General features: G+C 43.3%; 2 protein-coding genes across 3 annotated transcripts; one reads left to right on the top strand and one right to left on the bottom strand.

Annotated features, from left to right (window-relative positions):
- Window positions 1-2,792: 2,792 nt before the first annotated feature.
- On the top strand, window positions 2,793-92,164 carry cntrl (centriolin). 2 transcript variants are annotated; one of them, XM_029722322.1, is made up of 28 exons: window positions 2,793-2,935; window positions 8,737-9,002; window positions 9,093-9,223; window positions 16,783-16,913; window positions 17,077-17,218; window positions 24,568-24,754; window positions 25,005-25,198; window positions 32,787-32,906; window positions 33,606-33,795; window positions 34,067-34,176; window positions 39,511-39,705; window positions 66,730-66,883; window positions 70,806-71,478; window positions 73,293-73,482; window positions 73,705-73,860; window positions 74,113-74,292; window positions 74,670-74,789; window positions 75,444-75,588; window positions 75,815-75,957; window positions 79,742-79,931; window positions 80,109-80,428; window positions 81,097-81,281; window positions 81,607-81,787; window positions 82,213-82,611; window positions 86,808-87,026; window positions 87,473-87,535; window positions 91,050-91,229; window positions 91,454-92,164. In XM_029722322.1, exons 1-28 carry the CDS (start codon window positions 2,871-2,873, stop codon window positions 91,547-91,549), a joined length of 5,325 nt encoding a protein of 1,774 aa, XP_029578182.1. In that variant the 5' UTR covers window positions 2,793-2,870; the 3' UTR covers window positions 91,550-92,164. The 2 variants fall into 2 exon arrangements, with proteins under 2 accessions (XP_029578182.1, XP_029578183.1); XM_029722323.1 differs by having other exon boundaries at window positions 75,453-75,588.
- An 11,811-nt stretch (window positions 92,165-103,975) lies between these two features.
- Window positions 103,976-109,651, bottom strand: rab14 (RAB14, member RAS oncogene family). The gene is made up of 8 exons (XM_029722324.1): window positions 109,513-109,651; window positions 108,548-108,606; window positions 108,233-108,286; window positions 107,451-107,628; window positions 105,131-105,197; window positions 104,928-105,015; window positions 104,775-104,805; window positions 103,976-104,667 (listed from the first exon to the last, which is right to left on the bottom strand). The coding sequence occupies exons 2-8, from the start codon at window positions 108,597-108,599 to the stop codon at window positions 104,490-104,492; spliced, it is 648 nt and encodes a 215-aa protein (XP_029578184.1). The 5' UTR covers window positions 108,600-108,606; window positions 109,513-109,651; the 3' UTR covers window positions 103,976-104,489.
- Window positions 109,652-144,179: the final 34,528 nt, after the last annotated feature.

Below are 144,179 nucleotides of genomic sequence, written 5' to 3' on the forward strand. Positions count from 1 at the left end.
AACACAAAACCTAAGTTTACCCCCTTTCTTAGGCACCATGACGACCGGCGCGGACCATGGGCTATCTGATGGCTCAATGAAATCAGCCCGCAACATGTCAACAATAGCTGTGTCTGCTGCTTCCCTCCTGGCAAGGGGAATACGACGGGGCCGAATTTTAATGGGTCGGGCGTCCCCAGTGTCTATTTCGTGCTGAACTAGGTGCGTTTGTCCTACCTCATCTTCCCCCCAAGCGAAGCTATCTTTAAAGTCCAACAGCAGCTGCTTTAACTGTCTCTGTTGTCCCTCATCCAGCCCCTGACAGTTCTTCAGCCACACAGCCTCAACGGCGTCTATAGCTTCCTCCTTCCCCCCGTCGGGCTGATGGGGTGAAGGAGCCAGTGTGTTTTGGGCTACTGAGCTGCCTGTGCTTGCACCATGATGGGGAGTGAAGGCCGTCGCCGCCGGAGACAGCTGCTGGAATGGCACAACGACCAAGGGAGCAGCCGGGATGACCGGTGGAGTTTCTGCAAGCTTGGAGGAAGACGGAGGGACAGCCCTGCCCCCTGCTGGCCCTCCCGAAGTCGACATTCCCACTGTGGGCCCCCCCGACAGCCTCAAAGTGCCCGACGCTAAGTCCAACTGAGCCCCACAGTTTTTCAAAAAGTCCATTCCCAGTATACAGGGGTCCTGCACCGCTGCTACCCATGCCGGACACCCCACAGTTCTCCCCCCCACAGTCACAGATAGCTGACACTTCCCTAACATGGGGGCTAGCTCCCCCGTGACAGTCCGTAGCTGGACAAGGGTCGGCTCCACCCGCACCCCAACAGGTAGTATGTCTGGTCTCACCAGGGTTACTGTAGAGCCCGTGTCGACCAGGGCCAAACATTCCACCCCCTCCACCTTGACGATGACATTACAGAAGTCCCCAACGGTGGTACGTCCCACCACAACTACCGGACTAGGAAACACGGCGGCAGCTACACCCTGGGGGAGCAGGTCCCCACCCTCTTGTCTGCGCTGCTGGGTACCTCTTTTGCTTACAGTGGGTTTGGGGGCGGGGGGGTGGGTCCGCGCTGCCCCCTGCGCGAGAACCCGCCGTCGTTTCCCTGGTGACGGGGTAATCTGCCACACTCCCGCTGAATGTGGCCAGGCTGGCCACAACCCCAGCATACAATAGGAGTTGAGCTGACACTGCGACGCTGCCTGGAGCCCCTCTCCATGACAAGCGAAGCAGTCTTGACTAGCCCGCACAACTCGTCGGCCCACTCTGGTTTCGTGACCCCTGGCACCCCAGCCACCGCTGCTCTCACCTCTGGTTGACTGGCGACTTCCACTCTCACTCCCTCCCCCCAGATCAGCTCCCTCTTCCTGGCTATCTCCACTGCAGCCCGCAGAGATGGTGGGTCCGCCATCTGAACATGCTTACCCAGTTCGGTGGAAGAGAGCGCTCTAATAAAACTGTCCCGTGCCAGCTCGTCTTGCACCCCAATCGGCATAGTTGCATAAGCCCGCCTGGTCAGGCTCAGAATACCACTTGCCAACGCCTTTAATGATTCCCCCTGAAGTCTCTTTTTGTTACTCAGTTCAATCCGCAGCATGTTGGGCTGCGCGTCGCTGCCGAAACGGCCCCCCAATGCCTCCACTAGCGCACCGTAGTCGCCCCTCTCGTCCGGGGCTAGCGTTAACAGGCATTCCGACGCCTCCTCTGCCAGGCTCAGGGCAAGCTGTAACGCTTTCGTCTCGTCAGACCACCTCCCGGCTGCAGCCAACAACTCGAATTGAGTGAAAAAAACTTCCCATTTACCTTGTCCATTGAACTTTGGTAGTTTAGCCGCTACCGTGGCTAATGGCAATAGGCCGCCGCCATCTCTGTTTACATACGCAGGCCCCGCCATTTCCGCACCCGGTGACGTCGATATCCCCGTCGCCGTGACGTCTGCTCTCGAGCGGAGTGAAGGAAAACCCGCCAGTTCTGCCATCTTGCTGACTGACAATTTAACTCCCGCCATGTGGCTCTCCAGCTCATCTATGGCTGTCGCCGCCCGACCCTCCCGACCGGGTACCCCCGAGCCCACAACGGACACTTTGTCCGACTCTTCCTTAATTTTCTGCCTCGCCCCAAGCATCATGACCGTAGATGCGAGTTACGCTAAATCCAACCCGGCCTATACTGAACAGCTAACTCGCCTAGTCTCGATCCCGTAGTTCGAAAGCACTTCTGACACCAATGTAATGACCCGGCTGGGTCGTAAAAGGAAAAGAGACGGACTTCAGGTGTGCAGGTTAGAACACAGGTTTATTCCTAAACTGGGCTATTGTTGTGGCCACAACCCACGCCGCTAAATACCGAACGTACACAATTACACCATGTCGGGTTAAGGGTCACCCCCATAAGAAGAGATCAAGGCCCGAACAGAAAGAGAGCAAGAGATGAGACAGTAATCCCTATTTATGCATTTCCAAATCCCGCGGGATTACCCATCATACCCCCCACCCCTTCCCTCTGTCCTGACACATTCAACCCCTGCTAGTAGCCATGAGAACCATAACACACCCACGAACACAGAACACAATACCGGGTCGTTACAATATATTTAAATAGTGGAGTAGGGTGGTGTTATTTTGTATTTTTTTTGTGAGTGAATGGTTAGATGGTAGGGTATTTGTTTTCAAGCAAAGTATAAGGAAGTTGTACTCCAGTCTAGTAGGTGGCGGTAAAGTATAAGGAAGTTGTACTCCAGTCTAGTAGGTGGCGGTAATGGAATATTTATTAGATGCCAACCGCCGTTAAACCTCATCGAAGAAGTAGTAGTATTTGGTCAAGTTGTAAAGCGCTTTGTATTGCTTTGGTTACTATGGAGACAGTTGGTTAGCTAGCTACGGTAATGTTAGCTTGTTGGCCGTTAAATTCCCACACACAGGACCGAGGATCACAAACAGTCACAAAAATGTGAGTTGATAGCTAGGGACTATAGCCAAGGTTGTGTCTGCATTTTTGCCAACATTTAGTTATTGACATAACCTTGTTCTGTTCAATGTTCTCTACCTAACGTTATATAGCTACAGTACCGTTATAGCTAGGAACATTAACTAGCTACTAAATAACGTTACCCCAATTCATGTTAAGTTCCAAAGAATTACTAACGTTAGCGTGGAACCCAGTAATATCGGCATATTCAACAGCGTTTAAGAAATATATTACCTTCAACAGTGTTATCTTGTGATCAAGCCATTAATGTTTTGTGATTATTGGTGTCATAAAAATGTTAGCTAACGGGTCAGCAATTAGCATGTTTGACAATTCAGTGGAAGTACTAACGTTATCAGCTTTTTGATAAACGGCTTAGCAAAACAATACGTCCCGTATTATCCGCATACGGTCCCCAGTTATCGGCCACCTTACTATTTTGTTCAATTACAAGATATCTGTTTAATTTTGTTAAAAAAATGAGAAACCAACCCCGTATCCGAAGTGTTTACTAGATAGTTGGCTAGCCTTCTGGTAAAAAAAAATTGTTAATACTTGCATGTCAACTTTTCATTGCGTAGCCCGTTTCGCCCTCATGTGGACTCTTAAAAAAATGGTTGTAACCAAATAATGTGTCATAATTTGTTTTACAGATTAATCTTATGTTTTGAGAAAGTAGATAACAGTTTAATACTAAAATATAAATGTGTCTAAATAAATACAACTTTAATTTCAGTCATGTGCATTGACATAAACAATTTAAACGCTGTTGGAGTTTGTTGCAAAGATGCACTTGGAAAGTAAAGGAAGGCACAAGATGGGTTGAATAAATATATATTATATTTTAGACATGTATTTTTTTTTTAAATAAATAAATAATTTCATATGAAAACAAACAAAACAAACAATTAAATCTCAACCTCCACCCCTATATTGTCACAAAAATCCAGCTCCACCGCCAACTATAGATCTCTCTACACACCTGCAGTGGAACCAGTGCTGGCAGAAGTCACAGCACACCCATAGCACCTCGGACCTACACTCTTGCGGGGAGTTTGCAGGTGGATCACGCTCCCTGCAGTGAGCACAGCAGGGTGGTGTCTTCTTTTATTTGGAAAAAAAAAAAAAAAAAAAAAACCCATCAAATTGATTAACATGGTTTTGCAAAATGTAGAAGTACTACAGCAACAATAGTAAATGATACAAATGAAAAAAAAGAGAAAAACAGAGATTATGAAGTACCTGAGAGTTTTGCCATGGGTGGCGTGACAGAGGTGGCCAGTGGAGCTTTTCTCTTTCTTTTCTGTGCTGCAGTTAAGAGAAAAAGTTGTGTTAGACAGACCATGTTTCATGAAAACCATTTTCAACTTTTTTACATCAATACCTCTGGAGGAAGCTGCAGAAGTTTTGGAGGGGGTGGACATGCCTTGTGGGCTGGTGCTATGGACTGTAAATATGTAAAGAAAGAAACAAAAGTTTAAACATTGCAGTTTTATAAAACACACAAGTAATTGTTTTGTAATTTAACGTGTTTACCTGTGGAGGTGGCTGTATTCAAATTGCAAGGGGCAGGGACACCAGACGAGGCTGCTGTGGTGGTGTGACCAGGGGAGACGGAGGAGGCAGTTGGTCCAGAGGAGGCCGGTTTGGTGTTGACAGACAGGGGGGGTGGTGTGGTGGTGGTGGTGGACGAAACCGCCGACGATGGCTTGGAGGAGCTGGTGTTTGTAATGGTGGGGTTGTGGGGCCGATGATGGTGTGGCCGGGAGAGTAGGCACGTGGCCTTCTTCTGTAGCTGGGGGCTCCGGCGGCTCCTACAGGTGTTGCACACTGGGAGGCACTGGCGGTGGTGATGCAGCTGTCAGGAGTGGTTCCAGCAGGAGGTCCAGCGGAGGCGATGGCGTCAATGGTCTCATCCATGGCAGCCCTCTCCTGTGCCCTCTGTGTTCTGAAGGCTGCCCTCTCCTGCCACTGGCACGTGTATTCTTCCCCGGTGAGGCATGTGGCGACCACAGGGAGTCTTCTGTATTGGTCTAGCCGATACTTCAGGACAGTAAGGATGTGCCCCAGGTCCTTCACTATCAGCCCCCCCCCTCTATTAGGGGGTGCTCTTCTAGGATACCTGCCGCCCATTGAAGAGTAGGCGCTCCTTCACTGCATGCTGAATGAAGTGCTGAAACCACTTCCTGAACAGGTCCCTGTCAATGTAGCCATTGTTTGACCGTCCATACAAGGCTTGGGGGGGGCTCCCAGTGTGTAGTGTCAACCGAGGAAACATTTTGGGTAGATGATAAACGGGGGGAAATCCTCCCCAGCTGTGTTGAAGCAGGCCAGCACTGTGGTGATGTGCTCCTTGGTCCCCGGAGCCTGCTGGTACACGTGTTTTGTGCCCCGGGGAGCCAGCACTTTGTGCCTGCTCTGGTCGCTACGAAATCCAGACTCATCGCAGTTATAGATTTGTTCTAGGTTTCTCCCTCGGTCCACTCTCTCTTCCAAGTGCTTCTCATAAGAAGTAAAGAAGGTGTCTTTCGTCAGACGTGTGGCACACTCAGCTCTCCCCCTATCTAGGTTGTCCGGCCTCATGCTCAGGTTCTTGTGCCTCTTCCTGAACATTTCCCACCACATTTTCCCCAGCGGTGGGATTGTTTCCCCTGGGTGCCGAAACCTAGAATAGAATATAAAATTGTCCATCCAGGATGAAAATGTTTGTTTTGGCATCACCATACACATCCACATTTACATCACACACATTGAGAACAGTCAGTCCAGCATTCTACCTACATAAACACATAGAACACCAAATACCTGCACATTTCAGAGCTAAGGCATTGAAAGGTGATGATGAATGTTATCACAATAACTGAAAGTGTACCCACATTTTTTGTTTGATATCTGTAATGAAAATTTGGGTCCCAATTAGTTTAATATTGATGCATACATTGTAACATTTTACTAAATACTGCCTCTATGTACTGTAGCTGTTGTAAGATTAAACATAGCCTACAGTGATAGGTGTCAAAAAGTTCATGTTTCAAATGGAATTTTAGCAGATTGTGAAAAACGCCCCCGTCAGAGGACTCCAATTTTGATAAGGTAAAAGCTTGCCAACATTCAGTTGTTTTCATGATATGTATTATCTAACACTTACAATTGATTTCCTTTTTGCTTACTTTACATTTTTTTACATTTACATTTTTAGTCATTCAGCAGATGCTCTTATCCAGAGCAATTTACAGTAGTGAATGCATACATTTCATGCATTTTTCTTTTTTTTTTGTATTGGCCCCCCGTGGGAATCGAACCCACAACCCTGGTGTGGCACACACCAAGCTGGCGTTGCAAACACCATGCTCTACCAACTGAGCCACAGGGAAGCCGTTACTTAGTAGTTCTATCAACATTTAGCAACCAAGCTATCAACATTAGCAAATCTGTTAACTATATTTGAGGTAAAAAGTTGGATATTAAATGTTGTTTGGTCTGTCGCGCAGTTGAAGTTTATGTTATATCGTAAAATAACTAACTTTTGTACATCGCGCTGGTCCGTACAATTGACCTTATTTTAGCGCCAAAAAAACGTAATACTTCCAGATCAACTGTAATATCAATGCCATTGTAAAGCACAATTTCTCCCCTTTCCAACAAAATCAATGACGAGGCCTTCTTGATGCCCATCTCTGCATGATTCAAGAAGGCAATGAGCTCCGTCGGGTCTTTTTAAAAATGGGGGGAAGCGAAACCTATTGTGTGATAGTGAAGAGAGATGTCGTGTAAATTAAACACTATAAAGAGTTTATATAATGTGTCATTACATACATATTTGAAGGTCTGTGTTAAATTTGAATTGGGTTTTTAGGGAGGTGCTAAAGTGATCTTCAGAAGTAAACAGAGGCTTTTGAGAGTCATGATAACTTGCAGTGATGACGCAAAAAATGACTAGGTGTCCCCCCTTACCCTGTCCATTTCTTGTTTTTAAACGGTGAGAGAAGTGCTACACTTGGTGGAGAGAGGCTGTAAGACAGAATTAGTTGCTTTATGCGTGCTGTACGTCACGCCATGACACGTCACGATGTAACGTACAGCATCGGAGGGGTCAGTTTTTTCCAATTTTCTCCAATACTATAGACTATTACCATGTCAATCAATGCTTGAATAGAAAGTATTTCTATTTCTACTTTGCACTTTCTTCTACTACAAATCCACCATTCCAGTGTTTTACTTGCTATATTGTATTTACTTTGCCACCATGGCCTTTTTGTCTTTACCGCCCTTATCTCACCTCATTTGCCCACTTTGTATATAGACTTATTTTTCTACTGCATTATTGACTGTATGTTTGTTTTACTCCATGTGTAACTCTGTGTTGTTGTATGTTGTCGAACTGCTTTGCTTTATCTTGGCCAGGTCGCAATTGTAAATGAGAACTTGTTCTCAACTTGCCTACCTGGTTAAATAAAGGTGAAAAATAAAAAAATAAAAAAAAATAATAAAAAAAGTGCACACCCCAGATTTTCATGCCAACACAGTCGCTACAGTCCCATTAGTTTTCTTTGCAGCCTCGTTTGAATGTCGCGGTTGCGCACATTTGTACGGGATGGGGTTAGCGTACGTTACAACGTGCAAGTATACATGTATTCAAATGTGTATACATGTTACTTTTTTGAAAGCCCTCAACCGAACTTAACTTACATAAATTGCAATAAAAATCAGTGGTCAGCTAGCTAGAAGGGTGTCTTTAGTCGCAAAACTTACCGTTATTTTCCAGTCCATTTAAATGTTGAGCTCGATGTGATTTAGTCCTCCAACCGCTAGAAAGTGTCCGAAGTTAGGGGGTGTGTAACGGCTGTCTTCGTGAAGAGAGGACCAAGGCGCAGCGGGTTGCGTGCTCATCATTATATTTATTGAATGTGAACACCAAAAAACAATAAACAACGAAACGACGACAGGAAACAGTTTTGCAGGCTACACCAACGCAATGCAAAAACAACTACCCACCATTAACAAACAAAACACATCCCTGTATATAGGACTCTCAATCAAAGGCAACTACAAACACCTGCCTTCAATTGAGAGTCCAACACCCAATTACCTAACATAGAAAATACTAAACTAGAAAGAACATAGAACATAACCCAAAACCCGGAAAATAATAAATCAAACACCCTTCTAAACAATCCACCACCCCGAACCACATAAAACAAATACCCTCTGCCACGTCCTGACCAAACTACAATCACAAATAACCCCTATACTGGTCAGGACGTGACAGGGTGGCCGATGTTGGGGGAAAATTAGCTAGCTAACGTTAGATAAAAATTGCTGACACCATTCAAATCAATGAGGGTTTGGAACTTTAAAGCCAATTTATCTCAAAATCATCTTTTTGATAGAGCCTTACTAGCTAACGTTATTGTCCGAAGTGCTTGATATTGTTAATGTTTGTTGCTATGTTTAGTTGGTTTGACTTGTGTTAACGCACTGATACTGTGAATAAAAGTCATTTGTAAAGTTAGGGTATGTTACGTTAATCAGCTAGCTAACTAAGTCGCAAGCTAGCTAACTAATGACAAAGTTATTTATATCTTGGCTTCTACTAGCCAGATTAATTGTTTTTTGTTTGCTGGAAAGCCCAGATATGACTCAGCTATCTATGGTAGATCTTAAGACTTGCTTCATTCAACAGTCACTAGGTAACTTAGCTAGATAAAATAGCTAGCTAATTAATTTTACTAGCAGCTACCAAATGTTAGCTTCATAAATTGATCAAATCCCCCACTTCACAGTTTCACAATGAAAAAGGGGGTTACCCAGAGGACCTCACCCAGGAGAGGAGCCAAAGTAAGCTTAAGGATACAGAGTCTGGGCTCACCACTGTTGGACCCTTACAGCCTTACTCCATATCCCACCCGTTTACCTCTCCACCGGACAACCCACTCCAAGATGGACAGTAATCACCAGTTAGACATTACTGATGCGAATGAAGATTGGCTACTTGCAGAGACTGTGGCCATTGAAGGTAGAGAAGGACGAGTCTGGTCAAAACATTCAGGTACTAGTTAACTACAACAATTCCTTTAATGTGTTGCTTTCACCTTTGACCTGTTTGGATGAAACACTCTTTTTGGTCATTTCGGGTTAGATGAAGAGAGTATCCAGGGAATCAGATATATCACAGAGGACCTGATCTCGAGGCTGACCAAGCAGGACAATTTAGCCTTTGTACGGTCCCTAAACCTGGCCGTAACAAAGAGTGGAGACAAGAAATTCAAGGTAAGAATTATGTGATGAAACTGAAATATCCCTTTCTATCAGTCGGATTTAACAATCACCAAAGCAGCACCACGTAGATCAGTGGAGGCTGGTGACTAGAAACATTTAGGAGGATGGGAGACCCACGGTAAAGGCGCACAGAGACAACAAAGCTTGTTTTCAAAATCATCAAAGAGAAATTATTTTCACCCAAAACCTTTTAATAAAGACATTTATATTAAAATATAATGGGGAAGGGAATGAGAGGGCTACTTTAGAGTTTGGAAGGGATTGTGATCATTGAGCATTGAGTGATTAACTGAGGTAAGACTTCAGTGCAGGACAGGGGTCGAGGTGTTCAGAGTATCGGTGTGCCGATCTCGTCATAATTGTATCTGTTTTATCACACTTGATACTCGTAATTGGATTTACTCGTGATCAGAAAACCCAGAAGTGCGTTTTAAATGCCAGTAAAGCCTATTCCTCATGTGTGCATTACTATACTATCACTTAGAGCGCATCTCACAGCGCATTGTTATGTTCCTTAACACACATTGTTCAAAGGTAAACGACCCCGATAGATGAAAATGCACATGATTTACTTACTTAGTCCTATTCAAGTGAACATTTAAACAATCGACATTTGTCATTTTATTTTCAAATGATCTTCCGCTTGATAAACATACCTGGGCGAGAAAAATAATAGCAAGCAAACATGGGCTTGGATCGTGACATAACGTCGTCAGCAATGGAATAATTATACGGACAGACTAAGTAGATCTACTAAACAAAGCCAAGTAGACAGAAAAAAACAACCATATGGTTTCAGCAAAGTCGGCAGGATATCATCCGATACCCCTGAATACAACAACCTTATTGTGAAATGCTTACTTACAAGCCCTTAACCAACAATGCAGTTAAGAAAAATAAGAGTTAAGAAAATATTTACTAAATAAACTAAAGTTAAAAAAGTTATAAAATAACAATAACAAGGCTATATATATGGGGGTACCGGTACCGAGTCAATATATTGGGGTACATGTCAGTCGAGGTAATATGTACATGTAGGTAGGGATAAAGTGACTATGCATAGATAATAAACTGCAAGTAGCAGCAGCGTAAAAAAAAAGGGGGGGGGGGGGGGGGGGTCAATGGAAATAGTCCGGACAGCCATCTGATTAGCTGTTCAGGGCCTTCCCCTGACACAGCCTGGTATAGAGGTCCTGGATGGCTGGAAGCTTGGCCCCAGTGATGTACCGGGCCGTACGCACTACCCTCTGTAGCGCCTTGCGGTCTGATGCAGAGCATTTGCCATACCAGGCAGTGATGCTCTCGATGGTGCAGCTGTATAACTTTTTGAAGATCTAAGGACCCATGCCAAATCTTTTCAGGCTCCTGAGTGGGAATAGGCGTTGTTGTGCCCTCTTCACGACTGTCTTGGTGTGTTTGGACCATGATAGTTTGTTGGTGATGTGGACACCAAGGAATTTTAAGCTCTCGACCTGGTCCACCACAGCTCCATCGACGAGAATGGCGGCATGCTCGGCTCTCCTTTTCCTGTAGTCTACGACCATCTCCTTTGTCTTGACCACATTGAGGGAGAGGTTGTTGTCCTGGCACCACACTGCCAGGTCTATGACCTCCCTATAGGCTGTCTCATCATTGTCGGTGATCAAGCCACCGACCGTTGTCGTCGGCAAACTTTTGTCACCAATTGGCGACAGATTATAATGCGAATATTCAAAAATCTGCATAAAGAAAATATGCGCATTTTCTCATAGTGCACACAAAATGTACTTTTTCGTTTAAGTTTTCATGTACTGAATTATAATCTAAAGTTCAATGTGTTTCCATTGTATTTTCAACTCTACCGATAGTTTTGTCACAATAACGGTTGCGTTAAATAGCAAATGTGCCTACTCTGGTTGGCACGTGCGCTCTAGCCAGAAGATAGTGTGGCAAGGCTGTCTACATAATGAGATTATTATTATTACTTTCACCACCCTGTGAAGTTCATCATAAATTATTTAATCTGTAGCCTAATAAACTGCATGGTTTCATGATTCGTAGTGGAAGGACCACACACCAGATCATCACGTGACTCCAAGTTTACTTTCGATATGATGGTTTTTATATCAATATTTGCGCACAGCTTAGCGGTTAAGAGCTTTAGCCCAGTAACCAAAAGCTTGTTGGTTCGAATCCCCGAAATGACTAGGTGAAAAGTCTGTCGATATGCGCTTCAGCAATGCACTTAACCCTAATTGCTCCTGTAAGTCACTCTTGATAAGAGCGTCTGCTAAATTACTAAAATGTAATTCTCATAAAGGTGTTTCCACCGCCATTTCTTGCATAATTAATTTTACCGACACAGAAAGATCCCCCCATCGTGAATGAATAAATGATCTGTTGGCATATATAAAATTATACCGAAACTTCCTGTTTCCATCACAGCTGTCGTGATAATTATTTTTTTGTTTGTTATGACTTTACTTGCATAAAACGGATGGAAATGGATGGAAACATGTTAGTGGTAACCAAATTTCAACATAGACAAACCTTGTGTAAAATATGTTGAATTTGTACCTTTTTAAAATGATGTCAGATCTTCAATGTTATATCCACTATTAGAAAAAACAAACAATAGGCTGGGCACAGCACCTACTGGAGAATTGATCTTCAGCTACACTTTGGTCTCCCATCCAGGGTTTTAACCAAGCCCTGCATTGCTATTGTCACTGACTATTACCAATGTGCTATCGTGAGAATGATTAAGAGATCTCCACTAAAAACTAAATAGATTCACTGTTGCTATCAGTCATTCCAAAGGGTAGGTTTACAGAGCAAATTAAATGTGACCATACTTTATCATTCATGTATCATCAATAATGCTATTTAAGCCTATATAGCATTTGCAAAGTCATCAACAGCTATTGTTTCAATTCAACACAAAATTCAACTAAAAAAATAGACAATACAATGGGTCTAGGGTTTCAAGCTCTGGTTGATTTTAAATTGTATGATATGTGGTGATATTGAAATGTGCTTGGTTGTCAACGCAACCAAATACAGTATCAACATTTGAAGGAGATGTATCTTCTGCTTGGACAGTACCTTCTCTGCATGTCTCCAAAAAATCAAAGTTAAACCTAAAAAAATCAAAGTTAAAGAATAGGACTAAATCAAACTATATTTAAATTTGATGGATTTAATCCTATTCTTTAACTTAGATTTTTGTTTGAGATGGCGATGTGAATCCAACACAGCAATTATTAATTTGTAGAAAAACTGGAATTAAAACCAGACTAAGTCAGTGGCAGAAGATGAATCCCCTTTAAATGTTGATATTTGGTTGCGTTGTCAACCAAACACAATTCAATATAACTTTAGGCTATTTACTGTATTACAAAAGTAATCTTAAAAACAAATGTAACATTCAATCTTAAAATGAATAACATCCATGGCCACATTGAGGTTACTGTAACTATACATTTTTTTCTTCTCTAATCATATAAAGCATGCATGTTCAAGATTGCATGCATACTGTAGGTTGTTGCAGGTCTGTGTTGATCTTCACAATTGCTGTAATAATCTGCACAGAATCTTGAACAGTATTGGTCACTTGCACCATGTACAGTGCATTCGGAAAGTATTCAGACCCCTTGACTTTCCAAATTTTGTTACGTTACAGCCATATTCTAAAATTGGTTAAATAGTTTTTTCCCTCAATCCTCACACAATACCCCATAATGACAAGCAAAACATTTTTTTTGAAATTTTTGCAAAGTTATAAAAAAAAAGGATAAAACTGATCACATTTACATAAGTATTCAGACCCTTTACTGTACTTTGTTGACGCACCTTTGGCAGCGATTACAGCCTTGAGTCTTCTTGGGTATGATGCTACAAGTTTGGCACACCTGTATTTGGGAAGTTTCACATTCTTCTCTGCAGATCCGCTCAAGCTCTGTCAGGTTGGATGGGGAACGTCGCTGCACAACTATTTTCAGGTCTGCATAGATGTTCGATCGGGTTCAAGTCCGGGCTCTGGCTGTGCCACTCAAGGACATTCAAAGACTTGTCCCAAAGCCACTCCTGCGTTGTCTTGGTTGTGTGCTTAGGGTTGTTGTCCTGCCAGGTTTCCTCCAGACGTGATGCTTGGCATTCAGGCCAAAGAGTTAAATCTTGTTTTCATCAGACTAGATAATCTTGCTTCTCATGGTCTGAGGTGCCTTTTGGCAAACTCCAAGTGGGCTATCATGTGCCTTTTACTGAGGAGTGGCTTCCGCCTGGCCACTACCATAAAGGCCTGATTGGTGGAGTGCTGCAGAGATGGTTGGCGTTCTAAAAGGTCCTCCCATCTCCACAGAGGAACTCTGGACCTCTTTCAGAGTGACCATCGGGTTCTTGGTCACCTCCCTGACCAAGGCCCTTCTCTCCCGATTGCTCAGTTTGGCCGGGCGGCCAGCACTAGGAAGACTCTTGGTGGTTCCAAACTTCTTCCATTTAAGAATAATGGAGGCCACTATGTTCTTGGGGACCTTCAATGCTGCAGACATTTTTTGGTACCTTTCCCCAGATCTGTGCCTCAACGCAATCCTGTCTCTGAGCTCAATCCTCTGACATGCACTGTCAACTGTGGGACCTTTATATAGACAGGTGTGTGCCTTTCCAAATCATGTCCAATCAATTTAATTCACCACAGGTGGACTCCAGTCAAGTTGTAGTGTAACGCCCTGGCCATAGAGAGGGGTTTTTGTTCTTTATTTTGGTTAGGCCAGGGTGTTACATTGGGTGGGCGTTCTATGTGCATTTTTCTATGTTGGTTTGTTTCATTGATTTTGGCCGTGTGGCTTCCAATCAGGCACAGCTGTAGAGTGTTGTTGCTGATTGGGAGTAACACATAAGTGCCTGTTTATCCGTTGGGGTTTTGTGGGTAATTGTTTCTGTTTAGTGTTTTGCACCTGACAAGACTGTTTGGCTGTCGGTTTTCTTGTTTTGTTTTGTGTAGTGTTCTTTCTGTTATTAAATTCAATGATGAACACTAACTCCGCTGCACCTTGGTCTACTCTCTCTCCCGACAGCTGTTACATGTAGACACATCTCAAGGATGATCAATGGAAACGGGATGCACCTGAGCTCAATTTCGAGTCTCACAGCAAAGGGTCTGAATGCTTATGTAAATAAGCTATTTGGAAAAATGTCTAAAACCTGTTTTCACTTTGTCATTATGGGGTAGATTGATGAGGAAAAACATGTAATTAATACATTTTAGAATAAGGCTGTAACATAACAAAATGTGGAAAAAGTCAAGGGGTCTGAATACTTTCCGAATACACAATACTTTTAATGTGATCTTAACGGCGAACCAGGTCATTTTGTTCTGCTATTAGATGAAGCACAGTGATAACATGAATCTGTTGTATAAATAAACTAAATATCTGACATTGTATTCCTATTTGAACTTTGCTGTGTTTTTAAGTGGTTGAAAGCGCACTGGTAGGCATTTCGGTGACAACTTTAATTTAAGATCCAATGCAGCCAGTTTTATTTTATTTAACTAGGCATGTCGGTTAAGAACAAATTCTTATTTACAATGACGGCCTGCCCCGGGCCAAACCCTAACCCGGATGACGCTGGGCCAATTGTGCGCCGCCCTATGGCACTCCCAATCATGGCCGGTTGTGATACAGCCTGGAATCAAACCATGGTCTGTAGTGACGCATCTAGCACTGAGATGCAGTGCCTTAGACTGCTGCGCCAATCGGGAGCAATAACACATCATTTCTGGGTAACACTGAAGTACCTTACTGTGATTGTTATCATTTAAAATGGCCAAAAAGAAACAAAAATATCTTCTTAGCAAAGAGAATCTCAAGCAAGAATTTTGCTGAGACTGACTGGGGGTGGTCTAGTTGGGGAGATGAAAACTAGCTGTTATTGAAAGAGGTTTGTAACTCTCTTTCTTATTGGTCTATTAATACATTTACTGATGTCACCAGGCAGGCCAAAACGCCACCACACCAAACAGGTGGAAATTTTAGGCTGGTCTTTTCAAACAGCTCTTACACTAAAAGGGCATTATCATAATTTTCAGAATTTCTAGCATTATTCCAATCTCATAGTGTGGGAATATGTATAAAACACAAGCAGGAAATTCAAGTTTTTGACTGCACTGGACCCTTAACCAAAAATCATGGTTTTTGGTTGTGCTTTTAGATGGTTGAAATCGTAGTGGTAACACATTGGAAATTCAACAACATTTTTGCTGTCTTTTTGAGTGGTTAAATATAGTTTGTAATTTCATTGATCAACCTCTCAACCAAATATTACCTAACTTCCACATTGAAATGACGTGGTGTGCCCAGTGGGATCAAATGTAGCCCATGAAACTTTCCTGAATTAAAGCCCTGATCATCCACATACCTGACAATAACTAACAACTGCAAGCAACAGATGTCAGTGGTTTCATCCATTTGCCATGCGAAAAAATGTGCTGCGTCAACCTCTTTTAATCACACTTTAATGGATGATGTGATAAATGATCATCATTCTGAATTGATTTCGACATCCCAGAGAAGACAGTAGAAACGTCCATATGCTCAGCAAGTAAAGTATTGTAATGGCAAGTACCTCTGCAAGCTCCTTGTAGCCATTGTTTGCAGAACTTTCCCTCATCTGCCCTTGGTTCGTTGCAGGACGATCAACATGCCCCCTAAAAGCCAACTCTTACATGCCCAAAAATGAAGTATCACTGTTTCTTCTTCTTACCCTCTTGTTGTGTTGCGCAGTTTAACCAGACCTTCCTCCATTACATGATTGATACAGCTTTTTCCCAGAAGCTGTAATCTGATGTAGGCAATGAAATGGCTTCTTCAATTAAAAAAAAAGGTACTATTTGTCGTTAGCATTAGCTTGCCATTCTGGCGGAGAAAACTGCATTCTGGTAGCTAGCTACTTGCTACTAAAGTTTGCAGGGCAAATTGAAGAAAATGGCACGACATTGACCCAAAAATAAAGATCTAAAACCAAGAAAACAATACATAATCTACCTCCGCTGTCTCCTGTAATTTGAAGAAACTAATTTGAATTAAATAATGTCCTAAAAATGCTGAACTATGTCAATCAACCCAACAATGTCACCAACTCACCAAGCTTCTAAATCACACATGCGTAGTACTAGGTTCATTCTCTGATCCTTTGATTTTTTATGGACATGTCAGTTCATACTGCAAAAGCTTTGACGGGTTGGAGGACGTCCTCCGGAAGTTGTCATAATTCCCATGTAGGTCTATGGAAGGGGGTGAGGAGCACGAGCCTCCTAGTTTATTTTGGATTGAAGTCAATGTAGCCAGAGAAGGTTGGAAGATAGCTGTCCTCTGGCTACACGTGGTGCGTCCCTAGTGGGTGCTGTTGAGATTATTGTAGACCATTGCAAAACATTGTGTTTTAATCAGATATTTGGTGACGTGAATATATTAAAATATATATTTTTTTACTGAGTAGAATGTTCCTCCTCTGAGGAGCCCACACTGACATAGATACAGACGTAATACAGTGGCATATCTTCTGTGTTTCAGTTCATTGAGAATTTGGAGAAGTGCGAGCACCTGCAGATCCTCAACGTCAGCCATAATGTCATTGAAAAAATTGAGAAGCTCGAAAAGCTGCACAACTTGCGGGAACTACATCTCTCTAACAACATAATCCAGTAAGGGCACAGCACACTTAAACAACACTCAATCAATTCCTTTTATTGATGTACTCTGCCATTGGGTTAACAGACTGCGTGTATCAAACATTTATTACGATTGCTAATTGTAATATTGTTTTTTGTAATAAAACATTTTAAGAAACGTTGTTTCTTTCTGCAGTAAAATTGAGGGCCTAGAACACATGGCAAGTCTTCAGCTTTTAAATCTTTCCAGCAATGACATTGAACATGTGCCTCTATGGCTGGCTAAGAAACTGAGATCACTCCAGACTTTAAACCTTCAACGTAACAAGATCTCTTCTGTGAGTATCTCTGTTTTTCTCTGTCTTCTTCATCATGCACCACCTATGCACTTCATTTAGCCTGTTTCTATCTTTCCGATTGTAGCTAGTTTATGATTTATAATTTATTCAGGTCAGTGTTGTCATTTCAGCTAAACTTAAAGAATGGCAAAGTGACGGGGTGAGAGTATAAAAAAAGAATATTTGAAGATAATTTACTGCATTTCTACACAATTTAAAAACTCTAAATGCAATTTGCAGAACAGCTTTCCAGGTGTGGAAAGCTCTTGGAGACTTACCCAGAACGACTCAACGCTCTAATCGCTGCCAAAAGTGCTTCTACAAAGTATTGACTCAGGGGTGGGAATACTTATGTAAATTAGATATTTCTGTATTTACTTTTCAATAGCAAATATTTCTAAATATGTTTTCACTGTCAATATGGGGTAAAATATTTCATCCATTTTAAATTGTCTGTCACAACAAAATGTGTAATAAGTCAAGGGGTATGAATACTTTCTGAAGGCACTGTGCGTACGTACGTACGTACGTGCATGCATGCATGCATACATACATACATACATACAATTGAAATCAGAAGTTTACATACACTTATGTTGGAGTCATTAAAACTAGTTTTTCAACCACACCATACATTTCTTGTTAACAAACTATAGTTTTGGCAAGTCGGTTAGGACATCTACTTTGTGCATGACACAAGTAATTTTTCCAACAATTGTTTACAGACCTGATTATTTCACTTATAATTCACTGTATCACAATTCCAGTGGGCCAGAAGTTTACATACACTAAGTTGACTGTGCCTTTAAACAGCTTGGAAAATTCCAGAAAATGATGTCATGGCTTCAGAAGCTTTTGATAGGCTAATTGACATCATTTGAGTCAATTGGAGGTGTACCTGTGGATGTATTTCAAGGCCTACCTTCAAACTCGGTGCCTCTTTGCTTGACATCATGGGAAAATCAAAAGAAATTAGCCAAGACATCAGAAAAATAATTGTAGATCTCCACAAGTCTGGTTCATCCTTGCGAGCAATTTCCAAACGCCACGTTCATCTGTACAAACAATAGTACGCAAGTATAAACACCATGGGACCACGCAGCCGTCATACCGCTCAGGAAGGAGACGCATTCTGTCTCCTAGAGATGAATGTACTTTGGTGCGAAAAAGGCAAATCAATCCCAGAACAACAGCAAAGGACCTTGTGAAGATACTGGAGGAAACAGGTACAAAAGTATCTATATCCACAGTAAAACAAGTCCTATATCGACATAACCTAAAAGGCCGCTCAGCAAGGAAGAAGCCACTGCTCCAAAACTGCCATAAAAAAGCCAGACTACGGATTGCAACTGCACATGGGAACAAAGATTGTACTTTTTGGAGAAATGTCCTCTGGTCTGATGAAACAAAAATATAACTGTTTGGCCATAATGACCATTGTTATGTTTGGAGGAAACGGGGAGGCTTGCAAGCTGAAGAGCACCATCCCAACCGTGAAGCACAGTGGTGGCAGCATCATGTTGTGGGGGTGCTTTGCTGCAGGAGGGACTGGTGCACTTCACAAAATATATGGCATCATGAGGGAGGAAAATGATGTGCATATATTGAAGCAACATCTCAAGACATCAGTCAGGAAGTTAAAGCTTGGTTGCAAATGGGTCTTCCAAATGGACAATAACCTCAAGCATACTTCCAAAGTTGTGGCAAAATGGCTTAAGGACAACAAAGTCAATGTATTGAAGTGGCCATCACAAAGCCCCGACCTCAATCCCATAGAAAATGTGTGGGCAGAACTGAAAAAGCGTGTACGAGCAAGGAGGCCTACACACCTGACTCAGTTACACCAGCTCTGTCAGGAAGAATGGGCCAAAATTCACCCAATTTATTGTGGGAATCTTGTGGAAGGCTATCCAAAACGTTTGACCCAAGTTAAACAATTTCAAAGCAATGCTACCAAATACTAATTGAGTGTATGTAAACTTTTGACCCACTGGGAATGTGATGAAAGAAATACAAACTGAAATAAATAATTCTCTCTACTATTATTCTGACATTTCACATTCTTAAAACAAAGTGGTGATCCTAACTGACCTAAGACAGGGAATTGTTACTAGGATTAAATGTCAGGAATTGTGAAAAACTGAGGGTACATGTATTTGGCTAAGGTGCATGTATACTTCCGACTTCAACTGTACATACACTGAGTTTACAAACCATTAAGAACACCTGCTCTTTCCATGGCAAAGACTGATCAGGTGAAAACTACTATCCCTTATTGATGTCACTTGTTAAATCGACTTCAATAATTTTAGATGAAGGGGAGGAGACAGGTTAATGAAGCCTTAAGGCGATTGAGCCATGGATTGTGTGTCATTCAGTGGGTGAATGGGCAAGACAAATCATTGAAGTGCCTTTGAACTGGGTATGGTAGTAGGTGCCAGGTGCACCGGTTGGTATCAAGAACTTCAATGATGCTGGGTTTTTCATACTCAACAGTTTCCCATGTATCAAGAATGGTCCACCACCCAAAGGACATCCAGCCAACTTGATACAACTGTGGGACGCATTGGAGTCAACTTGGATCAGCATCCCTGTGGAGTGCTTTCGACACCTTTGTAGAGTCCATGCCTTGATGAATTGAGGGTGTTCTGAGGGAAAAAAGGGGGAGGCTGCGGGGATGCAACTCAATATTAGGAAGGTGTTCCTAATGTTTGTTATACTCAGTGTATATTTCCACACTGAGGTTGGAATAATACTGTGAATTGTGAAAATTATGATAATGCCCTTTTTTATTTGTAAGTGCTGAGTGATTAGTGCTTTTTGAGGTCAGTTCGGTTTCAATCATAAAAAAAGTATCAAGATTTCACTTTCGATTAATTTTTTTAACATTAAATTCACTCTGCATTATGTGGGTTGAAGGCTGTAACAACACAGAATATTTTTTTAAATAAAAGTCAGATGATGGTAGTGACTGCCCATGACTGCTTATCACTTATTAACCGTCAGTTATTCACATTACTTTACTTAATAAAATATTTCAGTTGTGTATATTACATTTGTTTTATTTTATGACTTTTATTTAATCCCAAGTCATCTCATCTCTATAGAGCTGCTACCTATGCTGTCTGACAAAGTCACTATTTTAGTAGTTCTTCAAAGTAATAAAGCATACTTTTATGACTGCTGAATACCAACTATCACTTAGATCATGTATTTTCAGGTAGAGATACCTCGCGAAGAAACTGCTCTCTGTGTATCCCCTCGTCTCGCATTCTTCGCTCTCTTATGTAGCAGGCATAAAAGAAACACAGACCGGACAAGTTTAGCCGTGCAATGGATTATGGTCATTGTTTTTAGATTAGCGCAGAAAACGTGATGTAGAACATTGGCCTGTTGGAAACTACTACAACTCCCTACTACATCGCACAGTCCGGGCATGATCTGATTTATCTGTACAGAAAGTGCAGCGCAATGTGCACATTGACCTCACAGAAAATAAACTATGAAATGGAATTCAGATAATTGAACCGACGTTGGTCAGTTGTTTAGACACGGAGAAATAACCGCCATTTTGGTTAATCGCTCAGCCCTAGTTGTTTGTAAAGACCTGACATTTCATCTTGTTTTTGTGGGATGGAGTTTTGGTCCAAAATGTGTTATTAGACACATTTTAGGCCAAACAAGTGGTAAATTAGGCCAAATAGGTGGTACATTAGTTAATAGACCAATGAGAAAGAGTTCCAAACAGGTCTACCAATAACAGCTAGTTTTCCCCTCCTCGCTCAGACCACTCCCAAACAGTCCTAGCAAATTTCTTTCTTGAGAAACTGCTCTTTGCTATGAAGCTATTTTTGTTTCTTTTTGACAATTTTAATTGAAGACAATTGCAGTCAGGTACTTAATTGTTACATAGTAATAATTTCATATTGAGATGCATTGGACCTTTTTAAGATAGTACTTTACTAATCCTCAAAGGGGAAATTTGATTGCACCAGCCAATACATTCTTGAGATGGCGCCGACAGAGATGGTCGCCTCGCTTCGCGTTCTAAGGAAACTATGCACTATTTAGTTTTTTTATGTATTATTTCTTACATTGTTACCCCAGGAAATCTTAAGTCTTATTACATACAGCCGGGAAGAACTATTTGATGTAAGAGCAACGTCAACTTACCAAAATTACAACCAGGAATACGACTTTCCTGAAGCAGATCCTTTCTTCGGACCACCACCCAGGACAATGGATCTAATCCCAGGAGCTGACCGAAAACAACGACGACGCAGAAGGGGCAGACAGAGCGGTCTTCTGGTCAGGCTTCGTAAACGGGCACATCGCTCACCGCTCCCGAGTATACTACTCGCCAATGTCCAGTCTCTTGACAACAAGGTAGACGAAATTCGAGCAAGGGTTGCCTTCCAGAGAGACATCAGAGATTGTAACATTCTCTGTTTCACAGAAACATGGCTCTCTCGGGATATGTTGTCGGAATCGGTCCAGCCACCGGGCTTCTCCATGCAACGCGCCGACAGAGATGAACACCTCTCTGGGAAGAGGAAGGGCAGGGGTGTATGCTTTATGATTAACAACTCATGGGGTGATCATAACAACACACAGAAACTCCAGTCCTTCTGCTCACCCGACCTAGAATTCCTTACAATCAAATGCAGGCCATTCTACCTACCAAGAGAATTCTCGTCAGTTATAGTAACAGCTGTGTACACCCCCCCCCCTCAAGCAAACACCAAGACGGCCCTCAAGGAACTTCACTGGACTCTATGGAAACTGGAAACTATATACCCGGAGGCTGCATTTATTGTAGCTGGGGATTTTAACAAAGCAAATTTGAGATCAATGTTACCTAAAGTTTCTAAGCATATTGATAGCACGACACGTAGGGCTAATACTCTCGACCACTGCTACTCTAACTTCCGCGCTGCATACAAAGCCCTCCACCGCCCTCCCTTCAGCAAATCCGACCACGACGCCATCTTGCTCATCCCGGCTCGGCTTATAGGCAGAAACTCAAACAGGATGTACCAGTGATGAGAACCATTCAAAGCTAGTCTGACCAGTCGGAAGCCATGCTCCAAGATTATTTTGATCACGCGGACCGGAATATGTTCCGGTCAGCCTCTCAGAACGACATTGATCTATACGCTGACTCGGTGAGTGCGTTTATAAATAAGTGCATTGGAGATGTCGTACCCGCTGTGACTATTGAAATCAACCCTAACCAGAAACCGAGGATGGATGGCGGCATTCGCGAAAAATGTAAACCACGATCCACCGCATTTAACCATGGAAAGAGGTCTGGTAATATGGCTGAATATAAACAGTGTAGTTATTCCCTCCGCAAGGCAATCAAACATGCGAAATGCCGGTACAGGGACAAGGTGGAGTCGCAATTCAACGGCTCAGACATGAGACGTATGTGGCAGGGTCTACAAGAAAACGGCGATTACAAAAACAGCCACGTTACGGATACAGACGTCACGCTTCCAGACAAACTAAACACCTTTTTTGCCCACTTTGAGGATAATACAGTGCCACCGTCGCGGCTCGCTAACAAAGACTGTGCCCCGCCCCTCTCCTTCTCAGTGGCTGTCGTGAGTAAAACATTTAAACGTGTTAACCCTCACAAGGCTGCTGTCCCAGACGGCATCCCTAGTTGTGTCCTCAGAGCATGCGCAGACCAGCTGGCTGGTGTGTTTACAGACATATTTAATTGCTCCCTATCCCAGTCTGTTGTCCCCGTATGCTTCAAGATGGCTACCATTGTTCCTGTACCCAAGAAGGCAAAGATAACTGAACTAAATCACTACCGCCCCGTAGCACTCACTTCTGTCATCATGAAGTGCTTTGAGAGGCGAGTCAAGGATCATTTCACTGCCACCCTAGACCCACTTCAGTTTGCATACCACCCCAACAGGTCCACAGATGACGCAATCACCATCGCACGGCACACTGCCCTATCCCATCTGGACAAAAGGAATACCTACGCTGTTCATTGACTACAGCTCAGCATTCAACACCATAGTACCCTCCAAGCTCATCATCAAGCTGGAGGCCCTGGGTCTCAGCCCCTCCCTGTGCAACTGGGTCCTGTACTTTCTGATGGGCCAACTCTAGGTGGTGAAGGTTGGAAACAACATCTCCACTTTGCTGACCCTCAACGCTGGGGCCCCACAAGGGTGTGTGCTCAGCCCTCTCCCGTACTGTACTCCCTGTTCACCCACTACTGTGTGGCCATGCACGCCTCCAACTCAATCATCAAGTTTGCAGACGACACAACAGTAGTGGGCTTGATCACCAACAACGACGAGACAGCCTACAGGGAGGAGGAGAGGGCACTCGGAGTATGGTGTCAGGAAAATAACATCTCACTCAAAGTCAACAAAACAATGGAGATGATTGTGGACTTCAGGAAACAGCAGAGGGAGCACCCCCCCACCCCCATCCACATCGAAGGGTCAGCAGTGGAGAAGGTGGAAAGTTTCAAGTTCCTGGGCGTACACATAACAGACAAACTGAAATGGTCCACCCACCCAGACAGCGTGGTGAAGAAGGCGCAACAGAGCCTCCTCAATCTCAGGAGGCTGAAGAAATTTGGCTTGTCACCCAAAACCCTGACAAACCTTTACAGATGCACAATCGAGAGCATCATGTCAGGCTGTATCACAGCCTGGTAAGGCAACTGCACTGCACTCAACCGCAAGGCTCTCCAGGGGGTAGTGCGGTCTGCCCAACGCATCACCGGGGGCAAACTACCTGCCCTCCAGGACACCTACAGCACCCGATGTCACAGGAAGGCCAAAAAGATCATCAAGGACAACAGCCACCCGAGCCACTACCTGTTCACACCGCTATCATCCAGAAGGCGAGGTCAGTACAGGGGCATCAAAGCTGGGACCGAGAGATTGAGAAACAGCTTCTATCTCAACGCCATCAGACTGCTAAACAGCAATCACTAACTCAGAGAGGCTGCTGCCTTCATTGAGACCCAATCACTGGACACTTTAATAAATGGATCACTGTCACTTTAAATAATGCCTCTTTAATATTGTTTACATATCTTACATTACTCATATCACATGTATATACTGTATTTTATACCATCTACTGCACCTTGCCTATGCCGCTCGGCAATCGCTCATCCATATGCTTTAATGTACATATTCTCATTCACCACTTTAGATTTGTGTGTATTAGGTAGTTGTTGGGGAATTGTTAGATATTATTGCACTGTTGGAACTAGAAGAACAAGCATTTCGCTACACTCGCATTAACATCTGCTAACCATGTGTATGTGACCAATAAAATGAGATTTTTTTTGTCTTTCTCTGCTGCAGCTGCATGAGCTGTCCAGACTAAAGTCTCTGAAAAACCTAACAGAGCTGACTGTGGCAGAGAACCCTATAGCCAATCTCCCCCATTACCGTCTCTTCCTGGTTTTCCACCTGAGGTCACTTGAGACACTGGACGGGCAGCCTATCAGCCAGGAAGAGAGAGAGCAGGCCCCCCAGCGCTTTCAAATGGGTACATTGCAGTATTGCACAATCCCTGCTTAAAACCCTGAAAGGGTCTCCTTACTAGATGAGCCTTTGTATATTTTAGATACCTGGTGTGTATTCATTAGTGCAAACCTTAGAAAAGTCCCTCCTCATTTTGGCCCATTTGCTTCTGTTAGTTTCCTAGTGAATATACAGTACCTCAGTACCACACTTAGGTTGTTTCCTAGTTGGCACTGTTAGTGGAAATGGCAACTCTTTTCATGCTGTGATTGCAGAGGAGATTGAGCGTCTGGAGCAGGACCTGGAGTGTCGTGTGGCAGAGATCGGGAGGCTGCAGAGTGAGCAGGTGGCTGCAGTGGAGGAGCTTGAGCAGCAGGAGGAGATCATTGACCAACTGCAGCTAAAGAGCCTGCAGCAACAGCACTGCCAGACCCAGCAGGAGCAGGAGCTGGACACCAAGACAGAGCTGGTGGGCATTTATCTCAACATGCACGCACGCACTCACTCAAACACACACACACACACACACACACACACACACACACACACACACACACACACACACACACACACACACACACACAGACAGACAGACAGACAGACAGACAGACAGACAGACAGACAGACAGACAGACAGACAGACAGACAGACAGACAGACAGACAGACAGACAGACAGACAGACAGACAGACAGACAGACAGACAGACAGACAGACAGACAGACAGACAGACAGACAGACAGACAGACAGACAGACAGACAGACAGAGAAACACACACACACCAGGATTTCCGTTAGCAAAATGTGGTGCCGGACAACGTGACCGGTATTTTCATTTACCGGCCGTTTGATAAATTTACCGGACCGATATGCATTGGGTGTGTCTCAATAGGGCGGCCACCCACGCACGGGGCTCAGAATGACAGATCGCATTTTGATTATGGCAATTCATCATAACATACCATGCAGCTCCTGTAATGAGGCATCCGATAAAACGTCATTTTTAAACATTTGCCAAAATACAATTAGCGGGAAAGCACCATTCTAATCCACCTAATGCACCTGATGCGAGCGGTATATGACAGAGATGAACATCTTCGTTAGAAACTTGGGAGGGGGTGAATCTAAAGATGCAACAACTAGGATGGGTTGCTAATATACAGTGGTTCTTCCTGTAAAAGTTGCGTCATACTGCAGCACATCTTGCGGGCTGCCGCAGAATTCCATGGCACGTTATTTAATTGTCAGCCATTGTTACCATTAATGCTAGTTAGTGCTAGTTTGACAACCAAAGGGGATCTTTGAGAAGCATTTGATAGCTTTCAATATTGGCTATACTAGAGAATTTAAAATCTTTTTGTTTAAGAACATAGTTCTTGATTTTAAGAAAATGTTACTTAATTCATTTGATTAATATTGTAGTGTTAAGAAAAACAAAAGCCTCAGGGTTTCCGTTATGAAAATATGGCGCTGTACAACATGACGGTCGGGAGTAGGCTACAGTACTAAGAGCATAACATTTCCACACCCTAATTGTAGTCTAACCAATACCCAATAAAAATCTCATTGATTTATCAAGACCAGTCCCCATGCTTGTCTGCTTGAAATGGTGCTGAAATAGTTGACCACATGCGGGTAGACTGTTGCTTCAAACTTCAATATGATTTTTAAATAAATAAGACCTAATCCACTTTTAACAGCACATTACTCAACACTAAGTAAGACTCATGTCACCTACGGTAGGCCTACAGTATTTTGAAAAATATTTTTTTCAATGACGTGACTCCGCAAATAATTCGATTTGGAGGATTCTAAATTAATATCGAAGGGGCGTTTTTCGTTAGGGCAAATCTGATCTGTGGGAGTATCTCAGGGGCTTTTATATCGTTCTAAATTGAATTAATGAATAATAATAATAATCGCTTTGTTAAAAAAATTATGATATTTTGGAGATCATTTCGTTTTCAAATAACCTAATGTGAGCGAGGGGGGGAAAAGGCCATTCTTGAATATGAGGTGAATCATTCTTACTAATTTGTAAATATATCCAGTTTTGTTATTTAGAATTATTTATTTCTGTTTTAGAGGGAGAAAAACCAAAAGCCCACCGTCGCCTCATGGGTCTCCCGGTCGCGGCCGGGACGGGTATCAAGCCAGCATCTGTAGCAAAGCAGTTTGCACTGCGATGCAGTGTCTTAGACCGCTGCACCACTCGGGAGGCCCCATCCACAAAGTTTTTAATGCTGATCAATTGCCTTGCACAAAGTATAAAAATACAGAGAGGTGTTGGCAAGAGTCTATTGTCCTGCTAATAGCCCATAATGGACTGTTATAATACATGGTGTCCAGGTCAGGATAACCAAAACATTTCTTTATTAAAGACTATCAGAAAGAATGTTGGTACTTATTTATTTTGATCTAAAGCCATGAATGAGTGAGTCAGTCAGTTTTATGACTGCGCCATCAACTTGATTATTTAGCAGACATCACTTGCTTATATTCAGTCAACACATGTATCTTAAGAAAATCATGGAATATAATTTAACATTTTTGTTTCTCTTAGAATAAAAACCTTAGTGTAACAACAGTTGTACTAAGTATTGCTGACGAGTAGAAACAAAAAAAGAAGTGTCTTTTTCAGGGCGTGCGGGACAGAGGAATATCAATTCTTACACTGTTGTTAATGCATTGTATTACTAATTAGGCCTCATGTTATTTACCGTTTTCATTCTCGGAGTGGAAACGTTGTTTGCAGAGTTTACAACCTGCTAGACTGTGAGAAACAAGTTTACAACTTGTTAATTTTTTTCATTGTCTTTTGTTTGGAGTGCTCCATGTGAGCAATGATGGGTCTGGTTTCTCAGTCTTGTTAATGTTGAGGGGGCATGAGTGCCTGAGCACACATAGACGTAGCATACCTGGCCTGCTGCGAATAAATGCAATAAAGTGCCCATTTGGGAATGTTTGATTTCTGATTGTCTTTCTAACCACATCCTCTACTAATAAGCTGAGCTTCTCAGTCATTTTTTCTTCACCTCACACAGTAAGTCAACGAAGTCTGTTTTCTAAACATCCATTGCGAATGATAGCCTAATAGTTCCTTACAGTGGGCCTGCGTGAAAGAGCAAAATATCATCATCTGATGATCTCATACTGTATATCAAGTGGAAGCATCATAGAATAGCTTTCCCTTGCGCAAAAACAGCCGTCTGTCCCTCGGAAAACTCTGAGGGCCTGGAATAAGCTAGTTGATACAATGTTGCACTTCACTAGCGGTAGCTCAAGACCAATAGAAATGCAGGCAGACCGGCTGTAGCGCAATGAATGTGATTCAAAGAACCAAATAAATAATCAGTATATTTTCTACTGTTTTTATTTGTCGACTTTATGTATTTTTACTTGGTTGACAAACGACTACATTGGCCATCTCTGCGTTCCATGCGCTCATTTCAGCTACAGTGCATTCGGAAAGTATCCAGGCCCCTTGACTTTTTCCCCATTTTGTTACATTAGACTTATTCTAAAATGTATTAAATCATTTTTTCCCCTCATCAATTTACACACAATACCCCATAATGACAAAGGGAAACAGGTTTTTAGAAATGTTTGCAAATGTATTAAAAATTAAAAACAGATACCTTATTTACATAAGTATTCAGAACCTTTGCTATGACACTCGAAATTGTGCTCCGGTGCATCCTGTTTCCATTGTTCATCCTTGAGCTGTTTCTACAACTTGATTGGAGTCCACCTGTGGTAAATTAAATTGTTTGGTCATGATTTGGAAAGGCACACACCTGTCTATATAAGGTCCCACAGTTGACAGTGCATGTCAGAGCAAAAACCAAGCCATGAGGTCGAAGGAATTGTCCGTAGAGCTCCAAGACAGGATTTTGTCGAGGCACAGAACTGGGGAAGGGTACCAAAAAGAATCTGCAGCATTGAAGGTCCCCAAGAACACAGTGGCCATCATTCTTAAATGGAAGAAGTTTGGAACCGCCAAGACTCTTCCTAGAGCTGGCCACGTGGCCAAACTGAGCAATCAGGGGGAGAAGGGCTTTGGTCAGGGAGGTGACCAAGAACCTGATGGTCACTCTGACAGAGCTCCAGACTTCCTCTGTGGAAATCAGAGAACCTTCCAGAAGGACAACCATCTCTGCAGCACTCCACCAATCAAGACTTTATGGTAGAGTGGCCAGACGGCAGCCATTCCTCAGTAAGGCACATAGCGGCCCACTTGGAGTTTGCCAAAAGGCACCTAAAGGACTCTGACCATGAGAAACAATATTCTCTGATGAAACCAAGATTGAAATCTTTGGCCTGAATGCCAAGCGTCACGTCAGGAATAAACCTGGCACCATCTCTACGGTGTAGCATGGTGGTGGCAGCATCATGCTGTGGGAATGTTTTTCAGTGGCAGGGACTGGGAGACTAATCAGGATCGAGGTAAAGATGAACGGAGCAAAGTACAGAGATCCTTGATGAAAACCTGCTCCGGCTGGGGCAAAGGTTCACCTTCAAAAAGGACAATGACCCTAAATACACAGACAAGAAAATGCAGGAGGGGCCTCAGGACAGCCAGAGCCCGGACTTGTACCAAATCGAACATCTCTGGAAAGACTTGAAAATAGCTGTGCAGCGACACTCCCCATTCAACCTGACAGAGCTTAAGAGGATCTGCACATAAGAATTGGAGAAACTCCCCAAATACAGGAGTGCCAAGCTTGTAGCGTCATACCCAAGAAGACGTGAGGCTGTAATCGCTGCCAAAGGTGCTTCAACAAAGTACTGAGTAAAGGGTTTGAATACTTATGTAAATGTGATATTTCAGTTTTTGTTATTTTTATAAATTTTGAAAAATGTATGAAACTGTTTTTTTGCATTGTCGTTGTGGGGTATTGTGTGTAGATTGATGAGGGGGAAAAAACGTTTTAATCAATTTGAGAATTATCCTTTACCGTAGCAAAATGTGGAAAAATAATAATTTCTGAATGCACTGTATATAGCCACCAATGATCACGGTGTATCAGTGTCCGTATGGCAGAGGCTGGTGCTCTCGTATTAGTTACATTTTTGTTTTATATTTTTAGCCTTTTAATTAAGATTTTTATGATTAACCACTTGACAAAAATTGAGAAACAAAAATGTTATTTTTGAAATTAAACTGTTCCCAGAAGATGCATACATAACTGGTACGCAGATCGATAACGGTAGGATAAATTGTTAGCTTTCCCATACTTGAAACTCATGCGCCTCCTATGAAGTCTTAATAAAATAATTGCCTCTGTGGTTGGATTTTCATACAAGGTAAGACATGCCTCATAATATGATGTAAATCATTCAGGTTTCAAACAATTAAGTAAGTGCGTACTGCCTCCAGCTCTCATTGTAGAGTGGTGCTGAAAGCTTGCCTACCTTTGTTTTTTCTCCTGGTCATTTTGGCCGGCAACAATTTTATTTATGGGCTTTTAATTTTCTTAGACAAAACCTGTCAATTACCGGCTAACGGAAATCCTGACACACACACACACACACACACAAACACACAAATTGTCATATAGGAAGGAGCTCTTTGAACAACGATGCATTTACGTGTCCTCTAAACTCTTCCTGCCTTCCTCTTCATCTTTCTCTCGTCTTTCTGTGCCCATAGCTATTTTCCCGGCCTCTAGTTTATCCTTACACATCAATTCAGTCCCCTTTCCTGAAGGTAGTATTGCATGGTGTGGTATAGTGTTTGTGTGTACAGAAAGCGAATTCTTTAGTTTTTATTGTTCATCGTTTCCATGATTTCTTAATGGCCTTTTATGACTCAGTGGTGTACATGACTTGGTTTCATAAGTCATGCACCCAGGTTGCGTCAAACAAACAAAACACTAACCTTTTCAAATGTCAGGGCCTCACTCTCCAGTAACTCATATTCATTATAATATAATAGGCAAAACTAATCTTAGATCAGTACATCTACTCTTTATGAATACAGGCCATGATCATGTCTTTATCCATTTTTCTAATTTGCTCTTTGCATGAATTTTCTGTTTGTTTTCCCACTGCTTCTGTCTCTTCAGCCTCCTTCATTGCCTGCTCCTCTACTGGATGCTATTTGTCAGGTACTCTGAAGACACACACAGATTCATGTGAACCCAATGCCCACTGCTGACCCATGTCCTTGTTTAAATGTCCATGACTCTTCTGTCCATTCAGGTTCTCACTCGCAGAGCACTCTCATGTTTGCCAGCATTTTGTTGTTTTTATTTGTTTAGCTTGTGTTTCAGATTAAATGTAAAGATGATGATGGTGATGATGATAGATGCTGCCTGTTTTTTCTTGGTTTGACTTTATATGGTCAAAGCTAGTATAATATACAGGTACATTTTCACTTCTGAATTTTATTGTGACAAAGTACATTTAGGCAGATAGCAGCTGCTTTTAGATTGTCACGTCCTGACCAGCAGAGGGAGCAATTGTATTAGTTTTGGTCAGGATGTGGCAGAGGTTTTTGTGTTATGTGTAGATTGGTTGTTGGACTCTCAATTGGAGGCAGGTGGTTCTAGTTGCCTCTGATTGGGAGTCCTATAAACAGGTGTGTGTTTTCCTTTGGGGTTGTGGGTAGTTGTTTTTGCACTGCGTTTTGTGTGCCTGCAAAACTGTTCCTGTCATGTTTATTGTTTTTTTTCCTGTGGATGCTTTACTCGTGTTTATTAAAAATATGAGTATCCACATTCCCGCTGTGCCTTGGTCTTCTCTCCACTACGACAAACCTTACAGAACTACCCACCACAAAAGGACCAAGCAGCGGAGGAGGAAGGAGCATCGGGTTGATGAATGGACTTGGCAGAGTGAACGACGATTCTGGGAGGACAAACTAAGGGAGCTAAGGGAACCCGAGAGGCAGCCCCAATCATTTTTTTGGGGGGGGCACAAGGGCTGTTTGGCGTGGCGAGATTGGAGCCCCAGGCCAGCTCCCCGTACCCTTGTGGGGCAGAGACAGACTGGACAGGTCCCGTGCTTTGGGGTAGGGGCTGTGGTGAGGCCTGGGATTTTCAGGCCGGCACGCACAGTACCAGCGCCCCGCATGTGCCAGGGAGGAGTGAGCATCGAGCCTGAAGGGGTGATGCCAACCCTGCGCTCAAGACCGCCAGTGTGCCTCTACGGTCCGGTGTTTCCCGCTATACGCACTAGCATTGAGGTGCGTGTCTCCAGGCTGGCACGTCCAGTACCAGCCCCACGCATCAGGCGTCTAGTGCGTCAGCCCAGCCTCGCCAGTCAGGAGCTGCCAGAGCTGCCCGCCAGTCAAGAGTCGCCAGAGCTGCCCGCCAGTCAAGAGTCGCCAGAGCTGCCCGCCAGTCAAGAGTCGCCAGAGCTGCTCGCCAGTCAAGAGTCGCCAGAGCTGCCCGCCAGTCAAGAGCCGCCAGAGCGGCCCGTCTGCCCGGATCAGCCAGGGCGGCCCGACTGCCCGGATCAGCCAGGGCGGCCCGACTGCCCGGATCAGCCAGGGCGGCCCGACTGCCCGGATCAGCCAGGGCGGCCCGACTGCCCGGATCAGCCAGGGCGGCCCGACTGCCCGGATCAGCCAGGGCGGCCCGACTGCCCGGGTCTGCCAGGGCGGCCCGCCTGCCCGGATCTGCCAGGGTTCCCCGCCTGTCCTCCGGCCCAGCCCGAGTGGCCCGCCTGTCCTCCGGCCCAGCCCGAGTGGCCCGCCTGTCACCCTCCCTTCCCTCCCTTATTGTTTAGGGGGTATTGTTTATTGGTTTTGTTGGGGTATTGGGGATTTTTTGTGTTTTCTTTTTTAAGGTGCATTCCGGGGTCTGCACCTTTAGGGGGGGGGGGGGTACTGTCACGTCCTGACCTGCAGAGGGAGCAATTGTATTAGTTTTGGTCAGGATGTGGCAGAGGTTTTTGTGTTATGTGTAGATTGGTTGTTGGACTCTCAATTGGAGATATATTGCAAAATATTGCAATACATTCCATTCTAACTTGCAGTGAGTGTATGATGCTTTTCTTCATTGTGTTTGTGATGTCTCTGTATAATCTCTATACTGCATGGCCGTATTGACAGCTGAAACAGAAAACGGTGGAGCTGACGCGAGCATGCCAGAAGCAGTATGAGCTGGAGCAGGAGTTAGCCTTTCAGAAGATCGACGCCAAGTTTGAACCATATCCCTATTACCCAGACCATGTGAGTGCATCCATCCAGAACCCTCATGAGCCATCTCTCCATTCAGTTGTTGCCTTAGGGTCCGCCAACAATGGCACCCTATTCCCTATACAGTGCAATACTTCTGGTCAGAAGTAGTGAACTATACACTGAGTGTACAAAACATTAAGGACACCTGCTCTTTCCATGACCTAGACTGACCAGGTGAATCCAGGTGAAAGCTGGATTAACCTTATTGGTGTCACTTTTTAAATCCAATTTAATCAGTGTAGATGAAGGATAGGAGACTGGTTAAAGAAAGATTTTTAAGCCTTATGACCTGGATGTGTGCCATCCCGAGGGTGAATGGGCAAGACAATGGATTTAAGTGCCTTTGAACAGGGTATGGTAGTAGGTGCCAGGCGCACCAGTTTGTGTCAGGAACTGCAACACTTCTGGGTTTTTCACGCGCAGTAGTTTCCCGTGTGTATCAAGAATGTTCCATTACCCAAAGGACATCCAGCCAACTTGACACAACTGTGGGAAGCATTGGAGTCAACATGGGTCAGCATCCCTGTGGAACACTTTTGACACCTTGTAGAGTCCATGCCCAGACAAATTGAGGCCATGGGGGTGCATTTCAAGATTAGGAAGGTGTACACTCAGGAAATAAGTTGCCATTTTGGATGCACCCTTGGAATCTGCATGAATTCATGATTCATTTTCCCTCTCTCTCACCAGGAGTTGGAGGCAGAGAGCTTCCTGGAGGAAAGCCCTTACATTGGAAAGGCACGGCACAAGAGGAACGCGGTGGCTTCAGATGGCATCCAGAGTCATCAGATGCCAACTGCAGGCCACATAGAGACAGACAACCCCAGGCAAGACGTGGCCAAGATCAGCTCCAGAGACTGCAGCCAAGAACAGACTAAAGGTACAGAAGAGGGAGTATAGTAAAGTTCGTCCTACTAGATGCTGATCTTGGGTCAGTTAAGGTTTTTCTCCTTCTAATAGCTAAGGTTCGAATTGGAGAAGGGGAAGCTGATATGGTAACACAACAAGATTTTCCTCTTGACTGTATCACCCTGCCTACACCCTGTATGTGAAGTGAACTACAGGGTTGTTCCTCTGACTGTTGCTGACTGACGTGAGTGTTAGGTGAGGTGTAGTTAGGTGAGTTCTTGTTTGTGTGACTGTGTCCCCAGCCGAGGAGTGTCTGCAGCAGTTGCACAGGGAGATCGAGGAGGCAGAGCAGCAGGTCCTCAGGGCCGGTGGAGAGCTTCGCCAGCTGCAGGAGACACTCTCCCAGAAACAGGTGCGTCACCGGCGAAGCTCGGCTCTCCTATTGTCTGTGTCCCAAATGGCACCCTATTTTCTATATAGTGCAGTATTTTTGTCAAAATGAATGCACTTGGTCGTTCCATCATTTGTCCCTTTTTGGTAGTGTAACTTTGAATTTTATTAAAACATTTTTTACCTAATTTTAACATTCTGTCATGAAGAGCACATGTTCAATTGAATAAAAAACATGTTTCCATTTCAAGAAGTTCAATAAAAAAATGATTATAGTTAGTGCCAAATAAAGTGACAGGGTTGATGATTACATCTCAAATCAGCCATAAATCCCCTTGACAGGGGGTATGGATGCTTGTTGTGTGCAATAAGAAGGGGAAATTGAATGAGTAGAACCAGCTCACATGTGGCGCTATGATTTGACAATTAGATTTTCAATTTTACTTTTTTTTTATATTAATGATGTAAAGGCCCCAGTTTAGAGGACCTGCGTGATTCTGGTACTGGTTCTGACCTTCATCTTGGCTTATAAATTGATCTTTGGATACTGTAGATCGAAATGGCTTGCTGTCACGGGTGTCGTAGGGTAGAGGCAAAGACGCAGCGGGAAAATGTACACTCATCTTTTTTATTTGGTGAAGAAGGAAAACATAACACGTATACAAAACAAAACAAACTTGACAGTCTTGTCAGGCAAACAGCTAAACAAGAACAATCTCCCACAAAAACCCATGAAAAACAAACTCCTAATTATAGGACCCTCAATTAGAGGCAACAATAACCAGCTGCCTCCAATTGAAGGTCCAACCCCAATTAACTAAACATAGAAATACAAAAACTAGATGGAACATAGAACAATGACTAACAAACCCCGGACTAATAAATCAAATACCCCTCTACCTAAACACATACACAAAACACACCCAGAACCACATAAAACAAACACCCCCTGCCACGTCCTGACCAAACTACAATAACAAATAACCCCTATACTGGTCAGGACGTGACACTTGCATTGCGCACAGTAGTATTGTAATGACCTGACTAGATCATGAAGGAACAATTGTCCAGACAGAGGATGGAGTTAACGAATGGACGGTTTATTAACCCAACTTAACACAGGCTACTGTTTGGCCATAGCCCACGCCAAATAAATAAAAGGTACACTACAAACCAACCGTGACCTTCTCTTGTGAAGCCCAGACGTAAGAGAGGGAACAATGGCTAAACCCGGTCTTAACTTCCAATGCTCCATCCCCCTGCCCAACCCCCCTTCACGCCACTCCGCCAACCACCAGGCTGCCCGGTATCAGAACATTCCAGGCATTCCCGTGATTGGCAGATAGCAGGTTGATTGGCATGACCCCGCGAACACTGGTAAGTACGACACAACCCACTAATAGCCTAACACATAACCCACAACTGTCTGTGCGGGTCGCTACAGTATATTTTTTGCGCCTATGTGAAATACAGTATGATGGGAAATCTGAAACCACTTGAAGCTGGGATTTCCCTCCTACCATTTAATTCGCTCTTCTGACTGTCCATAAACTCCTGGCTGAACCTTACGTCACAGCCACTGACAAAGCACGTGCCTGTAATCCTTATTGTAACGCAACAGGAGATGGTGGTTTCATCTCTATAGCACATTCAGAGATTGATTTATAGCCATTAATCTAAAATAATTCACACATTTTAAACAAAAAACACCTTGGTTGTTATAGATTAATAGGATATGAAAGCGAGTTCCTAACGAGTTCAGGAAGCCGAACGTGTGACGTTCACAGTGGTGGGGGCTGATGTTTTGATCAAGAGAGACCATTAGAAAATATGCACATTTTCTCTTAACACTAAACATACAAATATGTATTTTACAGTTATAAGGAAGGTGAAATCTTAGTTAGTGGTTATAATTTGATTATACTATATTGAGAAAGCATATAAGTCATTTCAAGCCTTCTTCATAGTTTTGTTGAATAGGAAATATGTCACAAAATATTTCATATTTTTATCATATTTGTACTGTTTGCTTGAGCTTGTGTCCTCAAAAGTGACTACACCTCAGCAATTTATAACTATTTACTAGAAAGGTGAGTTTGAACCTTTCTTGGAGTATGCAGCATTACTAGTTATTGTTTATAGGCCTCTTGTGATAAATAATTACTTTGGGGATTACTTAGATTACGTTCAGTTTACGTAACAGGCTTGTCCTTAAAATTAGGGACATGACACTCGAAATGAGCTAATGTTGTGTCAAATGGACGATCCTATCCAACCTGGCATGCTATAATTAGATACGAAATCTTTTCTTAATTTATAGACAAATCAACACTGATAAATAGGCTATGGAAATGTTGCGTGTATTTGTTTCTGTCAATTTCATTTTCATACTATAGCATAGCTGTCTCTCTCCCCTTCATGCTTTCCTTGTCAATTCATTATCTTATAGCCTACTTTTGGAAAGCCTAAGGTAGGCCTAGGTTTTTTTTAATACATTTTAAGGAAAGCATAAACATTTGCTCTTGTGTCTGACATATAGTATGCTTGGCTTTGATTGACAGGTCCTTTTATGGGTGTGTGCATGTGTGAGTTCACTGATTCTCTTCTCTATAGGCCTATATGTCTATTCAGAAAGTTTCCTAAAGTAGCCTTTAATAGGAATCAAACGCTCTTGTCATGATTTCATCTTGTAAAAGGACTATTTTCAGTAAAGGCCCTTTCTCATCAAGTCCGTTATTTTCGTCCAAATAATTAGGAAGAAAAAAATGTATACGAACACATGTTTTGTTTATGACACCAGTCACACCAATTGCGAAATATCAGCCTGCCACAATCCGTCAATTATTTATGCAGGACAGGTTTGATATTTGCATCTTTTCGCATGGGAAAATAATATGTTGACCAATATAAATTATTATCTGGGCACTGCCACTGACAGGTCTGTGGGTTCGCTGTGTGAATTAATTAATACATTTCTCTCTGCCTGTTTTTTTACGTTTGCAGTGCAGCAAAGTAGGAATTTTGCCAATGTGATCACATCACACCAGAACTAGGCTACATATCGCTCAGGCTATATAATATACTGCTCAAAAAAATAAAGGGAACACTTAAACAACACATCCTAGATCTGAATGAAAGAAATAATCTTATTAAATACTTTTTTCTTTACATAGTTGAATGTGCTGACAACAAAATCACACAAAAATAATCAATGGAAATCCAATTTATCAACCCATGGAGGTCTGGATTTGGAGTCACACTCAAAATTAAAGTGGAAAACCACACTACAGGCTGATCCAACTTTGATGTAATGTCCTTAAAACAAGTCAAAATGAGGCTCAGTAGTGTGTGTGGCCTCCACGTGCCTGTATGACCTCCCTACAACGCCTGGGTATGCTCCTGATGAGGTGGCGGATGGTCTCCTGAGGGATCTCCTCCCAGACCTGGACTAAAGCATGCGCCAACTCCTGGACAGTCTGTGGTGCAACGTGGCGTTGGTGGATGGAGCGAGACATGATGTCCCAGATGTGCTCTGGGGTCTGGGGAACGGGCGGGCCAGTCCATAGCATCAATGCCTTCCTCTTGCAGGAACTGCTGACACACTCCAGCCACATGAGGTCTAGCATTGTCTTGCATTAGGAGGAACCCAGGGCCAACCGCACCAGCATATGGTCTCACAAGGGGTCTGAGGATCTCATCTCGGTACCTAATGGCAGTCAGGCTACCTCTGGCGAGCACATGGAGGGCTGTGCGGCCCCCCAAAGAAATGCCACCCCACACCATGACTGACCCACCGCCAAACCGGTCATGCTGGAGGATGTTGCAGGCAGCAGAACGTTCTCCACGGCGTCTCCAGACTATGTCACATGTGTTCAGTGTGAACCTGCTTTCATCTGTGAAGAGCACAGGGCGCCAGTGGCGAATTTGCCAATCTTGGTGTTCTCTGGCAAATGCCAAACGTCCTGCACGGTGTTGGGCTGTAAGCACAACCCCCACCTGTGCACGTCGGGCCCTCATACCACCCTCATGGAGTCTGTTTCTGACCGTTTGATCAGACACATGCACATTTGTGGCCTGCTGGAGGTCATTTTGCAGGGCTCTGGCAGTGCTTCTCCTGCTCCCCCTTGCACAAAGGCGGAGGTAGCGGTCCTGCTGCTGGGTTGTTGCTATATATATAAAATTATAGGCCTGCTAAAGTGAATCTAGGCGATCATAAAAGACAGAGAAAACAAAATCTGCACAGATTTCGATAAAGAACTCAAATTCAAATGTAGTGTCAAAATAACCACCAATTGCTTCACAAAATGTATCAATGGCTGATCATTAGGCCATGGTCTCTATATCCCCCTTAAAACTTTACTTGTCAATGTATATGATAGGCTACATTGACTTAGCATTATCCTATGATGTAGACTATTTTTTGATATCCTACAGTAATAATTTGAAGCTAAGGCAAGTGTTTTTTAAAACGTTTTTGGGAGAAGACAAATGTGATTTGCTTATGTGTCAGAGTGAGATGCGCTGCAGGTGGCTTTGATTGATGTGTCCTTTTAGGTGGGTGGGTGTATGAATTGACAAATGATCAATGTCCATTTAGAAAGGTTCCTCAAATAGGCCTAGCCTGTCTGGACTTCATCTCTTTAATCAGATAGAAAAAAAACTGTCTCGTTGCAGGGTCAGCATGTGCAGAATGATGACAGGTGCCAGTTTTGTGTTTCCTCTCTTATTAAATGGGATGCAACTCATTACAGAGTCCTCTCAAGCCACTTTGAACAACATATTGCCACAGAGAATGACTCCGCAGCATTGGTGACGTTATGAGAATTAATTTGGAAAAGTGGAGCGAAAAACGCATCAGACTTGGTGTGAATGGGTTAGTGCATCAAAATCTGTATTTTTTTGGGGGGGGGGGGAATTCCTCTCCAATCTGACATTTCCTAATTTGTATACTAGTCTAATATTCATAGGTAATAACTTTTAATAATAAAATGCTATTGACAATAAGGAAGTGTAATGGTATCAGTGTAGTTGCAGGGAAAATCCACGTGTTTCTTTTGAGTCTGATATGCGCAGATATCCCCTCCACCGGTTATGTCGGTGACCGTGTAGATTGGATTGGCACTATCCAAAACATTTTTTTCTAATAATGTAATAACAGTATCCAGTAGTCCCAGATCTGTTTGTCCTATTATGTCAACTCTTCATCACTCCTTGTCACTTATTGTCATGCCAAAGAGTTGACATGATTGCACAAACAGATCTGCGACCATGCTACAATAACAGCACTGTTCCACATCAACTAGCCTAATCCACCCCGGACACTTCTAAAAGCCTCTTCTCTCCATCCTTCATCTAGGTGTCCAAGGCAGAGAAAGAGCAACTAAGGCAGAAGCTCCACTGGAGGATCCAGCAAGTGAGGCAGCTGAGAGATGAGACGGAGGCTCTGGAGGGCCAGCTGGAGATACAGAGAGAGGAAATGAACCGAACCCAGGGAGAGCTGGACCACCTCCAGGGCCTACTCAACACACTGGACCCCAGGGACCCCCAGCATGTTAGTACTTTAGATAGATAGCTACTAGCTCTGGTCCAGGTCGTTAGTGTGCATTCCTCCACTAACGGTCTCGACCAGAGCTAGCTATCAGCATCACTTTACACCACCCGCACCACTGACACACTGCAGAGCAGAGCAACTTATTACATATTGAATACACCAAACTCACAGGATACACCACTTTAGAACCTTTTTAAACTAGTCCCTTCAGTTGCATACACTGTTTTAGTACTTTTCTGAACGAATCCCCACAGTTGGATACACTGTATTCTGGCACTTTAGCAAGTGTTTATTCATACTGAATATGGCAAATTCACAGGATACACCATCTTAGAACTTTCCTAATCTAGTCTCTTCAGTTGCATACATTGTCTTAGCCCTTTCCTTGGATACACTGTTTTAGCACTTTTCTAAACTAGTCCCTTCAGTTGGAATTGATGTAGCACTTCAATATACAGGGTCGATGTACAGGGGTACGAGGTAGTTGAGGTAGATATGTACATATAGGTAGGGATAAAGTGACTGGGCAACGGGATAGATAATAAACAGTAACAGCAGCGTATGTGATGAGTCAAAAGAGATTAGTGCATAAAGGGTCAATGCAGATATTCCGGGTAGCTATTGGTTAACTATTTAGCAGTCTTATAGCTAAGCAAACTTTGTGCATCGGTACCGCTTGCGGTAGCAGAGAGAACGGTCTATGACTTGGATGGGCCTTCCTCTGACACCGCCTGGGCCGTATGCACTACCCTCTGTTGCGCTTTGCGGTCAAATGCCAAACAGTTGCCATGCCAAGCGGTGATGCAGCCAGTCAAGATGCTCTCAATGGTGTCAACCTGTTCCACAGCATCCCTGTCGATGTGAATTGTGGCGTGTTCGGCCCTCTGTTTCCTGTAGTCCATGATCAGCTCCTTTGTCTTGCTGACATTGATTTAAAGGTTGTTGTCCTGGCACCACACTACCAGGTCCCTTACCTCCTCCCTGTAGGCTGAGCTTCGTGATCAGGCCCACCATTATCTTGTCGCCCGGGCACGCAGTAGTGGGTTAACAGGGAGTACAGTAGGGGACTAAGCACGCACCCCTGGTGGGCCACCGTGTTGAGGGTCAACGTGGCGGATGTGTTGTTGCCTACCCTCACCACCTGGGCGTGGCCTGTCAGGAAGTCCAGGATCCAGTTGCAGATGAAGGTGTTTAATCTCAGGGTCCTTTGCTTAGTGATGAGCTTCGAGGGTACAATGGTGTTGAACGCTGAGCTGTAGTCAATGAACAGCATTATCACATAGGTGTTCCTTTTGGAAAGGGCAGTGTGCGTGCGTGCTGCGAGCTGTTTTCGGACATAGGAAACGATGGCGGATACATTATGTACACTTTTATTTTATTTTATTACAGCCAAAAAAATACACAAAATAGCACAATTGGTCAGGAGCCCGTAAACGGCCGCCATTCCCTCTAGCGCCATTATTCATTACTCTGATAATTCATACTCTAATGTTTATTAGATTTACATAAACATTTTTTTGTATATATCCCTATAGTGTTATGCTATTTTAGCAGACACTCTTAGCATACACACTTATTTATTGCTTGCGTAACCTACATGAAACAATTAGCCCTGTTTACACGTTACATTGGAAATGCATGTTTTTTTTTACAACTTTTAACCACAGATAGCATAACACTATAGGGATATTACATTGCAGAAAAACAACATGTGAAGAATGTTAAAAAGAGGTTTAGAAAACAGGAAAAGGCATTTCGGGGGGCAGGACGAACACAGGTTGCGCAGCCACTCTTTTTGTTTTATCTGCCCCTCCTGGTCGTGGACTTTAATCATACATTACCAGAAGACATTCTCCATATGTGTTCTTATTTCTCTTGTCAAAACGTTTTGAACTGTTTTCAACATACATGAAGATGCACATGTAATCTAAATCCATAAAAAGTAACATATTTCATTTGTGGAACCTCGGTCACAAACAAATAAGTGCACATTGCTATATTTCCATCGCACCTGCATGTGTCAAAGCTTAACTTGATGGACCTCTCAGAATAATTCATTATTTTTACCTTATGGGAATTCTGTGGGAATTATTCCATGGAAGCAACAAGTGAGAAAAAGGGGCTGCTGTGCCTTTAAAAAAAGTCGGAGAGTTCTCTGGGGAATCACCAGGCATTGTCATAGCCTATCCATGCATGTTGATTGGTCAACAGGGCGACTTCCTGTGTTGATTCGAAGAGAGAGAGTGGAGTAGATGAGGGAAGGGGGTTAGGAGGCGTGCTCAGGGTGTGTGGACTAAAGAGTGAAGTCCTAAAGAAGGGGAAACTTCAGCCCCTGAGCCTGTAGAGCTGGGGGGTTGGACCTAACCCTGAGGGAGGGAGTCAGGAAATGCAACGTCTTCACCCGGGGGCCTCCTGTAGATTCATGGGGAGCAGAAGCAGATGAGAGCTGGCTGACTGGATGCATCTGCGGGGATGCAAACCAAAGAGTAATCTGACTGCACTGATTTCTAGTGAGTACTGCAACTTGGCCTTGGGAGGGACTGGACAAATTTTTCATCTTTTTCTCCCCCTCTCATATCTTCTAACTCTACTGTGTTCTAAATTGAAGAGAATGTTTAAACAGAAACATATTTGTTATTGCAACCGTTACTAATATGTAACAGGACTCTGGGTGAAAGGTTATTCTGAAGGTTTTCCAAAAATGTTGTTCTTCCCCTGTCTTGATTTCATATTTGCATCACTCTTCTGTAAACAGGAAAATTACTGCACTGTACTGTTATAGTTTGACCTACTTCGCATTTTTAAAACACTTATTTTTTTGGCCAGTACACAGGTCAAATATGACAGCCGTCACATAACATAAAGTGACCGACTAGTTATTATATTTAGTGAACAATGTGAAGTGAATTATAATTAGGTTTGTGGTGAAATTGTTCTTGCTCTGTGAGTGTAACAGAGCTGAAGTAATGAATAAGTAAGTTGGCCAGGTCAGGAAGGATTGAGTAGGGAGCATAAAAGTCCTCTTCTGCGTTAGTGTGGGGTTAGGTCACTCACATTCCTCTTACTTTGGTCACCTCTGATATGCCAAAGCTAGTGTTTTCACTCTGAAATAGGGTTAACATGATACCCATAAAAAGAACCTACACAGTTATGTAAATGTGATGGGATATTAGTATTTTTCTTGCTTTTCATGGCATATGCTCACGTTTTGTATCAGTTAACTTACCAGAGGAAGGAACTCTTCAGTAACCTATAAACCACATATTTCCTTCCTCCTTTTTGTCTCCCTTTTGTTCTCTTCAAACGTGCGCATACACACACACACACACACACACACACACACACACACACGTGGAAGTGTTATTGGTTGTGATTTCATGATTTTCATCATGTGATAATTTAGGGGTTTTCCACTTTTATAACCAGTGCTTAATTTGATCCGGCACCTCTGAGTTTGGACTGTTTCGTTCCGCAAACCATTTGCCAGGATCCAGTACCTCTCTTGGCATGATTTTTTTTTTACTGTTTGCAATGTACCCATTCTGGTAACACTTTACAATAAGGTTCCATTTGTAAAGGACTTACAAAAAGTTTGTAATTACGTTATTAACAGTTATTTAATCATTTGTAAATGCATTATAAACCTTTAATAAATGTTATAACAAATTGGTCAAAATAGTTTGATTTCCAGTCAGTGCTTGCCAAATAGTAAGCCACTATTTACCTCCAGCTATTGACCATTTATAAATTCACCTACAAATGCGTGTAATATTGAACCCTTATGTATCATCATGCAACCTTATTTTCAATAGTTGCACAATTGAGCACAGTTGGAGGAGGTATCCTTAATCTTACAAGTGTTTAAGTGCATTTATAAGTGGTTAATAACTGGAGGTAAATATTGGCTCACTATTTGGCAAATACTGACCAGTTATTGCACAATTTTGACCAATGCGATAACTGTTTAATGGTTTATAATACATTTGCAAATTATTAAATAATCATTAATAATGTAATTATAACCCCTTTACAAATGGAACCTCATTGTGAAGTGTTAACAATATGGTAAATTCTGATAAAAGCAGAGTTAATTAAAGTTACCTCTGGAATTATCCTGCCCCCTAAAAAATGTAGCGTGAACGTGGCTGATATTCTAAGAATTGAATAGAGTTGGGCCTGCCTGGATTTATGGTTTGCGCAATATTGTAACCATAGACAAACGCCTGGCCATTGCTGTGGTGAGAGAGAGAAGCGTGCCTGCATCTCTCACAGAACTAGAATGACATTCACTTTCTATGATCTCACTCTGCTCTGATAGACATGAGACTGCAACTCTCATTTCACCAGCATTGCACTTCATCATTTATTTCCATATAAAATCATAGGCACAGGAAGGGTGCTGGAGGTGCCGCAGCACCCCGGATGATACATTTAAATATATTTGTTGAAGTTATTTCATTCCTGCTGTCTGTTAAGAAATAAATGAACAAATTTGGAAGACTACACCAGGAGTATGCCTATAATTTAGCCACATAGGATCAATAGCTTTTTTATATATATATTTTTTAAATAGCCTAGCTGTGGATTGTGTGTTGCCGAATCCCAGATCAAATTTTATTCGTCACATACACTTGATTAGCAGATGTTATTGCGGTTGTAGGGAAATGCTTGTGTTTCTAGCTCCATCAGTGCAGTAATATCTAACAAATTACATAACATATACCCAATACACACAAATCTAGGAATGATTTAGAAAGTAGGAGAGTCGGAATGAATTAAGACTATATACATATGGACAAGCGATGTCAGAGCTGAATGGACTAAGATACCGTAGAATAGTATAGAATACAGTATATACATATGAGATGAGTAATGCCAGATATGTAAACATTATTAAAGTGACTAGTGTTCCATTCCTTAAAGTGGCCAGTGATTGCTAGTATATGTCGATAGGCAGCACCCTCTAATGTGCTAGTGATGGCTGTGTAACAGTCTGATGGCCTTGAGATAGAAGCTGTTTTTCAGTCTCTCGGTCCCAGCTTTGATGCACCTGTACTGACCTCGCCTTCTGGATGATAGTGGGGTAAACAGGCAGTGGTTTGGGTGGTTGATGTCCTTGATGATATTTTTGGCCTTCCTCTGAAATCAGGTGCTGTACGTGTCCTGGAGGGCGGGTAGTTTGCCCCCGGTAATGCGTTGGGCAGACCACACCACCCTCTGGAGAGCCTTGCGGTTGCGGGTGCAGTTGCCGTACCAGGCGGTGATACAGCCCGACAGGATGCTTTCAATTGTGCATCTGTAAAACGTTTGTGAGGGTTTTGGGTGACAAGCCACATTTCTTCAGCCTCCTGAGGTTGAGGAGGCTCTGTTGCTCCTTCTTCACCACACTGTCTGTGTGGGTGGTCCATTTCAGTTTGTTTGTGATGTGTACGCCAAGGAACTTGATGCTTTCCACCTTCTCCACTGCGGTCCCGTCGATGTAGATGGGGGGTGCACCCTCTGCTATTTCCTGAAATCCACGATCATCTCCTTTATTTTGTTGACATTAAGTGAAAGGTTGTTTTCCTGACACCACACTCCCAGAGCCCTCACCTCCCCCCAGTAGGCTGTCTCGTCATCGTTGGTAATCAAGCCTACTGCTGTTGTCGTCTGCAAACTTGATGATTGAGTTGGAGGCGTGCTTGGCCACGCGGTCATGGGTGAACAGGGAGTACAGGAGAGGGCTGAGCACGCACACTTGTGGGGCCCCAGTGTTGAGGATCAATGGAGTGGAGGTGATGTTTCCTACCTTCACCCGTCAGGAAATCCAGGACCCAGTTGCACAGGGCGGGGTTCAGACCCAGAGCTTAATGATGAGCTTGGAGGGTACTATGGTGTTGAATGCTGAGGTATAGTCAATGAACAGCATTCTTACATAGGTATTCCTCTTGTCCAGATGGTATTGGCACTTTTTGTAGTCTGTGATTGTCTGTAGTCCCTGCCACATACGTCTGAGCTGTTGAATTACGATTCCACTTTATCTCTATACAGACGTTTAGCTTATTTGATTGCCTTGTGGAGTGAATAACTACACTGTTTATATTCTGATTTGTAATTCATATATACAGAATTAAAAACAGTACATCCTGCCAGCATGTCCACAAGCGAGCCACTCAGGCGGAAAATGACGCGTGGAAGAGAGCGAGGAACGAGATGAGAATAACAATCCAAGCTATTTGCTCTGAGACCGGAAAATAATGTAATGAAACAAGCAGGGAGCAGGTTTCAAACCCTCAACATTCTAGCCCGAAGTCCAGCACGCTATCGACTGTGCCCAAATGTTTTAATTGGGGTTGGGACCGATTGTGGCTAAAAACACTATCAATTGTAATCTTTAACGTGGAAAGAGGAAAAAGTATTATTATTAGTTTTTCACAAGCAGGATGGGCTATTAGTTGAACAATAGACTATTCAACCTTTTACTAAAGAATTGTCTAATAGTCGAGCTAGGTGTGAACCCCCCCCCAACTTGCAACAAATCATTTGTATCACATCTACCTACAGTCGTGGCAAAAAGTTTTGAGAATGACACAAATATTAATTTCCACCAAGTTTGCTGCTTCAGTGTCTTTAGATATTTTTGTCAGATGTTACTATGGAATACTGAAGTATAATTCCAAGCATTTCATACGTGTCAAAGGCTTTTATTGACAATTACATGAAGTTGATGCAAAGAGTCAATATTTGCAGTGTTGACCCTTCTTTTTCAAGACCTCTGCAATCCGCCCTGGCATGCTGTCAATTAAGTTCTGGGCCACATCCTGACTGATGGTAGCCCATTCTTGTATAATCAATGCTTGGAGTTTGTCAGAATTTGTGGGTTTTTGTTTGTCCACCCGCCTCTTGAGGATTGACCACAAGTTCTTCATGGGATTAAGGTCTGGGGAGTTTCCTGGCCATGGACCCAAAATATCGATGTTTTGTTCCCTGAGCCACTTAGTTATCACTTTTGCCTTATGGCAAGGTGCTCCATCATGCTGGAAAAGGCATTGTTTGTCACCAAACTGTTCCTGGATGGTTGGGAGAAGTTGCTCTCGGAGGATGTGTTGGAACCATTCTTTATTCATGGCTGTGTTCTTAGGCAAAATTGTGAGTGAGCCCACTCCCTGAGAAGCAACCCCACACATGAATGGTCTCAGGATGCTTTACTGTTGGCATGACACAGGACTGATGGTAGCGCTCACCTTGTCTTCTCCGGAAAAGCTTTTTTTTTCAATCCCTGTATCTTTTGCAGAATATCAGTCTGTCCCTGATGTTTTTCCTGGAGAGAAGTGGCTTCTTTGCTGCCCTTCTTGACACCTGGCCATCCTCCAAAACTCTTCGCCTCACTGTGCGTGCAGATGCACTCACACCTGCCTGCTGCCATTCCTGAGCAAGCTCTGTACTGGTGGTGCCCCAATCCCGCAGCTGAATCAACTTTAGGAGACGGTCCTGGCGCTTGCTGGACTTTCATGGGCGCCCTGAAGCCTTCTTCACAACAATTGAACCGCTCTCCTTGAAGTTCTTGATTTTCCGATAAATGGTTGATTTAGGTGCAATCTTACTGGCAGCAATATCCTTGCCTGTTGAGCCCTTTTTATGCAAAGCAATGATGACGTCACGTGTTTCCTTTTAGGTAACCATGGTTGACAGAGGAAGAACAATGATTCCAAGCACCACCCTCCTTTTGAAGCTGCCAGTCTGTTATTCAAACTCAATCAGCATGACAGAGTGATCAGGGGGTGTGGATGACCACACACCATAGCAGTCACTGGTACTGTCAGTGATCAATTTTTCTTTTGGAAGAGTCAGCTTTTTAAACCAACATGGCTCAGTTTAAAATGTTTTTACATTGTAGTAAAACAAAATCTCATTTGATATACTTTTTGACATAAAATTACTACATTCTCGTCAACACTCACCTGTGTTAACGAGAGAATCACTGACATGATGTCAGCTGGTCTTTTTGTGGCAGGGCTGAAATGCAGTGGAAATGTTTTTTGGAGTTTCAGTTCATTTGCATGGCAAAGAGGGACTTTGCAATGAATTGCAATTCATCTGATCACTCTTCATAACATTCTGGAGTATATGCAAATTGCCATCATACAAACTGAGGCAGCAGACTTTGTGAAAATTAAAATTTGTGTCATTCTCAAAACTTTTGGCCACGACTGTACACACATCTACCTATATAATGTTCTGAAACAAATATATATATATTGGTCATGGCTCCCGAGTGGCGCAGTGGTCTAAGTCACTGCATCTCGGTGCAAGAGGCTTCACTACAGTCCCTGGTTGGAATTCAGGTTGTATCACATCTGACCTTGATTGGGAGTGCCATAGGGCAGCGCACAATTGGCCCAGCGTCATCCAGGTTTGGCTGAGGTAGGCCATCATTGTAAATAAGAATTTGTTCTTACCTGACTTTCCTAGTTAAATAAAGGTTACACTAAGACATAACATTTCTGCACCATAATTTTCAAATTCTTGTCTAACCAATACCCAAATGGAGATAAAGGGAAAATAAAAATCTCATTGATTTATCAAGACCAGTCCGCATGCTTGCCTCAGAGCAGCAAGAAATGGTGCTAAAATAGCTGTAGGCTTTTTCTTCTAACTTCAATATGCTCTTTAAAAAAAGACCTACACCATTTTTAACAGCACATTACTCATTTCGCCTATGGTAGGCCTACAGTATATTGAATATTTCTTTTTTTTTCAATGACGTGACTCTCCGCCAATAATTACATTTAGAGGATTGGAGGACTCCAAATTTTTATCTAAGGGGCATTTTCCGTTATATTCTCACAGATCCTAAGGGGCTTTTATATAATTCTAAATTAATAAATAATAATTGCTTTGTTTAAAAAGTAACAATATTTTGGAGAGGATTTCGTTTTCATTTAACCTAGTGAGCGACAAAAAGGCAATTCTTGAACATGGGGTGAGACATTCTCACCAATTTGTAAATAAAGCCAGTTTGTTATTTAGAATGATTTATTTCTGGAGAAACCTAACTTGATTATTTAGCAGACATCACTTGCTTATATTCAGTCATCACATACCTTATAAATATCATGGAATATTTGAACATTTTAGTTTCTCCATGCTTGTCTCAGAGCAGCGCGAAACGGTGCTGAAATAGACATCCACAGCGGCAAGGCTATGTATTCTGTGCCCACTCGTGGTATCTCTCGTCGGTTAAACATCCTTGGAATAGTTCTCAGAACATTAACCATGTATGTTCGCTTGTTTTGTACGGTTCTGTAGTTTCGACCCAATGATTTGTCTGACAAACAAAGAACTTTGTGTCCTGCAGGCCCAGGCATGGATCAAAGCTGGACATTCAATAACGTCATCTTCACAGACTAATCAACTGTGGCCCTTGAGTAATTTGCTCAAAATTGCTACAGAAAAAGGAGGAAGATCAAGAAGACTAACGAAAGCATAAAGATGTTGATGAAGAAATGCTGTTTTGAGTTAGAAATGTAACACTTTAGAGTACTTAAGCATCGAATACATTGCAAGTTGAGGGATTTTCACAACAGTAGCCGGGCTATGAAAAGTCTTGTCCTGCTAATAGGAAACATTTGCATGATGGGCTACACTCTTTATTGTAACCACAATGTCACACATAATTTGTTTCTACCTTTCCAATTACTTTTAGAGTTTGGGATTTACAAATGTGCGCTTTCATTATTAGTTACATTGTTTTATTTCGAAAGTGCAGACTTATTTTCTTAAAATTATTGTTTTATCTAGGATGCTACATTTTTGACCAGTTGCAACTGTAAGTAGGCTTAATAAAAAAAATCCTACTTCTATTAGGCTGTTAAGCCTCATAACTTGCTGAGGTAGGCTAAGTTATATTGGTCTAGGCTCAGAAGAAATAGACTCCAATTAAGCCCTCTTGTTGTTTGTAAAGTCAAATTAAAATGAAGATTATTGTTGAAATGAATCGCTTGATTGGTGTAGGTGTAACAGTGTAGGTTCCGTCCCTCTCTTCGCCCCAACCTGGGCTCGAACCAGGGACCCTTGCACACATCAACAACTGACACCCACGAAGCATCGTTACCCATCGTGCCACAAAAGCCGCGGCCCTTGCAACGCAAGGGGAACAACCACTTCAGGTCTCAGAGCGAGTGACGTCACTGATTGAAACGCTATTAGCGCGCACCACCGCTAACTAACTAGCCATTTCACATCGGTTACATAGGTTTTCTCCATCTGTTGGTGTGCAACACTTGCATAACAAGTTAGCTATATTTTCAGCACTAGCCACTGTTCACCTCCTATTGATTGTGCTGCGGTTGCCGCTAGTTGTTTTTAAATTGAACCTTTATTTAACTAGGCAAGTGGGTTAAGAACAAATACTTATTTACAAGGACAGCCTACTCCTTCCTCCCGTTGTACAGCGTCATATTTTCCATTCTAACAGAAACCCTGAGGGCTTCGTTTTTCGTTTTTCTCTGAATATAAACACCATAATATTAATCAAATTAATTAAGCCAAATTTCTTAAAATCAATCCCATATACTGTTATTACAAAAAAGGTTTTACATTCTCTGTTAATGCCATTAAAAACATTTACTTTGTCTCTCTGTGCTTCATAATGTTCTTTCAATTCGCAAGAGGCTGAATGTATCTCAACAGAGAAAGCATCAGAGTGAGTGAAACAGTGGCCCTATCTCTGTATGTAAAGCCCATCTATCTGATGCTGTATGGTCAAAAATAATATGATATTGTTGAAAGCATCCAAGCGAGCAAAATATATTTTTGACCAGACAGCCTCAGATAGATGGGCTTCACATATAGAGAGAGGGGAGCTGATACGCTAACTCGGATGCTTTCAAAAATATCATTATTTTTGACCAGCATTGAAGCGCTGAATGCAAGGGAAGCCAGCGAGCATTTGGCCTACCTTGATAATAAAACAATTATAATAATAGCCAATCAGCTTTGAGCTAAACTGAGTGAGCTCAACTTTGAATGGTCCTGGAGCACCAAAGAAAAGTGTCAAGGGAAGCCAGTTTGGATTGGCTTCACACCAATCACATCACCCCAAAAGCCAATCGTCATATACAGAAAAAACTTGAATGGTTACATCTCTTTGTGTTGTCTTCCGGTGGCCAGCTAGCTAGCTAAAATTGTCACTTTCCTAAATTAGCCATGGATGGAGATCGGGATTGTGGTTTTACTTAATTCTCCGTACTGGCCAATGATTATAACAGCGATTCTGATCCAACCATAAATTCACACGTTGTGCTCCTGGCCTGAAAGGATGTAAGTTCAACATGTAGCTAGATGTAGTAGGTTAATGTTAAATAGCTGGCCTGGCATTTTAGCCAGGTAGGCTAGGACAAAAAAACTAAAAGCGTGTACTGTATCATGACAGTCATAGACCGTTTAGTGAACATGAAAGAGGAGGATGGAATTGGCATTTCACTACAAGTAGGGTGATTCAACATGTTTTTTTCTAGACTGAACCGAAATATAAACGCAACATGCAACAATTTTAATGAGTTTATTCATTTCGGTCATTTGAAATAAATTCATTAGGCCCTAATCTATGGATTTCACGACTCGGCAGGGGCGCAGCCATGGGTGGGAGGGCATAGGTCCAACCACATGGTAGCCAGGCCCAGTCAATCAGAATAAGTTTTCCCCCTCAAAAGGGCTTTATTAGAGACATAAATACTTCTGTTTCATCATACGTGGTTACACATGGTCTGCGGTTGTAAGGCTGGTTGGACGTACTGCCAAATTCTCTTAAACGACATTGGCGGCGTCTTATGGTAGAGAAATTAATATTCAATTCTCTGGCAACAGAGACATTCCTGCAGTTGACATTCCTGCAGTCAGCATGCCAATTGCAAGTTTCCTCAAAACTTGAGACGTCTGTGGCGTTGTGTGACAAAACTGCACAATTTAGAGTGGCCTTTTATTGTCTCCAGCACAAGGTGTATCTGTGTCATGATCATGCTGTTTAATCAGCTTCTTGATATGCCACACCTGTCAGGTGGATGGATTATCTTGGCAAAGGAGAAATGCTCACTAACGGTGATGTAAGTAAATAAAGAACATTTCTGAGAAATAAGCTTTTTGTGCGTATGGAACATTTCTGGGATCTTTTATTTCAATCAATCAACCAAATGTATTTAAAGCCCTTTTTACATCAGCCGATGTCACAAAGTGCTGTACAGAAACCCAGCCTAAAACCCCAAACAGCAAGCAATGGAGATGTAGAAGAACGGTGGCTAGGAAAAACTCCCTAGAAAGGCAGAAACCTAGAGAGGAACCAGGCTCTGACGGGTGGCCAGTCCTCTTCTGGCTGTGCTGGGTTGACATTATAACAGTACATGTCCAAGATGTTCAAATGTTCATAGATGACCAGCAGGGTCAAATAATAATAATCAGTGGTTGTAGAGAGTGCAACAGGTCAGCACCTCAGGAGTAAATGTCAGTTGGCTTTTCAGAGAGAGAGAGAGTCGAAAACAGCAGGTCCGGGACAAGGTAGCACGTCCAGTGAACAGATCAGGGTTCCATAGCCGCAGGCAGAACAGTTGAAACTGGAGCAGCAGCATGACCAGGTGGACTGGGGACAGCAAGGAGTCATCAGGCCAGGTAGTACTGAGGCATGGTCCCAGGGCTCAGGTCCTTCGAGAGGAGATGGAGAGAGAATTAGAGGGAGCATACTTAAATTCACACAGGACACCAGATAAGACAGGAGAAATACTCCTGAATACTCGAGGCTGAGACAGGAGGGGTTGGGTACGCTGTGGCACCGTCTGATGATACCCCCGGATAGGGCCAATCAGGCAGGATATAACCCCACTCACTTTTCCAAATTACAGCCTCCACACCACTAGAGGGATATCTTCAAACCACCAACTTACTACGCTGAGACAAGGCTGAGTATAGTCCATGAAGATATCCCCCTTGGCACGAACTCGAGGGGGGAGCCAAACCCGGTGTCACGCCCTGGCCATAGAGAGGGTTTTGTTCTCTATTTTGGTTAGGCCAGGGTGTGACTAGGGTGGGCGTTCTATGTTCCTTTTTCTATGTTTTTGTATTTCTTTGTTTTGGGCCGAGTATGGTTCCTAATCAGAGGCAGCTGTCTATCGTTGTCTCTGATTAGGAATCATACTTAGGCAGCCTTTTCCCACCTGTGCTTTGTGGGATCTTGTTTTTGTGTAGCTGCCTGTGAGCAGCCCAGAACGTCATGCTTCGTTTTCTTCTGTGTTGTTTTGGTGAGTGTCATATTTATTAAACATGTGGAACTCTAACCACGCTGCGCCTTGGTCTACTCCTTTAGACGATCGTGACAGAAGATCCCACCAACAGAAGACCAAGCAGCGTGGTTTGGAGCATTGGGGGGAAGGATGGACATGGGAGTTGGAACGTCAACTCTCGGAGGACAAGCGAAGGGAGCTATGGGAACCTGAGAGGCAGCCCCCAAATTTATTTTGGGGGGGGGGGGGGGGCACACGGGTAGTTTGGCTGGGCCAAGGGTTAGCCCTAAGCCAACTCCCCGTGCTTATTATGTGGAGCCTTTGGCCTGGAGAGCACCGTGCTATGCGGAAGTGCGCACGGTCTCGCCCATCCGCACGCACAGACCGGTGAGGTCGATACCAGCCCCCCGCAAGTGCCATGCTAGAGTGGGCATCGAGCCAGGACGGGTTGTGAAGGCCGTGCGCTCCAGACCTCCAGTGCGTCTCCAGGACCCGGTCTATCCTTTGCCTGCTCCCAGAGCCAGGCCTCCTGCATGTCTCCCCTGCCGGGTGAGTCCTGTGCCTGCGCCCAGAGCCAGGCCTCCTGCATGTCTCCCCAGCCTGGTGAGTCCTGTGCCTGCGCCCAGAGCCAGGCCTCCTGCATGTCTCCCCAGCCTGGTGAGTCCGGTGCCTGCTCCCAGAGCAAGGCCTCCTGCATGTCTCCCCAGCCTGGTGCGTCCTGTGCCTGCTCCCAAAGCCAGGCCTCCTGCATGTCTCCCCAGCCTGGTGAGTCTTGTGCCTGTGCCAGAGTCGCCCGCCTGTCCGGAGCTGCCAGAGTCGCCCGCCTGTCCGGAGCTGCCAGAGTCGCCCGCCTGTCCGGAGCTGCCAGAGTCACCCGCCTGTCCGGAGCTGCCAGAGTCGCCCGCCTGTCCGGGACCCGCTGCGAGGGTCCCCAGTCCGGGGTCGGCGGCGAGGGTCCCCACTCCAGAGGCGCCACCTAAGTGGGCCAAGCCGAAGATGGAGCGGGGTCCACGTCCCGCACCAGAGCCACCGTCGTAAGGAAGGCCCACCCGGACCCTCCCCTTTAGAGTCAGGTTTTGCGGCTGGAGTCCGCACCTTTGGGGGGGGGGTACTGTCACGCCCTGGCCATAGAGAGGGTTTTGTTCTCTATTTTGGTTAGGCCAGGGTGTGACTAGGGTGGGCGTTCTATGTTCCGTTTTCTATGTTTTTGTATTTCATTGTTTTGGGCCGAGTATGGTTCCTAATCAGAGGCAGCTGTCTATCGTTGTCTCTGATTAGGAATCATACTTAGGCAGCCTTTTCCCACCTGTGCTTTGTGGGATCTTGTGTTTGTGTAGCTGCCTGTGAGCAGCCCAGAACGTCACTCTTCGTTTTCTTCTGTGTTGTTTTGGTGAGTTTCATATTTATTAAACATGTGGAACTCTAACCACGCTGCGCCTTGGTCTACTCCTTTAGACGATTGTGACACCCAGACAGGAAGGTCACTTTAGTGACTCAACCCACTCAAGTGACACACCCCTCCTAGGGACGGGATGGAAGACCACCAGTAAGCCAGTGACTCAGCCCCCGTAATAGGGTTAGAGGCAGAGAATCTCGGTGGAGAGAGGGGAACCGGCCAGGCAGAGACAGCAAGGGCGGTTCGTTGCTGCAGTGCCTTTTCGTTCACCTTCACACCCCTGGGCCAGACTACACTCAATCATAGGACCTACTGAAGAGATGAGTCTTCAATAAAGACTTAAAGGTTGAGACTGAGTCTGTGTCTCTCACATGGATAGGCAGATCATTCCATGAAAATTGATCTCTATAGGAGAAAGCCTTGCCTCCAGCTGTTTGCTTAGAAATTCTAGGGACAATAAGGAGGCCTGCGTCTTGTGACCGTAGCATACGTGTAGGTATGTACGACATGACCATATCGGAGAGATAGGTAGGAGCAAGCCATTGTAATGCTTTGTAGGTTAGCAGTAAAACCTTGAAATCAGCCCTAGCCTTTACAGGAAGCCAGCGTAGAGAGGCTAGCACTGGAGCAATATGATAACATTTTGGGGTTCTAGTCAAGATTCCAGCAGCCGTGTTTAGCACTAACTGAAGTTTATTTAGTGCTTTATCCAGGTAGCTGGAAAGTAGAGCATTGCAGTAGTCTAATCTAGAAGTGACAAAAGCAGGGATTAATTTTTCTGCATTTTTGGACATAAAGTTTCTGATTTTTGCAATGCTACGAAGATGGAAAAAAGCTGTCCTTGAAAGAGTCTTGATATGTTCGTAAAAAGAGAAGATCAGGGTCCAGTGTAATGCCGAGCTCCTTCACTTTTATTTGAGACGACTGTACAACCATCAAGATTAATTGTCAGATCCAACAGATGGCAATTATTTCTTTATTTCTTGGGACCAAGTACAAGCATCTCTGTTTTGTTCGAGTTTAAAAGTTAAACAATTGCCACCATCCAATTCCTTATGTCTGAAACAGACGCTTCCAGGGATGGCAATTTTGGGGCTTCGCCATGTTTCATCGAAATGTACAGCTGTTTATCGTCCGCATAGCAGTGAAAGTTAGCATTTTGTTTCCGAATGACATCACTAAGAGGTAACATTTCGGGTAGCATTCCACAAGCTTCCCACAATAGGTTGAGTGAATTTTGGCCCATTCCTCCTGACAGAGCTGGTGTAACTGAGTCAGGTTTGTAGGCCTCCTTGCTCGCAAAAGCTTTTTCAGTTCTGCCCACACATTTTCTATAGAATTGAGGTCAGGGCATTGTGATGGCCACTCCAATACCTTGACTTTGTTGTCCCTTTTGCCACAACTTTGGAAGTATGCTTGGGGTCATTGTCCATTTGGAAGACCCATTTGCAACCAAGCTTTAACTTCCTGAGTGATGTCTTGAGATGTTGCTTTAATATATCCACATAATTTCATTCCTCATGATGCCATCTATTTTGTGAAGTGCACCAGTCCCTCCTGCAACAAAGCACCCCACAACAAGATGCTGCCACCCCCGTGCTTCACGGTTGGGAAGCATGGTATTCTTCGGCTTGCAAACCTTTTTCCTTTTTCCTCCAAACATAACGATGGTCATTATGGCCAAACAGTTGTATTATTGTTTCATCAGACCAGAGGACATTTCTCCAAAAAGTGCCATCTTTGTCCCCATGTGCAGTTGCAATCCGTAGTCTGGCTTTTTTATGGCGGTTTTGGAGCAGTGGCTTCTTCCTTGCTGAGCGGCCTTTCAGATTATGTCAATATAGGACTCGTTTTACTGTTGATATAGATACTTCTGTACCCGTTTCCTCCAGCATCTTCACAAGGTCCTTTGCTGTTGTTCTAGGATTGTTTTGCACTTTTCGCACCAAAGTACGTTCATCTCTACGAGACCGAACGTGTCTCCTTCCTGAGCGGTATGACGGCTGCGTGGTCCCATGGTGTTTATACTTGCGTACTATTGTTTGTACAGAATAATGTGGTACCTTCAGGCGTTTGGAAATTGCGCCCAAGGATGAACCAGACTTGTGGAGGTCTACAATTATTTTTCTGAGGTTTTGGATGATTTCTTTTGATTTTCCCATGATGTCAAGCAAAGAGACACTGAGTTTGAAGGTGGGCCTTGAAATACATCCACAGGTACACCTCCAATTGACTCAAATGATGTCAATTAGCCTATCAGAAGCTTCTAAAGCCATGACATCATTTTCTGGAATTTTCCAAGCTGTTTAAAGGCACAGTCAACTTAGTGTATGTAAACTTCTGACCCACTGGAATTGTGATACAGTGAATTATAAGTGAAATAATCTGTCTGTAAACAATTGTTGGAAAAATGACTTGTGTCATGCACAAAGTAGATGTCCTAACCGACTTGCCAAAGCTATAGTTTGTTCACAAGAAATTTGTGGAGTGGTTGAAAACGAAAATGTCGGACACGCTAACTTGCTTGACAATGCTTTAGGTCAGGGGTTGGCAACCTTTTCGCCATCTATGGCCATTAGGATATTTATAAATTAACTTTTTAAGGTATAGGGGGCAGTATTTTTGATTTCGGATGAAAAGTGTGCCCAGAGTAAACTGCCTAATACTCGGGCCCAGAGTCAGATATTTGCATATTATTAGTAGATTTGGATAGAAAACACTCTGAAGTTTCTAAAACTGTTAGAATGTCTGTGAGTATAACAGAACTCATATGGCAGGCAGAAACCTGAGAAAAAATCCAACCAGGAAGTGGGAAATCTGATGCTTGTAGTCTTTTCATGTCATTGCCTATCTAACACACAGTGACTTAGGGTTCATTTTTACTTCCTAAGGCTTCCACTAGATGTCAACAGTCTTTAGAACCTTGTTTCAGGCTTTTGCAGTGAACAGAGAGCGAACAAGAAGGCCGGGAAGTTGGTGACTCAGAAAATGACATGAGTTCATTGGCGTGCATTCACGTGAGGAGGTAGCTGTGTTCCATAACGTTTTTCAAGACATTGGAATCGTCCGGTTGGAATATTATTGAAGTTTTATGTTAAAAAGGCCCTAAAGATTGATGCTATACAACGTTTGACTTGTTTCTACAAACGTATATATAACTTTTTTTGACTTTTCGTCGTGCGTCCTACATTTGGAGTAGCTTATTGAACGCGCAAACAACAAGGAGATATTTGGACTTCAATGATGGACTTTATCAAACAAAACAACATTTATTGTGGACCTGGGATCCCTGGAAGTGCCTTCTGATGAAGATCATCAAAGGTAAGTGAATATTTATAATGCTATTTATGATTTTAGATGACTCCAAAATGGCGGGTATCTGTATTGCCTGATGTATTTTTCTGAGCGCCGTACTCAGATTATTGCAAAGTGTGCTTTCCCCGTGAAGCTTTTTTGAAATCTGTCACAGCGGTTGCATTAAGGAGATGTTTTTCTATAATTCCTTGAATAACAGTTTATTATTTTATCAACGTTTATGATGAGTATTTTTGTAAATTGTTGTGCTGATTCACTGGCAGTTTTGGAGGCAAAATATTTTCTGAACCTCACGCGCCAATGTAAAATTGAGTTTTTTGTTATAAATATAAACTTTATCGAACAAAACATACATGTATTGTGTAACATTGAGTCCTAGGAGTGTCATCTGATGAAGATCGTCAAAGGTTAGTGCTTAATTTTAGCTGTATTTCTGTTTTTTGTGACCCCTCTCCTGCTTGGAAAATGTCTGTGTAGTTTTTCTTGTGTTGGCACTGTCCTAACATAATCTAACTTTATGCTTTCGCCGTAAAGCCTTTTTGAAATCGGACAATGTGGTTGGATTAAGGAGAGGTGTATCTTTAAAATGGAGTAAAGTAGTTGTATGTTTGATACATTTCAATTATGATATTTTGTTGTTTTGAATTTGCCACCCTGATATTTCACTGGCTGTGTCCCGCACCCTAGCATCCCACGTAGCCCATAGAAGTTAATTTGGGGGCCATATTATTAAAATGTGCAATTTTCTGCTTTATTCATGTTTTAATGTGACTTTAATCACTGACATTGGTTTTATAGTTTATATATGATGTATGTTTCTTGTGTCCTTGATTATTTAGAAAAGTGCTAGTCCTATTTAAATAAATATTAGTATTGTAAATAATGTTGTTATTATGATTACTTGTTCAAGCTCACCTCTAATGCGATCTCTGAAACTGCTCATCTTTGACGAGGCGTTATATGTCAGCTGGCAGAGAAGATGACGCTGCTCACAACTGGTTTTCCAGGTTCCAGTCAGTCTTGATCGTAATCGAGTCTTTGCAAGAGTCAGTTTGGAAAAGAACTGCTCACAGCAGTAGGTCGTCCCGAACACAGATGCAAATTTAAGTGCATGTCTCCTCAGAACAGGAAAGTGCTCAGCGCTAACGTACATTTTGTAGAACTCAAGGAGAGGCAGGTTGTTGTTCCTGGCTTTGAGCTCGTCATTGCTTTGCAGCTCAATGACTTCGTGTTGTAGGCCATCCTGCACATCTGCTAGTTCGACGTTAAATGGGGTGGCAAATATGTTTAAACTCTCACAAAATGCCTTCGCGAGCTTTCCGCACTCACCAGAATATTCTAACGTAATCTCAGGCTCTTGTCCTTGCAGAGTAGGAAAATGCATTGTGTTACCCCTTTCTAGTTGGATTTGCCACAGCTTTAATTTTGCTTCATAAAAATTTAACGTTTGACAGCAGTTCGCTGAGAAGCTGGTTCGGCCCTTGGAGCTTGATGTTCAAGTCAGACAGATACTTGGTTATGTCCACCATGAAGGCCAAATCAGACATCCACTTGTCAACACTTGTCAACACTCAGTTCCCCTCCGTAAAACTGCACGAGCATTTTCCACGGCTCAACCATCGCACCTCACAGTGGTAAACCAGATCACCATACTCCGATTCAAGATCACTCAATAGCTCTTTAAATTAGTGGATGTGTGTGTGTGTGTGTGTGTGTGTGTGTGTGTGTGTGTGTGTGTGTGTGTGTGTGTGTGTGTGTGTGTGTGTGTGTGTGTGTATTTATGAATTGGCTCGGGGGCCTGATCACACAGTCTCGTAGGCTGTATACGGCCCGGAGGTCAGACGTCCCCCAACCCTGCTTTAGGTCATCTAACTGTTTGTTACTTGCAATATGTTTTGTGGACTTACTGGACAGATGTTGCTCTCCGGTTTTGTGATTAAATAAAGGTGGGGTTGAATTTATTCTGCCACTGTGTCTTCTTATTGGCCTATATATCAGTGTCAGTTTCAGGCATACAGTGCCTTCTGAAAGTATTCAGACCCGTTGACTTTTTCCACATTTTGTTACGTTACAGCCTTATTCTAAAATGTATTAAATACATACAAATACTCAGCAATCTACACACAATACCCCATAATGACGAAGTGAAAACAGGTTTTTAGACATTTTTTAAAATTTATAAAAATAAATTAAAACAGAAATACCTTATTTACATATGTATTCAAACCCTTTGCTATGAGACTCGAAATTGAGCTCAGGTCCATCCTGTTTCCATTGATCATCCTTGATGTTTCTACAAGTTGATTGGAGTCAACCTGTGGTAAATTCAATTGATTGGACATGATTTGGAAAGGCACAGACCTGTCTATATAAGGTCCCACAGTTGACAGTGCATGTCAGAACAAAAACCAAGCCAGGAGGTCAAAGAAATTGTCCATAGAGCTCCGAGACAGGATTGTGTCGAGGCACAGATCTGGGGAAGGGTACCAAAGAAAATCTGCAGTATTGAAGCTCCTCAAGAACACCTTGGCCTCCATCATTCTTAAATGGAATAAGTTTGAAACCACCAAGACTCTTCCTAGAGCTGGCTGCCTGGCCAAACTGAGCGATTGTGGGAGAAGGGCCTTGGTCAGGGAGGTGACCAAGAACCTGATGGTCACTCTGACAGAGCTCTAGAGTTCCTCTGTGGAGATGGGAGAACCTTCCAGATGGACCACCATCTCTGCAGCACTCCACTAATCAGGGCTTTATGGTAGAGTGGCCAGAAGGAAGCCACTCCTCAGTAAAAGGCACATGACAGCCCACTTGAAGTTTGCCAAAAGGCACCTAAAGACTCTTGTACCATGAGAAACAAGATTCTCTGGTCTGATGAAACCAATATTGAACTCTTTGGCTTGAATACCAAGTGTCACGTCTGGAGGAAACCTCCCCATCCAACCTGACAGAGCTTGAGAGGATCAGAGGAGAAGAATGGGAAGAATGGGAAACTCCCCAAATACCGGTGTGCCTAGCTTGTAGCATCATACTCGGAATACTCGAGGCAGTAATCGCTGTCAAAGGTGCTTCCACACATAGTACTGAGTAAAAGGTCTGAATACTTATGTAAATGTGATATTTCAGTTTTGTTATTTTTATACATGTGAAAAAAAATTAAAAACCTGTTTTTGTTTTGTCATTATGGAGTATTGTGCGTAGATTGATGGGGGGGGAAACAATTTCATCAATTTAAGAATAAGACTGTTACCTAATAATATGTAGAAAAAGTCAAGGGGTCTGAATACTTTCTGAAGGTACTGTTTGAACTAACAGGTTATAGAGCAAACAACGCAATTATCACAACACATAGGTTGTAATATGGATTTTTTCCTTGCTTGGCATCCCCGTTGATTTTACCCATGCACATTTATTGATTGCATATTCTCATTTACATTACATTTACGTCATTTAGCAGACGCTCTTATCCAGAGTGACTTACAAATTGGTGCATTCACCTTATGATATCCAGTGGAACAACCACTTTACAATAGTACATCTATATATTTTTGGGGGGGGAGGGGGGGGTTAGAAGGATTACTTAATCCTATCCCAGGTATTCCTTAAAGAGGTGGAGTTTCAGGTGTCTCCGGAAGGTGGTGATTGACTCCGCTGTCCTGGCGTCGTGAGGGAGCTTGTTCCACCATTGGGGTGCCAGAGCAGCGAACAGTTTTGACTGGGCTGAGTGGGAACTGTGCTTCCGCAGAGGTAGGGAGGCAAGCAGGCCAGAGGTGGATGAACGCAGTTGTAATGGCCGTCGTTAGAGAAAGACCAAGGTGCAGCGGAGGATGTGTTCATCTTGAATGAATTTTAATACAAAAAGAGAACACTTGACAAAATAAACAAAATGACAGCCGACAGTTCTGTCAGGTACTAACAACGAAACAGAAAGCACTAAACAGAAACAATCACCCACAAAAACCGGCCTCAAAACCTGACTCTGAAGGGGAGGGTCCGGGTGGGCCTTCTTACGGTGGCGGCTCAGGTGCGGGACGTGGCCTCCGCTCCACCCTCGGCGTCTCCCACTTAAGTGGCGCCCCTGGCCGCGCCGGAGGACTGGTTGGCGACCCTGACTGCGCCCGGCTGACGGGCGATTCTGGTTGCACCCGGTTGGCGGGCGACCCTGGCTGCGCCCGGCTGGCGGGCGACCCTGGCGGCTCCGGGCTGGCGGGCGGCTCCGGCGGCACTGACCCAGGATTCACCAGGCTGGGGAGACATGAAGGAGGCCTGGCCCTGGGCGCAGGCACAGGACTCCGCGGGCTGGCGGGCGATTCTGGCGGCTCCGGACAGGCGGGCGGCTCTGGCGGCTCCGGACTGGCGGGCGGCTCTGGCGGCTCCGGACTGGCGGGCGGCTCTGACGGCTCCGGACTGGCGGGCGGCTCTGACGGCTCCGGACTGGCGGGCGGCTCTGACGGCTCCGGACTGGCGGGCGGCTCTGGCGGCTCCGGACAGGCGGGCGGCTCTGGCGGCTCCGGACAGGCGGGCGGCTCTGGCGGCACTGACCCAGGACTCACCAGGCTGGGGAGACATGAAGGAGGCCTGGCTCTGGGCGCAGGCACTGGACTCACCAGGATGGGGAGACCCACTGGAGGCCTGGTCCGTGGAGGAGGCACAGGACTGACCAGGATGGGGAGACCCACTGGAGGCCTGGTCCGTGGAGGAGGCACAGGACTGACCAGGATGGGGAGACCCACTGGAGGCTTGGTCCATGGAGGAGGCACAGGCTTGACCAGGATGGGGAGACCCACTGGAGGCCTGGTCTGTGGAGGAGGCACAGGCTTGACCAGGATGGGGGGACCCACTGGAGGCCTGGTCCGAGGAGGAGGCACAGGCTTGACCAGGATGGGGAGACCCACTGGAGGCCTGGTCCGTGGAGGAGGCACAGGCTTGACCAGGATGGGGGGAACCACTGGAGGCCTGGTCCGTGGATGAGGCACAGGACTGACCAGGATGGGGGGACCCACTGGAGGCCTGGTCCGAGGAGGAGGCACAGGATAAACCGGGCTGTGGGGGAGCACTGGAGTTCTGGTACGAAGGCTCTTTACCCACACTCCAGGCTGAATGCCCACTTTGGCCCGGCACGGGCGGAGCGCAGGTATTGGGCGAACTGGACCCTCCCAGCGCCCTGGAGACACAGTGCGCAGAGCCGGTGCAAGATAACCTGGACCGTAAAGGCGCACTGGAGACCAGACGTGCTGAGCTGGCACAATCCGTCCTGGCTCGATGCCTGCACTCGCATGGCACTTGCGGGGGGCTGGCTATGAACACGCACTGGAGATACCGTGCGCTTAACCGCATAACACGGTGCCTGACCAGTACTGCGCTGCCTCCAGTAAGCACGGGGAGTTGGCTCAGGTCTACCGCCTAACTCCGCCAATCTCCCCGTGTGCCCCCCCCCAAAAATTTTTTGGGCTGCCTCCCGTGTCCGTCGCTCTCCCTCGGCAGGTTGTTGCAGTGGTCAAATAATTGATCCCATGTCCAGTCAATCCTTGACTCCAACACCTCCAGCGACCAGGATGCAATGACCTCCCGATCACGCTGCTTCATCCCCTCCTTGTACTGCTCCTTCCTCCGCTGCTTGGTCCGTTTTTGGTGAGTGATTCTGTAACGGCCGTCGTTAGAGAAAGACCAAGGTGCAGCGGAGGATGTGTTCATCTTGAATGAATTTTAATACAAAAAGAGAACACTTGACAAAATAAACAAAATGAAAGCCGACAGTTCTGTCAGGTACTAACAACGAAACAGAAAGCACTAAACAGAAACAATCACCCACAAAAACCCAAAGGAAAAACAGGCTACTTATGTGTGACTCCCAATCAGCAACAACGAACTACAGCTGTGCCTGATTGGGAGCCACACACGGCCCAAAACAAAGAAATACAAAAACATAGAAAAATGAACATAGAACGCCCACCCAATGTAACACCCTGGCCTAACCAAAATAAAGAACAAAAACCCCTCTCTATGGCCAGGGCGTTACAGCAGTGCCCTTCTTTGGGTGTAGGAACTGATCAGAGCCTGAAGGTACGGAGGTGCCATTCCCCTCACAGCTCCATAGGCAAGCACCATGGTCTTGTAGCAGATGCGAGCTTCAACTGGAAGCCAGTGGAGTGTGCGGAGGAGCGGGGTGACGTGAGAGAACTTGGGAAGGTTGAACACCAGATGGGCTGCGGCGTTCTGGATGAGTTGTAGGGGTTTGATGGCACAGGCAGGGAGCCCCGCCAACAGCGAGTTGCAGTAATCCAGACGGGAGATGACAAGTGCCTGGATTAGGACCTACGCCGCTTCCTGTGTGAGGCAGGGCCGTACTCTGCGAATGTTGTAGAGCATGAACCTACAGGATCGGGTCACTGCCTTGATGTTAGCGGAGAACGACAGGGTGTTGTCCAGGATCACACCAAGGCTCTTAGCACTCTGGGAGGAGGACACAATGGAGTTGTCAACCGTGATGACGAGATCATGGAACGGGCAGTCCTTCCCCGGGAGGAAGAGCAGCTCCGTCTTGCCGAGGTTCAGCTTGAGGTGGTGATCCGTCATCCACACTGATATGTCTGCCAGACATGCAGAGATGCAATTCGCCACCTGGTTATCAGAAGGGGGAAAGGAGAAGATGAATTGTGTGTCGTCTGTGTAGCAATGATAGGAGAGACCATGTGAGGATATGACAGAGCCAAGTGACTTGGTGTATAGCGAGAATAGGAGAGGGCCTAGCCCTGGGGGACACCAGTGGTGAGAGCACGTGGTGCGGAGACGGATTCTCGCCATGCCACCTGGTAGGAGCGACCTGTCAGGTAGGACGCAATCCAAGAGTGAGCCGCGCCGGAGATGCCCAACTCGGAGAGGGTGGCGAGAAGGATCTGATGGTTCACAGTATCAAAGGCAGCAGACAGGTCTAGAAGGATGAGAGCAGAGGAGAGAGAGTTAGCTTTAGCAGTGCGGAGAGCCTCCGTGACACAGAGAAGAGCAGTCTCAGTTGAATGACCAGTCTTGAAACCTGACTTATTTGGATCAAGAAGGTCATTCTGAGAGAGATAGCAAGAGAGCTGGCCAAGGACGGCACGCTCAAGAGTTTTGGAGAGGAAAGAAAGAAGGGATACTGGTCTGTAGTTGTTGACATCGGAGGGATCGAGTGTAGGTTTTTTGAGAAGGGGTGCAACTCTCGCTCTCTTGAAGACGGAAGGGACGTAGCCAGCGGTCAAGGATGAGTTGATGAGCGAGGTGAGGTAAGGGAGAAGGTCTCCGGAAATGGTCTGGAGAAGAGAGGAGGGGATAGGGTCAAGCGGGCAGGTTGTTGGGCGGCCGGCCGTCACAAGTCGCAGGATTTCATCTGGAGAGAGAGGGGAGAAAGAGGTCAAAGCATAGGGTAGGGCAATGTGAGCATGACCAGCGGTGTCGTTTGACTTAACAAACGAGGATCGGATGTCGTCAACCTTCTTTTCAAAATGGTTGACAGAGTCGTCCGCAGAGGGGGGGGGAGGATTCAGGAGGGAGGAGAAGGTGGCAAAGAGCTTCCTAGGGTTAGAGGCAGATGCTTGGAATTTAGAGTGGTAGAAAGTGGCTCTGGAAACAGAGGAAGAAAATGTGGAGAGGAGGGAGTGAAAAGATGCCAGGTCCGCAGGGAGGCTAGTTTTCCTCCATTTCCGCTCGGCTGCCCGGAGCCCTGTTCTGTGAGCTTGCAATGAGTCGTCAAGCCACGGAGCAGGAGGGGAGGACCGAGCCGGCCGGGAGGATAGGGGACATAGAGAGTCAAAGGATGCAGAAAGGGAGGAGAGGAGGGTTGAGGAGGCAGAATCAGGAGATTGGTTGGAGTAGGATTGAGCAGAGGGAAGAGATGATAGAATGGAAGAGGAGAGAGTAGCGGGAGAGAGAGAGCGAAGGTTGCGACGGCGCAATACCATCTGAGTAGGGGCAGAGTGAGTAGTGTTGGAGGAGAGCGAGAGGGAAAAGGATACAAGGTAGTGGTCGGAGACTTGGAGGGGAGTTGCAGTGAGATTAGTAGAAGAACAGCATCTAGTAAAGATGAGGTCAAGCGCATTGCCTGCCTTGTGAGTAGGGGGGACGGTGAGAGGGTGAGGTCAAAAGAGGAGAGGAGTGGAAGGAAGGAGGCAGCGAGACATGAGTCAAAGGTAGACGTAGGGAGGTTAAAGTCACCCAGAATTGTGAGGGGTGAGCCATCCTCAGGAAAGGAACTTATCAAGGCGTCAAGCTCATTGATGAACTCTCCAAGGGAACCTGGAGGGCGATAACTGATAAGGATGTTAAGCTTGAATGGGCTAGTGGTTGTGACAGCATGGAATTCAAAGGAGGAGATAGACAGATGGGTCAGGGGAGAAAGAGAGAATGTCCACTTGGGAGAGATGAGGATTCCAGTCCCGCCACCCCGCTGACCAGATACTCTCGGGGTATGCAAGAACACGTGGTCAGACGAGGAGAGAGCAGTAGGAGTAGCAGTGTTTTCTGTGGTAATCTATGTTTCCGTCATCGCCAAGAAGTCGAGGGAACGGAGGGTAGCATAGGCTGAGATGAACTCTGCCTTGTTGGCCACAGACCGGCAGTTCCAGAGGCTGTCAAAATAGGCTGTTATTTCAATCATTTGTTAGGTATTAAAACAAATTCTGCTAAGGTGTTCAGTCAGCTAAAATTATGTGGAATTGCATGAAATGCGTTTATAAAAGGCAAAAAAAAAAGCTACAAACTGTGTGCAACTTCTGCAAGCACCTACTACTCTACTGTTTTGTTCCAGTATGCAAAAGCGAGGATAATGCATGCAATGGTCACCCAGTTTACAAATTAAGCATTGAGTAACACATTATTACAAACACACCTGCATTCATATTTTCGTTACAAAATGTATCGATTAAATTTGGAGTTGTCATGCTGAAGTATGGCCACCTACAGTAATAGGAGCCTAGGTGCAAATCCTAATTTCCTATTAAAGTAGAATTTTCATCTTCAATTGACATCATTGACAGTAATAGGAGTGTATATTGACCTACTGTCGCTGGCCCCTGTCCATCCTCCCCTCTCCAGGCCCATGTGAAGGTTCAGGTGTCCAGTAAGAGCCAGCTGCTGTACATGATGAGCAGGAAGCACCGGGAGCTGGAAGGCCGGCTGGACGACATGCTCTCCCGTATCGCCAAGGAGACCGAGGAGATCAAGGACCTGGAGCAGCAGCTGACCGACGGTGAGAGGGACTAGAACTTGATGATTTGCTTGAGTCTTATTCATTAGGCACAAAAAGGAAGAAAACTGACTGACACGGGGAGGGGCTTTTAAAAAAATAAATATCTAGGCAAGTAAGTTAAGAACAAATTCTTATTTACAGTGACGGCCTACCCCGGCCAAACCCGGGCGAAGCTGGGCCAATTGTGCTCCGCCCTATGGGACTCCCAATCACGGCCGGATGTGATACAGCCTGGAGTCAAACCAGGGACTGTAGGGACGCCTCTTGCACTGAGATGCAGTGCCTTAGACCACTGCGCCACTCTACTTGAACAAGTTCAATTGGAAACGTTTTCCTTTGTAAAACATTTTCCTACAATGTGCCCTAATGAACACGACTCTGCTGTCTGTCTCCAAACAGATAATGAGAGAGAGCTGCTTCTGGTTGGGTTTAAAGTTTAGTTTAGTTTATTAGGATCATTAGCTATTGCACATACTCTTCCTGGGGTCCTCATAAAACGTACAAATACATGACAAAGTACAGAACAGTTAAAGACAAGAACAAAAGTTATATATTTGAAAGACCTCAAGAGACAACAAAAATACTATTTACACACTATTCATAAATACAGTTGAAGTCGGAAGTTTACATACACTTAGGTTGGACTCATTAAAACTCGTTTTTCAACCACTCCACACATTTCTTGTTAACAAACTATAATATTGGCAAGTTGGTTAGGACATCTACTTTGTACATGACACAAGTCATTTTTCCAACAATTATTTACAGACAGATTATTTCACTTATAATTCACTGTATCACAATTCCAGTGGGTCAGAAGTTTACATACACTAAGTTGACTGTGCCTTTAAACAGCTTGGAAAATTCTGTCATGGCTTTAGAAGCTTCTGATAGGCTAATTGACATCATTTGTGTCAATTAGAGGTGTACCTGTGGATGTATTTCAAGGCCTACCTTCGAACTCAGTGACTCTTTGCTCGACATCATGGGAAAATCAAAAGAAATCATCCGAGACCTCAGAAAAATAATTGTAGACCTCTACAAGTCTGGTTCATCCTTGGGAGAAATTTCCAAACGCCTGAAGGTACCACGTTCATCTGTACAAACGCGTTCTGTCTCCTAGAGATGAACGCACTTTGGTGCGAAATGTGCAAATCAATCCCAGAACAACAGTAAAGGACCTTGTGAAGATGCTGGAGGAAACGGGTACAAAAGTATCTATATCCACAGTAAAACGAGTCCTATATCGACATAACCTGATAGGCCGCTCAGCAAGGAAGAAGTCACTGCTCCAAAACCGCCATAAAAAATGTGCAACTGCACATGGGGACAAAGATGGTACTTTTTGGAGAAATGTCCTCTGGTCTGATGAAACAAAAATAGAACTGTTTGGCCATAATGACCATCGTTATGTTTAGAGGAAAACAGGGGAGGCTTGCAAGCCGAAGAACACCATCCCAACCATGAGGCACGGCGGTCGCAGCATCATGTTGTGGGGGGGTGCTTTGCTGCAGGAGGGACTGGTGCACTTCACAAAATAGATTGCATCATCAGGAAAGAAATGATGTGGATATATTGAAGCAACATCTCAAGACATCAGTCAGGAAGTTAAAGCTTGGTTGCAAATGGGTCTTCCAAATGGACAATGACCCCAAGCATACTTTGTGGCAAAATGGCTTAAGGACAACAAAGTCAAGGTATTTGAGTGGCCATCACAATGCCCTGACCTCAATCCTATAGAAAATGTGTGGGCAGAACTGAAAAGGCGTGTGCGAGCAAGGAGGCCTACACACCTGACTCAGTTACACCAGCTCTGTCAGGAGGAATGGGCCAACATTCACCCAACTTATTGTGGGAAGCTTGTGGAAGGCTACAATTTAAAGGCAATGCTACCAAATACTAATTGAGTGTATGTAAACTTCTGATCCACTGGGAATGTGATGAAAGAAATCAAAGCTGAAATAAATGATTCTCTCTACTATTATTCTGACATTTCACATTCTTAAAATAAAGTGGTGATCCTAACTGACCTAAGACAGGGAATTTTTACTAAATGTCAGGAATAATGAAAACTGATTTTAAATGTATTTGGCTAAGGTGTATGTAAACCTCCGACTTCAACTGTACATATTCATATATACAGTGCAGTTAAATGTGATCTTTAGAAAGTGAAGAGCCACTGTGATACGAAAAGTTTTTTAAAGCTAATTTAGCTTTTGCCTGAGTAACCTCTGGTAGCAGAGCATTCCATGATGACATGGCTCTATATATAGCTGAGCAACGCAATAAATCTGTTTTTGGTTTGGGCACAGAATAAACCCATAGTGGCATGTCTGTTGGGGTGTGTGCAGTGAGTTCAAAGTATTGGAACAGTGACCAATGTTTTCTTTTTTTGGCTCTGTACTCAATTACTTAGGATATGAAATGATACAGTGACTACAAGGTTAAAGTGCATACTGTCAGCTTTAATTTGATGGTTTTTTCATTCATATCGGGTGAACAGTTTAGAAATTACAGCAGTTTTTGTACATAGTTCCCCCCATTTAAGAGGACCGAAAGTATTGGGACAAATTCCCTTATGTGTATTAAAGTAGTCAAAAGTGTATTATTTGGTGACATTTTCCTAGCACGCAATGATTACTGTACATCAAGCTTGTGACTCGACAAACTTGTTGGATGCATTCATTCAGGACTATCCGTAATAATGGTAGCGTCCACATTAATGTAGAAGTGCTTAGAAACATATTCTATTCTTATTTACAATAAAAGTGACTCCAAAATGAAACATTACATTATTTACCATTTCATTTCTATTGGGCAAAAATAATGTGAAACACAACCAAAACGAACAGCAAATGCATCCAACAAATTTGTAGAGTCACAAGCTTGGCTCAGTTGGTAGAGCATGGTGTTTGCAACGCCAGCATGGTGTGTGCAACGCCAGGGTCTTGGGTTTCATTCCCATGGGGGGCCAGTACAAAAAAAAGAAAAAAAAATGCATGAAATGAAATGTATGTCGCTCTGGATAAGAGAATCTGCTAAATGACTAAAATGTAAATGTAAAATTGCTTGGTAGGAATTTTGGACCAAATACAACATTTCTGACTACTTGAATTGGTCCCCTCAGTCATTTTATCGTTTCAAATCCAAAATGCAGCGGTACAGAGCCAAAACAACAACAAAATTTTTTTATTATCCCAATACTTTTGGAGCTCACTATGTCTGTTTGAAGTGTATGCAAATAGATTATAAAGTAGTTAGACATTTTCAACACACAAATGTTTCTTAAAAAGACTAGAAGAGAAGTAGTCAATTTCTCCTTAACCATGAAACACTATCATGCATGTTGTTGATGTTAGTTCTGTGTGCAGTTAAGAGCAGGGTGAGCTACTTTGTTTTGAGCCAGCTGCAGCTTTGCTAGGTCTTTCTTTGCTGCACCTGGCCCTATTAAGATGGGACAAGATCAGAGCCTGAACAACTAGTACAGTTGATCTTGGTGTCAAAAACTCAGAACATCTACTAAATTGGTCCTTAGTAGGGTATGTTCATAGCAGTTGTACTTACATTTTATCATTACGCCATTGACCCTATTTGTTTCTTCCCAGGAAAATGTGGCATCATGTGCGAAGCTGCAGCTTTAACATATCTGCATATATCCCAGACAGTTCCCCTCCAAAAGTCCCGCTAATAGATACCTTGAGTTAGACACCATAGCTTCCTTGTTTCAGAAGCCTAACCCCCCATTATTATTCAGAGCTCTTCCAAACTCACATTACACCTACCAGGCCTTGCTGTGATCCTTCTAAATACCTGGAGAGCATAATTGCTATTTAGACTCACTGACACGGTCACGAGTCTCCCCACCATTGTTCTTAATTAACCAAAATGGATAACCAACCAATGGCACTGTCCCCCACCACAGGTCAGATAGCAGCCAACGAGGCTCTGAAGAGGGACCTGGAGGATATAATCTCTGGCCTGCAGGAGTACCTGAGCGGGGTGAAGGAGCAGACCCGGCATGCCCAGGCAGAATGCCACCACCTGCAGAGGGAGATGGAGGCCCTGCAGCGCTACCTGGATGAGAGCCAGGAGCAGCGCTGCCTGCTGGAGACAATCGCCACCGCCACTGATACAGAGAAAACACAGCAGCAGCAGGAGCTGGACGCGCTGAGGAGGGAGAACGCTGAGCTGCGGCGGGTGCAGGGTCAGATCAGCGCCTGCAAAGCGGAGCTGGAGAGCCAGCTGCAGGAGTGCAACACTGAGGCGGGCCAGCTAAAGGAGGAGCTGGGGCGAATTTGCATGCTTAGCCAGTTGGAGCACGCTGCCCTGCAGGCGGCGCTGGACAAGGAAAGGCAGTCCAAGGACAATGCCCAGGCCCAACTGCAGCTGGCTGCAGAGAGGGAGCAGCAGAGAGAGGAGCTCCTGGAACAGCTCACTGCTCTACAGGAGGACAAGGCCAGTCTGGAGGAGTGCGTGGGTGCTCTGCAGAGTTCTCTAAAGCAGGCCCGGGGAACATTGCTATGCCCACAGGAGGTGCAGAGGCATCTTGAGCAGATGATCAGGACCATCACCTCAGGGCAGCCTGGCCACATCAGGTGAGGGAGTCTCCCACTGTTCACCCCCAGTGAGATTGGGACCATATAGTTGGGTAATGGACTTGCCACAAAGCCTAAGTAAGGGAGATAGCCCTCAGTGGCGTCATGCTGTCAAATAAGTTAAAATGGTAAAGATGGGGTATGGGCTCTCATTCCAACTCTATGATTGGGACAAAAACATGATTTATGCATACTTGGTATTCACATCGCAATTTTTTAAAATGAATATCCCACAATTAATTTCAATAGAAACTTTGCAAAAATAGATACGATTCTGCGACCATGGAGAGGTAAATACTCTATTTATGGAAAAATCACATTGATGAACATTTTGGTCCTATCACCTACTAATGGCACTGCCTACTCCAGATAACTCGTTTTTTAAATCATAAAAATGTAAATCTAAAAAATATTTCATTTTATTTGGAATGCTAAGCCAGACAAAATTAAACGTGCCTATTTATATAATGAATGAGTTTGTGAGGCTAAAATGATTAAATATTAAAGCTTTAAACCTTTCACTAAAAGCTTCGCTCATACATAAATTATACTTAAACCCAAAATGGTTCTCCAGGAGATTATTAAGAAAGGCTCATCTTTTGTTAAAAAATTGCCTTTTTGCCTTTATACAGATTTTCTAATTTCCGACTAGTGGCAAATGAAATTTTGTTTGAAGTATCGCCCTTTCTTAAACAAGCCATACAAAGCTGGTTACAATTTCAGTTTTATCCTCCAGAAAAGATAGAACAAATATTACAACACATGTTATGGTTAAATTCAAATATTTTTTAAACATTCTTTATGGATTTTTTTTATTTTTTATTGTATTATATTTGTTAATGATATTATGAATAGAAACGGAGGAGTTATGTCACATATGCAGTTATTGAAAATATATGGGAATATCTGCTCAATACAAACTTTACAACCAACTGATTGCAGTACTAACACAAAAATGGAGGAGGCAAGTGGAAAAGGGAGAAGGTAGGGAACTTGTTAATTGGCTGACAGGAACTGGCATAAATAGAAAAATATACCAGTTTCATCTGAGGACAAAAATGTTGACAGCTGCGTCATACAGGATGCAAAATAAATGGGATGAGCTTTTCGATGTACCAATTCCATGGCCCATGGTTTATGAACTAGTACAAAAAACTACACTTGATTCAAGACTTATTTTTTTATTATTATATACCATTTTTGCCACCAACAGAATGCTATATATATATGGGGCATACATCAATCTCAGCTCTGTAGATTTTTCTGCAAAAAGGCAGAATCAATACATAATTTATTCTAGTATTGCCCCTATATAGCTTGTTTCTGGTCACAGGTTCAGGAATGGTTAAAAAAATCACAACATTCAATTAAAATCAACTTTACAAATAGCAGTGTTGGGCGATTTGGAAAGCCATAGTCAGTCAATAAATAATATAATAACTCATAGGAAAGGTTTTTATCTTTAGCTTACAATCTGTGGATAATATACGATTAGAAAGGTTAAAACATTTTGTAAAACATCACAGCATATTTGAAAAATATAATGCACATGGGAACCAAACAAGGGTGGTCTTTGGTGATAGGTGGGATGGGCTGAGAGTGGCGGAGGGTTGGGATTAAAGAGCTTATGTTTGGTAATGTATTATCGTTATGTGACTGCTTTATATAAAAGTACCATGTATGTAAAATGTGTATGTAAAATGTATGTATATGTGGCAAAAAAGCTATAAAAAAACTAAGATATTTGTCCTCCTCAGGGAGTGGCCAAGTGTTGGACTCATCATCACCTGCGGTACTACTCTGTCTCATGTTAGCAGGGTGCGCAGTGAAGGGGGCGTGGTGGGCCGCAACTTGGAGCGGCTGCAGCGTGAGGTGCTGGGAGTGGTGTCTGCTGCCCAAACATACCGGGACCAAGCCCAGCAGGGCCAGGCTCGACTCAGTCAGGAGCTGGCCTCCCTCCGAGAGCAACACAAGGCAGCCTGCCAGGCTGCAGCACAGGCCACGGTGAATCTCTTCTTTAGGCCACTGGTAGGATGTATGGTGAAGTTGGGTCAGTTTCGCATTTTACCTTATTGCTTAAGTTTAGGATTGGGGAGAGGAAGCTGATCCAAGATCTTTACCAAGGGAAAACTTCACCCCCTGGGAGGAGGGAAGCATCTCTGACTGATTGGCCACTGCTGTTGTTTTACTTGTTCCCTGTTGTTCATGGCTTGTCCCACCCACCAGCAGGCAGCAAAGAAACTCGGTGAGGAGGAGATACTCCAGCTCCGGGAGGAACTGCAGGAGGCTCGAGAGCTCCAGAAACTGATGGGCCAGCGGCTCCAGGAGGCTGAGGATGAGCGAGAGCTTTTGCTCACTGAGCTGGAGGAACAAGACAAACAGGTCGTTACTTCCACTGCTCAAAGGATCTACGAGTCTCCTGCCCACTAGTGTATAAGTATAACACACACAGAGAAAACAACTGTACCGCTAGAGCTACTGTTTAGAAACCATTGTGGGAATGTATCACATTATAATTGTAAATGAGTTAAGTTGACAGGATTGCTGAATGAATGGATATAGATGGACAGATAGACAGACGGATAAATTGACTGACTCACTCACTCACTGACTGTAGGTTCTTGTCTCCCCCAGATAGAAGTGGGCGAGTGCCACACCCAGCAGCAGCTGCAGTCTCTGGACTTGGAGCTGCTGGAGCTAAGAAGCTCCTTCACAACGGCAGACAAGATGTCCGCCCAGCAGTTGAGAGCCACCAAAGAGAAGCTCCACTCCTTACACACCACCGTGGAGCAAATCAACCAGGAGAGGGCTGAGGTGGGTGTCTCTTCATGAACACCTATAAGCTGTGTCCCAAATGGTACTCTGTTCCCTATATAGTGCACTACTTTTGACCAGAGCCCTATGGGACTAAATAAATCACCGTAGACTAAATAACTCTGTCTCTCCTTTTCGTCGTCCTATACTTTTGCGGTGTGTAGGGAGACTGAGTTAGACTAAAGAGAATAGCTCTTTTTCAATGAATCTGTCCTCAATTTCTCCCTTTCTTTCTCTTCTTTCCTCCATCTCAAAATCCTTCTCTCGCACCTTATTCAATACGGTTGAGAAGGAGGCCAGGAGTTAAGATGAGAGGAATCGAGGAAAGACTCATTAAGATCGAGTCAATCTATTTGTGACATGTTGTGTTAATGCAGGATGCGGAGGAGCTGGAGGGGTCTAGGGTTCTAGCAGCCGAGATCACTCAGAACCTGACCAAAGCCGAGGCTGAGATTCAGCTGCTGCAAAAGCTACTGAAAAAGCTACTGAAGTGCAGGGTATTAAAAAAAGCTAAGACTACAACTCCTACAGAAACAATGCTGCATCCCAAATGGCACCATATTCCCTATATAATACACTACTTTTCACCAGGGCACATAGTGCTCTAGTCAAAAGTAGTGCACTATGTAGGGAATGGGGTGCCATTTGGAACACACACATTAAGATCGAAACACCACCGAAACATCAAAATAACAAAAGAAATGTACACCCAATGTAATAACACATTATAACACGATCATAACCATATCATAATGTCATAACTGTCATGACCCATATATTTACACCTGTTGTGACAGATATTGCGTTATTTTATGACAGGTTATGACACCTACATAAGAGTGCCAAGAAGTTTCCTTTCGCTTGAAAGTTGGTTTCTTAAATCCTTTGTTGTTGCTGTAATTAATTATTTACAGCCATGTTTGTTTTCCTCATATTTTAAGTAACTTGTAGAAAATACACAAACATTAAGACCATCCTGTGTCACTTTACTTGGACTAAGAAAATATACTTTATGACCAATTAGGCCTATCTGGCTTATATGATCCATCACCAACATGCCCTTATATCAGTGTTGTACATGAGTAGAGATGTACTCTTATTTAACAATTATGTGCTCACCTGAGTAAGATTTGAAGTTTTCTTTCCATTAGATGCATTTGATGGACCGAAATAGCCTGGGGGGTATTTCAGACAACAGCATCCAACAGCAGGAGCTGGATCGACTGAAATGGGCCTTGACCAGAAAAGAGGCCCAGACTAAGCAACTACGGGAGCAGCTCGCCCTGGCTAGAGAGAGTTAGTGGGCTGAACAGTTTGTTTTAGCCCTTTTTGGTTGAGTCAGTCTTAACACTGTAAAAACACCCCAATTCACCTATTAGGCCTAGCCCTGTATGTATTTCTGAAGCTTCGATGCCTACATCTATATATATATATATATTTTTTTTTAATATATACTTTATTGCACTATAATCCACTTTGTTGTTGTTTTGTTGACATCCCCAATGTGACTTTGACTCCACAGAGAATTGCGGGAACCTGGAGGAGCTTATGGGGGAGGTGTGTGCTCTCAGGGAAAACCTGGTCCAGCAGAACCAGGTCTTATCCAGCCTCAGAGACCCTCACAGGACCAGGGGTCACTGGTACTATGTCTCATCATCCACAAATGTAAGGCACCACCACCACCTACCAACCTCCCTATGACTGTTTCAGTAGTTGATGGTTATGCTGCAAACTCAGAAGAACCCAGAACCAAATAAAGCTAACTTATTCGGTTTCCTTCTGGGGAAGGAAACCACCTCCACGAAATCCTGATTCGACAAAAGATATAGTGATGCTATACCACCGAAACATCAAAATAACAAAAGAAATGTACACCCAGTGTAATAACACGTTATGACACGATCATAACCATATCATAATGTCATAACTGTCATGACCCATATATTTACACCTGTTGTGACAGATATTGCATTATTTTATGGCAGGTTATGACACCTACATTAGAGTGCCAAGAAGTTTCCTTTCGTTTGAAAGTTTGTTTCTTAAATCCTTTGTTGTTGCTGTAATTAATTATTTACAGCCATGTTTGTTTTCCTCATATTTTAAGTAACTTGTAGAAAATACACAAACATTAAGACCATCCTGTGTCACTTTACTTGGACTAAGAAAATACACTTTATGACCAATTAGGCCTATCTGGCTTATATGATCCATCACCAACATGCCATTATATCAGTCATCAGCCAAAAAGTGTGTCTCTTGTCCTGCTCCTGAAATATGCTCCTGCATTCATCCCAGTCATCAGCAACAGAGCACTGGGGTAGATGTGTGTCTGACATCAATGTGAGTGCAATTACAATGCTAATTTAATATGGTCTATTTCAATATATATAACATAGCCTACGTGTCAACAGTATGTTTATGGTGTAATGAAATGCTCTGCCTTGTGTGGTAGGTTTTGTGGGTTTTGACACTCGTGTAGGTGTCATAACCAGCCATAAAATAACGCAATATATGTCATAACTGTGTTATGACTATATTATAACAGGTTATGACAGCTGTTATGGCATGGTTATGACCATATGAGTTGACTGAGTATGAGGGCCAGATTTGGAATTTAGCAAGGATACCAAGGTTAACACCCGTACTCTTACGATAAGTGCCATGGGATCTTTAGTGACAACAGAGTCAGGACACCCATTTAACATCCCATTCAAAAGGCTGCACCCTACACAGGGAAATGTTCCGAATCACTGCCCTGGGCCACTGGGATATTTTGGGGGGGGACCAGAGGAAAGAGTGCTTCCTACTGGCCCTCCAACACCACTTCCAGCAGCATCTGTTCTCCCATCCAGGGACCAACCAGGACTAACCCTGCTTAGCTTCAGAGGCATGCCAGCAGTGGGATGCAGGGTGATGCAGGGTGTCAAGTAGAGTGTTACCATTAAGATGAAAGCTGCAATGCCGGGGTTCAAGCTGTGGGCCCACTGTGCCGCCATCAGGACTATTTGGACACATTGCCTTAGGATGAGCTACTTTTTTACTCCTTACCACAGTAGGCAAATAACAGAACTCAAATCAACCAGATCATGCAATATGCTTTTGATGTATTTTGGACATTGGTTTATGATATTGACTACTTTAAACATCTTCTTCTCCTGAACTGCTGGACAGATTGGTACAACATTTGGTATATAGCATCTATGGATGCACGTCTTCAAACCCCTAGAGTTGATTGACACACCGGTGTGTCAATCTAAGTAACATAATAAAATAATCCCCATCCAAATCTGTCAGTTAAAGAAAGAGAGATGGATGCATTGGATGGGTCTCAATCCACCGCATCGGCCGATGTCGCACTTCCGTATCTGTGGTGAAAGGTGGCAGAGCTAGAGTGGTGTTTGTCAGACCATGAGACATCCCAAAAATCGGTCTTCTCGTGTAAACGTCTGTAGCATCCAAATTGTTTGGCCGACAAACTGTTATGAGAGGGGAGACGAACACGATGATGGTCTCCTTCCTCTACGAAGTGTCAGGGGTCTGAAGTCAGTACGGTCTGTTTGCCAACTTCTGTTTGGTAGTGTCCGAACCGTTTGGACTACAAACTAATGGTGTTCTCTGTTTTGCCCATTCGACCCCGACAAGTGTCACGGGACACGTCTGAAGGTAACCAGTAGCGGTTTAAAAAAAACTAATGGAAGTATGAAGGTAGTTTTGTGACTACCCAAAAAAAGGGGTTAAGTACACAACAGCCACAAGAGCATTAGTGAGGTCGGGCACTGATGTTGGGCGATTAAGCCTGGCTTGCATTCAGGGTTCCAATTCATCCCAAAGGTGTTCGATGGAGTTGACGTCAGGGCTCTGTGCAGGCCAGTCAAGTTCTTCCACACTGATCTCGACAAACCATTTTTTTATGGACTTCACATTGTACATGGGGGTGTCGTGTCTTTGCTGTCATTAATGTGTTTGAATGTTATTTTCTAAAATCAAAAACTACGTTTAATTATTACGCGATTAAATTAACCATATAACAATTAAGTAGTAATCTGGGGCACCACGGAAAAAGTTTATATAACGAGATACTGTTTTCTGAATTATCTCTTAAAGATAAAGATCTCTTGGGGGAAAAGGGCGTTCCATTACGTTTGGAATAATGTCTGTGCTGACGTAGGTGTGGTTACTGACTGGATAAACTTTACATGAAAAACTTTTTTTATTTAGAAGGCCAAGATTCCATTTCGTCTTCTCTCAAAGAGTTTCATATTTAATCCTAGAAGTTCCACAACATTTGGATGTAAACCTGACAACTGGGAAATATACACATTCAGAGATACAGTTATGTTATTCCATCCTTAATGAGATCCCAAAACAACAACTGATCTGACATAATTGTTTTTTAAGTACCCACGGATCCTTCCAACTGTTTGGATTACAGAAATATTGTTTCGTTATCCAATCTTGGATGTCACAGTACTACAAAATCTCTCTCTGTTGTAACGAAGGGACTTTTAACTTCCCTTTCACTGTATGGCAGTGAGAGAGTTCCTGCTGGTATTTACGAGCGTCATAAAACGGCCAACTTCACCTCTCTCCCTCTCTGCGGGAGAGAGAGGGCGCTGTAGAGCGGACCCATTGTAACATGATTCTTCAGATCTTCACAGGAGAGTCATGACCGAGGCATTGTCATGCTGAAACAGGCCAGACCTTCCCCAAACTGTTGCCACTAAGTTGGAAGCACAGAATTGTCTAGAATGTCATTTTATGCTGCAACGTTAAGGGGCCTAGCCTGACCCATGAAAAACATCTACAGACCATTATTCCTCCTCCACCAAACTTTACATTTGCACTATGCATTTAGGCATGCAGCCAAACTCAGGAGATATAAACATGTGCCTGTTATAGCGCCACTGTGTGGTCGATCTGAATGTGCTTGCATATGTTGAGTGTTGACAGTGTTTGGAATACGTACACCAAGTTTTGGTACAATTCAAATATCGGTGTCTGATCTGTATGTATTTATGTGCCAGACCACGCCCACATTAATGTTTATCGGTCAGTATATTTGACATACTAGCCTAGAAATTGTTGCGTTGGGAGACATTGGTCCATAGATACCATGTATCAAGTTTCGTGCAGATCGGTCATTTGGTGCCAGAGGAGTTGTGTTTTAAGTGTTTTCTATGTAGTATGTGTAAAGCCTAAGTTATACTGTATATATGCAACGCAAGACCGCAAAATGGCGATCCTGCTTACTTGTGTCAAGTTTATTATTGCAGGGCTGTACACCTTTGCGTATTTTTCCTACACAATTACGCAGGATCGCCGTTTTTACATAGCTATTTGTAGGTCTTAAATTGCATATTGCATTTGGTATAAATTAGGCTTAAGGCTGGTATTGTACAGGACTATATACTATAGTTTTATTGTCTGTTTCTCCTTGTTCCGTCAGGCTCACAGTTTAGGTTCTCAGGGCTCTCAGGATTCAGGTGTAGGGTCGCAGTATCCTTCCTCGCCTGACAGGGGGCACCGCAGCAGCAGACACAGGGGGGTCAGCAGGGATAGAGGTCCCCAGCCTGGAGGGGGATACTGGGTCTACTCCCCTCCGGTGCACACACCCTCACACACTTACAAAGGAAGAGGTATGTATAGGCACATTGCAATTTTCCTCTGAGACCTCTGTAGTTACACTACGATACAGCAAACCGTGAGAGTCAACACAGCTGTGTGTGTGTGTGTGTGTGTACGCATCGGTGTATGTGTGCATCGGTGTGTATCCGTATGTGTGTGTATGTGTCTACGCGTGCTTGACCCCTCAGGTGAGGCGAGGGACAGTGGTGGTGAGAGCGATGTGGCAGACTGCAGCTCCTCTGGGATGGGGACTGGGGATCAATTCAGCCATCCCCCTGGCTCGGCCATCTACACCATGCTGCCCGACGGTTCGCCCCTGCCCCCTGGCTCTGTGATCTATGCCCCCCCTGCGGCCAGCCTGGCAGTCAGTCCCGGGACGGTCATCTACGGGTCTCCACCACAGGGGGCCCACCTGGTCTATGGCCCCAGCAGCCTCTCTGGGCCCTGGCTCGGAGTCAGCCTCCCCACCGGGGTGCTCCACTGCAACATGCCGGAGCACAAGGAGATGGTGGGTGACATGGATGAGATGATGATTCCTAATGGTTTGAATGGACTAATCCAGTGTTTCCCAATCCTGGTCGTGGGGACCCAAAGATTTCCGCTTTTAGACCGAGCACTAACACACTCAGAAATACAGTGTAGACATTGTTAATGTTGTAAATGACTATTTTAGCTGGAAACGGCAGATTTTTTTATGCAATATCTACATAGGCGTACAGAGGCCTATTATCAACAACCATCACTCCTGTGTTCCAATGGCACATTATGTTATCTAATCCAAATGTATCATTTTAAAAGGCTAATTGATCATTAGAAAACACTTTTGCATTTATGTTAGCACAGCTGAAAACTGTTGTCCTGATTAAAGAAGCAATAAAACGGGCCTTCTTTAGACCTGTTCATCTTTCAATCACCCATGTGGGTATATGCTCCTAAAAACCAATCAGGAGATGGGAGAGGCGGGACTTGCAGCGTGTCAAACGACAAAATAGAACCAAGTTCTACTTTAGCGCTTGGCTTTGCAGACCCTCGCGAGCAGTGTTGGTGCAATGATTGAATAATATGTATGTGTACATTTATTTTTGCAACGCTCGCTCACGCGACGGGGGCGATGTGGTCAGCATGTAAGCCATAAAAGTGTGTGTGTATCTATTCGTTCGTCTGTCCATCCGTCAGGAGAGGGAGCTGGCCAGGCTTGAGCAGCTGGTGGAGGAACAGCCACGTGGCAGCCAGGGCCCAGGGGAGGAGGAGAGGCAGGCCCATGTGGAGAGGGATGTGCTCAGGCACCAGGATCAGCGCACACAGCTCAGACTGGAGCTCAGAGAGCTCCGGAGAGCCTTAAGCCAACTTCGCCGCCGCAGGTACGGTAACCCTCAGCTCTCACAATCCAGCAGGGTTAAGGTAAATTCGAATTGAAGTCAGTCAATTCAGGAAGTGATTTGAATTAAAAATTCTAAATTTGGAAAAACTTTTGACATAAATAACTTCTCCTTTTAAGCTTATTGAGAAGTAATTGAAAATAAACACTTTTTTTCAATTATTGGATTAGAATTTTAGTTTACTTCCTTAATTGACTGACTTCAATTTGAATTGACCCCAACCCTGCAGTCCAGTACATCATATTTATTTGGAGACTAAAAGACCAACTTGGGGACATCTTGCTCAGCTATGTGTGTGTCTCCTCAGAGAGATGCTGGAGGGCCGAGGGGGGTCAGAGGTTGTGGAGGAGTCCCTGCGGCACCACGGGGCTCTGCTGGATGAGGTGGGATGTTTGGAGAAGACCCTGCTCCGCCGCAGGGCTGAACTCAGGGAGGCAGACCGACTGCTGCTGGAGGCTCAGAGCAGCTTGAAGGACACAAGGACCAAGGTCACATATATTGACATATATCACATATACAATGTTATTAGGAAGTGTATATTCGACCGGAAGAAGAAAACGTACGCTTAGGCATAGGGATCGAAATAAATAAGTTAATGTTAGCATTAAGGTTAGCATACCTCCGTCCACCACCATTAATTTTCTGCCAGTCAAATATAAACTGCCATACTCTTATTACCTCTTGGGTGGCTGCACCCCCCTCCCCCTTCATTTAAGGGGGAGGGGGGTGCAGTAGTCGGTTATCAGCAGCTTGATAATCTGTCCTTCTGGTTTAAAATATTATAGTTGAATTACTGACCGTCTTACATTTGAAGACTTTGTTGCTGGTGAATGGTGATATTTGTCTGTAGTACCATCTCTTGTATCATTAGCCAGCAGTGTTGTAACAGACTGTTTCATGTGACCCTGTGTAGACCAAAGAGACTCTCCAGCAGCACACTGAGGCCCGGAAGCGGCTCGCCGACACAGAGCGGGATCTGGAGGAGCTGGAACTCCGCACTCGGGACAGCGCCTCTTTGACGGTGGAGGCCAAACAGCATCTCAGGGATCTGCAGGAGGACCTCCAGGAGCTGAGGAGACGCAAGGAAGAGCAGGGAGACACTCTGCAGAGGGTGGAGGAGGTGGTGGCTGCCCGCGACCTGGTGTTCCAAGAGGTCAACAAGAAGGTGAAACGAGCCAGTGAGCGATTGGAGGCCCTTCAGAGCCAGCTTGAGGAGACCCAGAGCAAGGAGGCCGCACTGCTGGAAACCTGCAAACAGTCTGAGAGCACCCTCGCCCAACGCAGGAGCGAGCTAGAGCAACTCAACATTCAGGTATTGCAATGACATTCTTAGTTTCTCTGTCACAATGTCAAGTCAAAGTTTATTTAAAGGGTTCACAACACACTTAGCTGTGCTGGCCACTCCATTATAGACAGAATACCAGCTGACTGCTTCTTCCCTAAATAGTTCTTGCATAGTTTGGAGCTGTGCTTTGGGTCATTGTCCGGTTGTAGGAAGAAATTGGCTCCAATTAACTTATTTGGGCTCAAATCCCATTAACGGGATCGATTTGACAACATCCGGTGACATGGCAGAGCGCCAAATTCAATTTTTTTACATTTTTATATTTAACTTTCATGTGCAATACACCAAATGAAAGCTGAACTTCTTGTTAATCTAGCCACCGTGTCAGATTTCAAAAAGGCTTTACGGCAAAAGAAAACCATGCGATAATCTGAGGACAGCACCCAGCATACCAACACATGAAAATCAGATTTCAACCCACCAGGCGCGACACAAAAGTCAGAAATAACGATTTAATTCATGCCTTAACTTTGAAGAACTTCTTCTGTTGGCACTCCAATATGTCCCATAAACATCACAAATGGTCCTTTTGTTCAATTAATTTCATCGTTATATATCCAAAATGTCCATTTATTTCGCACATTTCATTTGAAAAAAAAAAACACCGGTTCCAACTCGCGCAACATGACTACAAAATATCTTAGAAGTTACCTGTAATCTTGATCCAAACATTTCAAACAACTTTCCTAATACAACTTTAGGTATTTTTTTACGTAAATAATCGATCAAATTTAAGACGGGATAAACTGTGTTCAATACCGGAGGAAAACAAAGAAAGCACATTCCAGGTTGCGCGCATCAAAACATTAGAGTGCACTCGGCTGGACCCACGTTCTGAACTGCCGTACTTCTTAATTTCTCTAAAGAAAAACATCAACCAATTTCTAAAGACTGTTGACATCTAATGGAAGCCATAGATAAGCAAGCTTATTTCTATTAAAATGGGCTTACCATAGAAAACCAATGGAAAACAGGTTTCGAATGCCAAATCAGTTCTGTTATACTCACAGACATTATTCAAACAGTTTTAGAAACTTTAGAGTGTTTTCTATCCAAATCTACCAATTATATGCATATCCTAGCTTCTGGGCCTGAGTAGCAGGCAGTTTACTTTGGGCACACTTTTCATCCGGACGTGAAAATAGTGCCCCCAAGCCTAGAAAAGTTAAGCGGCGTCCACAGGGTATGGCATGGCATTGGAGTCGCCTCTTCACTGTTGACGTTGAGACTGGTGTTTTGCGGGTACTATTTAATGAAGCTGCCAGTTGAGGACTTGTGAGGCGTCCGTTTCTCAAACTAGACACTCTTATGTACTTGTCTTCTTGTTCAGTTGTGCACCGGGGCCCCCCACTCCTCTTTCTATTCTGTTTAGAGCCAGTTTGCGCTCTTCTGTGAAGGGAGTAGTACACAGCGTTGTACAAGATCCTCAGTTTCTTGGCAATTTCTCACATGGAATAGCCTTTATTTCTCAGAACAAGAATAGACTGACGAGTTTCAATAGAAAGTTCTTTGTTTCTGGCCATTTTCTATGTAGATATTCCATTTAAGATCAGCCGTTTCAAATAAAATGTATTTATAAAGCCCTTCTGACATCAGCTGATATCTCAACGTGCTGTACAGAAACCCGGCCTAAAACCCCAAACAGCAAGCAATGCAGGTATAGAAGCACGGTGGCTAGGACAAACTCCCTAGAAAGACCAGAACCTAGGAATAAACCTAGAGAGGAACCAGGCTATGAGGGGCGGCCAGCTACAATAGTCATTTACAACGTTAACAATGTCTACACTGTATTTCTGATGAATTTGATGTAATTTTAATGGACAAAATATTTGCTTTTCTTTCAAAAACAAGGACATTTCTGAGTGACCCCAAACTGTTGAACGGTAGTGTAGGTCCAAAAGGCATCTTAACAGCTTCTACCCCCAAGCCATAAGACTGTTGAACAGCTAATCAAATGGTTAACCGGACTATTTGCATTGACCCCCCCCCCCCTCTTTTTTTACGCGCTGCTATTATTTTTTACTTTTGTTTATTTAGTAAATAACAGCTACCTGTTGTATTCGGAGCATGTGACAAATAACATTTGATTTGTTTTGAGTACCTTCCAGAAGGACAACCATCTCTGCAGCACTCAACCAATCAGGCCTTTATGGTAGTGGCCAGACAGAAGCCACTCATCAGTAAAAGGCACACGACAGCCCGCTTGGAGTTTGCCAAAAGGCACCTAAAGGACTAGACCATAGGAAACAAGATGCTCTGGTCTGATGAAACCAATAATGAACTCTTTGGCCTGAATGCCAAGCGTCGTGTATGAAGGAAACCAGGCACCATCCCTACGGTGAAGCATGGTGGTGGCAGCATCATGCTGTGGGTATGTTTTTCAGTGGACGGGCCATGGTATTTCAAGCCTATTTAAGTCAAAAATGTAACTCGAACACTCAAAAACATTCAGTGTCGTCTTGGTAAGCAACTCCAGTATACTATAAATTTGGCCTTGTGTTTTAGGTTATTGTCCTGCTGAAAGGTGAATTTGTCTCCAAGTGTCTGTTGGAAAGCAGACTGAACCAGGTTTTCCTCTATGTTTTTGCCTGTGCACAGCTCTTTGCCATATTACGCTTCTTTGCCATATTTTTTGCAGTTTTACTTTAGTTCCTTATTGCAAACAGGATGCGTGTTTTGGAATATTTGTATCCTGTACATGCTTCCTTCTTTTCACTCTTTCATTTAGGTTAATATTGTGGAGTAACTACAATGTTGTTGATCCATCCTCAGTTTTCTCCAATCACAGCCATTAAAGTAAGAAACTGTTTTAAAGTCACCATTGGCTTCATGGTGAAATCCCTGAGTGGTTTCCTTCCTCTCCGGCAACTGAGTTAAGAAGGACACCTGTGTCTTTGTAGTGTGAGGGTTTATTGATACACCGTCCAAAGTGTAATTAACTTCACCATGCTCAAAGGGATATTCCTTTATCCTTTTTTGCGAGGCATTGGAAAACCTCCCTGGTCTTTGGTTGAATCTGCTTTTGAAATACACTGCTCGGCTGAGGGACCTTACAGAGAATTGTATGTGTGGGGTACATAGATGTGAGGTAGTCATTCAAAAATCATGTTAAACTATTATTGCACACAGAGTGAGTCAATGCAACTTATTATATGACTTGTTAAACTCATTTTAGGCTTGCCATAACAAACTTTAATCCATTTTAAATTCAGACTAACACAAGAAAATGTGGAAAAAGTCAATGGGTGTGAATACTTTCTGAAGGCAATGTTATGGAAAGAGTAGATGTACCTAATGTTTTGTATACTCAGTGTATATCTCCCAACCTGTCTGAGGGGTCACGTCATGGAGAAAATCAAGGAACTGGAGTGTTTTTTTGTTTGTTTTTAAAATGCATTACTCAAAAGATTGGCCAGCTGGCTCTATGACTGGTTCTGGAGCTGGATTTGTCATAAGCATTGATTTAGGGAAAACTTAATCACAGATAGAAACCATTGGCATATCTTTGACCATCTATTGTCATCTCCAAAAGCATCTTCCATAAATTGCGGCCGCAAATCCTCCATTAAAATAGTTAGAAAGAATAACAGTGCAACCTTTGGTAGGTGGGCTGCTGGCAGACTTCGGCTTCGGCTGTGGCAAAGCGAAGTCAGCCCATGCTCTTGGTTTCTCACAGGGGAAGTGAAATGATAGGCTACAATGACTTTGCTCATGATCATGCATGCTGCAAATGGCATGTAACTATAATTTTCATATTTTCTTTCATGGGTGCCTTTTCATTATCTGGGTAGACACTGGTGGTTTCTAGCTAACGTTACACCAAACAAAGCAGTGGAGATTTGCACGAAGTGGGCAGTTCAGATTTGTCACTTCAAACCCAAATATATCATACTTTTACTAAAACGATGACTTATTGACTTAAATTGTTGCACAACATCATAGGTAAGCTATAGCCATCGTCTTTGAGCTCGAAAAAGTTGATTTCTACTGGTTTGGGCATTTAAACTACACTCAAAAGCTATCTTTTTAATATTTTGTTCATTAGTCCACTGTTAATACAATAAAGAAAATCATGCATATCAGCAGTCAAGTTTTCAAGATGGAGCACTTTCAGTACAGAGTATGAAGTTGCATTCTGTTATGTAATCTGTTGTGTCCCTCAGCTGCGCAGTCAAGAGGAGGGGGGCGAGAGCCGCCTGAGGGAGATCAAGAAAGCCATGCGTTGGCTGAAGACTGACGTCAAGGCAGAGCTGAACAGTGGGATGGTAGAGCTGCCCCTCGCCCCTGACCAAGACCCCTCCTCCTCAGACACTGACAACCACAAAGAGAACTACCCCCTCTACTCAACCCCAGCCGTGCCTAGGCCAGCCTGCAATCCTACTGTAATGCCTCAGCTTTGCTACCTTACATCTCTCCCTGTCATATCTAGTTTGTGCTGCACACATAAGTCTGTTAGCCTGGGTGCCAGTCTATTTCTGTTCTCTTGCCAACACCTTATGGAATTGTTTAGCTTGACAATGACAAAGGCAAGAGCACAAACAGATCTGAGACCAGGCTTCAAGTCTGTGTGTACAAAGCTTTTTTTTACCAATGCCCAAGATTTGTGTCTGTGGTTAACTTTTGGTATTTGAGTTTAACATACTTACATTTTCATCATACCTCATGCGAAATACTTTGTAACAAAGATTACTGCAGAACCGCTGTTCTACCATCACTAGCAGGCAGAGGTCTTGCCCTGTGTTCCTTAGATTGATGGGGTATACAGTACAGTGTAGGAATTCCTCTGAAGCGATGACAGGTCTGTGTTTCTCTGCATGTCTGTCTTCAGGATGAGCAGTGGAGGGGAGAGGTGCTAAGAGAGAGACTTCAACAGCAGGAGGACCTCCTGAAGGTACTACTACCCCAACTTGTACTGGTACAACTTGTACTGGTACCCCAACTTGTCTTTACATTCCAGTATGCTTCATCTCATGTCGGACCAAAGTTCAATCAGGGCCATATCAAACATCTCAAGAGTAGCCATGCTGATTTAGGATTAGTTCAACCTTTTAGATCACAATGAACAAGTTGACATACTGTACAAGGGGTAGGGGAGCTTATCCTAGATCAGTACTCCTACTCTGAGATGCTTGATAGCTACATACACCCCCATATGTATTTCTATAGACGTTATCTCGAGACAAATGGGTAGTGAAGTCCTATCCTATGTCATTCTTCATTCGTTTGACAGTTCTTAGAAAAAATCTAATAAATGTTAATTGGATAGAGACAGAGAGGAAAGATGGAGAGTGTGCTGAAAAGCGGTGAGCCAGATTCAAACCCATGTTGCATCAGTATATGTGATCCGGTGGCAGTGGCTTAGACCGCTAGACAACCCAGATGTATTTCTGTAGACATTATGTGAATGGAGGCGGACACGCCTCCATTCACATCGACAGGTCTGTAGTGGAGCGGTCGAGAGTTCCAAGTTCCTTGGTGTCCACATCACCAACAAACTATCATGGTCCAAACACACCAAGAAAGTCGTGAATTTATTTAACTAGGCAAGTCAGTTAAGAACAAATTCTTATTTACAATGACGGCCTACCCCGGATGACACTGGGCCAATTGTGCGCCGCCCTATGGGACTCCCAATCACGGCCGGATGTGATACAGCCTGGATTCAAACCAAGGACTGTAGTGATGCCTCTTGCTCTGAGATGCAGTGCCTAAGACTGCTGCGCCACTCGGGACCCACCACTTTAATTTGGTCCTATGTAGCAAAATTTGAAGTGGTGTTTTTTTACATTGGATTAAAGTAGAGACTGAGCTAGAAAATGGTATATCATACACTGCAGTTGAGCAACAATTGGAAAGTAATTATGCTTTGAAAGTTGATAAACTTGTAACCCCACTTTTGATAAAATGTTCCGTCCCCCATTCAGCATCGTTCACACCCTCCTCTTAAGCCATAGCCTCACCCATCTCTTTAAGAATTTATGTATGAGGCCATGTGCTAAATAGAGTGATTAAGGTATTGTAGTAAACAACCAACAATTTACACTAAAAGTGGGGAAAGTAGTAGTAAAAATACACTTGCTCTAGTCCTTGGCCTACATCCTAATCTGACTTTGGTGCAGGTCATGTTGTTTTTCACATTACCGTCTCTGGTAGACACACACTACATCAAAATAAAATGTATTTTGTCACATGCACAGGATACAGAAGGTGTAAACCCTACAGTGAAATGGTTACTTGCATAGTGGAGTATTTTGTTTAGACCCATAATCCCAGCCCATACTACCATGCACCATGCATGAATCTAAAGCTAACCAACTTGGTTCAATGTTAGCTAGCTAGATAACATTAGGCTATAATTAGCAATGCAAATAGATTTCTGAGATGCGATTAATATTAATACACAGCTCATACACGTAACGTTAGCTAGCGAGCCAGCCAGCTATTGTTGCCTGCTAGCTAACAGTACGCTTTAACTTGCAATGAAAACGACTTTCTGACAAAATTTGAAATGTATAATATCTGAAAATGTAGCTAGAGTCTTACCCGTATACATGGATGAACGCTTCTCCCTCTCTGTCATGGATGCCATGGTTGCCCTTAGTTTGAAGATGTAATCCGGAGACAGGGGTTTTATACAACAGCCTTCTGTGTTCTCTTTTCGACTCCCATCGCATTTGCAATCATACTCTGCTTCCACTGGGCATTTTCAAAACTCCGTCAACTTCTTCCGCGACAACAATACTATTGATCGCCGTTTCTTCCCCATCACTGTCATCAGAAGACTCTACAATGTCTTGTTCAATATAAAAAATCTAAATCAGGGATTTCCTCATCGTCTGATTCATTTTCAGAGTCAGAGCGAGTCAGCGTGGTGCACGATCCCTCTCCAGAAAGTAGTCCATCACAACTTTTTCCCACTGATCTTTGTCGATAGCGCCTGTTAAATTCAGGGCCGCATTGTTGAGAGCAGTAGCCACACTTTTGCAGTTGTTCATGATATCTTAAAAAAAATCCAAAGTGGAAAGGATTATCTACACATACTGAGAAGCTCATGTTATAGAGAGAAGCAGCAGAGGGAGCAGCCCCCTATCCACATCGACGGGACAGTAGTGGAGAAGATGGAAAGTTTTAAGTTCCTCGGCGTACACATCACGGACAAACTGAATTGGTCCACCCACACAGACAGCGTGGTGAAGAAGGCGCAGCAGCGCCTCTTCAACCTCAGGAGGCTGAAGAAATTTGGCTTGTCACCAAAAACACTCACAAACTTTTACAGATGCATAATTGAGAGCATCCGGTCGGGCTGTATCACCGCCTGGTACGGCAACTGCTCCGCCCACAACCGTAAGGCTCTCCAGAGGGTAGTGAGGTCTGCACAACGCATCACCGGGGGCAAACTTCCTGCCCTTCAGGACACCTACACCACCCGATGTCACAGGAAGGCCAAAAAGATCATCAAGGACAACAACCACCCGAGCCACTGCCTGTTCAGCCCGTTATCATCCAGAAGGCGAGGTCAGTACAGATGCATCAAAGCGGGGACCGAGAGACTGAAAAACAGCTTCTATCTCAAGGTCATCAGACAGTTAAACAGCCATCACTAACATTGAGTGGCTGCTGCCAACATACTGACTCATCTCTAGCCACTTTAATAATGAAAAATTGATGTAATAAATGTTATCACTAGCCACTTTAAACAATGCCACTTTATATAATGTTTACATACCCTACATTACTCATCTCATATGTATATACTGTACTCTATACTATCTACTGCATCTTGCCTATGCCGTTCGGCCATCGCTCATTCAAATATTTTTATTTCTATGTACATATTCTCATTCATTCCTTTACACTTGTGTGTATAAGGTAGTTGTTGTGAAATTGTTAGGTTAGATTTCTTGTTAGATATTGCTGCATGGTCGGAACTAGAAGCACAAGCATTTCACTACACTCGCATTAACATCTGCTAACCATGTGTATGTGACAAATAAAATTGTATTTGATTTGAGCATGCTACATGGCAGACCAATCCGAACTCATCTCTCGCCATGTCCAGCCCATCCATTATCTAGGGTTAGGCCAATCATGGCTAGCGGGAAGGTTCCTGTTTTTTTTCCATGGCTAAACCAAGAAGGCTCATAATTTTAAAAATTATTATTATTATTTTTTTTACAGATGTCATACAATTCTGTTATTAAGGCACATGAATGTTCACATGTTCCAGAAGGCGTTTCAGCCCAAAAACGCATTTTGATAAAAAATAAAAATGTCTTTGTGCAAATGCCTCTCCTGTGATGTAGTGACGTGTGACATACGCCTAGGTTCCTGGGTCACAGATGGGCAGGGAAGGCCTGTCTATGCCATTCTTCATTTGTTTCTGACTATTCTGTTATCCTCGCCAGGCTCAGCTGGGCAGACACATGTGGTCTCAGGAAGAGTTTCTGAGCCAGCGCAGGCAGCAGACCGAGGGGAGTCTACTGGGGCTGAGCAGACGAGTGGACAAGCTGGGCCAACTGCTCGGCAACTGCACCTCGGACTCCCTCTCTCTGAGCTCCTCTGAGCCCCCACTTAAACAAGGCTATGTAAGTGTGAGCAAAAAGGGAAGGAACCCTTGTCTAATAGCACTTATAGCAGCTACATTAATCCATCAGTAAAAGGAATTTATGTGATTTGCCATGGTACTGTTTACTGTATTGTATACATTTATTTTAGAACCACCCTAATAGTTCATGTAGATTCACTGTATCCATAAGCTACAAGTGGAAATCAGTTCTTAACAATACAGTCTCGGTCTTGATCTGTTTAGCCAGATGCTCCAGAGAAATGGCGTCTCCAGGACAATGCGCAGGCGGAGGTGTCCCACAAACCTGTGAGACTGGATCCTACACTACTTGAGAAGTAGCCAGGCCCCAGGCTGAGTCCAGGCCTCTGACAGCCTCCCAGCCTCGGTGTGGGTGAAGTTGCCCCTAGATGCTGATCTTGGGTCATCGTTGCATTTCCCCCACTAATGGTTAAGATTAGGATTGGGGGAGGGAGGGAAGCTGATACTAGATCACTACCTAGGGGAAACTTCACCTTAGAGCGTGAACAGTCATCATGTCTGTTTGGTGTGGCATGCCTAAACATGACCCACCATCACAGCAATATTTACCCAGGGTGAAGAGGAACAGTCTCTCATCCATCCAAAGTGCACTTGGCCTGTCAGCAGGATCATCAAGCAAGATAAAAAAAGATATAATATATTCATAACTATACAAGTATATATATGTGTGTGGCTTAAGAAGTACTGTATCCTTAACATAGTTTCCACTACCTCAACTAGTTTGAGACGTTTTGGGGCAAATTCAATTACATTTTTGCCTATGAATATGGTTGTTTTTTGTATGACATATATTGGTATATTTTTTTACTTTTTAATATCAATGTCTCATATTTATTTACAAGCTTTCCAGTCACGATAACATTTAATTCCTAACATCCGGCTAAAGCATGAAAATAAACTCTCTTTCAGTTTACAGTCTCTTAATTTTTTGCAATGTCTATCTAATATACCTTTCATACCAATGTAGTAACTTGAGTGGACTAATTGGTGACTTAATTAATCTGCCTACTATAAAAATTAATAACGTTGGCTGTGATAGGATAACTGAGGATGAGTCAACAACTTTGTAGTTACTCCACAATACTACCCTAATTGGAAGAATAAAAATATTCCTAAACATGCATCCTATTTGCAATAAGGCACTAAAGTAAAACTGCAAAGAATGTGGATACGTAATGAACTTTATGTCCTAAATGCAAAGTGTTATGTTTGGGGCAAATCCAACACTACACATCACTGAGTACCACTCTTCATACTTTCAAGCATGGTGGTGGCTGCATCATGTTATGGATATGCTCGTCATTGGCAAGGACTAAGGACTTTTTCAGGATATAAAGAAACTGAATAAATTACTGTAAATATGTATTTAGTTCTGCCTCATTTGCATATTAAGTGCTTAATTTGCTAAATGTAGCTTTTTAATTTAATACTTCTTAATTTTATTTGAATCGTGTGTTTTACATCAGCCCTGAAAATGTCATAACAGTATGACCACCCTATCTTGAGATATTGGACAAAACGTGTTGAATTTTGTAATCCAGACAAGTGATTTGGTACCATTATTGACTAGGGATTAACATTAACCTGTCCGTGAACTTTTTTTACCTTTTCCGCTAATTTGAAATTAAGATATCTCAACAATGGTAAATCATATCCTCGTGAAATAAAGTGTTTTGTGTTCCTGAGAAGCTATAACTGGGAATACAAATTATAACACCAGAACCAAAGTACAATTTTGTCCCTTAACACCCTACACTTAAACCACCATAATAACTACATAATTTTCCATGAAGAAAAATGCTGTGACTTGCTTCAGCTCTTTTGAAAGTATTTGTGTGTTAGTGGGAGAAGTTTAAAATGTTTTACTTAAGTGAAGCGGAGAAATATAGTCAAGTTAAATATTAAAATATCTGGTTTGATTACTTTGATAGACTGTATCAACCTTATTACTTTGAACTGTGGGGCAGTTGGATCACATATTTAATCACGAATAACTACACTTTTACTCATAAGGAATTAGAAAAGTTTAAGGCTATCATTTGGGGAGAGAAATATGATGGTGCATCTAGTGGAATAACTTTAAAGTTAGTTAGTGTTGTGTTAGTGCTGTATAAGGCCATAAGCAAACAAGAAAATGCTCTTCCAGGGGCGAGTGCTGCTAGTGGCCGGGGACTTTAATGAAGGCAACTTAAATCCATTTTACCTCATTTCTACCAGCATGTCACATGTCTAACCAGAGGGGGAAAAAACACAGTAACCGTACATACACTACCGGTCAAAAGTTTTAGAACAGCTACTCATTCAAGGATTTTTCTTTATTTTTACTATTTTCTACATTGTACAATAATAGTGAAGACATCAAAACTATGAAATAACACATGGAATCATGTAGTTACCAAAAAAGTGTTAAACAAATCAAAATATATTTTATATTTCAGATTATTCAAATAGCCACCATTTAACTTGATGACAGCTTTGCATACTCTTGGCATTCTCACAAACAGCTTCATGGGGTAGTCACCTGGAATGCATTTCAATTAACAGGTGTGCCGTGCGTTTGAGCCAATCAGTTGTGTTGTGACAAGGTAGAGGTGGTATACAGAATATTTGGTAAAAGACCAAGTCCATATTATGGCAAGAACAGTTCAAATAAGCAAAGAGAAACGACAGCCTGTCATTACTTTAAAACATGAAGGTCAGTCAATCCAGAAAATGTCAAGAACTTTGAAAGTTTCTTCAAGTGCAGTCGCAAAAACCATCAAGCGCTATGATGAAACTGGCTCTCATGAGGACCGCCACAGGAAAGGAAGACCCAGCGTTAACTCTGCTGGAGAGGATAAATTCATTGGAATTAACTGCACCTCAGATTGCAGCCCAAATAAATGCTTAACAGAGTTCAAGTAACACACATCTCAACATCAACTGTTCAGAAGAGACAGTGAATCAGGCCTTCATGGTTGAAATGCTGCAAAGAAACCACTACCAAATGAAGAAGAGACTTCCTTGGTCCAAGAAACATGAGCAATGGACATTATACCGGTGAAAATCTGTCCTTTAGTTTGAGTCCAAATTTGAGGTTTTTGGTTCCAACCGGCCATGTCTTTGTGAGACGCAGAGTAGGTGAACGGATGATCTCCGCATGTGTGATTCCTACTGTGAAGCATGGAGGAGGTGTGATGGTGTTGGGGTGCTTTGCTGGTGACAATGTCTGTGATTTATTTAGAATTCAAGGCCACACTTAACCAGCATGGCTACCACAACATTCTGCAGTGATACGCCATCCCATATGGTTTGCACTTAGTGGGACTATCATTTGTTTTTCAAAAGCACAATGACCCAACACACCTCCAGGCTGTGTAAGGGCTATTTGAACAAGAAGGAGAGTGATGGAGTGCTGCATCAGATGACCTGGCCTCCACAATCACCCAACCTCAACCCAAATGAGATGGTTTGGGATGAGTTGGACTGCAGAGTGAAGGAAAAGCAGCCAACAAGTGCCCAGCATATGTGGAAACTCCTTCAAGACTGTTGGAAAAGCATTCCAGGTGAAGCTGGTTGAGAGAATGCCAAGAGTGTGCAAAGCAGTCATCAAGGCAAAGGGTGGCTACTTTGAAAAATCTAACATGTAAACTATATTTGGATTTGTTTAACACTCTACAATGTAGAAAATAGTAAAAATAAAGAAAAACCCTTGAATGAGTAGGTGTGTCCAAACTTTTGACTGGTACTGTATATCCATTGATTATTGAAGAATGTAATTTATAAATGCCTCATGAGCTTAGTGCAACTGTCACACTCCATGAGAACACAAAATATAAGCTTGTTTTTCTCCAATGTTTGTAAACATTGTAAATATAAACAAACACTGTATAGCCTCATATCATGGTTAAAACAATCATTTTGATATCATGGATGGTTAGTCCTTGCATCCATAGCTCTATCTATTAATCTGAGAGTGGTTACATTTCTCCAGGCCCATCCCTCAGCTTTTTACCAAAACAGAGGCGGGGCGACCATTTTGTTATTGTTTCATCTATGGATTTGTCCTTTAAACAGCTGCATATTATCAAGATATCAAAGGGTCACCAACAATAGGCCTATAGCAAATGTAGCATATATATGGCCAGCTATGTAAACTTTAACATTGATTTATCCTGCAATATATGTTGTTTAATTGGTGACAACATTTTTGTCTTCCTCTAATGCCTCTTAAAGGGAAAGTAATCCACAAGTAGTGCAATGTAATGAGATTATATTACTGAGTTTGGGTAATCCAAAAGTTACGTTACTGATTACAATTTTGGACACGTAACTGTAACGGATTACATTTAGAAAGTAACCACCCAACCCTCACCATAACCCTAACCTTACACATAACCAAATCCCTTACCTAACCATTTTAAATGTCAATTTCAAGGTGGTAGGGACGTCCAAAGGATTCTGAATATCACGGACCATATGTTTATCATCTGAGAGCTATAACCATGAATACTGGTGTGAGACACAGACAGCGGCCTGACCATAGAATTAGGAATTAGAATACTTTTATGACATAGCCTGACAATAGATCACAGACAGTAGTTATTTTCTGAGGGAAATTTTTGATCATTTTGAATTTTTGAAAAACACTTCAATTACATTTCCTCCGGAGCCACAGGGCCGGTCTGGACGAAACTTGAGATATGGCATCTATGGAACAAGGATTTTCAGCGCAATATTTTCCAGACTAGTGTGTCAAACAACTGACCAATAAATATTAATGTGGGCGTGGTCTGTCACATAAATTCATATAAATCAGACACAAATATTTGTATTGTAACCAAACGTAGTACACATGTTCCAAACCCTGTCAAGACTCAACATATCCAAGCAAATTCGGATTGACCACAAGGTAGCGCTACAACAGGCTCATATTTATCTCTTGATCTGTTTCACTCAGTGTTGAAATCTGTTTGACTCCGTGTTGAAATTGAAAACGTCTATGGTTATTGTGTTGTGTTGATATACCTCCCATTTGAGGTCTGGATTGTGATTCCTAGGATTTTTGTGTGGTGTCAAAATCTCACTAATTGTTGTAAATACTTCTTTTGCTCTTTTTTTCTGTTATTCAAAAGTGGTTCCTCTCTAGGTTTCTTCCTAGGTTCCTGCCTTTCTAGGAAGTTCTTCCTAGCCACCGTGCTTCTACATCTGCATTTCTTGCTGTTTGGAGTTTTAGTCTGGGTTTCTGTATAGCACTTTGTGACATAGGCTGATGTAAAAAGGGCTTTATAAATAGATTTGATTGATTGCTGCTGACAAACACTTTCACATCCAAAGCTACAGATATAGAGCTGGAGAAGTTCGTCATAAGGTGGCTGCAGCTTGCACCAGACAGAGACGGAGGCAGAAAGGAGAGGACAAAACACAGCAAGGAAAGGGTGGATAGACCCAGAGAGACATAAATACATTTACATACACACATGCATCCAAAAGTTACTAAATTCCCTTAGTGGTAATACTATACATTTCTCCATGTTCTCGGGAAGATACAGTAAAAGGCAAAACTGGTCAGAGTTAGCAACAGTTTGACTTAATTCTCCATACTGGCCAATGATTATAAAGGTGATTCGGATCCAACAATAAATTCATACATTGTGTCCCTGGCCTGAGAGGATGGAAGTTCAACATGTAGCTAGCATTTTAGCCAGGTAGCCTAGGACAACAAAAACTAGAAGCAGGTACTGTATGACAGAGTCATAGATCATTCAGGCAACATGAAAGAGGAGGATGGCATTGGCGTTTCTCTACAATTATGGTGAGTCAATATGTTTTTTCTACTTGCACACACACACACACACAAATTAGTACCATGGACAGCCACATCATATTTAGCTTACATTGATTGGACTAAATCATTTTTGGTAACTTTTAGTTGTCACTATTAGACTAAGCATAGGTGCTTAGGTTATGTTGAAGTTGAAATGGTGCTGGAATAGTGGAGGCAGCTCCTGTTTTCTTTGCGACTTGGTGTAACTCTCCATGGTTCTAAATCAGTAGTTGTGTAGTTGTCAGAAAGTGTCTTAAACATTAACTTCATTCACCATGCTGTAGGTTATGTAACCGTTTGTTACAAGCAATATGTTTTGTGGACTTCACCAGACATATGTTGCTCTCCGGTTTTGTGATTAAACAAAGGTGTGGTTGAATTTATTGTCTCGGCCTTAGGCTTATATATCACGGTGTCAAGGCATATGAACTAACAGGTTATACAGCAAGCAACGCAATTATCGCAACACATGTCATGGAATTTTTTCCTGGCTTGATTCCTCGGCGATTTTACCCCCGCACCACTACTACAACACAATCAAATTGTGCAACATCTGCCGGGACTGTTGTGTTACCCAATATTATATTAAGGTGATAGGGCGACAAGTGGTTTGAAGTGCGTGCACCCAGGTGGAATGGGCATCCAAAATAACGTGAAAAAGCAAAAAAGTGATATCATTACTGTAATTAGCCAAATTGAATATGTCAATTCCTTTAGACATATATTTTAAGATGAAAAATCACCCTGAAAATGTACCTGTCCTTCAAATGAGGGGGAACTATTTTACCAGACGCCATTCTGCTGCCCAGTTGTGATAGCTATTGGTTGAAGTATCACTGCGCAGGTCCGTGTGGACAACGCAAGTCCCTACAACGCGCAATGCCGTCGAGGGTACGCCAAATAAAAATGTGATTCACAAAACAACAAGAAATAAATGAAAATGAAATAAATAGATTTCTTCACATTTTCAAACAGTCCATTTACATTTTACAACGGGGCTATACATTTGGGTGAGGTTTTTTTCTCACCTGAGTAGCCTCGTTTCAATGCCAAAAATAAAATTAAACCATCTAGTGTTAAATAACTACACAATGTCAAATACAGGTAGCCTCGTCAAATAATTAACATCCAATCACATTAACTGTTACTCTCTCGCGGGAATTCCATTAACGGTCCGTATGTAGCCAAACGTAGCTGCTGCGCATTCCGTTTGCTCGAAAATGGATGAATGGTTAAAAAAAAGTAAGGCAGACTGGTAAGGCAGCTGGTAAGTCCATAGAAACACCAGCTCTGCTGGTAGTACTGCTACTACCAGCAGTACTACACCTGCACCTGTCGACGACACAAGTTGTTCTGCTTCTACGAGCACATTCAATGCTAGCATCAGTAATTATACATTGTTGTTAGCCCAGCTAGCATGGACACTGACAGTTGTGCATCTGATGCAGCCGAAGAGCTACTGCCCCCTTACCCGGGAAAGCACTGAACAACAGACAGGGACATTGGACCATCGAAGAGACGCAAATATGATGAGAACTACATTGATTTGAGGTTCACTTATATTGGGACTAGTGCCTTTCCTCAGCCACGGTGTGTTATACGTGTAAAAGTACTATCTCACAATTTGATGTAACCACTCTTGCGCAGACGTTTAGAAACAAAACATGCCAAATTGAAAAATAATCCACGGGAGATTTTTTGAGCGAGAATTAAGACGATTTTCGAGTAGTAAGACATGTATAAAAGCAACAGATACCATTAATAAGAAAGTGCTAGAAGCGTCTTAATGGTGAGTTACCGAGTGGCTAGGACATGCAAGCCCCAAACTATTGTGGAGGACTTAATTCTTCCTGCTGCCGCGAATATGGCTGAGACAATGCTGGGGGGAAAGGCCAAAAAAACTATACTGACAATACCTTCATCAGACAACACTGTTTCGTGACACATCAGTGACATGGCAGGAGATGTTTTGAAACAATTACTGCTTCGCATACAAGCCATACATGTGTTACAACTGGATGAGTCAACAGACGTGGGGGCCTGGCACAGCTCTGGTATACGTTATTTTTATGGGGGTCAATTAAGGAAGACATCCTCTTCTGCAAACCACTGGAATCCAGAACAACAGGAGAGGATATGTTTAAACTACTGAACAGCTTTGTGACATCAAATGGACTTTGGTGGTCAAGATGTGTTGGTATCTGTACTGATGGTGTAAAAGCCATGACTGGGAGACATAGTGCAGTGGTAACTCGCATGCAAGCAATTGCCCCCGACGCCACTTGGGTACACCACAGCATCCACCGAGAGGCTCTTGCTGCCAAGGGAATGCTTGACAGCTTGAAAGACGTTTTGGACACTACAGTGAAAATGGTTAACTTTGTTAAAGCAAGGCCCCTGAATGTATTTTCTGCACTATGCAATGATATGGGCAGTGGCCATGTAACACTTTTACAACATACAGAAGTGCGCTGGTTATCAAGAGGCAAAGTATTGACACGTTTTAAAATTGAGAGACAAGTTTAAAGTTTTCTTTACTGACCATAACTTTCAATTGTCTGACCACTTGTATGATGATGAGTTTCTCACACGACTGGCCTATCTGGGTGATGTTTTTTCTCTCCTGAGTGATCTGAATCTAGGATTACAGGGACTATCTGCAACTATATTCAATGTGCGGGACAAAATTGAGGCTATGATTAAGAAGTTGGAGCTCTTCTCTGTCTGCATTAACAAGGACAACACACAGGTCTTTCCATCGTTGTATGATTTTTTGTGTGCAAATAAACTCAAGCTTACGGACAATATATATATATATATATATAGCGAAGCACCTGAGTGAGTTTGGTGCGCAATTACACAGGTACTTTCCCGAAACGGATGACACAAACAACTGGATTCGTTATCCCTTTCATGCCCTGCCTCCAGTCCACTTACCGATATCTGAACAAGAGAGCCTCAATTAATTTTAATCAGAAGTCACTGTCAGATTTCTTGATTGGGCATTGCTCCAGAGTATGCTGCCTTGGCAAATCGCGCTGTTAAGAAACTGATGCCCTTTGCAACCACGAACCAATGTGAGAGTGGATTCTCAGCCCTCACTAGCATGAAAACTAAATACAGGCACAGACTGTGTGTGGAAAATGATTTAAGACAGACTCTCCAATACAACCCAACATTGCAGAGTTATGTGCATCCTTTCAAGCACACCCTTCTCATTAACCTGTGGTGAGTTATTCACAATTTTCGATGAACAAATAAGGTTTAATATGTAAGATGGTTAAATAAATTGATTATTATTATTTGTGCCCTGGTCCTATAAGAGCTCTTTGTCACTTCCCACGAGCTGGGTTGTGACAAAAACTCAAACATTCTTATGTTTAACAAATGTATTGTATAGTGTGTGTGGCAGGCTTACAATGATGGCAAAAAAACATTTGAGAGGCCGCTGACCCTGATGCTAGAGGGGGTATGCAGCTGGAGGTTGAATGTTTGAAGGGGTACGGGACTATAACAAGTTTGGGAACCACTGATATAAGGAAATCAGTCAATTTAATTAATTAATTAGGCCCTAATCTGGATTTTACATGACTGGGCAGGGGCTCAGCCATGGGTGGGTCTGGGAGGGCACAGACCCACCCACTGGGGAGCCAGGCCCAGCCAATCAGAATGAGTTTTCCCCCACAAAAGGGCTTTATTACAGACAGAAATACTCCTCAGTTTCATCAGCTGTCCGGCTGGCTGGTCTCAGGAGAAGCCGGATGTGGAGGTCCTGGGCTGGCATGGTTACACATGGTCTGAGGTTGTAAGGCCGGTTGGATGTTCTGCCAAATTCTCTAAAATTACATTGGAGGCGGTTTATAGTGGAAAACTTAACATTCAATTCTCTGACAACAGCTCTGGTGGACATTCCTGCAGTCAGCATGTCAATTGCACACTCCCTCAAAACATGAGACATCTGTGGCATTGTAGTGGCCTTTTATTGTCCCCAGCACAAGGTGCACGTGTAATGATCATGCTGTTTTATCAGCTTCTTAATATGCCACACCTGTCAGGTGGCTGGGTTGTCATTGCAAAGGAGAAAAGCTCACCAACGGGGATGTAAAGAAATTTGTGCACACAATTTGAGAGAATTAAACTTATTTGGTGTATGGAATATTACTGGGATCTTTTATTTCAGCACATGAAACATGGGACCCACATTTTACTTGTTGCATTTATTTTTTTGTTCAGTATAGATGCGTACCAAATCATCTTTAAAGAGAAAGATGCACATCCCTAGTTGCCACACACAAGATTGCCCTTAATCCAGAGCTGTTCTCAGAACAAAATCTAATTACAGAAAGCTCCAAACTGAGATTAAGAGTTGTTCATCCATAAATATTTGACCATGGTTAAGAGGTGGTCCTTCAAAGCCAGTATTATTACACAGAAATAATTTTTATAATCTGGTCTTGTCAAGAGCATCTGTGCTTAGATTCACAGGAGTAAAAAGAATGTACAATAATGGTTATCTAAATAAAGTAATTCAATAATGAAAGTACATTATGCGATCTCAATTGTACATTTGCTCAAGCCAAAAATGTTACATTAATCAAAGAAAATCATTACAAACAGAAATGGCTAGCAATCAGTGAACCAATTCCAACACGTAAGATTTTTGACCAGGGACCATATGTATCAAGCCTATCAGAGTAAGAGTGCTGATCCAGGATTAGTTTTGCCTTTTAGATCATAATGAATAAGACTACATGGACAGGGGGGACCTGATCCTAGATTCTCTCCCACTCAGCTGCTTTGTGAATATGAGACTAGAACTACGTGATGGAGCTACATTTAATGAGACCAATTTAAATCCTTCTCAACACTTCCAAGGAGACCGTTTGGTGAAAAGCACCACAACTAATATTAGCCAGTCTCTTCATGCCACCAAAAAACTTCAGTGAAAGGCGGACTGGACCAGTCTTTTTACAGTGCATCGAGCTTTGAGAAATTGCATTACAGTTGTATCTTCTAAGCCCATTTTCAAGATAACACTACTGCTGCGTCGCGATACTGGGCCCTGAAATACAGCACAAGCAAATACAGATTGAACATAACACACCTCTGAAGGAAAAAAAAAAAAACCTTCAGAATCATAGCTCGACATCTCTCCGACTAAGAAATCACATACATCAGCGATGTCAAGGTAAATATGGAATGACTTCAACGAAAGATTAGTAAGAAAAATATATTTCCCAAAACATGAAAAACATAAGCTCTCTACAGAATGCACCACGTGCGGTCATCCCAATGTGGAGATCATTGTTGTGAAATGGTTGAGGAATGAGCTTTCCTGTCCTCTGGGGTGTATTCATTAGTGCAAAACGATTTGCAGTAGAAAACATTTTGCAACAAAAACAAGGGTTTGTTATTGGACAAATGCAGGTAGGTCCTTACCCGTTTCACCTTATCAACTTGTTTGACTCCGTTCCATTTCTACCATTAAAATTAGCCCGTCCTCCTATAGAGCCTCCCACCAGCCTCCTCTGGAATAAACCCCTGCTAAGAAATGAAGAAAAGGGACAGGAACCGCTTTAGGTGAGTAGCTAAGATAAACTGCTCTCATTGTGTGGCTCAGATAGCGCTCCTGGATGCTCCATTACAAGGGAATGAATCTGGTGTTATTAGAACCGGAACAAACCAGACAAAAAAGAAAATATTTTTGTGCCTTTGAACAGGGCATGGTAGTAGGTGTCAAGAACTGCAACACTGCTGGTTTTTCATGCTCAACGGTTTCCCTTGTGTATCAAGAATGGTTCACCAACCAAAGGACATCCAGCCAACTTGACAAAACTGTGGGAAGCATTGAGTCAACATGGGCTAGCATCCTTGTGGAAAGCTTTCGACACATTGTAGAGTCCATGCCCCAACAAATTGAGGCTGTTCTGAGGGCAAAAGTGGGTGCAACTCAATATTAATGTGTCCCTAATGTTTTGTACAATCTGTGCATATGATCTGAAGAGGCAGTAAAATATATCAAAAGAGTTATGAATCTAATATAGTAGCCTATTGAATTTACAGAAAGGCGTTCTACATTAGTTTGCATAACAAGTTAACACTAAATTAGGCAAAAACAATCACAGAGAGAATGATATGGGGGGTGTGATCAGTGGTCGCGTCCCAAATGCCGCAATATTACCTATGCAGTGCACGACTTCTGACCAGAGCCCTATGGGTACAATTTGGGATGCAAGCAGTGAGATGAAGTCCCTGAGATTACATCAATCAAAGGGAGAGAGGTACATTGCTGAACCACCTCACAACCTCAGTTCACCAGCTAAGTCCTACTAAAGTGCCCCAGGGGACAAAGGAGTGAGATATCCCTCTAATACAAAGCCACGGGCTGAGCAGGATGACCAATTTTCACAGCCACCATAGATCCACATACAATACTCCCATTTGAATCACAGCTGGAGTGGGCATCTGAGATGTCTCACTGATCAGAATCTCTACTGATGGGGTGTATTCATTGGACAATTTCAGGTTAGTCCCTCCCTGTTTGCTTCCGTATGGTTTCTAGTGAAAACCCCCCCTGCTGGAGCTCCATCTCCACAAAAGTGCAAAGATTTCTCTTGGACTCCACGCCCAGTGTTCTGTCTAACTTTCCAATAGTACATGCTACAGGTCAGATCTCTCTCATTGAGGCACCTAAGAAATTTGACAATTTGGTCTTTCACACGCTCATATTCTACATTATACTGTACCCATCATTTCCCACTAATGTTCATTAAAATAAATGGGTAAAACAAATATTTTATAATAATTATATCGAACAAAAAGTCAATCCAACGTATTCCAAGACCGATAAAATCTCCGGAAACATTTTAAAATGAACAATTTGGTAAATGGTTATACACGTTGAGTGACTCACGCATCCATTATCTTTGGTATCTGTGCCTGTTTGAGTATTTTGCAGCCACTCTTAATAATTTAATTTGAATTAAAACAGTACTACATTCAAAACACCACAAGAGTGATGAATCATTCCATTTATAGTTATGCACATCATGGTTTCTTCTGTGGATAGAAAAAGGCTTTTTCTTCAGTAGAGCAGCCAGCCAGAAAGGCCTATTTTCTCTGTTGCTGTGTTCTAATCACAATGTGTGACCCATGAGGCTTGCTCATCTCATCATAGGTGCTAGGTGCACTGGGTTATGTAGGCTATGGGCACATACAGCATAGCTGTGTGAGATAGATACGGGGAGACAAAGAGAGAGATGAGAGGGAGATGGATGTAGATGGCTGGGAGTGGTATAAAGCCCATCCCTGGCTCAGAGCCTACTGGGGCCCAGACTGTCAGTGCCTTGGTGGAGGCATGTGGGCTCCTGGGTGGTGGAGGGAGGCGGTGGCACAGGGGGCAAAGGTCAGCTGGAGGGTCAGCGGGTGGGGTCATTAGCAGCTGCAGCCTTCCTTCGGGGGCTGCGGTTCACTGGTCAGCCGGCCTCCCTGCGGGGCGGAGGGCTTGTGCTGGACACCAGACTCGGCGGCGTTCAGGTCCAGGCTTCCGTCCTGAATGTTCTGGTAGATCTTCTTGGCTGCCTCCAGGAACGCGTCTTCCACATTCTCACCCCTGGGTTACAGGAAAACAACAGACTCAGGCACAATGGACTGACTAGTCCCTAGTAACTTCAATGCACTCTTTGATGCAAGTGAAAACATTTGGGTGTGTTAACTTACGTCTTTGCACTAGCCTCTAGGAACAATAGACCTACAAAAACAAAAGACTGAATTAGGTTCATAAGAAAAGTTGTTCGCAAATAGAAAGTGATTGTTCAAACTTTGATTTCCCATGATCTACAGTACATGGAGATCTGCTGTGATAAACCTTACCGTTCTCCTCAGCAAACTGCTTAGCCTCCTCATAGGTTACATCTCGCTGGGCCTCCAAGTCTGCCTTGTTACCAATAAGAATGATCACCTGGGGAGATAGCACACAGGCCAGGGTCGTCATGGCAGCATGGAAATATTAAACTGTCTTGTAAAGACATCCCACAGTCTGATCAGGAGTTCAGATTTCCAGCTGCCTGACTCACAGTATTAGGGTTGGTGAGGTTTCTAGCATCAGTCAACCAGCTGCTAAGGTGGTTGTATGTGCTTCTCCTACAGGAAAGGACAAGAGAACATTTGGAGCCATAACAATAATAGAATTTCAGTTCAAATGTACAAAGACATAATACCAGATAAGTCATTGTGAATACAAGACAATGGAAATTGGACAAAAGGTTAAATGCGGTTACTGAATCCATGCTAATTCTCAACACTCGAATGCTGGGCACCTTATGGGCTGGTTTGCCGAAACCCAGATTTTGCATAGGCCTGGATTTAAAAAGCACTTTAAATTGACATTCTCCATGAAAGATGCTTTTTTTCCAGGGCTAGGCTTAATCTGTGAGGCTAGATAAATAATCAATGTAATAGTCGCCAGGGCCAGCGTTATGGGTGGGCCTTAAGGGGCCTGGTCCGCTCTACTGTATCCCCTTGCCCGTTCAAATCAAATATTGATAATAATTTATTTGAACCGGACGCGAGCCGACAGAAAGACGCATCAATCAAGGCACCCGAACCAGCATCCCTCCGTCTCAGTGTGTGTGGCCCGTGTATGTGATGCTGTCTGGACAAAAAGACTATGGCATGTCATACTCTTTTTGTCCAGACAGCACCAGATATACACTATATACACATATACACTATATATACACACACAAGTATGTAGACACCCCTTCAAATTAGTGGATTTGGCTATTTCACCCACCTTCGTTGCTAACAGGTGTATAAATTCGAGCACACAGCCATGCAATCTCCATAGACAAACATTGGCAGTAGAATGGCCTTACTGAAGAGCTGTGACTTTCAACATGGGACAGTCATAGGATGCCACCTTTCCAACAAGTCAGTTCTTCAAATTTCTGCCCTGCTAGAGCTGCCCCGGTTAACTGTACGTGCTCTTATTGTGAAGTGGAATCGTCTAGGAGCAACAACGGCTCAGCCGCAAAGTGGTAGGCCACACAAGCTCACAGAACTGGACTAAAGCACGTAAAAATCGTCTGTCTTCGGTTGCAACACCCACTACCGAGTTCCAAACTGCCTTTGGAAGCAATGTCAGCACAATAACTGTTTGTCGGGAGCTTCATGAAATGGGTTTCCATGGCCGAGCAGCAGCACACAAGCCTAAGATCACCATGCGCAATGCCAAGCGTCGCCTGGAGTGGTGTAAAGCTCACCGCCATTGGACTCTGGAGCAGTGGAAACGCATTCTTTGTAGTGATGAATTACGCTTCACCATCTGGCAGTCCAATAGACGAATCTGGGATTGGTGGATGCCAGGAGAACGCTACCTGCCCAAATGCATAGTGCCAACTGTAAAGTTTGGTGGAGGAATAATGGTCGGAGGCTGTTTTTCATGGTTCGTACTAGGCCCCTTAGTTTCAGTGAACAGAAATCTTAACACTACAGCATATAATGACATTCTAGACCAGGGGTAGGCAACCCTGTTCCTGGAGTGCCGCAGGTACTGCAAGATTTTGTTCCAACTAGGCACCACACTTGACCAACTGAGCTAATTGATCAGTTCAAAGATTGCGTAAATTCAACACACCTGGTCTTCCAGGTCGGTTAAATCAAAACCATGAACTGCCTGCAGCACTCGAGGACCAGGGTTGCCTACCCCTTTTCTAGACAATTCTGTGCTTCCAACTTTGTGGCAACAGTTTGGGGAAGGCCCTTTCCTGTTTCAGAATGACAATGCCCCCGTACACAAAACTAAGTTCATACAGAAATGATTTGTCAAGATCGGTGCGGAAGAACTTGACTGGCCTGCACAGAGGCCTGACCTGAACTCCATCGAACACCTTCGGCAAAAATTGGAAGGACGACTGCGAGCCAAGCCTAATCGCCCAACCTCACTAATGCTCGTGGCTGAATGGAGGCTGTTATAGCAGCAAAGGGAGGGGACCAACTCCATATTAATGCCCATGATTTTGTAATGAGATGTTCGACAAGCAGGTGTCCACATACTTTTGGTAATGTAGTGTATATCCAACAGTAACAAACTAATGAAAATGGTTTTGTGTTATTTGAAAAAAAATCGAATCGTATTCTAATGTTACTTAAGACCTTCATAAACACAACCAAATTATTATATTTGCGATAGCATATATGAAATGTATTAATAACACTTAAATGTTGCAGTCAAGCTCATTCGCTTGAAGGGGGGGGGGGTCCCTCGAAGCAAAGCAGTGCTAGCGTAAAACATTTTTGTCCCCTTATGGAAATCAAATGCCCGTCCAACTGCTTAGTTCTGGTGCTGGCCCTGATAGTCACTTCAAGTAAAGCCCTGCTGAGATCCTGGCCTACCTGGTGATGTCATAGACCATGAGTGCCCCTGCCGCTCCCCTGTAGTAGCTGCGTGTGACGGCCCTGAAGCGCTCCTGTCCCGCAGTGTCCCAGATCTGCAGTTTGATCTTCTGGCCGCTCACCTCGATTATCCTTGTGCCAAACTCGACTCCAATAGTGTGGGGGCAGTCTGCCATGACTGTTGGGAAAACAGATAGGCCCTATTAGCTTACTAAAAGTATCTATTGAAGACAGTATCTTGAGTGCAGTGCACATTTCTTGGTTTGTTAACAGAGGTGTATTCACTAGGAACCAAACTAAAGTAAACAGGAGGGTCTAATCCCAATTTGTCCAATAAATCCTATTCTGCATGGTGACTATGTTGACATGTGTCTGTATTCTGTTTGTATATTGCTGTAAATGTACTTGGCAAATAAAGGTCATTATGATAATGAAGAAACACTTGATTCTGTTGCAAAATATTTTGCCAGTGTGCACTAATGAATACATTTACATTTTAGTCATTTAGCAGACGCTCTTATCCAGAGCAACTTACAGTACATTTCATTTCATGCATTTTTTTTGTGTACTGGCCCCCCGTGGGAATCGAACCCACAACCCTGGCGTTGCACACACCATGATGGCGTTGCAAACACCATGATCTACCAACTGAGCCACAGGGAAGGCCTGGATTATGTAACCTTGAATGGAAAGTAAACTTTGTAAACATGCAGTGGTACAATAACATGATTGTGTACAATCTTCCATAAAGGAGACACCACTGCTTTTTAGACCATACTCACATTTCTTTTCTGTGAACTGGTGAAGCAGGCATGATTTCCCTACACCCATATCCCCTGTAGTGGGAGAAAACAAAGCAATATAGGCAACGCTTACAATTATTCAAAGGCTTATATGAAACAGTAATGTTGAAGATTTATGGGAAGCGTGTTGTAGTTATGCTCATTTATAAAAAAGTTCAGGATAAGTATGTACACTTAAGCACTATTCTCATTCAGGGCACTTTTACATAAGACCAAAACAACTGATGAGACATCAACTAACATTCAGATTCGTTTCAGTGAGCTATGTAAAATATGGGAATCTTGGCCACTTACCAATAATAATGTATTTGAAGATGTAGGAGTAGTTGTATGGAGCAGTAGTCATTTCGGCTCTTGAATAAAGAAAAAAACGTCCATTTTAATTAAACGTTCTAGCTAGCAATAACACCAACCAGAATGTAAACTACAAACAACCATGTCACAACCTGAGGCCCATTACAACAACAGTCAAGCTGGAATTGAAAACCATAAGCTAGCTATAACGTTAGCTAGGTAGCTAGCCAGCAAACTGATACATTTTGTCGTCATCTAGCCTATGCCATAATAAACATATTGCGAACTGCAAATTCTCTTTGGCTATCTACTCCGATTTCAGAGCACTCTCGTCAGTGTGCCAGAGCACAGAAAACCTAATGAATTTACGAACGCTCAACACCCGTTGAATATGGCCCGTGCTAGTAAACGTCGGCAAAAAAAACGTAATTAACGTGTTGCCAGCACAGCAACAGCCACCAACTACTAGGGTGAGTAAAATGTTCAGAGTGAGGTGTTCTCTGAGTTAGTTTTGGTGCTTGACTGCCGTTGTGAGGTTAGAACACTCGGACCCTATTCCTCCGCCAGAGCGTCCAGTGTGCGCTCTGAACACTCATTTACGAACGGACAATCTAACAACGCTCTGAATTTACAAACGCCCAGAGCGCACTCTGGCACTCAAAAGTAAATTTACGAACACACCCTAAGTTAGGCCTATTCGATTTTTGAAAGTGTGAAGCTAACTAGATCAGAGGAAAAGGGCGAAACAGTAATGTAATGGGGAAAACCTAGCGTGCACATTGGCAACTGTAACGTTGGCCAAAGGGAACTCCCATTCAGTTGCTAGCTAGTTAGCTAGCTGACTCTTGAACAAGTTAGCATTAGCTAGCTAACGTTACGCATTTAGCTAATTTAAAGTAACGTTGAGCGGTACCAAACTTGAATTCCCCAATTTCAGATAAACATGATACATGTCTTTGTTTTACCTTCTATTTGAATACTTATCCAGCTGTCTAACCCGGCGATCTGATGAATCGGTCCTTTTAAGAGGCTTTCACAATTCTTCATCAATAAACAGCTAGCGCAACCAAGTTCAGCTGTATACCGCAACCTACTGGACAGGAGTACACTCAGCTAACGCTGCACTGATATGGAAGTGATCATTTTTTTACCATGGGGTTTTTCCAATGATGTGTAACTGATGTGATGATGTGTATAAATGACACTGTTGGGGAAGCTACTCTGAAAGACAGTTTACCAAGCTACCAGTTACTTCACTCTGAAAGAAGTTAAGCTAGGCTAGTGGCCAATCCTCAAAAATGGCTTTAGTTTTTTGAGATACCCCTACCAAATGTAGAACAAAACACAACCATGTTTAAAAAAAATCTGTCTCCCATTTATGAAATGGATTGTTGTGAAAAATATTTTACTGCAAAAAGGGTTACATTTATATATATTGGGACAACACCAAAACATGCAGAATAATGCCTGGCTGGAGGGGGGCACATATCAAATCAGATTTTATTTGTCACATGTGCCGAATACAACAGGTGTAGACCGTACAGTGAAATGCTTACTTACAAGCCCATAACCAACAATGCTTTAACTTTTTAGGGTATAGGGGGCGGTATTTTCGTTTTCGGATGAAAAGCTTGCCCAGAGTAAACTGCCTAATACTCTGGCCCAGAGTCAAATATTTGCATATTATTAGTAGATTTGGATAGAAAACACTCTGAAGTGTCTAAAACTGTTTGAATGATGTCTGTGAGTATAACAGAACTCATATGGCAGGCAAAAACCTGAGAAAAAATCCAAACAGGAAGTGTGGAAATCTGAGAATTGTAGTTCTTCTTTTGAATCCCTATCGAAACTACAGTGTCTGAGGGGTCACGTTGCACTTCCCAAGGCTTCCATTGGCTGTCAACAGCCTTCAGAAAGTTTTTCCATCATTCTCCTGTTACTGGGCAGAGAATAGTAGCTCAGTCAATGAGTGGACTGCCTATGGACAAAGGACTTGGTGATGAGCACGCCCCTCCTTCTTTTTCTTCTGTAATGAATACGCTATTGTCCGGTTGGAATATTATCGACGTTTTATGTTAAAAAATACCCTAAAGATTGTAAACAACGTTTGACATGTTTCTACGACCGGTAATGGAACATTTTGACTTTTCGTCTCTGGTACTGCGCTCGCGCGTTATGCCTTTGGATCGTGATCTGAATGCACAAACAAAACGGAGGTATTTGGACATAAGTATGGAGTATTTCGAACAAAACAAACATTTCTTGTGGAAGTAGGAGTCCTCGGGAGTGCATTCTGACGAAAATCAGCAAAGGTAAGAGAATGTTTATAATACTAATTCAGAGTTTTCTTGATGCCAGAACTTGGCGGGTAGCTGTATAGCTTGCTTCGATAGCTGAGCTATGTACTCAGAATATTGAACAATGTGCTTTCTCCGTAAACAACTAGTTGAAAGCCTTCTCAGAGAGTGAAGGCAAATCAGCAAATGGGACCAACTCCATATTAATGCCCATGATTTTGGAATTTACATTTTTTATTGAACCTTTATTTAACTAGGCAAGTCAGTTATGAACAAATTCTGCCTTGTTCAGGGGCAGAACGACAGATATTTACCTTGTCAGCTCAAGGACTCGATCCAGCAACCTTTCAGTTACTGGCCCAATGCTCTAACCACTAGGCTACCTGCCGCCCCGATGAGATGAGATGTTGGAATGAGATGTTCGACGAGCAGGTGTCCACATACCTTTGGTCATGTAGTGTGTATACAGTGCATTCGGAAAGTACTCAGACCCCTTTACTTTTTCCACATTTTGTTATGTTACAGCCTTATTCTAAAATGGATTAAATATAATTGTCCCTCATCAATCTACACACAACATCCCATAATGACAAAGCGAAAACAGGTTTTTTGCTATGAGACTCGAAATTGAGCTCAGGTGCATCCTGTTTCCATTGATCATCCTTGAGATGTTTCTACAACTTTATTGGAGTCCACCTGTGGTAAATTTAATAGATTGGACATGATTTGGAAAGACACACCTGTCTATATAAGGTCCCACAGTTGACAGTGCATGTCAGAGCAAAAACCAAGCCATGAGGTCGAAAGAATAGTCCGTAGAGCTCCGAGACAGGATTGTGTCGAGGCACAGATTTGGGGAAGGGTACCAAAAGATGTCTGCAGCATTCAAGGTCCCCAAGTGGCCTCCATCATTCTTAAATGGAAGAAGTTTGGAATCACCAAGGCTCTTCCTAGAGCTGGCCGCCCGGCCAAACTGAGCAATCGAGGGAGAAGGGCCTTGATCAGGGAGGTGACCAAGAACCCGATGGTAACTCTGATAGAGCTCCAGAGTTCCTCTGTGGAGATGGAAGAACCTTCCAGAAGGACAACCATCTTTGCAGCACTCCACCTATCAGGCCTTTTATGGTAGAGTGGCCAGACGGAAGCCACTCCTCAGTAAAAGGCACATGACAGCCTGCTCATAGGACTCTCAGACCATGAGAAACAAGATTCTCTGGTCTGATAAAATCAAGATTTTAACTCTTTGCCTTGAGTGCCAAGCTTCACGTCTGGAGGAAAAACTGCCACCATCCCTATGGTGAAGCATGGTGGTGGCAGCATCATGCTGTGGGGATGTTTTTCAGTGGCAGGAACTGGGAGACTAGTCAGGATCGAGGGAAAGATGAACGGAGCAAAGTACAGAGAGATCCTTGATGAAAACCTGCTCCAGAGTGCTCAGGACCTTAGACTGGGGTGAAGGTTCACCTACCAACAGGACAATGACCCAATCACACAGCCAAGATAATGCAGAAGTGGCTTCGGGACAAGTCTCTGAATGTCCTTGAATGGCCCAGCCAGAGCCCTGACTCAAACCGATTGAACATCTCTGGAGAGACCTGAAAATAGCTGTGCAGCGATGCTCCCCATCCAACCTGACAGACCTTGAGAGGACCTGCAGAGAAGAATGAGAGAAACTCCCCAAATTCAGGTGTGCCAAGCTTGTAGCGTCATCCACAAGGAGACTCGAGGTTGTAATAGTTGCCAAAGGTACTTCAAAAAAGTACTGAGTAAAGGGTCTGAATACTTATGTAAATGTGATATTTCTGTTTTTAATTTTGTAATACATTTGCAAATATTTCTAAAAACCCATTTTTGCTTTGTCATTATGGGGTATAGTGTGTAGATTGATGAGGGGGAAAAAATATTTTATCCTTTGTAGAATCAGGCTGTAACGTAACAAAATGTGAAAAAAGTCAAGGGGTCTGAATTCTTTGTGTGTGTGTGTGTGTGTCCTTCTTTATTATTTTACTCTAACCCTACCTCCCCTAAATTGGAGTAAACTATATGGACAACAATACTTTGGCTTCTACTTCCAGCTTATACATATTTTACACATTTTCTGGACACAGTATATTTTACGTTAGTTATCTTTTGTTTGTTTTTAGTCCCATCTTTCAGCTACCCTCAATCACGCCCATCTATCTCTGAAGACCATCCAGTTTTGATTTCTAGCTGCCATATTTGTTTCCACTGTGCTGTGATGTTTCACAAAATGTCTGAACATTTCTATTCTCATAGTTTCTACAGATTGTAAATTCAAGATAAACATTTTTACTAAGAGTATTATTGATAGATTGACTGTGACTATTCAAATCACCCAGCAGTGCTATTTGCAGAGTTAGCTCCAAGTAAATGTTGCAATTTGTCAGCCATTCCTGAACCTGCGACCAAAATCAAGCTACATATGGGCAGTACCTAAACAAGTTATCTAAGTTTGGAATCCGGTGTCGTTTTATGTATCAGTTCATAAACCATTTGCCATGGAATCGGTACATCGCAAATCTCCTCCCAACTATTTTGCAACCTGTATGGCGCAGCTGTCAATTTTCTGGTCCTTAAAAGAAACTGGTCTAATTTATTTATCACAGTTTTCTTTAGCTAATTTTGGTCTTTAATGCAGGGCCGACGGACAAGTTATTTACCTTCTCCCCCTTCCTCTTGCCTCTTCCATTTTTGTGGTAATGCTGCAATCAGTTGTTTGTAATTTTGGATAGAGTAGAAATGTCCATATATTTTTGTTAAATACATGTGTGACATAACTCCACCAGTCCTGTTTATAATATTGTTTGCAAAGATGATACTGTTTAGACAAAATGTTTAATGTTTTTTGATCAATTAGCTTATTTGAGTTTAATCATCTTTGTTCTGTCTTTTCTGGTGGATTAAACTGAAATTGCAATAAGCTTTCAATGACTTGTTTTAAAAATAGCAATATTTTGGAGATTATTTAATCTTAAAATAACTGAAAATGAGAGGTTGTAATCTGAATGAAGAGAAGGCCATTCTTGAACACGGGGTGAGCCATTCTTACTAATCTGCTAGAGAACCAGTTTGGATTTAAGTATAGTTTTTGTATGACTGAAGCCTTAAGTGAGAGGTCCAGTGCTTTAATATTGTACGGTTCTGCTTTTATTTTCTTAGTCAACCTTGTGTTCTTTTTCTTTGTGTTCTTGAACGTAGCCCTGTTCTTTTGTGTTCTGGAACGTAGCCCTGTCTTTCATTTTTGTTCACTGATTTCACCTGTGTTCGTTTCTCACCTGGTCTTATCAGCTCCCTATTTAATTCAGTTCTTTCTGTTTGTATGGTTGTGAGGTATTTGTTTTTGACCCTGGATTGGGCCACCGCTATATGGACTGCCAACAGCACAGAACTCTGACCCGAGAACCATTTCCACACGCTCTTCAAAGAGGTATTCGATCACTCTCCCTCTGGTCGTCCTATAGGAGACCTACTCATAGAACTTCAACAAGGACGCAATTCAGCTGTCGGGTATGCCCTCGAGTTCTGCACCATGGCTGCAGGGAGTGGATGGAATGAGGCTGCTTTACTTACCGTCTACCGAAGTGGGCTCAACAGGGAACTTCAGGTGGAGCTGGCCTGTAGAGGTGACATTCAGGATTTAAATCAATACATTCGCATCGCCATTGACCACCTTATTGCCGACCGTTGAAGAACTCTGCCACCCAGGAACCCAGAACCTTCTCTTTCCATGATTCCGTCATCCCGTCTGAGTCTTCCAGAGCCCATGCAGTTGGGCCATGCTCCTCTCCCGTGTATCAAACGTCAAAAACGAGCTCAATGCCATACAACACTCCTTCCGTGGCCTCCAACTGCTCTTAAACGCTGGTAAAACCAAATGCATGCTTTTCAACCAATCGCTGCCCGCACCTCTCCCACCCGAATAGCATCACTACTCTGGACGGTTCTGACTTAGAATATGTGGACAACTACAAATACTTAGGTGTCTGGCTAGTCTGTAAACTCTCTTTCAGACTCTTATTAACTTCTTTGGGATAAGGGGCAGTATTTTCACGGCCGGATAAAAACCGTACCCAATTTAATCTGGTTACTACTCCTGCCCAGAAACTAGAATATGCATTTAATTAGTATATTTGGATAGAAAACACTCTAACATTTCTAAAACTGTTTGAATGGTGTCTGTGAGTATAACAGAACTCATATGGCAGGCCAAAACCTGAGAAGATTCCATACAGTAAGTGCCCTGTCTGACAATTTGTCCTTCTGTTGCATCTCTATCGAAAATACAGCATCTGTGCTGTATATGTGACATCTAAGGCTTCCATTGGCTCTCTAAAGCCGCCAGAAAGTGGAATGGGGTGTCTGCTGTCTCTGGGCGAAGAACAGCAGCAGAATTTGTGAGGGGTCAGCCTGGGGACAGTGACACTGGAGATGCGCGGTCACGAGACTACTCCATTTTTTTCTTTCAGCCTTTGAATGAATACAACGTTGCCCGGTTGGAATGCTATTTTACGAGAAAAATAGCATAACATTTTTTCTTTTAAACAGCGTTTGACAAGTACGGTAATGGAATATTTTGAATTTTTGTCACGAAATGCGCTTGCACGTCACCCTTTGGATATTGACCTGAACGCACGAACAAAACGGAGCTATTTGAATATAACTATGGATTATTTGGAACCAAAACAACATTTGTTGTTGAAGTAGAAGTCCTGGGAGTGCATTCTGACAAAGAACAGCAAAGGTAATCCAATTTTTCTAATAGTAATTCTGAGTTTAGGTTGTCCCAAACTTGGTGGGTGTCAAAATGGCTAGCCGTGATGGCCGGGCTATCTATTCAGAATATTGCAAAATGTGCTTTCGCCGAAAAGCTATTTTAAAATCTGACACCGCGATTGCATACAGAACTCCTTTATCTATAATTCTTTAAATAATTATGTATTTTGTGAACTTTTATCATTAGTAAATTCACCGGACGTTTTCGGTGGGTATGCTAGTTCTGAACATCACATGCTAATGTAAAAATCTGGTTTTTGATATAAATATGAACTTGATTGAACAAAACATGCATGTATTGTATAACATAATGTCCTAGGAGTGTCATCTGATGAAGATCATCAAAGGTTAATGCTGCATTTAACTGTGGTTTGGGTTTATGTGACATATATGCTTGCTTTGAAAATGGCTGTGTGATTATTTTTGGCAGGGTACTCTCCTAATAATCTCATTAATAATCTAATGTTTTGCTTTCGCTGTAAAGCCTTTTTGAAATCGGACAATGTGGTTAGATTAACGAGAGTCTTATCTTTAAAATGGTGTAAAATAGTTGCTTGTTTGAGAAAATTTAATTGTGGTATTTTAGTTGTATTTCGCGCCGTGCGATGCCATTGGCTGTTGGCTAGGGGTTCCGCAGGCGGAACGGGGTTCCGCTAGCGGAATGTCTGTCCTCAACAGGTTAAACATCTCCTATCCAAAATTAAATCTAGAATCGGCTTCCTATTTCACAACAAAGCCTCCTTCACTCACACCGCCAAACATACCCTTGTAAAACTGGCTATCCTACCGATCCTGGACTTCGGCAATGTCACTTACAAAATAGCCTCTAACACTCTACTCAGCAAATTGGATGCAGTCTATCACAGTGCCATCCGTTTTGTTACCAAAGCCCCTTCTACCACTGCGACCTGTATGCTCTAGTCAGCTGGCCCTCGCTACATATTCGTCGCCAGACCCACTGGCTCCAAGTCATGTATAAGTCTTTGCTAGGTAAAGCTCCGCCTTATTTCTGCTCACTGGTCACGATAACACCCACCTGTAGCACGCGCTCCAGCAGGTATCTCACTGGTCATCCCTAAAGCCAACAACTCCTTTGGCCGCCTTTCCTTCCAGTTCTCTGCTGCCAATGACTGGAACGAATTGCAAAAATCGCTGCAGTTGGAGACTTACATTTCCCTTACTAACTTTAAACATCAGCTATCTGAGCAGCTTACCGATGGGTGGGCTATGAACAGCTAATCTACCTACCTCATACCCATATTGTTTTTATTTACTTTTCTGCTCTTTTGCACACCATTATTTCTACTTGCACATCATCATCTGCTCACCTATCACTCCAGTGTTAATTTGCTAAATTATAATTACTTGCTACTATGGCCTATTTATTGCCTTACCACCTCACGCCATTTGCACACACTCTATATAGACTTTCTTTTTTTCTATCGTGTTATTGACTGTACGCTTGTTTATTCCATGTGTAACTCTGTTTGTGTCGCACTGCTTTGCTTTCTTGGCCAGGTCGCGGTTGTAAATGAGAACTTGTTCTCAACTAGCCTACCTGGTTAAATAAAGGTGAAATAAAAAAAAGAAACATCTGCCACGCTCTGCGTGTGACTCTACACCTTTTTCTCCCTGAGTATTCATTACAAATATGTAATAACTTATTCCCTGTGAATTCATATTCCTTATATAAGTATGCCCGTTTAATTTTGTCTTGCTGTTCCAAATAGTGTTCCCCCCCCCTCATAATTGAAAAAAACAAGTCGTTTGTGTAGGCAGGGTCTTAAGTAAAAAGGTAAACTGGAATATGACTAAAGTATTAATCAGGGAGATTTTTCCACAAATAGACAGGTGTTGTCCTTTTCATGGTAGCAAGATCTTATCTAATTTGGTTAACTTTCTATCAACACCTATTGTAGTGAGATTCTTTCTTTTGGGATATGAATGCCGAGTATGTCCACTTCACCGTCGGACCATTTTATTGGTAAACTACACCATTACATAATTGTTTTTTTTATAGTTTTTTTTACGATCCAACACGTAGTGTACATTTATCATAATTCGTCTGTAATCCAGAGGTGGGAAAGTATCTAGATCAGTGGTTCTTAACCTTGTTGGAGGTACTGACCCCCACCAGTTTCATATGCGCATTCCCCGAACCCTTCTTAATTGGAAAAATAAAATTCAAAACATAGGTATATATTTTACTGGTGCACAAAATGAACCGTGCATCAACATCAGTGTTCAAAGAACAAAACCATTAAAACATGATTTTCACACAAAAACAAAAACATAATAATGAATATTTACTGCAAATCAGTGTGACTTCTGCTGTTGCCTGTGGTCTCGTCGAGTTGAAGGCTGAATTTTGCCGGGCTTGAAATCAGATCTGCAACTACTTGAGCCAAGATGTCTTTGCTCATGTCCTCTATTCTGTCGCTAATGGTGTCATTTGAAAGAGGAATTTGGGATAACTTAACTTCAGCCGCTTTTCCCAGCATGATATTCGCCATCTTCAACACAGCTGGTTTTATGAGTGTTTCACCAATGGTGTGTGGTTTGCCCTGCTTTGCGATCAGGTAAGCAACTTCGTACGATGCTGTGAGGATCGGTTTGTTGATGGGTACAAAGCCGAGAACAGGCAGAGTAGCCTTTTCATCGAATCTGGCTCTCTTCACCTTGAATTCAGCGAGCGTTGTGTTCTTGTATTGTCCATCTCCATGCAGCTTAAGGAAGTGTTCTCTTAGTTTTGCCGGTGCTAGACTAGAATTGCTCAACTTGGCATTGCAAATCATGCAGTTAGGACGCTGACTCTCATCACGTTCCGTTATACATGTGAATCCATATTGTACATATTCGTCCGACCACTTTCTTTTTTTGCTCGACATAGTTAGTATGAAGGGATTAAAATATTAAGAAAGAAATCACACGACGTACCATCACGACAGTCACAATTCGACTACTGAGCGTGCCAAATTCCCTGCAGCACAGATAGGCCAAGCGATGTTGCGTGATCACCTGCAGCCAATGATGGCCAAGCGGGGCGTGTCATCACGAATCATATGAGTCGGGTGTGTGTCTTGACCTCCGCCGAACCCCTGAGACTGACTCACCGAACCCCTGGGGTTCGATCGAACCCAGGTTAAGAACCACTGATCTAGATCCTCTGAGGCTGGGCAGGGATCCAAATTGCGGATTTAAAAGAGAACATGAATCTTCAGTGTACAATGACACCTTTGTTTTTAAGCCCTGAATTTCTAGCCGTTGTACATTTTATTTTTTATTTTAAAAAATAATAATTTTACTCCTCTTGACAATTTAATACTTTCTGAGAAGTACCCATTATTTACTATTTTACACATAGGATTACTATAACTTTAACCCATGTGTATAAGAGATTCTCCAAATTGAAAATAGTCCAGGCATTTATAAATAAGTTCCAGTCATACTTTATCAAATGCCTTTTCAAAGTCGGCTATGAATACCAGGCCTGGTTACCCATATTTTTTTTGTGTTCTATTGTTTCCAGTACTTGTCTTGCATGATCTCCAATGTATCGTCCATGTAAAAAAATACCTTTTTAATTTTTTTTTATTCCATTTTAATTTAACTAGAAATACCTTTTTAAAAAATTTTTTTATTCCATTTTAATTTAACTAGAAAAGTCAGTTAACAAATTCTTATTTACAATGACAGCCTGGCAAAAGGCCTCCTGTGGGGACGGGGGCTGGGATAAAAAATAATATAGGACCAAACACATCACAAGAGAGAACACAACACAAAGAGAGACCTAAGACAACAACATAGCAAGACATCAACACATGACAACACAGCATGGTAGCAACACAACATGGTACAAACATTAATGAGCACAGACAACAGCACAAAGGGAAAGAAGGTAGAGACAACAATACGTCACGGTTGTTGTAGGAAGGAGCGGACCAAAGTGCAGCGTGTGTCATTCCACATTTTATTTTCACTGTGAAACTATGCAATACATACACAATAAACTGAACGAACAAAAACAACAAACCGTGACGCAGAGTAGAAACATACACTAACTCAAAACCAATCTCCCACAAACGCAGGTTGGAAAAACACCTTTAAGTATGATCTCCAATTAGAGACAACGATGACCAGCTGCCTCTAATTGGAGATAATCCCAAACGAAACCCAACATAATAATACAAAACTAGAACATGACAACATAAAAAAACTAAACTAGAAAACATGACAGTACCCCTCTCCCAAAGGTACGGACTCTGAACGCACCTAAACAACAAAAGAACCCCCCCAAAAAAGGGAGGGTGACAAATGTCTATGGCGGCTCTGGTGCAGTAAGCAGAACCTTCTCATCCCGCGGATCCTCCAACAGAGGAGGCGGCTCCGGTTCGGGGCGTAACCCCCACTCCGCCCGCTGATCCCTCTGCTTTTGTGCCACCGGACCGCGGATCGACGTCGGAGGAACCGGACCGCAGATCATCGCCGGAGGCTCCGTACTGCAGGCCGCCGCCGGAGGCTCCGTACTGCAGGCCGCCGCCGGAGGCTCCGGACTGCAGGCCGCCGCCGGAGGCTCCGTACTGCAGGCCGCCGCCGGAGGCTCCGTACTGCAGGCCGCCGCCGGAGGCTCCGGACTGCAGGCCGTCTCAGGAGGTTCCGGACTGGGAACTGTCGCCGGAAGCTCTGGACTGGGAACTGTCGCCGGAAGCTCTGGACTGGGAATGCGCACTGGAGGCCTGATGCGTGGGGCTGGCACAGGTGGCGCCAGACTGGTAACACGCACCTCAGGGCGAGTGCGGGGAGCAAGAACAGGACACCCCGGACTGGGCATGCGCACTGGAGGCCTGATGCGTGGGGCTGGCACAGGTGGCGCCAGACTGGTAACACACACCTCAGGGCAAGTGCGAGGAGCAGGCACAGGGCGTACCAAGCTGGATAGACTCACTGGAGGCCGGGTACGTGGGACAGGCACAGGATATACTGGGCCGTGGAGGTGCACCGGAGGCCTCGAGCGTAGAGCTGGCACAACCCGTCCTGGCTGGATGCTTACTTTCGCCCGGCAAACGCGGGGCGCTGGCACAGGATGAACTGGGCTGTGAATACGCACTGGCGACACAGTGCGCAGCGCCGGCGCAGGATATCCTGGACTGAGAAGGCGAACTTGAGACCAGGAGTGCTGAGATGGTACCACCCTTCCTGGCTGAATGCTCAACCTAGCTCAGCAAATGTGGGGCGCGGGCACAGATCGCACCAGGCTGTGAATGCGCACTGGCGACACAATGCGCATCACCGCATAACACGGTGCTTGCTTAGTCACTCGCTCCCCACGGTAAGCACGGGGAGTTGGCTCAGGTCTCCACCCTGTCTCCACCCTGCCAATCTCCCCGTGTGACCCCACCAAAACATTTTTTGGGGGCTGCCTCTCGTACTTGCCTCATGGTTGGTATAGTGCCTTGTAATATCGCCGTTCCGCCTTCGCTGCCTCAATCTCCTCTTTAGGACGGCGATACTCCCCAGCCTGCCTCCAGGGTCCTTTCCTGTCCAATATCTCTTCCCAAGTCCACTGGTCCCTTCCACGCTGCTTGGTCCTTTGGTGTTGGGAGATTCTGTCACGGTTGTTGTAGGAAGGAGCGGACCAAAGTGCAGCGTGTGTGTCATTCCACATTTTATTTTCACTGTGAAACAGCAATACATTCACAATAAACTGAACGAACAAAAACAACAAGCCGTGACGCAGAGTAGAAACATACACGAACACTAACTCTAAACCAATCTCCCACAAACCCAGGTGGGAAAAACACCTACTTAAGTATGATCTCCAATTAGAGACAACGATGACCAGCTGCCTCTAATTGGAGATCATCCCAAACAAAACCCAACATAGAAATACAAAACTAGAACATGACAACATAGAAAAACTAAACTAGAAAACCCCCCTGTCACGCCCTGACCTACTCTACCATAGAAAATAACAGCTTTCTATGGTCTGAACGTGACACACGCAAAGCAGCCACAACTGTTAGTAAGAGTGTCCATGATTGAGTCTTTGAATGAAGAGATTGAGATAAAACTGTCCAGTTTGAGTATTTTATTGCAGCTCCTTCCAGTCGCTGGCTGCATCGAACTGAAAAAATGAGCGACCCAGGGATGGACAGTGTACCGTCTAACCATACTCCCAATTACTTGTATGAGGTGACTACCTCAAGCTCTAAACCCACAGAGGTAGTAATCACACCTGTGGGGAGAGGGGCATTATTCATACAAAACCACATGACCTTTGTTTTGGAGGTGTTCAGAACAAGGTTAAGGGCAGAGAAAGCTTGTTGGACACTAAGAAAGCTTTTCTGTAGAGTGTTTAACACAAAATCCGGGGAGGAGCCAGCTGAGTACAAGACTGTATCATCTGCATATAAATGGATGAGAGAGGTTTCTACTGCCTGAGCTATGTTGTTGATGTAAATTGAGAAGAGCGGGGGCCTAGGATCGAGCCTTGGGGTACTCCCTTGGTGACAGGCAGTGGCTGAGACAGCAGATGTTCTGACTTTGTACACTGCACTCTTTGAGAGAGGTAGTTAGCGAACCAGGCCAAAGACCCCTCAGAGACACCAATACTCCTTAGCCGGACCACAAGAATGGAATGGTCTACCGTATCAAAAGCTTTGGCCAAGTCAATAAAAAAGCAGCACAACATTGCTTAAAATCAAGTGCAATGGTGACTTTGAGGACCTTTAAGGTTGCAGTGACACATCCGTAACCTGAGCAGAAACCAGATTGCATACCAGAGAGAATACTATAGACATCAAGAAAGCCCGTCAGTGGCTTATTTAGTGGGCCTATAGTTTTTCCAACACTTTTGATAACACTTTTCTACGCGCTAAGCATTTTTGCTAGAATTTTGGCATCACAACGCTGAAGGGGTCTCTGGATTTTTATATTTACCACCTGGGTCCTGTTTCAGTGATAGTGAAATCAGACCTTCTTGCTGAGTATCTGATAGTCAACCCTTTTTATAGGAGTGTTTAAAACATGTTAATAATGGACCTTTGAGTATTTTGAAAAATATGCCAGAAGGGGCTGTGTTTTCAGAACTGTGCCCAGGAGATTTTTAGGTGAGTGTTTTCAATCAGGAACTTTTTGTGAAGGTTTTCCATTGTGTCTATCAGATTATTATTTTACTTTTTAAATCTGACCATTTATCCTTACTTCTACAGCTTTTCCATTTATCATGGTGGTAACATCATCTCTGTGAAGATATGTTTGAATTAGGTTTCCCATGTTCTTCCTTTTGCTCACAGTGGATGCCAGCCTGTCATCTCTCCTGGGCCTGACTTGCACGTAAGATCCCTTTGCTTCTCATCTCCATTCTTCTTAATTTCTTCAATCTGCCGAGCTTTCTTTTTAAGCATCCTTTCTGTATTTTTGATCTTGTCCGTCAGTTTGGACATGGTCTGCTTTCTTTTGGGTTTTTAACTAGATGTCAGGGTTCTCTGAGATGGCTGCTGCATGTCTTGGACAGTGATGGGACTCAGGGTTCTCCGAGATGGCTAAGGCTGCTCCATGTCTTGGACAGTGATGGGACTCAGGGTTCTCAGAGATGGCTGAGGCTGCTCCATGACTTGGACCATGATGGGGGTATCCTTATTTGGAGCCTCGGATTCATCCATAATTGACGGGGGTGTAAGATTTTATATTGCCTTCGTTTGTGTTTTTCTTTTCATAGTACTTCATGGAATTCTGTCTGAATTTCTGCTGTTGTTTTTTATGTTCTTTTAGGAGTCAAGTCTGCCACAGACTGAAGAAGTCTATTTAATTTAGTTTCTTTGGTACCTGTGAAAATATGGAAATTATTATAAATCTGAAGAACAGTCCCTCCCTATTCCTCTTATGTAATTATATAAACAGCTAAACCCTATTAGTATGTAATTACAATGCAATAACAAGATTACAGTGTTACTAGTGTAACTATTGTGTTACAGCACAGGTATAAAAGCAATGTCATGTGCATTGTTACCAAACCTTTCTGTAAGGACAAGTGAGTCATCAATAACACTGTTGTCTGAAACTTTTCCCTCTATATACCTCATTCTTTCCTTTCTTCTGTAATCCTTAAGCAGCTCTGGATTTCTGTACAGTTGCTCTCTATGTTTCTCCACCTAGCTTTTGATGCAGCCCTCTTTCTTTCCTTATCTGCCAATCTTAATGTAATGGTCCTGTGTGTAGCTGGTGTAGAGAGTCAGGCGTAGGACAGCAGATATGAGTAATCAATGTACTTTACTCAAAATACACAAATACAAAGCAATATAGCGAGCCCACAATAACGGACCGATTTACAACGAACAATCACTCACAAAGAAACACGGGGAACAGAGGGTTAAATAATGAACAAGTAATTGGGTGAGTGAAACCAGGTGTGTAAGACAAAGAAAAAACAAATGGAAAATGAAAAGTGGATTGGTGATGGCTAGAAGGCCGGCGACGTCGACCGCCGAACACCGCCTGAACAAGGAGAGGGACCGACTTCAGCGGAAGTCGTGACACTTAACCCTGGTGTGGTGTTCATGTTTTTATTATTAACCAAAGTATGTGGGTCTGATGGGCCCACAACATTATTGGGTTATTAAAACAATACAGCCATAACAATTTACGTAAAAATACTTAATACTTAGACGTTGACATATCAATTACAAGCAATATAGACAGCATACATGGTCAATATTTGCCATTTACCTCTGCTAGATCACATTTCTCAATAAATATTCTTTTTTTTTTTATAAAATGTGATTTTTGTAAATACAAATCTATTATAATCAAGACATGGGTGGAATAAATCATGTTTATCTTGAACAAATATAAATGAAACAAGGTTTTCATCATTATTGATGTTTATTGCTTTGAACTGAACAAATTGGAAGGACACATTTTACAAATAGTATTTTATGGAAAGGATAAATGAGCCCATTGAACACAAATTAAGACTGGTCTACACACCACATGAGGGACAGAGTTTTACTGTGTGTGTTGCAAATGTATTTCTTGCAGCTCTTCTTGTTGCTCCCGGCTACAATCTACAATGATGAAAACACTTGGTTCAGGAATTTTACTAAGATCTCACTCACTCACATATATTGTTACAGCAGGATAAGGTAGGAGAGTCACACACACACACACATGCAACAACATCACTCACACTTACTTCCAGTATTGGAGTTGTTGGTTCTGTGAGTCAGGAGGATGGGGCACCAGCATCTTCCTCCTGAATCCTCCTCACGATGGCGCAGAAGCTGCGGTCATTTTTGCCTTTCTTTGGCACGTGTGACACTAGGGACGTGTCGGTCGTGAACACAAACTTGCATCCCTTGGTTCTCCTCAGGGGCTCCTCCATCTGGCTTCCCCGTATACACTTGCAAGTTCCACGCATATGATGAAGCACCATCACAGGCAGCCCAGATCTTGATTCCATATTTTGCGGGTTTAGACGGTATGTACTGCCTTAAGGGGCAGCGGCACCTAAATGGCATAAGCTGCTCATCAACAGTAACGTTGACCCCAGGGTTGTAAAACAGGGGAAGGCGGTCCACCCACTTGTCCCTCACTGACATGATTGCAGCTACAGTGGTTCCTCCTTTAAAAGGTGCGTCATACTGCGGCACACCCTGCGTGCATGCTGCAGCATTCTGTGGCACGTCATTTAATTCTCAGCCATTTCTTCTGTTACTGCAAGTTGTTGCTAGTTTGACCACCATCTTTGAGAAGCATTTGATAGTATTCCGTATTGGCATTACCAGAGAATTTAAAACCTTTTGTGTGATAACATAGTATATGGGATTGATTTTAAGAAATGTGTCTTAATTAATTTGATTAATATTATGGTGTTTCCTTTCAGAGAGAAATTGTCAGTTTGTAAATTCATACCGTTTTTCGCACAATGGACGTTCAGGCCGTGGAGTAGGTTTGATGTAAGCATTCTGGCCTTACAACGGCCGTCAATCACCCAAGCTAACGTTGGCTAGCTATAATCAAGTCAATAAACGTTGGGTAATTAGTTAGCCTATAGTTAATATACTGGCATGTTTGATGTATAACTACTAACAATAGGTAGCTAGCTAACATACTGCTGTAATGATATGCTATGTGGTTCGTAAGGACAGCATAGCTAACAAATTGTCAGCCAACATAACCAACATAACATGTAAGGTAACTCATTTGAAAAGTCATTACTTTATTACATTGAGTAGCAAGCTACCCCTTGGTCGTTGGGGCAAATCTGGTCTGTGATAGGAGGGGGGTTTTCACACCTAGCTCAGCTATTAGACTATTCTTTAGTAAAGGTTGAATAGTCTATTGTTCAGCTATTAGCCCTCCTCCCCAACTTGCAACAAATTGCTGTTCCCATCTCATTCCTTTCCCTCTTCCACGCGTCATCATTCTGCTCCTGAGTGGCTCGCTTGTGGGTGTGCTGGCAGGATATGGCAGCATCTTCGGTTGTGTGTCAAGAATTCTGCATACAGTAGCACATTTGTATGAAGGTGTGGTTATTCACAGGCAAATTGTTATATGCTATGGAGGAACATTTGTGTTTTTTTGTATTTTCAATCAAAAATAATTGTTCTGAAAACAACTTTTTTCCGAAACAAAGGAAGTCAAAGCGGACACATACAAAGATGGCATCTCCGGTAAGCAGCACTGGGCTGTATTCACATATCTGCTGCTTTAGATTGAACAGTCATATCTCAGTTATTATTTTCATATCTATAAAAAATAAACAGGTTTCTTTACTTTCAGAGAGCTAGCTGACCAAGGGGTCGAAAATGTAGATATTGCCAGATGTTCACTGTCTGAGGAACAGGCCTTGGAAGCTTTATTGCTGGCAAAAGTGTCCATAACCAGAGGTAATTAAACTGTTCTGTGTTCTTTTTCTCCATCTCTGCATGTCTTGTTGTACATGGAACCTGTCTCACATGCATTAATTTAAAAAACCTGAAGATGTCAGCTGCTAATTTTCAGATTTACGCCACATAGTCCAGTGAAAATGGCTGTGTTTATCTGTTGCTGCAAAGTCATGATTTGACACTTAGTGTGGACACCAGGTGAGACCACACACACACAATAACAGTCTCTCTTCCTCACTTCATCCCTCTCCCCCTTCTCCCTAAATCCTCTAGGTTATATCAGCTGTTTTAGTGAACCCCTCCTGCATGTGAACTGGCTGACACAGGGCACAGTATGATCATAGGTTAGATGTCACTTGGTCAGGTCAACAGGAAGTATTATTAAAGAGATGCTTTACATTGAAATACAGACAGAGATGTAGTAGTCCCAGAGTTAATGATCCAATGTTTTGTATTTCACCTCCTGATTTAAGATGACTGACCGTGTTAGAACAAAAAAAACAAGGCTTAATCATGCTCTCTCATCTGCAGGTATGTTTTGATGTGAGAGAGGAAGCCAGTCCCGTCATCGCCACCTAACCCACTCTTAAGATAACCTTCGGGCCAACTGGGGGCCCAAAGCTAGTTGGGAGACACCGCAATTGTGATGAACTGTGAGAATATTAGGGTAGCACTGTAATTCATGAATCATATGCTGTCTGCTGCTGTTCTTACCTCTTTCCCTTTCTGTCTTCTACACCTCTCTCCCCACCTCCTTCCTCGTTTTATAATGCACACCATATGTGCACTGAAGTACAGATTGAACTTGTATTTTTTATATTACAACTATCAGAATTATAATGTATTTATAACACCTGGATAATGAACTTCTTTCAACAAAGCGTTTCACATTCTCCACTGGTTGAAATTAAATATCTCAGATTAATGCAGATGAATGGAGTTAGATACGCATAGTTTTTTTTTCTATATATGAATTACAAATCAATCATGTTTCTAGTCTATTGCATAGTTACAATGTGTAATCATTGATGTCCCAGGAGCAGGAGTGGTAAACACTGTTGAAGTGTATAATTGTAATACATGCATGCAGACACAGCATCATTCAAGTTATGGAGTTTGATATGACTGAAAAAGAATGTCTCAGATTCATACCTGAACCGCACCTTTATTTGCCAAGGAAGACTACATGATCAGTGAATATATTAAATGTACAGGCTACAATGTGGGAATCTCATGCGTGGTCATAACTACAGTACATGTGTATATAGGACTTGCATCCTTGGCACAATAAAGTTATTAGATTCTACTCTATCCATAGGCTTTATTAATGCCATTCAGACTTGAAGTTGATCCAACAACTATGATAGCTGAGGTTCATAGATAGGTTCTGAACTAATATTCATACCAAACGTTTTAGGGTCCATACATAGATCGTCTACATACTGTAGCTAGCCACACATCCATAGTCATACAGTTTATTTGTATCCTCCACTACACAATAAGCAAGTAAATCGTTAGCTAGCTATGTTACTTCAGCTGCATTGCAAGGCAAGCTTACACAATTGTACATTCAATTTGCAGTAAATGCTTTAGCTAGCTCGATTTTTTTACATCCACTGTTTCACAAGACGACTGCCTGGTTTGCTGCTTTTCTCAGGAGTCCCTGAAACATTTAACAACACAATTTTTAATTAATGTAATTAATTATTTTTATTTTTTTTACAAAAAACACAAGGAAGGGGTAACATTAAAGTATTAGAACATGAAGGACAAACAATACAGCATCAAGACACTATCAAACATGTATCAGTCTTTCCGCAACAGAGCCATCCTTATGTGTGAGGGTGCGTGTGTCACGTCCTGACCAGCAGAGGGAGTAGTTGGGTAGTATTTTGGTCAGGACGTGGCAGAAGTCTGTGTTTGTGTGTTCTGGGATGTCTGTTTCTATGTTGGTCTGTGTGGCTCCCGATCAGGGACAGCTGGTTATCATTGTTCCTGATTGGGAGTCATACTTAGTCATACTTACCCTCATACTTATTCTTCTCTGCTCCGCTGGGGATGTAGAGGTGAATCCAGGCCCTGCAGTGCCTGGCTCCACACCTACTCCCCAGGCGCTCTCTTTTGATGACTTCTGTAACCGTAATAGCCTTGGTTTCATGCATGTTAACATTAGAAGCCTCCTCCCTAAGTTTGTTTTATTCACTGCTTTAGCACACTCTGCCAACCCGGATGTCCTAGCTGTGTCTGAATCTTGGCTTAGGAAGTCCACCAAAAACTGTGAAATCTTCATCCCTAACTACAACGTTTTCAGACAAGATAGAACGACCAAAGGGGGCGGTGTTGCAATCTACTGCAGAGATAGCTTGCAGAGTTCTGTCCTGCTATCCAGGTCTGTACCCAAACAATTTGAACTTCTACTTTTAAAAATCCACCTCTCCAAAAACAAGTCTCTCACCGTTGCCGCCTGCTATAGACCCCCCTCGGCCCCTAGCTGTGCTCTGGACACCATATGTGAACTGATTGCCCCCCATCTATCTTCAGAGCTCGTGCTACTAGGCGACCTAAACTGGGACATGCTCAACACCCCAGCCATTCTACAATCCAAGCTTGATGCCCTCAATCTCACACAAATTATTAATGAACCCACCAGGTACAACCCCAAAGCCGCAAACACTGGCACCCTCATAGATATCATCCTAACCAATGTGCCCTCTAATTACACCTCTGCTGTTTTCAACCAAGATCTCAGCGATCACTGCCTCATTGCCTGCACCCGTAATGGGTCAGCGGTCAAACGACCTCCACTCATCACTGTCAAATGCTCCCTGAAACATTTCAACGAGCAAGCCTTTCTAATCGACCTGGCCCTGGTATCCTGGAAGGATATTGACCTCATCCCGTCAGTAGAGGATGCCTGGTTATTTTTTAAAAATGCCTTCCTCTCCATCTTAAATAAGCATGCCCCTTTCAAGAAATTTAGAACCAGGAACAGATATAGCCCTTGGTTCTCCCCAGACCTGACTGCCCTTAACCAACACAAAAATATCCTGTGGCGTTCTGCATTAGCATCGAACTGCCCCCGCGCTATGCAACTTTTTAGGGAAGTTAGAAACCAATACACACAGGCAGTTAGAAACGCCAAGGCTAGCTTTTTCAAACAGAAATTTGCTTCGTGCAACTCCAACTCTAAAAAGTTCTGGGACATTGTAAAGTCCATGGAGAATAAGAACACCTCCTCCCAACTGCCCACTGCACTGAGGATAGGAAACTCTGTCACCACCGATAAGCCCACTATAATTGAGAATTTCTATAAGCATTTTTCTACGGCTGGCCATGCTTTCCACCTAACTACCCCTACTGCATTCAACAGCACTGCACCCCCCACAGCTACTCGCCCAAGCCTCCCCCATTTCTCCTTCTCCCAAATCCATTCAGCTGATGTTCTGAAAGAGCTGCAAAATCTGGACCCCTACAAATCAGCTGGGCTTGACAATCTGGACCCTTTCTTTCTAAAATTATCTGCCGAAATTATTGCAACCCCTATTACTAGCCTGTTCAACCTCTCTTTCGTGTCGTCTGAGATTCCCATAGATTGGAAAGCAGCTGCTGTCATCCCCCTCTTCAAAGGAGGTGACACTCTTGACCCAAATTGCTACAGACCTATATCCATCCTACCCTGCCTTTCTAAGGTCTTCGAAAGCCAAGTCAACAAACAGATTACAGACTATTTTGAATCCCACCGCACCCTCTCCGCTATGCAATCTGGTTTCAGAGCTGGTCATGGGTGCACCTCAGCCACGCTCAAGGTCCTAAACGACATCGTAACCGCCATCGATAAGAAACATTACTGTGCTGCCGTATTCATTGACCTGGCCAAAGCTTTTGACTCTGTTAATCACCACATCCTCATCGGCAGACTTAGTAGCCTTGGTTTCTCAAACGATTGCGTCGCCTGGTTCACCAACTACTTCTCTGACAGAGTTCAGTGTGTCAAATCGGAGGGCCTACTGTCTGGACCTCTGGCAGTCTCTATGGGGGTACCACAGGGTTCAATTCTTGGGCCAACTCTTTTCTCTGTATACATAAATGATGTCGCTCTTGCTGCTGGTGAATCTCTGATCCACCTCTACGCAGACGACACCATTCTGTATACTTCTGGCCCTTCTTTGGACACTGTGTTAACAACCCTCCAGACGAGCTTCAATGCCATTCAACTCTCCTTCCGTGGTCTCCAACTGCTCCTAAACACAAGTAAAACTAAATGCATGCTCTTCAACCGATCGCTGCCTGCACCTGCCCGCCCATCCAGCATAACTTCTCTGGACGGTTCTAACTTAGAATTTGTGGACAACTACAAATACCTAGGTGTCTGGTTAGACTGTAAACTCTCCTTCCAGACTCACATCAATCATCTCCAATCCAAAGTGAAATCTAGAATTGGCTTCCTATTTCGCAACAAAGCATCCTTCACTCATGCTGCCAAACATACCCTCGTAAAACTGACCATCCTACCAATCCTCGACTTCGGCGATGTCATTTACAAAATAGCCTCCAATACCCTACTCAACAAGCTGGATGCAGTCTATCACAGTGCCATCCGTTTTGTCACCAAAGCCCCATATACAACCCACCACTGCGACCTGTATGCTCTCGTTGGCTGGCCTTCACTTCATAATCGTCGCCAAACACATTGGCTCCAGGTCATCTACAAGACCCTGCTAGGTAAAGTCCCCCCTTATCTCCGCTCACTGGTCACCATAGCAGCACCCACCTGTAGCACGCGCTCCAGCAGGTATATCTCTCTGGTCACCCCTAAAGCCAACTCCTCCTTTGGTCGTCTCTCCTTCCAGTTCTCAGCTGCCAATGACTGGAACGAACTACAAAAATCTCTAAAACTGGAAACACTTATCTCCCTCACTAGCTTTAAGCACCAGCTGTCAGAGCAGCTCACAGATCTCTGCACCTGTACATAGCCCATCTTTAATTTAGCCCAAACTACTACCTTTTCCCCTAGTGTATTTATTTATTTTATTTATTTTGCTCCTTTGCACCATATTATTTATATTTTAACTTTTAACTTTCTTCAAACTACAAATCTACCATTCCAGTGTTTTTCTTGCCATACTTTATTTACTTTGCCACCATGGCATTTTTTTGCCTTTACCTCCATTATCTCACATCATTTGCTCACATTGTATATAGTCTTATTTTTTTCTACTGCATCATTGATTGTATGTTGTTTTACTCCATGTGTAACTCTGTGTTTTTGTATGTTGTCGAACTGCTTTGCTTTATCTTGGCCAGGTCGCAATTGTAAATGAGAACTTGTTCTCAACTTGCCTACCTGGTTAAATAAAGGTGAAATAAATAAAATAAATAAAAAATATTAGGAGTGTGTTTGTCAGCTGGGTTTGTGGGTTGTTTCGTTAGCACTGCTATTATTGTAAGTATAGCATGTTAACCTGTCTTTAGTCGTTCTTGTTTATTGTTTTCCGTGTTTGCTTTATTCATCATCATTAAAAGATGAGTATTCACATCCCGCCTGCGTTTTGGTCTATTCAACACGGCTACACCTGTGACAGAACAACCCACCATAAAGAGACCAAGCAGCGGAGGAAGGAGAAGAGGGACGCTGAGTACATGGACTATGGTGAGAAATGGACCTGGGAGGAGATCTTGGAGGGAAAAGGCTCCTACACTTGGGAGGAGATCCAGGCTGGAAAGGATCGCCTTCCATGGGGACAGGTGGAAAGAGAGAGGGAGGAACGGCGAAAGGCTGATGAGGACCGGGAACGCTACCGGGGTACACGACTGGCGAGGAAGCCGGAGAGGCACCCCCAATAAAAAAAATTGGGGGGGGGGGGCACACGAGTAGTTTGGCTAGGCCAAGGAAGAGCCATAAGCCAGCTACCCGTGATTATGTGGAGGAGTGTATGGAGTGGAGGGCGCCGTGTTTTGCTGAGGTGCGCACAATCTCGCCCATATGCACGCACAGGCCGGTGCGCGCTATTCCAGCCCCTCGCAGATGCCATGCTAGATTGGGCATCCAGCTTGGTAGGATGATGCCTGCGCAGCGCGTCTGGTCGCCGGTACGCCTCCTCGGACCAGGCTACCCTACGCCCGCTCTACGCACGGTAACCATCAAGCCCCTGCACGGTCCAGTTCGCCCTGTACCAGCACCCCGCTCGTGCAGGGCTGCTAGTTCCATCCAGCTAGGATGGGTTGTGCAGGAGGTGCGGTCAAGGCCACCTGTGCGCCTCCATGGCCGAGTCTTTCCGGTTCCCGCCTCTCGTGCTGACCCGGAAGTGAGTACCTCCAGTCTGGCACGACCAGTACCAGCACCACGAATCAAGCTTCCCATGAGTCAGCCTAGTGCTATTCAGCCTGTTCCCGCTCCTCGCACTAGTCCTGGGGTGCGTGTATCCAGGCTGGTACCTCCACTACCAGCCCCACGCATCAGGCTTACAGTGCCTCGTCCAGAGTGTCCGGCAACAGTGCCTCGTCCAGAGTGTCCGGCAACAGTGCCTCGTCCAGAGTGTCCGGCAACAGTGCCTCGTCCAGAGTGTCCGGCAACAGTGCCTCGTCCAGAGTGTCCGGCAACAGTGCCTCGTCCAGAGTGTCCGGCAACAGTGCCTCATCCAGAGTGTCCGGCAACAGTGCCTCGTCCAGAGTGTCCGGCAACAGTGCCTCGTCCAGTGTGTCCGGCAACAGTGCCTCGTCCAGAGTGTCCGGCAACAGTGCCTCGTCCAGAGTGTCCGGCACCGGGTGAGACGGCCCACTGTCCGGAACCGGGGGAGACGGCCCACTGTCCGGAACCGGGGGAGACGGCCCACTGTCCGGAACCGGGGGAGACGGCCCACTGTCCGGATCCAGGTGAGTCTGCCTGCGACCCGGAACCGAAGGAGTCTGCCTGCGACCCGGAACCGAAGGAGTCTGCTTGCAACCCGGAACCGAAGGAGTCTGTCAGCAATCCGGAACCAAGTGAGTCGGTCTACGATCCGGAACTGAATAAGTGTATATTTAACTGTGAACCAAATGAGTCTGCCTACAGCGTTGACCGGAAAGAGTCTGGCTACGATCCGCAACAGAGTGAGTCTGAATACGACAAGGAACCCAATGAGTCTGCCTACAGTCTGGAGGGCAGTAGGCCGGAACCAGTGCCACCTCCAGGATAGGTGGGTTGGGGAGGGGGGGTGTAGCACAAGTGCCGTCGTTGACGGCAGCCACCCTCCCTTCCCTCCCTTTTTGTTTAGGGGATTTTTTTGTTTTTTTTGTTGTGGTATTGGGGATTTTTGTGTTTTCTTTTAAGGTGCATTCCGGGGTCTGCACCTTTAGGGGGGAGGGTACTGTCACGTCCTGACCAGCAGAGGGAGTAGTTGGGTAGTATTTTGGTCAGGACGTGGCAGAAGTCTGTGTATGTGTGTTCTGGGATGTCTGTTTCTATGTTGGTCTGTGTGGCTCCCGATCAGGGACAGCTGGTTATCGTTGTTCCTGATTGGGAGTCATATATTAGGAGTGTGTTTGTCATCTGGGTTTGTGGGTTGTTTCGTTAGCACTGCTATTATTGTAAGTATAGCCTGTTAACCTGTCTTTAGTCGTTCTTGTTTATTGTTTTCCGTGTTTGCTTTATTCATCATCATTAAAAGATGAGTATTCACATCCGCCTGCGTTTTGGTCTATTCAACACGGCTACACCTGTGACAGCGTGTGCATGATAGTGATATAAAATATATGTCATAGTTTCCTTTTTCATGAACATAATCTTGTGAAGCCCGAACCCTCCGAGATCCCCCCACAGTTCCCCAATAATGTCCCTCAACCATTCGAGACCCCTCCCACAGTCTCCCCCCAGAAAAAATACAATTAATTCCATTCCCCACCCCCAAGAACCCCCCATTGCACCAACAACCAAGAGAATGAACTAAAGAGAAAAAAGGAAAACACAGAAGAAAACAGCAAACAACAATGCAAAAAAAATAAAACAAAACAATACATTTAAAACAAAGGACATCAAGGGCAACTGAAATCATAACAGCAATGCCTACTTTATATGTTTGTGTGCATGTCTGGCACTATTACATGTATATGTGTGTTCTTGTATTGTCACGCCCTGGCCATAGAGAGGGGTTTTTTGTTCTTTATTTTGGTTAGGCCAGGGTGTTACATTGGGTGGGCATTCTATGTTCCTTTTTCTATGTTTTTGTATTTCTTTGTTTTCGGCCGAGTAGGATTCCTGAGTTCCGGAATTCCAAATTGAGCAGCAGCTGTTGAAAAATGAGCTCCTACAAATATTGAAATTTACATGGTTTTTAGAGTGAAGTACATCGGAAAAAATCAAAAGAAAACTGCAAGACTGAATAGGAGAAAAAACAAGCAACAAACAAAGAAGATAGGCTTTTGAAAAAAGTTACTATTTTTCATAAAATTGTAGTTATCTTAGCTAGCTGAATTGTTTACCAGTTGCTAAGCAGTTGCTAGGGACTCTTTTGGAAGAAGCTAGCAAGCTAACGAAGAATAACAAAGAATATCTTGTTAACAGAAGAAAAGAAAGAGAAAATCAGGACAGAAGAAAAAGGATATCAAAGTGAAACAGTTCTCTAAAGACACAAGAGACAATAATACAAGAAACAACACTTCTGTAGCTTGTCAACTATGTGTCTGTCTATCCCTGTTCTCTCCCCTCTGCACAGGCCATACAAATGCTGCACACCGCGTGGCCGCTGCCACTCTAACCTGGTGGTCCCAGCGCGCACGACCCACGTGGAGTTCCAGGTCTCCGGCAGCCTCTGGAACTGCCGGTCTGCGGCCAACAAGGCTGAGTTCATCTCAGCCTATGCTGCCCTCCAGTCCCTAGACTTCCTGGCGCTGACGGAAACATGGATTACCACAGATAACACTGCTACTCCTACTGCTCTCTCCTCGTCTGCCCACGTATTCTCGCATACCCCTAGAGCATCGAGCCAGCGGGGTGGTGGCACTGGAATCCTCATCTCTCCCAAGTGGACATTCTCTCTTTCTTCCCTGACCCATCTGTCTATCTCCTCATTTGAATTCCATGCTGTCACAGTTACCAGCCCTTTCAAGCTTAACATCCTTATCATTTATCGCCCTCCAGGTTCCCTTGGAGAGTTCATCAATGAGCTTGACGCCTTGATAAGTTCCTTTCCTGAGGATGGCTCACCTCTCACAGTTCTGGGTGACTTTAACCTCCCCACGTCTACCTTTGACTCATTCCTCTCTGCCTCCTTCTTTCCACTCCTCTCCTCTTTTGACCTCACCCTCTCACCTTCCCCCCCTACTCACAAGGCAGGCAATACGCTTGACCTCATCTTTACTAGATGCTGTTCTTCCACTAATCTCATTGCAACTCCCCTCCAAATCTCCGACCACTACCTTGTATCCTTTTCCCTCTCGCTCTCATCCAACACTTCTCACTCTGCCCCTACTCGGATGGTATTGCGCCGTCCCAACCTTCGCTCTCTCTCTCCCGCTACTCTCTCCTCTTCCATCCTATCATCTCTTCCCTCTGCTCAAACCTTCTCCAACCTATCTCCTGATTCTGCCTCCTCAACCCTCTTCTCCTCCCTTTCTGCATCCTTTGATTTTCTCTGTCCCCTATCCTCCAGGCCGGCTCGGTCCTCCCCTCCTGCTCCGTGGCTTGACGACTCACTGCGAGCTCACAGAACAGGGCTCCGGGCAGCCGAGCGGAAATGGAGGAAAACTCGCCTCCCTGCGGACCTGGCATCCTTTCACTCCCTCCTCTCTACATTCTCCTCTTCTGTCTCTGCTGCTAAAGCCACTTTCTACCACTCTAAATTCCAAGCATCTGCCTCTAACCCTAGGAAGCTCTTTGCTACCTTCTCCTCCCTCCTGAATCCTCCTCCCCCCCCCCCTCCCTCTCTGCGGATGACTTCATCAACCATTTTGAAAAGAAGGTTGACGATATCCGATCCTCGTTTGCTAAGTCAAACGACACCGCTGGTCCTGCTCACACTGCCCTACCCTGTGCTTTGACCTCTTTCTCCCCTCTCTCTCCAGATGAAATCTCGTGTCTTGTGACGGCCGGCCGCCCAACAACCTGCCCACTTGACCCTATCCCCTCCTCTCTTCTCCAGACCATTTCCGGAGACCTTCTCCCCTACCTCACCTCGCTCATCAACTCATCCTTGACCGCTGGCTACGTCCCTTCCGTCTTCAAGAGAGCGAGAGTTGCACCCCTTCTGAAAAAACCTACACTCGATCCCTCCCATGTCAACAACTACAGACCAGTATCCCTTCTTTCTTTTCTCTACAAAACTCTTGAACGTGCCGTCCTTGGCCAGCTCTCCTGCTGTCTCTCTCAGAATGACCTTCTTGATCCTAATCAGTCAGGTTTCAAGACTGGGCATTCAACTGAGACTGCTCTTCTCTGTGTCACGGAGGCTATCCGCACTGCTAAAGCTAACTTTCTCTCCTCTGCTCTCATCCTTCTAGACCTATCTGCTGCCTTTGATACTGTGAACCATCAGATCCTCCTCTCCACCCTCTCCGAGTTGGGCATCTCCGGCGCGGCCCACGCTTGGATTGCGTCCTACCTGACAGGTCGCTCCTACCAGGTGGCGTGGCGAGAATCTGTCTCCGCACCACGCGCTCTCACCACTGGTGTCCCCCAGGGCTCTGTTCTAGGCCCTCTCCTATTCTCGCTATACACCATCCTCACATGGTCTCTCCTATCATTGCTATGCAGACGACACACAATTAATCTTCTCCTTTCCCCCTTCTGATAACCAGGCGGCGAATCGCATCTCTGCATGTCTGGCAGACATATCAGTGTGGATGACGGATCACCACCTCAAGCTGAACCTCGGCAAGACGGAGCTGCTCTTCCTCCCGGGGAAGGACTGCCCGTTCCATGATCTCGCCATCACGGTTGACAACTCCCTTGTGTCCTCCTCCCAGAGTGCTAAGAACCTTGGCGTGATCCTGGACAACACCCTGTCGTTCTCCACTAACATCAAGGCGGTGACCCGATCCTGTAGGTTCATGCTCTACAACATTCGCAGAGTACGACCCTGCCTCACACAGGAAGCGACGCAGGTCCTAATCCAGGCACTTGTCATCTCCCGTCTGGATTACTGCAACTCGCAGTTGGCTGGGCTCCCTGCCTGTGCCATTAAACCCCTACAACTCATCCAGAACGCCGCAGCCCGTCTGGTGTTCAACCTTCCCAAGTTCTCTCATGTCACCCCGCTCCTCCGCTCTCTCCACTGGCTTCCAGTTGAATCTCGCATCCGCTACAAGACCATGGTGCTTGCCTACGGAGCTGTGAGGGGAACGGCACCTCCATACCTTCAGGCTCTGATCAGGCCCTACACCCAAACAAGGGCACTGCGTTCATCCACCTCTGGCCTGCTGGCCCCCCTACCTCTGAGGAAGCACGGTTCCCGCTCAGCCCAGTCCAAACTGTTCGCTGCTCTGGCACCCCAATGGTGGAACAAGCTACCTCACGACGCCAGGACAGCGGAGTCAATCACCACCTTCCGGAGACACCTGAAACCCCACCTCTTTAAGGAATACCTGGGATAGGATAAAGTAATCCTTCTAACCCCCCCCCTAAAAGATTTAGATGCACTATTGTAAAGTGGTTGTTCCACTGGATATCATAAGGTGAATGCACCAATTTGTAAGTCGCTCTGGATAAGAGCGTCTGCTAAATGACTTAAATGTAAATGTAATTCCTAATCAGAGGCAGCTGTCTATCGTTGTCTCTGATTAGGAATCATACTTAGGCAGCCTGTTTCCTTTGGGGTTTTGTGGGTAGTTGTTTCTGTTGTGTGGTTTGCACCGACAGAACTGTTGGCGTTCGTTTGTGTCTTATGTTCAAGTGTTTTGTATTATTAAAATGCAATATGAACACTCACCACGCTGCATCTTGGTCCCCTCTTCCAGAGGATCGTTAAGTGTATGTGTTTATTTGAATGAGAGTGTATGTATATGCATGGGTACAAACACCTGCACGGCATCAGCCTCAGGCAAACCGGCATTTTTTGTAAAAACACTGCCACGTAGTGTCATTCAAATGTACTTTTATTATGTTTTATTTTGACTGTTTTTTTCCTTTATCTTTTGACCATCATTCTCTCTCTCACACAGCATCTCCACTCCCACTTGTCTCCAATTCCACATACCAACCCTCAGCTTCCCTCAGCCCATCCCACCTATCTCTGCTGGCCATCCACTTCGTGTTTCTACTCAACACGTCTTTCAACTATGCTATGATGTTTAACATACAACTTCAATCTATCTAATCGAATAGAATCTACAGATTGCGTGTTGAAGATAAATACTTTTACTAAGAGTATTAGTATATTAGTAATTGACTGACCTGGGCTCTCTAGATCTCCTAACAATACTATTTCTAGGGTCAATTTTAGATCAATGCTATGCATTTTCAGCCATTCCTGAACCTGAGACCAGAAACAGGCTACCTGAGGGCAATACCAAAATAAATGGTCTATTGATTCTGTATCCTCACAACAAAATCTGCAGAGCTTCGATGGTTTTATGCCCCAAATATTCAACATTTTGTTGGTGGCAAGAATTCTATATAATAATTTTAGCTGAAAAGCACAAAGTCTTGAATCTTGTGTTGTTTTCTATATCAACTCATTCACCCTGTACCATGTAATCGGTACATCAATAATCTCTTCCCAACTATTTTGCAATCTATATTGCACAGTTGTCAACATCCTGGTCCTCAAATGAAACTGGTATACTTTCCTATTTATGCTATTTTTATTCCTCCGCCAGTTTTGATCCTTTCTATTGGGCAGACAGACCAGATCCCTACCTCCTCCCGCTGCCACCCGCCTCCTCCATTTTTGGGGTAATTCTGTAATCAATTGGTTGTACTCTTGGATTGAGCAGACCTTCCCGTACAGTTCTGATAACTCCACAAAGGACATTATAATTTACAATATCATTTAAGAACAAAATACCCTTTTCAAACATCTTTCCCATAAATATAGGTATTTTATCAACCAGCACATTTGAGTTCAGCCATAATATTTGTTGTAATATTTCTTCTATCTTTTCAGGGGGATGAAATTGAAATTGTAGCCAGCTCTGCAATGCTTGTTTGAAAAAGACAGATACTTTGAAAAAAGTATCATTTTCAATTAATCGAAAATGAGACATGGCAATCTGCACAAAGGCAAAAAGGCCATTTTTAAACAATGGATGAGCTTTTCTTATTAATCAACTTGAGAACCATTTAGGGTTCAAATAAAACTTTTGAATGAGTGAAGCTTTTAGAGAGAGGTTTAGTGCTTCTATATTTAATAATCTCAACCCACCCAATTCATATTCATTATATAGATAGGCTCGTTTTATTTTGTCTGGTTTAGCGTCCCAGATAAAGCGAAATATTTTTTGCTCATATGATTTGAAAAACGAATCATCAGGAGTAGGCAGCGCCATAAGTAAGTGAATAAACTGAGATATGACTAAGGAGTTAATCAGGGCAATTTTTCCATAAATAGACAGGTATTTACCTCTCCATGGTTGCAGGATCTTGTCTATTTTTACAAGTTTTCTATTGAAATTCATTGTGGAGAGCTTATTTATATATTTTGTGATATGAATACCGAGTATGTCTACTTCACCATCAGCCCATTTTATAGGTAAACTGCAGGGTAATGTAAAGTTGTATTTTTTAAGGATCCAATACGTAATATTGTACACTTATCATAATTAGGTTTTAGTCCAGAGAGTACAGAAAAGTTATCTAGATCTTTAATGAGACATTGCAGGGATCTAGCTTGCGGATTTAACATAAAACTTGAGTCATCGGCATACATGGACACCTTTGTTTTTAAGCCTTGGATTTCTAATCCTCTAATGTTGTTATTGGATCTGATTTTAATAGCTAGCATTTCGATGGCCATAACGAATAGATATGACACCCTTGTTTAACTCCTCTTGACAATTCAAAACTCTCTGAGAAGTAGCCGTTATTTACTATTTTACACCTGGGGTTGCTATACATTATTTTTACCCATTTTATAAGATAATTACCGAAATTGAAAAAATCCAGGCATTTATTAATAAAATCCAGTCTTTATCAAATGCCTTTTCAAAATCCGCTGTAAATACCATTCCTGGTTTCTTATATGTTTCATGATGTTCTATTACTTCTAGTAGTTGTCGTATATTATCTCCAATGTATCGTCCATGTAAAAAATCTGTCTGATCAGGATGAACAATACCTGGTAAAACCCTTTTAATTCTGAGTGCTATCCATTTTGCTAGTATTTTTGCATCACAACATTGAAGTGTAAGGGGCCTCCAGTTTTTTAGATAGACCGGCTCTTTATATTTGCCATCTGGGTCTTGTTTTAATAATAGAGAAATCAGACCTTCCTGCTGAGTACCTGACAGACTACCATTTCTATAGGAGTAGTTAAAACAATCTAACAATGGAGCTTTTAGTATATAAAAAAAACTTGATATACCTCTACCGGTATGCCATCAAGCCCTGGGGTTTTTCCAGACTGAAAGGATTTAATAGCCTCAAAAAGTTCTTCCTCTGTAATTTGGCCTTCGCACTGATCTTTCTGTACATTTGTTAATTTTCCATTTTTTATATTATTTGGCAAGAATTCCTTACCGTAATCCTCATTCAGTGGGAGAGGATGAGACAGAAAAGAGAACATCTGCCTAAAATAATTAGCTTCCTCTTTTAAAATATCATTCTGAGAATCATAGATGACTCCGTCTTCAGTAACGAGTTTCTGCAAATTATTTTTGTTAGCGTTCCTGTATTGGAGATTCAGGAAGAATTTTGTGCATTTTTCTCCATATTCCATCCAGTTTGCTTTATTTTTGTAATAGATTACATTAGATCGTTCTTGAACAAGTTCTTTTTGTTTTTCCTCTAACTTATTTTGTATCTCTGTAGTATCGTTTTTATTGCTATCTACCTGTACTATTAGTTCATGGATTTCCCTTGTTAGTCTTGTTTCTTTAGCCAGAAACTGCTTTATTATTATTGATGAATATTGAATTGAATGACCCCTAAAGGTACATTTAAAGGTATCCCAAACAATAAGGGGGTTTGCTGAACCTATATTATACTGGAAAAATACAGTTATCAATTATTTTGTCTTAGTTAAAAATAAGTTGTCCTCCAGTAAACTTTGATTAAATTTCCAATATCCCCGTCCACATGGAAAATCTATAAGAGTTATGTGAATGCCAATTAGATGATGATCCGATCGCGTTCTGTCTCCTATTAAAACTTTTTTAACCTTTGATGCAAGAGAGAAAGAGACAAGAAAGTAGTCAAGACGACTAGCTTGATTTTCTCCTCCATGTATATCTCACTAGGTCGGGGTTTTTTGGTCTCCAAATATCCACTATTTCTAATGTGTCCATAATATTTGTGATTTCCTTAAGGGTACGTGATGATAGTTTGTAGAGTGATTGCCTTTACGGTCCATTGAGGTACGTAACACTGTGTTATAGTCTTCTACCATAATGATTACATCATTTGTTGCCTGTAAGTTCAATAAATTGGTATAAATGTTTTCTAAGAAGTGTGGATCATCCTGATTTGGACCATATAGATTAATGAGCCAAATCTCTTTTTCGTCCACTTTCATATTAAAAAGAATCCACCTTCCTTGCGAATCATTCCTGATTATTTGCACATTCAGATTTAAATTTTTGTTAATTAATATCATCACACCCTTTGAGTTCCTTTGTCCATGACAGAAAATGATTTCACCACCCCATTCCCTTTTCCACGCAACTTCATCTAAAGATGTAGAGTGAGTTTCATGTAAACAGTATATGTTCTTTTTCTTTTAGCCATGTAAAGACTGATCTTCTTTTTTTATAATCTGCCAAACCGTTACAATTATAACTAGCTACTCTTATTTCACCCCTTACCATAACTAGATACTATTCTCAGGCTAAATTGACCATAATTAGTGCTTGTAAAGTTACTGCCATCAGAGGTATTATGAAGGTCAAAACTAGAGCTTTCAAATGTCTGATATTTAGAACTCAAGAAATAGGTTCTAGCAATATTTTTTTTATTCCCTTGCCTGTTTGCCAGTGAGCAAATGCCACAGATGTTAGAAAATTGAGACAAATTATGTGTGTAACAAATCTGAGTAGGTTGATGTGTATGATATTGGATATGATATAATGAGAGTGTGTATGATGTCTGTATAAGAGTAAGACTATAATGTGTGATGTCCAAATAAATAATAACTCTGCCAATTTGCATGTTTGAGTGTCTATGTGTGTAACATGTAGTGCGTATAGCCTTAATATTCATAATTGTAATCCATATCGTATCACCATCATAGTTGCATCATAATTACCTTTAACATCATTGAAAAACACATCCCAGCATTTCCATAGCAATTGACGTTTCCCATGATCATGAAAGAGACCTTGCATTACTCTAGAAACGTCTTCACTACAGTACAAATGTATTCCGTACAATATGTTATTATTCCCCAATGCCCCTATTTTGATATCTTCCCCTTGCTTGTTGTAAACATATATAAACTTGTAGACAAGTACATAAAAAAGACAAACAATAAACACATTAAATTATAAAACAGTTCTCGACATGAGAGAGAGGGAGAGAAGAGAAAAGAGAGAAAGTGAGCGTGAGAGAAGAGAGCGAGATCAGGTGTGTGTGTGTGTGTATGTATAAGTCCGTATGTGTAAGCAAGCATGTAGTTGAGTACGTGTGTGTTCATATCCACTTCATAATGTTAAGATATTTTAAACAGTTCCATACCTTTTTTTCGTAACCTGAAGTCCCTGTAGAATTTAGTACAGCCACGGTGTTATGGAGCTGTCTCGGAATAGCTGTCCATCTATAAAGGGTTTGTCCACAATGATAAAGGCACGCCTACCATCCTTTGTTGTCTTTGTACCGGATACAGTCTCTTACAACGTTCGTTTATCTCCTTTGAAAATTGGTCATTGAGACTGAATTTGGTCCCTTTAAGCTCCCTTCCTCTGCTTTTGATCAGCTCCTTTTGTTGGTAGTGTTCACATTTTGCGATGATCGCTCCGAGCCCCAAGTCTGTGTACTCGTTGGAAAGCCACCTTGTTTACAGTCTCTATAGGAAGTTTCAATGCGGATTTCATGAATTCTCTGATCGCGCCCTCTGGATTATTGGATGCGTCCTCAAGAATACCAGAAAAAAATAGATTTTCACACATGCTACGACTTTGTATGTCTAGTAGCGTCTCCTTCATCACCCTGTTTTCCCTGAGTAGACAATCCATGTTGGAATCGTGGATTTTTTCCTTGGCTGTGAGTGTCTTGTTTTGTCTTTGGAGGTTGAGAATTTCACTCTGGCTGAACTCCAAACCCCCCCTCAGCCCTGCTACCTCCTCACACAACTTTTCCATTGTTGCATGGATTCCAGCCAGAGCACTAGCCTCTACCTCAATGGTAAGTAAATTGTCCATGTCTGTAGATTAATCTGTTTTTCTTTTTTTTGTCAGGTTAAAGTTATTTTGTGAGGTGGTCGGATCTTTCCACGAAGGAGTATGTTGTTCCTCCATAGCGTAAAGCTGTTGGTACTTGTCGATTTCCCTCAGGATCTGCTTGGTATAACAACACGAATTACAAATTCATTC

Source organism: Salmo trutta, chromosome 29, assembly GCF_901001165.1.
Source record: "Salmo trutta chromosome 29, fSalTru1.1, whole genome shotgun sequence".
In the NCBI taxonomy this organism is placed as follows: Eukaryota; Metazoa; Chordata; class Actinopteri; order Salmoniformes; family Salmonidae; genus Salmo; species Salmo trutta.

Bases quoted from the DNA above. Each gene is read 5' to 3' on its own strand.
- rab14 (XM_029722324.1), bottom strand. From the start codon at position 108,599: ATGACTACTGCTCCATACAACTACTCCTACATCTTCAAATACATTATT. The intron at 107,629-108,232 runs GTGAGTATGGTC...TTTTCCCAACAG, and splicing joins CCAGTTCACAGAAAAGAAAT to TCATGGCAGACTGCCCCCAC. The intron at 105,016-105,130 runs GTGAGTCAGGCA...CTATCTCCCCAG, and splicing joins ACCTCACCAACCCTAATACT to GTGATCATTCTTATTGGTAA.
- cntrl (XM_029722322.1), top strand. From the start codon at position 2,871: ATGTTAGCTTGTTGGCCGTTAAATTCCCACACACAGGACCGAGGATCA. The intron at 17,219-24,567 runs GTGAGTATCTCT...TCTCTGCTGCAG, and splicing joins AACGTAACAAGATCTCTTCT to CTGCATGAGCTGTCCAGACT. The intron at 79,932-80,108 runs GTATGTATAGGC...TTGACCCCTCAG, and splicing joins ACACACTTACAAAGGAAGAG to GTGAGGCGAGGGACAGTGGT.